Below are 144179 nucleotides of genomic sequence, written 5' to 3'. Positions count from 1 at the left end.
ACAAACGCCGTCAGAACAGGCACTGAACGCCCTACAGTATCGACTGACTGCCGTGCTTCACTGGATGCAGATTTCGAGGGGCATGTGGACAGCACACCGCTTTCCCGATGACCGGTACCGCTACTTCTCAGTCAGATAGCTCCTCAATTGCCCTCCAAAGAGCTGAGGGCAGCCGCTTGTCAACAGCACTAGGCTGACCATGACGGAGACCCATCCAATTGTTAGCCACGCCCAACAGCGCTTACCTTCGGGAACCAGTGTTATCACTGTGGCTAGGCTGTTGGCTTCTTCAGGTATTGAGATCCACATCTACATGTATACTTCGCTAGCCACCAAGCGATGTGTGGCGGAGGGCACTATCGCACCATAGTCATATCCCCCCCTCCCCCCACCACCACGCCTTTGTTTCACTCGCAGAACACGCGAGAGATAAACGTCTGTCTGAACGCCTCAGTACGAGCTCCAATTTCCCATATCTTCGGTTGTGATCGTTGTGCGATTTGAAAGCTGGTGGTAATAATACACTCCTGGAAATTGAAATAAGAACACCGTGAATTCATTGTCCCAGGAAGGGGAAACTTTATGGACACATTCCTGGAATCAGATACATCACATGATCACACTGACAGAACCACAGGCACATAGACACAGGCAACAGAGCATCCACAATGTCGGCACTAGTACAGTGTATATCCACCTTTCGCAGCAATGCAGGCTGCTATTCTACCATGGAGACGATCGTAGAGATGCTGGATGTAGTCCTGTGGAACGGCTTGCCATGCCATTTCCACCTGGCGCCTCAGTTGGGCCAGCGTTCGTGCTGGACCGAGTGAGACTACGCTTCATCCAGTCCCAAACATGCTAAATGGGGGACAGATCCGGAGATCTTGCTGGCCAGGGTAGTTGACTTACACCTTCTAGAGCACGTTGGGTGGCACGGGATACATGCGGACGTGCATTGTCCTGTTTGAACAGCAAGTTCCCTTGCCGGTCTAGGAATGGTAGAACGATGGGTTCGATGACGGTTTGGATGTACCGTGCACTATTCAGTGTCCCCTCGACGATCACCAGAGGTGTACGGCCAGTGTAGGAGATCGCTCCCCACACCATGATGCCGGGTGTTAGCCCTGTGTGCCTCGGTCGTATGCAGTCCTGATTGTGGCGCTCACCTGCACGGCGCCAAACACGCATACGACCATCATTGGCACCAAGGCGAGCTCTATATTGCGGTTTATTGGTAAAATCCTGAAGCGATGCAGTACTTCAACAAAGGAAATTGCTTACAATAGTTCGTCCAGTCTTACAGTATTGTTCACCTGAATGGGCCCCTTACCTATTGGGTCTGAGTCAAGAGATTGAGAATGTCCACAGACAAACGGCAAGATTCGTTACTGGTACATTTAGCCATCGCGACAGCGTTACAAATCCCATAGAAAGTTTGAAGTTGTGAACACTGTCAGATAGACGACGTGCTAAACGGAGGGGACTGCTGACTAAATTCCAAAATCCGATCTCCACCGAGGATGTAGCGAATGTACACTCCTGGAAATGGAAAAAAGAACACATTGACACCGGTGTGTCAGACCCACCATGCTTGCTCCGGACACTGCGAGAGGGCTGTACAAGCAATGATCACACGCACGGCACAGCGGACACACCAGGAACCGCGGTGTTGGCCGTCGAATGGCGCTAGCTGCGCAGCATTTGTGCACCGCCGCCGTCAGTGTCAGCCAGTTTGCCGTGGCATACGGAGCTCCATTGCAGTCTTTAACACTGGTAGCATGCCGCGACAGCGTGGACGTGAACCGTATGTGCAGTTGACGGACTTTGAGCGAGGGCGTATAGTGGGCATGCGGGAGGCCGGGTGGACGTACCGCCGAATTGCTCAACACGTGGGGCGTGAGATCTCCGCAGTACATCGATGTTGTCGCCAGTGGTCGGCGAAAGGTGCACGTGCCCGTCGACCTTGGACCGGACCGCAGCGACGCACGGACGCACGCCAAGACCGTAGGATCCTACGCAGTGCCGTAGGGGACCGCACCGCCACTTCCCAGCAAATTAGGGACACTGTAGCTCCTGGGGTATCGGCGAGGACCATTCGCAACCGTCTCCACGAAGCTGGGCTACGGTCCCGCACACCGTTAGGCCGTCTTCCGCTCACGCCCCAACATCGTGCAGCCCGCCTCCAGTGGTGTCGCGACAAGCGTGAATGGAGGGACGAATGGAGACGTGTCGTCTTCAGCGATGAGAGTCGCTTCTGCCTTGGTGCCAATGATGGTCGTATGCGTGTTTGGCGCCGTGCAGGTGAGCGCCACAATCAGGACTGCATACGACCGAGGCACACAGGGCCAACACCCGGCATCATGGTGTGGGGAGCGATCTCCTACACTGGCCGTACACCTCTGGTGATCGTCGAGGGGACCCTGGATAGTGCACAATACATTCAAACCGTCATCGAACCCATCGTTCTACCATTCCTAGACCGGCAAGGGAACTTGCTGTTCCAACAGGACAATGCACGTCCGCATGTATCCCGTGCCACCCAACGTGCTCTAGAAGGTGTAAGTCAACTACCCTGGCCAGCAAGATCTCCGGATCTGTCCCCCATTGAGCATGTTTGGGACTGGATGAAGCGTCGTCTCACGCGGTCTGCACGTCCAGCACGAACGCTGGTCCAACTGAGGCGCCAGGTGGAAATGGCATGGCAAGCCGTTCCACAGGACTACATCCAGCATCTCTTCGATCGTCTCCATGGCATAATAGCAGCCTGCATTGCTGCGAAAGGTGGATATACGCTGTACTAGTGCCGACATTGTGGATGCTCTGTTGCCTGTGTCTATGTGCCTGTGGTTCTGTCAGTGTGATCATGTGATGTATCTGAGCCCAGGAATGTGTCAATGAAGTTTCCCCTTCCAGGGCACTATGAATTCACGGTGTTCTTATTTCAATTTCCAGGAGTGTATTTACGAAATTTCAGTCAGCAACTTTCTCTTCCGAATGCGAAAATATTTTGTTGTGCCCAACCTACATAGGTAGGAATGATCATCAAAGTAAAATAAGAGAAATCAGAGCTCGAACAGAAAGGTTTAGGTGTTCGTTTTTCTGCGCGCTGTTCGGGAGTGGAATGGTAGAGAGATAGTATGATTGTGGTTCGATGAACCCTCTGCCAAGCACTTAAATGTGAATTGCAGTGTAGTCATGTAGATGTAGATCAGAGAAGAGAAGTACGTACATAGCTTCATCATCCATGGGGAATCTTATTCTCCACATTTGTTCCTTCAGGCATTAAGTGCTTTCTACACGTAGATTTTTAAATAGCGTCTGTGCTGTACCGCACCCATTGCGTACTCCTCTTGTAACTGGACACTCCAGTAACAGTGAATTTCCTACTTACGCGGCGCTCGCACAGTTCGTAACAACTGTTTAACTGATTTGATGTAAATAGTTGACACGCCACTATTGTTCACAATTGCCAGCAGATTGTTATGTAGTTCCGCATCACAGGCCTTCTGAAATATACGAAGACTAAATGAATCTCTATCTCTCCGGCACTTCTCATCCCTATTACATTTCGCGGTAGTAGTAAGATCCTATGGGAGAAAACTGCTTAGGTCATCGGTCCCTAGGCTTACACGCTACTTAATCTAACTTAAACTAACTTACGCTAAGTACAACACACACCCATGCTCGAGGGAAGACTCGAACCTTCTACGAGCCGCGCGAACGGTGGCATATTCCCAATTTCAGTCCGTAAATATTCTATCAACATATGAGTGCCCTGGTCTAAAATCATTCCGCTATTCAGGTATTATAGCCTCTATCTCTATTCTTTCTCTTAGTAATTATTTACGTTTATATAAACACCGTCTCAAAAACCGAATATACTCGCAACTGAGGGCCCCGTCAGACAGCATGTTGTCTCCCTTGTTAAAACGATGTTCCGCTGCCACGATTTTTGAGGTTGAAGTAGTCTCGTGTAACGGCGATGTTCCACGCAGTTGTCCTAAACTTTGCGAATCGATCACGTGACGTAAGTGCTCCCACACTGACAAGGAATTTTGTGTATACCTTGGGACTTGTGACGCCTGAGGTGGAACCACGTAACATCTTCCATCAAAACTAGAGAGTAACAAGATTTATACGTCAAGGAAGCCTACGCTATTGATCATGCACTCTTTGTGCTATTTTGTACACCTGTAAAACTTAAAATTTATGATATTAATTAGGCTGATAGCTTTGAGTTGATAGGTGCCAGGCCACGAAAAAGCACAATTCACGAACTATTTTATTCGACATAGAGTTTCCTGGAAAACAAAGCTGAACATTTAATAATAGAAATATACTTCTGAAATAATAATGTTCGTAGGAGTTTACATTTAAGACGCCGGTCGGAGGCTCGGAATAATAACAACTACTCACGATAACAAAGGATGCAGAGTTACAAAGCACAGAGAGAAACACTATTAAAAGGAACATTTATATCATTAAAACAGTTTAGACAACTAGTAACATTCAGCTATAGGATAACATGGTAGATGCCAGATATACTGAATTAAATAATCCAAGGTTTAATATGCCAGGTATACTCGGAATTATTTTAAAAAGTTACAGCAGAACAGAGATAAGATGTAGTTCTGGTTAAGTGCTCCTAAAACTGTGTTCTGCTTTGGCACTCCATGAATAATCACAGTAACTTAAGGTGAAACGTTAGTTGTAAAATGCCACCAGGTGAGATATTAAATTAGAAAAATTACGCAGTAATAAACAGTTAACAACAGATCCAGAGGAAGATAAGGCTTATGCTGCAAATATCGGCATGTGTTATCACTCACATTTGGATGATATAGGTACAGCACAAGTAAAATACTAAGATGGATAAGGCCCTATCAGTGGGATCGACTTTGTGAAAGTAAATATACGGAGATGTAGGTTTAAGGTCGCAGGTATCACAGCCTGCAGCCATGTTCCTCCCTTCTTTGCGTGAAATCACCGAAAAAAAAGTTGCGGAATTTTCCATGTTGCTCAGTAGCGTCAAGAAAGTCGTGTTACGCTGCACGATTGTCCGGTGTAATGGAGAGGATAAAAATTACACATGCAGGAGGTTCTGTGTTCGAATGTAATCTGCTGCAGTAAATATTTTAAATTCCGTATCTAAATGACTTTGATCATAAGTTTTATTCAGTTAACTGGTTTAAATGTAATTTATATTTATCTATTATAATATTCGATTATTCGAAAATTACGATATGTAAGTTAAAAAAAGAAAAGACTAAATAATATATTTGTACTGGTTGTGCAATGGTGTGCAAAATGCAGATTTGGAATTTCTTCTTTTTCTTGCATCGTAATCGTCATACGAACATACCATACGTAACCTAAATTCCTACTGGAATAACGACAAACTAATGCAGATGAAAACTGAAATGAAAGAATGGGTTATATGTAAAACGAAACTGAAGGAAAATGAGAAACAGACATAATTAACGCAATAACGCTTACAAAAAAAAGGATGATAAAACAAAAAAATCAAATAGTAATTAATACACAAAATTAATTATAACCACATGAAAGAAAATTTAAAGTGGAAAAAGAATGATAGAAGGAAAAATGAGAGCACATGAGGAAGCTCATATTATGATGCAAATGACATGACAAAGGACTGGACATAAAAAGTCAAATTTAAATCAATTAACTGAATAAAAGTGATGATCAGAGCCATTTCGATAAAAATTTAAAAAATGAGAGATATGTATAGCACCTGGCAAGACTCGAAACCACAACCTGCTGTATTTAAATAAATTACCCTATCTATGACTCGATGCAACCGAACTATTTAATGCGACTTTTTAGCAATATTGATTGTCACACAGATTTCCGAATTTTTTCATCAGTATATCGCAAATAGGGGCCCACGAGGGTGCATTGGTACAGTGTGTGATACCTGGGATGTTAACCTATATTACCGTATAGATAGATTCAAAAAGTCGGTGGCACAGCTGGGAATGTCCCAGTGTAAGCAATGGCAGTTCTCTGGTGGAATCCGAATCAATGATAGCAGCTTGTTTGTTATAAGGTTCTGACAGGATAACTTCCCTCTATGATGTCCTTTCGTAGACTTTGGTGCCGTGTGCCGAGTTTAATGCACTCTGGCTAGCTTTCCTCCGAGGGTGCCTGATGCAGTTAACGGCGAGGCCTGGACTGGAGAAAACACACCTGAGGTGGAAAGGCGCTAAGAACTTTCTCAGAATGTAATGTGGGAATGTACCACACCTAGGCCGTCAGTGGTGATAGTGCAGCACACGACGGAGCTCGACCGATCTGCTTTTGTGTGTGTTGGACCAGATGTGCCCTGGGTCCGCAGAAAGTAAACACGTCCGAATGGATCACTTCCGTTAGCTGGGAATGTAATGTTCATTTTGTTGTGGAGAGTGCGTTGACATTTCGGCAGGTTAAAACTGTGTGCCAGACCTAGATCCTGGACTTTTGCCTTTGGCGGGCAATTGCTCCAGCGACGTAGCTACCCAAACACAACTCACGACGAAAGACACGACACGGTACAAGACGCTGATCGTTAGCTATGCTTAGGTAGCTCAGTCGGTGCAGCACTTGCCTGCCGTAGGCAACGCTGCTGAGTTTCAGTCAGGCATTCAGTTTCGATCTGAAGAAACGTGTGTTTCATTAGTCGCTGTCTTCCCATCTGTTGCAGTTGCAGTGCTCACCAACGTACAAGGCCTGTTCAATAAAAATGCATTACATTTCTTTTTCTTAGAGCAGGTTGTTTTTATTGAGTATTCAGTATTCCAGCACACAATATTATTCTACACTCTTTTAGCTACAAAACTCTACTTTACAACACTATCTCCGTTTAATCCAACTGCCTCACGCCATCTTACCCTGAGGGCCTGGATGCCTGAACAGTAACAGCACTCGTCGACGTCAGAACAAACGTCTAGGTGCATCAAGAACCTCATCACCATCCACGTACTTGATCCGTGGCAGGACTGGAGCCATTTGTATCTCTGACATGACTACGATAGGTTTCCTAGTGCAGAGATTGGCCTTTGGGCTTGGACCAGCTCGAGATATAAGGGAGTCCCGACTGCGATTAGGAACCCACCATCTGTACACCCTTCATTTCCTTTCCCAAGGTGGCTTCTGTCAACTCCCCCTTCCGGATGATGCTCTCTGTCCCTCTATTTATCCCTCCTATCAGCTCTGATTCTCACCCCCTCCCCTCCTTTCCTCTGTCCTTTCCCTGGACTCCCTCTCCACCCCCTTCCTTCCTGTTTTCTCCCCCCTAACCTCTCTCTGCCTTCCCTCTCCGCCCCCTGAGTCCTTTTGTACACCCCTACTCTGCCTTTCCCCACTCCCTGTCATGTCTGCCCAGAACCCACCCACTCCTCTTATGGGTCCTCATCCTCCATCGGCTCCTTCCCCCCTCCCCCTCCACATAGATTTTTCTCTTTTCTTCCCCTCCCCCCTTTCCTTTCCCGTCATCTGTCCGGGTTCCCTCCATCTGCCCTGGGCTGTAGTGTATCATATTTGTGCCAATTTTTTAGTGCAGTGTTCAAGTGAATGTTCAGTATCTTTCGTCTTTCCGAAGTGTTGCGAACAGAACTCATTCTGCCGCTGGGTGTGAATTTTATATCTATTGCGAACAGAAAACCAACTGTCGCAGTGTTTTTTTAATTGTCTGTCTATTATTTTGCCTGTATGCTACATATGTATTTTATTAGCATCATCAACCCTTTGTTCTACGTTCCACCATTTTCCGCCATTTTACCATTTAAGTCTCCGATTTTATCGCCTGTTTTTATTATTTATTATCTTCATCTTTGTAGAACAATTTCTGTAGACTGAAGAGCGGCATACTACGCTGCTGACAGCCCGCCCCTTCCGGGGGGAATCGACACTCAATAAAGAAAAAAAAAAGCGAGTAGGACACAACACTTGGAAACGTTACGCAGAGGCGCGCGAGTTGGTTGGTTGGCTGATGGGCGGACACAAGTGAAGATGGCGTGCCTGAGGCCGGGCTGTGGTTATACTGGAGTCGACGAGAGCTGGGTGGCGCTGTGTATTCCCCGGCAACCTCGTGAGCTGTGGATGTGCGCTCTTACTTGGAGAAACACGATGTTATGGTCTTGCGAAGTGAAGGCCTTCGCAAAATCGCTCCAGCACCAGGACACCAAGTACACTATTTACTAAGAGCGCTTAGTTAACTGTCATTGTGATCGCTCTTGGTACAGTAAGACGTTGCAAGACGTGTGACATTGTTTGTTCGACTTCATTCGAGGCCTTTTCCTAGGAGGGTGCTCTGCTTCTGCATAACATTGATGTATTTGCAGACATGTGTTATTAAGTGCCGGCCGGAGTGGCCGAGCGGTTCTAGGCGCTACAGTGTGGAACCGCGCGACCGCTACGGTCGTAGGTTCGAATCCTGCCTCGAGCATGGATGTGTGTGATGTCCTTAGGTTAGTTATGTTTAAGTAGTTCTAAGTTGAAGGGGACTGATGACCTCAGAATTTAAGTCCCACTGTGCTCAGAGCCATTTGAACCATTTGTTATTAAGTTTTCGTGAGTGTTGGTTTTCCTGAGTCTCTTCATTCCTCACTCTTAGTGTAGTTAACAAGTACTGTTTCCCCTAAAGGAAGCACTTGTAACTGAAATTAGTTATTGTTTAGCCTAGATTTTGTAGGGTAATTTACTGGTAAATCTTAAATGTTAAGATGTTTCAGTGAGGTGAGGCAGTGGGAAACCGAAGTACTGGGTTTCCCTTTAGATTAAAAGTTTGTCTTACGGGCGGTGGACTTCGCCTGAGCTCGTGGCCCTCTTCGGTAGCGTTTCCTTCCTTCACATTTTGGTCTACTCGACGTGGGGTTGCAAACGCAGCTGGGTCTTGGTTCGAAGTTAAATATTACTTCTCTCGGTCGGTTCCACCATTCGTGGTTAAACTTCGGCCTTACAAGCTTGGACCTTGCTTCCGTTGTTACACATTTGTAAGTAGGCTGTTTAGGTTTTTATGTTGGTAACGCCATGTAGCTCTTTGTAGGAAAATCACTGACTGTGCTGTCTGCAGTCTGTGGTTGGTTGCAGTCATTGCTGGAATATTCGCTTGTGTGGATATGAACAGCGCGTAGCGTTGCGCAGTTGGAGATGAGCCGCCAGCAGTGATGTATGTGGGGGAGGGGGGGTGGAGATGCCAGAGTTTTGACAGCGGACGATCGGGGCGTGTGTCCGTCAGAAAAAGGAAACTTGTAAGGACAGGTCGTCTTGAAATGATGTATATATGACGACTTTTGAACATTATTAAGGTAAATGCAATGCTTTTTCTCTATCAAAATCTTTCATTTGCTATGCCTATCAGTAGTTAGTGCCTTCTGTTGTTAGAATCTTTTATTTAGCTATCAGTATTGGCGCTCACTGTACTGTAGTAGTTCGAGTAACGAAAATTTTTTTCGAGGTAAGTGATTCGTGAAAAGTATAGGTTATTGTTGGTCAGGGCCATTCTTTTGTGGGGATTATTGAAAGTCAGATCGCGTTACGCTAAAAGTATTGTGTGTCAGTTTCGTGATGATCAGAAAAAGTAAAGAGAGAAATGTCTCAGTACGATCAGTTTTGCGCAGCTGTTTGAAAAACAAATAACGTAAGAGGTTTACCAGCACAGTAATACATAATTTTCCAAAAGAGACGTTTCACATTGATCATTGTACAAAGTTGTAACTTTCTATGCCATAAAGGCTCATCTCACAAGTTGCTCACTCTGGAAGATTGACAAGTTACGTTTAGTATATATGTGTTTTGAGTATTTCTGTAGAGCCGGGGCTCTGTGTCAACTGCTACTTCACATGTACAGTTTAGAAATGGAAAGCGTTTTAAATAATGTGTCTTAACTAGAGTTTTTTGAAAGTTATGGTTAAATTCAGCCTTAGTGGCTTTTGTCAATTTTGGTGGAGCATTGTGTGCTAAATACTTGTTAACCTTGTTATCATCTTACGTAATGAGTTTCTTAAATATTTCGTCCCAATGGCGGTCCTTAATGTTTATGGGAAGTGTTTTATTAACTTATGATTTTACGTAATGAATGTCTCTTAAGTAAATCTTGCCCAAGTGGTGCCTGTTAAATGGTTTTGGGTAGTTAATTAACCCATTGGAATTGAAATGCTCACTTTATTCGGTGAGCTCGTCCACCCCCTTTAGATTTAAAGGAAAAACGAAACAGTTGTTAAGTAATAAAGTACCGGAACTGTTTTCCGCAGAGTGCGTCCTTCATCGGGCCGTAGAAATGTAAGTTTGAACGTGCGAGATCAGGGCTGTAGGGTGGATGAGGATGAACACTCCAATGAAGCCCCGTGCGCTCCTCTCTGGTGTGCAGATTTCTGTGTGGCCTAGGGTTGCCATGAAGAATGAAGACTTCTGTGAGACCTTGCGTTGTCGTTGAGAAGAAAAAATTCGTTTGAATTTTTGTGGCGATGGACATGCTGAAATCATTTTCGCAGTTTTCTGAAGGTAGCACAACAGACTTCAGGGTTGATCGTTGCACCTTGAGGGAGGCCAAACAGTAACTCCATCAGAGTCCCAGAAGACTATAGTCAATACTTTATTGGCCGAGGATGTGGATTTGAACTTTTTCTTCGAAGCAGAGGTGATGTGACGCCACGCCATGGATTGCCGTTTTCTTCCCAGTTAGAAGTGATGAACCCATGGTTCATCGCTTGTCACGGCGTTCGACAAAAAATTGTCACGATCTGCGCTGTAATGGGCAAGAAAATCCAGACACATGGTGGTCCGTTGCTCTTTATGATCTTCTGTTTGGCGGTGAGACGGCGCTCACGTTTGAGTACCCAACTGTGTACGAGTGTGTCAGCACAGCCAACAGAAACGTCCAGGAGTTTGGTAGTGATCTGTCGATCACCTGGGTCGAGAGTGTCCGCACGTTACATCTTTGCAGGAGTCACAGCTGTATCCGGCCGGCCCGCACTGGTGAGATCGGACACGTTTGCGCGATGATGACAGACGCCCTGCCCAACGACTCACCGTGCTTTTGTTCACTGCCAGGTCTCGGCACACATTCTTCAAGCGCCTATGAATATCTCAGTCGACCTGGTTTACCAACAGAAGAAACTGAATGACACCTTTCTGCTTGCAGCGCACCTTCGTTACAGACGCCATTTTGAGGATTACGCCACCTATCGGCAATTCACGAAACTATAGGTGTTGCGTTGGCGGAAGAGCCAACACCGTGTTACTAGAGGAGGCCAGAATGCACGCGTTTTAGCTCACGCAGGCTGGCGTGAGGAGGGAAGGAATATACTGACGTGAGGTCTGGAACATGAGAAGGAATTAGAATTCGTAAAGCGGACGTAATTACTTTGATACTTAACTTTAATTCATTAATGATGAACGTCGCTCTTGGCGGTACAAGATTCAGAATATCAATATCAATAGTAACTGAATATGGCGTCTGCTAGGTCGTAGCAAATGACGTAGCTGAAGGCTATGCTAAACTGTCGTCTATGCGAATGAGAAAGTATGTAGTCAGTGAACCATCGCTAGCAAAGTCGGCTGTACAACTGGGGCGAGTGCTATGGAGTGTCTCTAGACTAAACCTGCGGGGGTCAGGGATTTTCTCTGCCTCGTGATGGCCAGGTGTTGTGTGATGTCTTTAGGTTAGTTAGGTTTAAGTCGTTCTAAGTTCTAGGGGACTGATGACCATAGATGTTAAGTCCCATAGTGCTCAGAGACATTTGAACCATTTGAACTAAACCTGTCGTGTAGCGGTGCTCGGTCATCAATCACTGATAGTGGCGACACGCGGGTCCCATGTATACTAACGGACCGCGGCCGATTTAAAGGCTACCATCTAACAAGTGTGGTGTTTGGTGGTGACACCACAGTAGTGGCCAAGACGGGAATATTCAACGATGTACCACAATAAAATCTGCATGTATTCAACCAAAATTTGCCCAGAAATATGTGTGTCGCATTGCTTACTGAAAGTCCCACGTAGAAGGGTAAGCAAGGTAGCCTAATCATTCCTCACTCAACTGGCATCGCTGTGGCTTTGAGACACAACCTGTTGTACAGCTCTGAGGAGCTGCTGTTGTCAAATTGTGCAGTGAATGGTACGAGACCTGAAAGTCCGCCACGAAACTACGTGCAGTCCAAACGTGAAATGTGACGCAGAAAGAGCTGGGGGTCCCACGGCGTCCCGTTTGAAACGAGTTTTCGGCGAACGCGGCGTCGTACGGCCCTCCGAGGCAAGTTAACGAAGCCGCACGATCGGGGAAGGCTTCAATTTGCGTGGCGCTATTGGAGTTGGACTTCCGCTGATTGGGAAGCGCTTCCCATCTCCCGGAGGAGGAGCAGCCTGGCCTCATTGGATGCGAGGGCGTGTGATGCCGCAGAGGAACAGCGCGGCAGGCACCCACAATCGCACGCGTTACGCATCTAGCAGTCTCTTCTGCAAGACCACATATCAAGACTGACACTGAATGCGTCTTAAGATGTTCAATTTAAGACATCACTTACGCAACTGTGTCGATACCACTGTGAGTTTGTACCTTATTTACTACGTTCCTCCTTCTAATTCTTCTTCACATAATGGTTATAATTTGCTCTGATGACACTTTACATTGCTGTTTTTACGGTGTATTTGTAACTTGTAGGATCCTCGAGTGTCCGCTCGGGTCACCCCGTACGTTCTCTACTATTTTTCGGTTGCCATCCACTCCACCAATTCGCTACTGTTACTATGCCACGCCTGGGCAAATTTTGGTGAATAGCGGGCCTCATTCACACAATGGTTCAAATAGCTCTGAGCACTATAGGACTTAACATCTGAGGTCGTCAGTCCCCTAGACTTAGATCTCCTTAAACCTAACTAACCTAGGGACATCACACACATCCATGCCCGAGGCAGGATTCGAACCTGCGACACTAGCAGCAGCGTGGTTCACGACTGAAGTGCCTAGAACCGCTCGGCCACAGAGGCCGGCATTGGTACAATGTGATAGACGATGGTGACGCTCGATTTTGCAACCGATATTCATGATTTCTGTTCAGTAAAATAACAAACAAGTTACAAAACTGACTTCAGACCTTTATCGTACACCCATAACAATGTTTTACGTAATTTTCAAGTGAAAAGCGTGCGCCCAGAGGACACTACAGAACATCGACATAAGACCTCAAAAGAGTGCGAGGGCACTTGGTGGGAGCTCTGAACGCCACAGTTTTCAACCTAGAACAAAATCTCAGAAATTACTTTTAAACTGACGATATTGTCCAACATAAGATCTAGGGATATTTAAAAAAAATTGGTTTTTACGAAAATGGTGGCACTCTGAAATGAAAGTCAATGCTTCGACAAAAATATTGTTATAATAACTTGTACCGAAAATCAAAACGTATCGCAATTGTCCTATGTGCTACTGTACAGAAAACGCCGACCCACAAGCTTGTGCAACTACATATACATTTCATGAGTTATAGCACCCGATAGCTGGCAACATGTTGTTTTGAGAAGAATTTTGTTATTTAGTATTGTAACTAAAGAAACATTTAACTGGCATTGCCAGCACCGTATAGTTGGCCTTTTTTCCGCCGAAATTACATGCTTCCGCTTACCAATAGAAGCGTCTTTTTGCACGATTGGGATTACTTTTCGATACGCTTTTTTGTAATTTTCAAGCACCCAAGTCTTACTTCGTGTAGGTTCCGGGACAGAAGCACGTGCTGTCAGACTGTTCACCACAAACTAATCGTATTATAAAGAGAAATTTTGTTCAGAATGGTATTTTAGTTGATACTAATGCCCTGTGTGGTGCTATCCGAAATTAACAAGATCCATATTCCGTCAGTAACTAATACGGTGTTAAATGGCATTCGAACGCTCAGATGCGCCAGGCTCCATGCAGTAAATGGCAGTTTTCACTTATTTTACCATTTATGGCGCACTTTATTTGAATGAAGCTTAAAAACCTGACTCAAAACAAAATTCCTACCCTGGTCAACCTCCTTATGCTGGCGGACTGCACACAAATACGTTATTCGTGAATAATGCACTGAAAAATTGTTAAATTAGCTATCTCCGTACTTAATTCAAAATATTTGTTTATTTACTGAGGTGCTCCATCAGAGAAACCCTATCGAGTTGACTCCACTGCACATTGTAAGTTTCAGTTTTTTTTTTCTAAGAATACCTTCATCAATAGTTGTTCCTTTTGTAGACTGTAATGCTAATTACTTTATAACTATACTGCACTTCACATCTACACCTCGAACAAAAATTGCTGATTGAGCTGAGTCTGACAAATCTGTGCTCTCACCCAACGCGATCGCAAATGCTTCGACGTAATTTATTTTAAAAGTCATCAGCCATCATACCAATTTATAGAACAACTGTTAGTCTCCATAAACTTACTTGTTTGAACTCTTTTCTTTATAGGAACATAGTATGTCTGCAATGTCCAAGAAGAGCTCCATTACTAACTCACCTTCAGCAAGAAGCTCTAACGATTTGGAACTTTTTCTGCATATTATAAAACTGGATTTAACCTTATAGCTGAACTGCGTACTTGGTTTGACAGACATTTACTGCTGCGAGTCAAAATGGTATATTAGTATTTCAACTTTGTTTTTCTGCAGTTGCCCTGTAGACTGTTACTGAGCAACATGTTTCATAGAAAAGTATTCCTTCACAACTCACAGTGATTCACTGCCCAACAAACGAACGCATTTGCCTACGTACGTGGTAAAGAAATAAACCTCCTTGAACTCGAAGAAATCATGATCTGCTTTCCTTCTTAATGCCAGACATTATGCGAATGAACCCAGCAATGAGACACGAAAACACTTGCACTCTACTTACAAACAAGTAGCACTGAACATTACTCGAGAACTGACAATCATTAAGACAGTCGGTAAGAGAGTAAAATTCATCTATTCATTCTCTCGGCGGCCACACCGGCACCAACGGAAGATAACAGAGAGGATACCGAAATGCTGAATTCGGTCATCCGATGTTGTTTCACCGCGGAAGATCTTAACATTGCCCCTCCTTTCAATCGTCGTACGAACATCGAAATGCCAGACACCGACAAAGCCAATCGTGGAATTGTGAAGCAGCTACAATCGATCAGTAGTGGAAAGGCGTCAGGACTAGATGAGATACCTATAAGATTCTGTAAAGATGATGCGAAAGAAGTTGCTCCCCTTCAAGCAGTTATTTACCGTAGATCACTTGAGCAACGTAAGATACCTAACTACTCGAAAAATGCACAGGTCATTCCCGTTTTTAAGTAAGGCCGTAAGACGGATCTACACAATTATAGACCTATACCGATGACGTTAATCTGTTATAAAATTATGAAACACGTTTTAAGCTCAGGAATTACGACCTTTTTTTTAAAAAAATGGACTTCTCCTCTATAAAAATCAACATGGATTCCGCAAACAGATCATGCGAAACTCAGCTCGCTTCCATGAGATCCACAGCGTAGTGGACAACGGCGCTCAGGTTGATGCCGTGTTGCTTGATTTCTGTAAGGCACTTGACACCGTCCCGCATTGCCGTTTAATGAAAAAAAATACGAGCTTCCGGATTATCGGAGCAGACCTGCGATTAGATTCAAAACTTTCTTGCACATAGAGCTCAACGCGTCGCTCTTAACGGAACTAAATCGACAGATGTAAAGGTAATATCCGGAGTACTACAGGGATGTGTGATACGACCGTTGCTGTTTACATTATATATAAATATGATCTAGCAGAAAGCGTCGGATGCTCTTTAAGGCTATTCGCAGATGATGCAGTTGTCTGTACCAAAGTAGCAACACCATAAGCTAACAAGAACATCTAGAACGACCTGCAGAGAATTGATGGATGGTTCAGGCTCTGGCAGTTGACCCTGAAAGTAAATAAATGTAACATATTGCGCATACATAGGAAAAGAAATCCAATACTGTACAGCTACGGTATTGACGAAAAACAGCTGGAAACAGAGTCTGACGTAAAATATCTAGACGCATCTATTCAGAGTGACCTTAAGTGGAATGTCCACAACAAACATATAGTGGGAAAAGCAGACAAAAAGCTCAGATTCATCGGGAGAATCTTAAACAAATGTAACTCATCCACGAAAGAAGTGGCTTATAAGGCGCTTGTTCGCCTGACTCTTCAGTGTTGCTCATCTATCTGGGGTCCCTATCAGGTAGGACTGATAGAGGAGACGGAGAAGATCCTACGAAGAGCTGGTAAGAGAGCGTTACGGAGATGCTAAACAAACTCCACTAGTTGACGTTACAAGAGATGCGTTGTGCATCACGGAGAGATTTACTATTGAAATTTCGGGACAGCATTTTTCAGGAGGAGTGGGACTTCCCCCCCACATACATCTCGCTTATTGACCCCGAAGAGAAAATTCAAGGAGTTAGAGCCAGTACAAGGGGTTACCGACAATTTTTCTACCAACGCACTCTTCGCGAGTGGGACAGGGTTGGCGGGATCGGATAGTGGTACCGGAAGTATCCTCCGCCACACATCGATAAGTGACTTGCGCAGTATGATGTAGGTATAGATAACTACTAGAGGCAATCAATAAGCAATGCTACACATTTTTTTTCTCAGTCAATTTCTGTTGAAATAATGTGGAAAATCTTGTAGGACATCGTGGAATATTCCCGCTTCAGCCACGATAGTTTCATGAAATCCCGATGGATGGCGGAATTGTACGTAGCCTACAAAATCGACTTTGTAACGTGGCTGGGTTCCAAGCAGAGAGTTGTTTCGTTTGGCCGAAAACGAGACAATCAGAGATACTCATAGTCGCATACAGACCTGGCGATGATCAAAAGCACGGTGAGTAGTTGGACAAAGTGCCTGTCATTATCGAAACAAGGTCCCGCAAACCTCTCCGACTTCCCGGATCTCGCACCTTGCGAGTTCCATCTGCTTCCCCCAATGAAGGCTGCACTCAGCGAGAAGAAATGGATGATGGGATGGTTAATAATGCAGCAACACATGGTCTCTGACGTCTTTCAGAAGAAAGGTACTATGCAGGCGTACAGGCCGTCCCGGTAACGTGGCGTCAGGCTGTCGCATTGAACAGAGATAATGCAGAAAGACAGGATTTTGTAGCCAGAAAAGTGGGGAATAATATGGTGTATTGGAGTGCTAAATAAAACAAACCTGCTTTCAGGAAAAAAATATGTTGTATAACAATTTGTTGGGTAAACTATGACCACTGTTGGAGTAGTGCAAATCGACACATTTTGTTAGTAGTCGGTAATTTTCGTGCCATTGTTGACTATTACCAACACTTGTGATCTATCAACGTTTAGTAAGCGGTAAATAACTTCGTGTTCAATTGGTTCAAATGGCTCTGAGTACTATGGGACTTAACTTCTGAGGTCATCAGTCACTAGAACTTAGAACTACTTAAACCGAACTAACCTAAAGAACACCACTCACATTCATTCGCGAGGGAGGATTCGAGCCTGCGACCGTAGCGGTCGCGCGGTTCCAGACTGTAGCGCCTAGAACCGCTCGGCCACTCCGGCCGGCTAACTTCGTGTCGGTTGAGGCACTGATCCACAGGTGAAAGTACTTTTCCAAGCACGGCCTCAAGTTAGAGAGCTTTTTTCCCTGCTCTACGCAGACACGTGAGCACACGGCCCTAAACTTTGCCCTCAAATAGGAAAGGTCTGTCTCGTTGTTGTTAAAATCCAGAGGCAGTGAAACGGCACTGGATGCACTCTGGTCTGCGTCATGAGCTGTAAACGCGAAGTGAGCCGAGAGCCTGTGGAAATATCTGAAAATGCGCATTAGATCGGGGCCAGTGCCAGAGTGTCTCTCTCTCCAAAGAGTATCTAGCGCCGGCCGGAGTGGAACCAATATGAAGTCGCCCGATAGTCGGTTATGGCGGTGGTGGCGGTGATACGGGGGACTACGTAACCCGCAGCCGGGCGTCGGCGCCTTCACCATCCACCATTCCCACAGCGGCGGCCGGATAGACAGCGAGACCAGCGGAGTGGTCGAGAGGGGAGCTACCAACTTTTTCGGGACGGCAAGCCGAGCAGCACAGCAGCCGCCAGCGACAACCTGAAGATGGCAACGACCGTGTCTGTCGAAACCTCGTGAACGTAGTATTAAACGCAGTCGGACGTCCGAAAATTCTGCAATTCCATTCTTAATTAAGTCACTGGATTGTCATTACAGGGCTAGACCTGGATGGAAATCTTTTGAGGCTAATTGTTTAATGGTGTGAATTGTTCATTTTTACGATATTGCATTGCTTTTGTTATTCTGATTACAACATGCATGTATTTCCAAAGGACAGGCACTGCGGCTACCAAAACTGTTATGAAATACATTAAATGAATTCGTAATTGCGAATAAGAACTACTATCACGCTGGAGAAAGAAATTACGATAGTGAAAATTTGTGCCGGACCGGGACTCTATCCCGGATTTCCCGCTTTTCCTAAACAGTCGCCTTACGCTTCGGCTATCCGTGCACTATCCACGGCTAGACCCAAAGTTCCACATGTCTACGACGTGTATTCGTACATCCACTATGAATATTCCCGTACCGGTCAGATGTTCTATTTGACATGCGTGCATGTCCAAAGGAGCTTTGCTCAGGAATAAGAATAACACAGACACCACAATATGGTATTTATGAGCCGATGCCGGCATCGAATTTCAAGTACAACGTCTTACCTGCACGGGGATATACATAACGGATGTACGAGTACAGGTCGTAGACGCGCGGTTAACGGCTTATTGAGGTTTGGGTCTGGCCGTGAGTCCTGCATGGAAAGCCAAATGACAGTAGCTCAGCGTTTTCGGTTAGAGGGTTAATCGCCTTCTTTAACAAAAAAAAATTACTAAATGGATGAACTACAAACCTAGATGGGTGTCATGGGACGTCTGCCCCGAACAAATAGGACGAACAAGAACGAACAAAATGACATTGAAAAGAAGTACACGGCGACCGCTCGCGAATAGCGGGAAATACGTTTGCGGCACAAATATTCTTTGTCGTCACTCCATTCTACAGCTGATAGTAGTCCTTATTCGTAATTTGCGAATTAATTTAATATATTCTATTTCTAAGCTTAATTCATATAAACTATAAAGTATATAAAAACGGCGAGTTAACTGTGTGGGGCTGTGACGCATCCGAAAAGCTAGAATGTAACCGATGTAATACTATGATGGTTACCGACGGAATATAGATGGTGTTAATTTCAGATAATATCACAGGCGATATTTGTATCAATTAAAGTACTATTCTTAACAATATTTCTATTCGTAACGTGATTAGTTTGTGGTGAAGTGGCTGACAGCATTGGGTTGTTTCGCGTCTGCTTAACTTGTCATTTGTCTTCGTTTTTATACGAAGTAAGACGCGTGATTTAAAATGACAAACATATTTATACTAACAGAAAAGTTCGAAAAGTAATCCCAGTCGTGTAAAAAAACGCTTCGGTTGGTAGCGGAAGCCAGTTAATCGATATTACTTCGTCAGAGTCAGAGTATTTCGAGATCGGGGGAAATTGGCCAGTTGTAGGGTGCTGGTATTGCCGATGAAAGGTTTGTTCAGTTTTAACTTTGAAAAACACAAGTTGAAACTTTAAACACTTCCTTTTTCAAAACAATATTTATCGAGTTGGCGGTAGCTATATTTCATGAAGCATACATGCAATTACAGTATACCTTTTTGTAACCTGTTAATCGGTGTTTTTCCCATCCAGAAATAGGATTTTTGCGATATATTTCAATTTCGATATTTGGTACACATTCTCATAACGAGTTTTTTGTAAAAAAAAACTGACTTTTATTTTAGAGTGCCGCCATTTTGCTAAAAACATTTCTTTTAAATGCCCTTACCTACTACGTTACACAATATTGTCAGTATCAAAGCAGTTTTAGAAATTTTTTCTAGATTGAAAACTGTGGCGTTCACAGCTCCCATCAAGGGCCCTCGCACTCTGCGAAGGCCTTTCGTCAATGTGACGTAGTGTTCTCCGGGTGCCACTTTCGTACTTAAAAAACTTAATAATAGAATCTTAAAGGTGTACAATAAAGGCCTAAAGTTACTTTTGAAATTTGTTGGGTTATTTTAATTGAAAAAACTTGAATATCGATTGTAAGACCGAGCGCCATTCTGGTCCACTCCCTTAAGTAACAGGGCGTCTCAAAACTCAGCAGGATGACCCAGGTGTGGGTTTTACCTTGTTTCCCTAAATCGCTAAAGGCTGCTGAGGGAAGGACACCTTTGAAAACGTCACGGCCTACTTTCCTTCCCAATGGTTCCTCCACCAGAGCAGGTACAGATATAACGATGGAGGGGAAGCTATCACAGAGATCATGACCTTGCCCAATCAGTATATTACTAAAAGAGTTTATATTTTAACATACAGTTATTTTTCGGCTACCCTCGCACCAAGTTTTATAGGCCTGCTGACAATCATGACATTGCCCGGGTATTCACTTCGCCAATTTTCTGTTGCGAACAAAAACGAAAATATGTGTAGCAGACTAGTTACCAACATAAATTTCAAGTAGCATTAGGTTTTACTTATTTATTTAATTGTATCGCTAGGGTAACCCGTCGGGCAGATCCTTCGCCGGGTGCCGGTCTTTCAATTTTACGTCACTTCGGCGACCTGCAGTTGTTGAGGGTGATAGGATGATGATGACGACAGCACAACACCCATTTACTTGCGGAGAAAATTCCCCGGTCCAACCGGTAATCGAACCCGGGCCCATAGGATTGACAGTCCATCACACTGACCAATCAGCTACCGGAAGCGGACAAAGCATTATATAAGGTATGTTAACTAATGCATCCATCCTCTCTGTTTGTCAATTATACTATAAGTGGGTCTTCAGATATAATGTTATAAACAACTATGAACAAATGTTTTATAATATTTTAAAACAATTATTCATTCACATTTGTAAATATTATGTAGCAGAAGTTTCGCTAAATGTTAATATGTAACAAGAATTTTACAGTAAGAAAATAAAAAAATAACACAATGAAGATAGCACAAAAAGTGCTGAAACATGTCTGGCTAAAACAAAACTGAAAAGATCTCTTGCATGAGGCCGAATTCCTCGTCCTAGAATGTACTTTGTACTGATGTATCGACAAAATTCAGTTTTCATGCATTCTCTAAAACACATCTGAAATTATGAAACAGTTGTTGGAAGAAATGCGCACAGTGTACAAATGTATAGGCTATGTAACGTATCCAAATTAGGAAACATGATCCGAAACAGTTTCTATACGTTGAGCGCAGCTGTATCGAGTATAAAAATACCTATAGCCGCGCCTCTTGATGGCTCTATAGACGGCTATCCTTTTCGCTTAACAGCCGTTCGCGCACCGCAATTGATAGATGTTACAACGCTGTCAGGTATCAGTGATTTCCTTAAGTTCACGTGACTGTAGATTATCTTAGTAGGAAAGAATGGATGTATTACAACTCGATGTATGATGCTGAATTCTTTTATGTATCTCATTCTTCACGACATCACATCTCTTGAACTATGTGTAGTACAATATATTAGCGTCACGTACATTCAATGTCACATGTGGACACTGTCAACAAAATATGTTTTTCTTATTTTTTATTTTATTTTATTTCCCAGGTCTGGGTTTGTAGAACGAAACTGAGGAGCAAATCTCCAAGGTCATAGAAAGTGTCAGTAAATGAAATTACAAAATGAAAGTAATAAAAGATAAAATAAAATGGTTACGAATCCAAGAAAGACACGCCATAAGTTAATGCAAACGCAATCAACAACATAACACAGGAACCAGCTTAAATTTTCTAGGAACTCCTTGGCACAATAGAGGGATTGACCCGTGAGGAAACTCTACAGTTTGGATGTGAAAGCGTATGGATTACTGGTAAGATTTTTGAATCCTTGTGGAAACTTATTAAAAATTGATGCAGCAGTATACTGCACACCTTTCCGCACAACAGTCAAGGAAGTGCGATCCAAATGCAGATTGGATTTCTGCCTAGTATTAACTGAGTGAGAGCTGCTAATTCTTGGGAATAAGCTGATGTTGTTAATAAAAAACGACAGTAAAGAACACATATATTGACAGGCCAATTCCGGAGTACTCAGTGAACAGGGGTCGACAAGAGGTTCGCGAACTTATACCACTTACTGCCGAACTGCCTGTTTCTGAGCCAAAAATATCGTTTGCGAATGGAAGAGTTACCGCAAAACAAAATGCCATACGTCATATGCGAGTGAAGAAAGCAAAGAGGACTGCTTTTCGTGTCGGGCTATCACTTACTCCAGATACAGTTCGAGTAGTAAAGATGGCAGCATTAAGTCCCTGAACAAAAGCCTGAACGTGGGCTTTACACTACAGTTTACTGTCTGTCTGAACATCTATAAATTTGAACTGTTCAGTTTCACCAATCATACGCCCATTCTGTGAAATTAAAACGTCAGGTTTTGTTGCGTTGTATGTTAAGGTCTTACTGTGATTTATTGTTAGTTTACTTCCTGGAAGCCATGAACGTTTGTCTTGAACTTGAATCTGGACATACACTCCTAGCATCATTTTTCCTCAACAGTAATTGTCGATACCAGCACTATTTTTCGAATTTTGGACAGGTGAGTATTATCTCAGTAGACTTTTTTGAAAATATTCGTATAATTTGATATGCAGGATGTTATATTTAAAGCTAAAATTTATAATAGGGATTTACTTTTTAAAATATTTTAGCTCCATTACTATAATCGATAAGTACAGGTTCTGAATGTACAGTTAAAATTATTTCTTTAGAACCCTTTGATATTACGAATTGTTTGCACACTCCAAATTTCTAGTATTAATTACGCAATCCTTTACTCTTGACTATGTTTATTTTTGGATTCATTTATGAAGTAACAATAATTCATAATGTAACGAAAGCTAATAGGGATTCATTTGTTAAGAAAAATTTTAAGCCCTTTGGAATACTGTTATTTCCACAGAGTGAATGAGTCGTAAGCTTTCCGCTGATATGATCGGACGTATTTTTGTATAATAGATGTGAACAACGTAATTTCAGCTTCGTTAATGTGAAAAAAACGTGAGAAAATCAATGAAAAATATATTTACGTAAAAAATGCAGCAACAACATTCTTCCTGAATCGTGCTTGGGTAGCTCAGATGGTAGCTTGCCCGCGAAAGGCAAAGGTCCTGAGTTCGAGTCTCGGTCCGGCACACAGTTTTAATTTGCCAGGAAGTTTCATATCAGTGTACACTCCACTGCAGAGTGAAAATCTCATTCTCGAAACATTTTTCAAACTTATTTAGTTCAAGCCAGCCATGAGGGCTTGATGTTAGATTTTCAGCTTCAAGGATCACACCCCTAGACAAAAAGAACTGGAGTCATCTCAACATGACAAGCTAAGTAAACTCGAAGGTTTATTGTGGTCTTTGCTCCTCTCATATCTTCAGGAATGATTGTTAATTACCTGGACTGGCCATTGTTTAATGTGAATAATAGATGGAAGGAGGAAGGAGGGGGGGGGGAGATTACAAACTGCACTATTTGGAACAGAGACATCTTTGCACAGGTCATCCTTTACTACGAAGCTAGTGTCCAGAGAAAACGGAAATATTTTAGAATCACATTTAATACTAGAGGGCATATCATTTATACAAACAAGGGGGTGGCCCAAGCACTGATTCCTGAGGTACCAGCATTTAACTGTGCCCCACATATTGTGAACAGAGTCAGTAAGAAAGAAGTAATAAACTGAAACGACACCCATAATGCGGAAGTTTCTCACGCGTCTCAGTGTTTATGATGTCATATCTTCTGATCTATATGTCATATAATGATATAATTTTGTTGTAACATTCAGCAGCATACTGTCTGCAAAATTTGTTACGAATAGAGTTACAAGAAAAAAAGTAATACACTGAAACGTCAAGCACAATGCTAAAATTTTTCATGCATCTCAGTGTTCATGACATCTTATCTTCTGAACTATGAACGGTAGGGGCTCTTATCCCCACAGCGATATAATTTTTATAATATACTTGAATGCTGACATAGCTGCATTCACTAAATTAGAACTTACTGAAAATCTGGTAGTGGTGACATTCACTTCGATTTTACACCGTATAAATTATGAACTTCTCAAGTTTCTGAACGTCTGAAACTTTTGAACGTTTGTTACTATTGGGGATTTTAAAATAGTTGCAGCACACAGGCGCTTCAAAAATTTTTTGGAAAATCCTGTTCAGATGACAAATTTTTCTCTCTTGTAGTTTCTTAGAAGTTGAGATGAAGAATACCATGGACAGTACATCGAAACTAATCAATCAATCCTGAAGCAGCTCGACATCAAAACGAGACTGTCTGCTCTTGTCAATGGAATTCAGTTTAAATGTTCTGGTGACTTAGCCCGAAGGCAAGAGGTAAACGAGCCTTGTCAGGGGCCTTGCGGCTCCCATCGTCGGAGATTCGAGTGCTCGCTCGGGCATGAGTGTGTGTGTTGTCCATAGGGTAAGTTTGATTAAGAAGTGAGTAGGCTTAGGGACCGATGACTTAAAGAGTTTGGTCCTATATGACCTTACCACAAAATTTAAAAAAGAGGCAATGTAAATAACAATCGCAGAAGCAATAGACGGCGCTCGAAGATCTAGGCGACGCACACCATTTCTGTAGGACAACATATTGAAAGCCTTGCAGGAAAGAAGTCACCGTGCCCTAGACAGAGCTTCCTGGGGACAGGTCGTCAAGTGGCTTACCATGTGATGCCACACAAGGCATGCATAGGGTTAGAGCAAAGAAAGCAATACTGAAGCTACGTACTAAGCATTGGTACAAACGAAGTATACAGTGTGAAACTCCCTGGAGGATTAAAACTGTGCGCCTGAACGAGACTCGAATTCGAGACCTTTGCGTTTCGTGGGAAAGTGCAAAGGTCCCGTGTTCGAGTCACGGTTCGGCACACAGTTTTAATGTGGCAGGAAGTTTCATGTCAGCGCACACTCCGCTGCAGAGTGAAACTTTCATTCTAAAATGAACAGTGCACTTCAGCTGCCCCTACCGATGAGGTTCAAGCAACACACAGTGCCTTCAAAAATCATGCACAATAGTCTCATATTCTCTCGCTCTCTTTGTCCAAACCAACAGTCCTACAGGAGTAATGAACAAGGCATTTGTAGGAAATTTAATGTGGTTCATGTTTGTACTAAGATTTGTTTTCGCTGGGAACCACAGTTTTGAGTTACTAAAGAAAAACACGTTGTGTGTTTCTCTTGAATAATTAGAAAACTATGGCCCTCTAATGATAACTCAGATCTTAGGTAGAGGCTATTTCTGACGTGTAGCGTTTAATCGTTATACACTCCTGGAAATGGAAAAAAGAACACATTGACACGGTGTGTCAGACCCACCATACTTGCTCCGGACACTGCGAGAGGGCTGTACAAGCAATGATCAGACGCACGGCACAGCGGACACACCAGTAACCGCGGTGTTGGCCGTCGAATGGCGCTAGCTGCGCAGCATTTGTGCATCGCCGCAGTCAGTGTCAGCCAGTTTGCCGTGGCATACGGAGCTCCATTGCAGTCTTCAACACTGGTAGCATGCCGCGACAGCGTGGACGTGAACCGTATGTGCAGTTGACGGACTTTGAGCAAGGGTGTATAGTGGGCATGCGGGAGGCCGGGTGGCCGTACCGCCGAATTGCTCAACACGTGGGGCGTGAGGTCTCCACAGTACATCGATGTTGTCGCCAGTGGTCGGCGGAAGGTGGACGTGCCCGTCGACCTGGGACCGGACCGCAGAGACGTACGGATGCACGCCAAGACTGTAGGATCCTACGCAGTGCCGTAGGGGACCGCACCGCCACTTCCCAGCAAATTAGGGACACTGTTGCTCCTGGGGTATCGGCGAGGACCATTCGCAACCGTCTCCATGAAGCTGGGCTACGGTCCCGCACAGCGTTAGGCCGTCATCCGCTCACGCCCCAACACCGTGCAGCCCGCCTCCATTGGTGTCGCGACAGGCGTGAATGGAGGAACGAATGGAGACGTGTCGTCTTCAGCGAAGAGAGTCGCTTCTGCCTTGGTGCCAATGATGGTCGTATGCGTGTTTGGCGCCGTGCAGGTGAGCGCCACAATCAGGACTGCATACGACCGAGGCACACAGGGCCAGCACCCGGCATCATGGTGTGGGGAGCGATCTCCTACACTGGCCGTACACCTCTGGTGATCGTCGAGGGGACACTTAATAGTGCACGGTACATCCAAACCGTCATCGAACCCATCGTTCTACCATTCCTAGACCGGCAAGGGAACTTGCTGTTCCAACAGGACAATGCACGTCCGCACGTGTCCCGTGCCACCCAACGTGCTTTAGAAGGTGTAAGTCAACTACCCTGGCCAGCAAGATCTCCGGATCTGTCCCCCATTGAGCATGTTTGGGACTGGATGGAGCGTCGTCTCACGCGGTCTGCACGTCCAGCACGAACGCTGGTCTAACTGAGGCGCCAGGTGGAAATGGCATGGCAAGCCGTTCCACAGGACTACATCCAGCATCTCTACGATCGTCTCCATGGGAGAATAGCAGCCTGCATTGCTGCGAATGGTGGATATACACTGTACTAGTGCCGACATTGTGCATGCTCTGTTGCCTGTGTCTATGTGCCTGTGGTTCTGTCAGTGTGATCATATGATGTATCTGACCCCAGGAATGTGTCAATAAAGTTTCTCCTTCCCGGGACAATGAATTCACGGTGTTCTTATTTCAATTTCCAGGAGTGTGTTATCAGTAAATCGGTAGTGAATTCTATAGTTTGCATTCCTGTTCATTTTATGGTTTGTGGCTGCGTATGTATAAATGTAATATCTTAAAATTTTACACTTTATAGAGGAGAGGGTGAGATTATGGGACGTGTAGTAATTTGAGACACCCTCTCGTGTCTCACAATTCAAGGAGAGTCAGTTGGCCACACTTCTGCAGTGACGGTCAGGGTCCCACACGCCCTTGTCTGTGCTCAGAGCGACAGCCGATCGAGGAACGAAAGTGTGAGAGGATGCGATTTGTGCAATAGCTGTTAAAAGTTTTCCTTAGTGAAGAATTTTTGGTACATTGTATCAAGTAAAACGTATGTCACGAGTGGTTATTGCATTATTGTTCGTTAAATGTAAGTTATAGATCATTTTGTAATATGTATTGTCTCATTAGTTCCAACTTATCACATTTATAATAATACATTTTTGCAAATATAGTTTTTATTTTATTTTATTTTATTCTTTTCGTAGTTTGTTTCAACTCTCCTGATCTCTTCTGCTATACCTGTGGAGAATACGCACAGCACGAACAGCGGAAGAACATTATCTACTCTGTGAAAAAGGCCTATCTTGCGTATTTTGGAATTAAAGTGGGAGACCAAGATAAACATTGAGCTTCTCATAAAGTTTTGCAAAAGCCGTGTCGGTTCTTTACGACTGTTGACTAATGGTAAACGTAGGGGCTTAAACTTGGTAGTGCCAATGGCGAGGAGAGAGACAATAAAACACCATAATGGTAGTTATATTTGCATTATCACTGTAAAATGTTTCAATCGCTACGAGAAGCATAATCGGGAATATCCCCATTCAGAATTGGCAAGGCGGCCTTTGCCACTTAGCGATGACATTCCCGTATAATCGTTCACCACACTGCCGAAACTAATTCCTTCAGATGTTGATGATTTGCAGGACTTTAACACTAGTAGTAGTGAATATTAATACGAAGGAAGTTCCACAAGACATCAGCTCTTCAGTCAGGAAGAACTTAACGATGTGATAAGAGACCTCGGTCTTTATTAATAGTCTTCTGAACTCTTGGCATCTAGACTGAATGAGAAGAATTGACTACAACCAGGAACTAAAATCACAGATTACCGTACAAGAGAATAAAATCTAGTTTCATACTTCAGTCTAGATTATGTACTTGTTTACTGCAGTGACATCCATGGTTTACTACTAGAAGTGGGACTACCAAAATATCAAGACTGGAGCCTTTTTATCGATTGCCCCAACAGAAACCTAAAATGTGTGTTATTGCATAATGGTAATTGCTATGCTTCAATAGCAATTGGCCATTCGACGAAACTTCATGAAGAATACAAAAATATACAGATGACTCTCCAGAAACTTCATTATAGTCAACATAAATGGCCTATCTATGTTCATTTAAATATGGTTAACTTTTTGCTTGGACTGCAGAGTTGATACACAAAATTCCCGTACTTTATTTGCATGTGAGACAGTAGAGCAAATCGTGATCACTGGGAAAATATTTCATGACCATCAAGAGATAGACTTACTGTAAGAGCAGCTAATATCCTAAAAGAACCATTAGTTAACACGGACAAAATCATTCTTCCACCACTTCATATCAAGCTTGGGCTACTAAAGCAATCTGTGAAAGTATTGGACGAAAATAATGACTGTTTTAAATATACATGCAAATAATTCCCTGGACTGAGTAATGAAAAATTAAAAGCTGGTATTTTGATGGCCCCCAAATTTCGAAGTTTATACATGATTTGGAATTCTTTAAAGGTATGAATTGCATTGAAGCATCTACCTGGACCACTTTTGTGTCCGTTGTCAAGAAGTTCTTGGGTAACCACAAATCACATAATTATGAGGAACTGGTGCAAAACACGCTCAGATACTTGGAAAGCTTAGGGGCTAATGTGTGCAATAAGATCCACTACCTCCATAGCCATCTTGATAGATTCCCAGACAATCTTGATGACTACAGTGAGGAACAAGGTGAAAGATTGCATCAAGATTTTCAGGTGATGGAAGAAAGATATTAAGCAGATGGAACAAGCATGTGATAGCAGACTACTGGTGCCATCTCCAGCGTGACTGTCCTGACGATGAACACAAGAGAAAATCACACAGGCAGAGAGTTTTCATATGCTAGTTGTCCTGTCCTTAAAAGAAAACTGTTTTTTTCCTTTCATCTTCTATTACATAGTGAACTAACAATTAAACTGCATTTTTGTGGTCCTTTTCATCCATCTCAATTAACATTTTGAATTTTTGTTTGTTTCTTTATCTACATATTATCGCAACAAATAGAGCCAATCTAGCAAAACGAGTGACATATTAGAATTCAGGGCCATAAAGTTACTCTAAATTCACTGTTAATTTATTGGCAACAAAATCACTCTCGACCAGTGTAATGTATCTCAATATAAAATTTAATTACATTAAAATTCCTACAAGAAATCCTGTTCATTTTTTTACAGAGGACAAATAATTTTCATGTAACGAGTGAGAGAATAAGAAAATCTTACACATGCTGTTCGAAGATATTGTGGGTTGCACAAAACCCATTGGTTGGGCAGCTGAGTCACCCTGTATAAGAAGTTTTATGATAATAATAATAAAAATGATAGTAATAACACAGAGCATAGAAACACTTATACAACATTTTACAGTATTTACAGGAGATAAAAACTAACACCTTTTGTGGTACAACAATGTTACATTTTCATTGGCTCCCTGCTAGACGACCATGAATTTATTGACTCTAGTGGTTTTCAGAGATGGTTGTGAAACTGCCAAGTGATAAATACTGGTTTCGAGGCGTAGCTCATAAAGTCGTCGATTTACATTAATGCGCAAGTGGCATCTCCGTTATGATGGATGTCTAACACGAATAAACAACGAGCTGTTTCACCAACGATTGTTGTATAACGGTGTCTCGTACAACAAATGCTTCATCCCACGCACCCGCGAAAAACAAAAGGTGGTAAGAATGAGCCCGGGGATATGTGATGGCCGCGGTATTCGCCCACCCCTTGCCATCCAACAATTGTTGAAAATATTGCCTAAACGTTTTCTCGCTTCATTGGTGAAGTCTGGTGGGGCCCCTTAATTTACTTGACGGCTAGAAAGATACGATAATTTCATCAATCGATAGTGATAGGTATAAGATATGAACCACGCTATTTGGTGGGAAATGAACATTATGAAAACAGTGGCTGTAATACTACAAGGTTTGTAATCGAAACCGGAATCAGCCACACACATGGTTCAACGAGGTTTATTTGGATCAAACCCTGAAGTGTTTAGAATGTTTTACAAGTTCATCTTCAGATGGTTGTTACTTGTTTCTCTCTGTTTACATGTTAGGGCCTCGTTTCATATCCATTATAGAATGCTGCACTAGGTTAGACAGAAATTCGTTACCGATGCTGTGACAGTGTATAGGCTTAGTAAACCAAGGCTTTTCTAGTGCAGTGGAATTAATGCAAAACAAAAGTAAGGAGTAGAACTATTTGCAACAGTTTCCAAAGCCTGAATGATTGGATTTACACGTACAAAAGTTATATACAAACTGTGCCATAATTTACTTTTTAGTAACATTTAAAACCTCTTCATAAATGCTTTGATATATATAATAAGAAATGAATCTATCGTAAACTTTACCTAATTCCGAATGGCCAAATGGCTCTAAGCAATAAGGGACTTAAAATTGAGGTCATCAGTCCCCTAGACATAGAACTACTTAAACGTAACTAACCTAAGGACATCACACACACCTATGCCCGAGGCAGGATTCGAAATTGCGATCGTAGCAGCAACGCGGTTGCGGACTGGATCGCCTAGAACCGCTCGGCCACAACATGAAATCATTAACCAGCCTTACACTCAAATGAACTTGCGAGCTATGAACGTTTTCTTCGCGTGCTTCACGCCTTGTTTCTTTAAGCATAGCCAATAAATATAGGGGATAAACAATTTGTGTAACGAAGTAAAAATCTCCTGGGTTGTTAGGCTGTTTAATATTTCTTCAAACAATTGGCGCTTAGACCACTCTGCTGGAGTCTCCTCCAGGATACTGTGGCATCCATTGCAGACCGGCCGCTGTTAGAGACCATTATCACCTTCTCTTTTAAATAGTGGTTTTACTCCGTTTGTGCTAGAGAAGTAGGATTATTGGGTAAAAATATTGGGTTACCATTGCTGAACCAATCACGCAAATGGATAGTAAGAGAAGGTTTCCCTCGATAATGCCGAAGAAAAGGGTTATTGACTGAAGCAGCTCTGGCTACCACTGATGGGTGTACATCATTGGTTAGAAAGAGATTTTTCCTGCACGTATTCTGAAGAAGACTTATTGCTTAAAATTCCCCTGCTGTTATTGGTTGACCCAGATCATTGGCTAGAAGTGAAAAGGGTAGGAAGGCTGGCATAAGAACTTCCAAGAGGCTCTCTATGAGCGACGTGGAAGGCCAGCGCCAGTGTCTTGTCATAGTAGGTAAGTACAAATAGTTAAGTGCGGACCGAGTTATCCAGTTGAAGTCGGGAGGGTGAGTGTGTCGTAGCGGACCTTAAACATGGTTCCTGCCAATAGGAAGTACCCAAAGTCCACCAGGATCTGGGACCTTCGCCAGAGGGAATATCTGGGCGACGGGAAAGAGCTTGGGAGCGACGTACGTATTGATGTAGGCCACTCGCTGGATTGGATACAGGCTGGCGTGAGATTGTGTTGGACGTGGGCTCGTACATCTTCAGAGAAAGTGAAGGACAATTACAGGATCTGTTCAATGGATTGAACAGTCTCATGAGTAATGATTATGATTGAGAGTAAATCGAAGAAAGCCGAAACTAATAAGTAGCCGAAATGAGAACAACTAGAAACTTGAGATCAGGATTGATGCTAACGAAGTAGATGAAGTTAAGGAATTCTACTACCTAGGCAACAAAGTAACCCATGACGGACGGAGCAAGGAGGACATTAAAAGCAGACTGGCACTCCAAAAACGGAATTCCAGGCCAAGAGAAGTCTGCTGGTATCAAACATAGGCCTTATTCGAGGAAGAAATTTTTGAGGAGCGCACTATTTGTATAATAGCGATACATGGAGTTTGGGAAAACCAGAGCAGAAGAGAATCGAAGCATCTGGGATGTGGTGCTACAGAATAATGTGCAAAATTAGAGATAAGATAGGGAATGATATGTCCGCATCTCGTGGTCGTGCGGTAGCGTTCTCTCTTCCCGCGCCCGGGTTCCCGGATTCGATTCCCGGCGAGGTCAGGGATTTTCTCTGCCTCGTGATGGCTGGGTGCTGTGTGTTGTCGTTAGGTTTATGTAGTTCTAAGTTCTAGGGGACTGATGACCGTAGATGTTAAGTCCCATAGTGCTCAGATCCATTTGAATCTTTTTAAGGAATGATGAAGTTAAGGCTAGGCGGATAAAATGCTTCCACGGTTTTCCTGGTACAGAAGTTTTCTTCCCCAAATATTTTCCCAAGATAGCTGTTTCCCCAAAAATTCCTTCCAAAAATTCTTTTCCCCAAAACGGCGAAAAAACCCAAAGTGCAGTCGCTGAAGAATACCGACATAATATAAAAGAACATGTTGATCGACAAATAAAATACACTAAATGGTGCTATAAAAGAACGTGGTTGATTGACAAATAAAATATAGCAAATGGTGATTCAAAACTGGTGTGCTACTTGAAGGACATTTTACTACAGCTATTTAGCATAAGTGCATCTGTAGGCTAAGGACTGCTTCCTGAAACACACTGCGTTTTCTTGGCATTCTATCCGGTATCTGGTTTCCGACTGCAAAAGAGCCGATCGTTTCCCGTCGTGCAGAATAAAGGTGCAGCCGAAATCCGTCTTCGACGTAGGAGGAAAATAAGAAGCAGCGGTCTGGCGTACTCTCGTCCTCGCAGTGAAATGCGACGCGGGAAGAGAAATGGCGGAGGAATCAGGTGTAATGGGCTGTCCCGGCACTGCGACGGGATGGGATTGTAGCCAGTCGCGGAAAAAAAGAGGGCTTAACGAAACGCGAGAATTTAGTTACGCCGTAAGCGGCTTACGAGCACCCGACGAAAACGAAGTCGTGTCTGCGACGCGTCCCGGAGACGAAACAAGATTTCTGAATCCCGCCGGAGGTAACTCCGTACTGCGCCACCTGGAAATTCATCACGACGGGCGAGTTATCGGAGTGGCCCAAGCGGCGACCTCTTCCGCTGGTCGATTGTAATGCGTGGTTCTTCTCCGACACAATTACGTTGTCTGACGTTTGACGGGAACTAATAGAACTGACTCCCAGGAGGCAAGATCCCACGGCAGTTCGTGCCCAGGCCCCTAGCTCGGATCGTCACAGGTGGTGTTTCTATTTGAACGAAATAGGGCGGCAGTGGAAACAATTCTGAGGGTACCGTTGCACCCTCTGTTCACAGAATTGCACATGAACATTCATAATTGAAGCCATGGTATCTGTTACCACCTTCAAGGAAATCATCTAAGTCACCTCTTTACATCTACATCTACATCCGTACTCCGCAAGCCACCTAAAGGTGTGTGGCGGAGCGTACCTTGAGTACCTCTATCGGTTCTCCCTTTTATTTCAGTCTCGTATTGTTCGTGGAAAGAAGCATTGTCGGTATGCCTCTGTGTGGGCTCTAATCTCTCTGATTTTATCCTCATGGTCTCTTCGCGAGATATACGTAGGAGGGAGCAATATACTGCTTGACTCGTCGGTGAAGGTATGTTCTCAAAACTTCAACAAAAGCCCGTACCGAGCTACTGAACGTCTCTCCTGCAGAGTCTTCCACTGGAGTTTATTTATCATCCCCGTAACGCCTGCGCGATTACCAAATGATCCTGTAACGAAGCGCGCTGCTCTACGTTGGATCTTCTCTATCTCTTCTATCAACCCTATCTGGTTCGGATCCCACACTGCTGAGCAGTATTCAAGCAATGGGCGAACAAGCGTACTGTAACCTACTTCCTTTGTTGTCGGATTGCATTTCCTTAGGATTCTTCCAATGAATCTCAGTCTGGCATCTGCTTTACCGACGATCAACTTTATATGATCATTCCATTTTAAATCACACCTAATGCGTAATCCCAGATAATTTATGGAATTAACTGCTTCCACTTGCTGACCTGGTATATTGTAGCTAAATGATAAGGGATCTTTCTTTCTATGTATTCGCAACACATTACACTTGTCTACATTGAGATTCAATGGCCAATTCCCTGCACCAAACGTCAATTCGCTGCTGATCCTCCTGCATTTGAGTACAATTTTCCATTGTTGCAACCTCTCGATACACCACAGCATCATCTGCAAAAAGCCTCAGTGAACTTCCGATATCATCCACAAGGTCATTTATGTATATTGTGAATAGCAACGGTCCTACGACACTCCCCTGCGGCACGCCCGAAATCACTCTTACCTCGGAAGACTTCTCTCAATCGAGAACGACATGCTGCGTTCTGTTATCAGGAACTCTTCAATCCAATCACACAATTGGTTAGATAGTCCATATCCTCTTACTTTGTTGATTAAACGACTGTGAGGAACTGTACCGAACGCCTTGTGGAAGTCAAGAAACACGGCATCTTTTGACGTATATTTCAATCAGCGTTTTTCAACCTATGCTAGAGAAATTCCTCAGATTCAATGATGCAGTTGTTATAAAAATCATTGAAAACCAAGATCCCACTAAATATTTTTGGTTCAAGGCTACTGGTTCCAACTGTCCTAGCTGCCATCTTCAGGTCCTAAACATTATATGTTTAAGACCTGAAGATCACAGCTAAGCCTCTTGAGACCTGTTGTCTTGAATAAAGAAATATTTTGCGCGATTTTAACTTTTGAATGGTTTTTAACGACGCAAGTCCTGTCAGAAGTGTCCTAGTGTGGCGGGGCATGGTCGGTCGTCTGCATTCTCTATTTCACTGATCGAAAGTCCACCTACCTCGATATACTTCTTTCCGACGTCCCTTCACTCTGTAGTAGCAGATACGTGCTAGGCAGTGTAAAGCACCGTTGATGAAACCACTACCTAATACATACCACACAGAGGCCGCATAGTTCGAGTTGAAACTCAGTTCCTGAAAGTTCATTTTTAAAAGATCGGGCGCTCGGAGGATGTAGTCTACTTGCAAAAAGCATTTAAAATTAGATTGAATCTGCTTTTTATTCATAATGAAACAAATGAGATGGCTATCAAGTCCGTATTTAATTCCGTAGTGCTCTATCATTCAAAGTTCACCATTTGTACAACGTAGTTTCATTCGGAAAACAGCTAGAATTTTTGAAAGTCCGACCCGACTAATTTTTCCCCTTTGTAACCATCACAAACCAACAGCTACTCGTGAGTTAAACATAACATTTGGTCGTTTCACTGGTCTTTTTCGAAAGAAGTACTCGCCAAAATATTCCGTACAGAGCACGAAACATGCCACGCGGAATTTTTAGTGCGGGCAGAAAGTTCACAGGCTGATAATTCTCAAACTATTTGATTTAGAAACACCAAACTTTCATTAAAATGTTCGTAACTCCAGTCGCTTCAGTCACGAGATAACAATTACTATTTCTTCATTTCTAGAGTATTTTTACGGGCTATCTAAGATGGTGTTATCCGTAGGGAAGCGACTATTCTACTCACTGCCAATTCCACTTTATTCGCGCAGGAAGAGCTTAATTCTGATTGACTTTTGAGCTAATCGACCAACCAGAATGTTCCTTCCAGATAATTATCGCGGCAAAACTTACCTTATCCGATCAATAATCTAATACTAACTAATGTCTTTAAAACTTCAATTTCTAGTATACTGATTATTCAAAATAAGCGAAGTACGAATTATACGCCAAATTGATAAATAAACTTATCCTGGCTCTAACTTTCATTCTGACTGCTTTTGTACAAAAGCAAAATCACACGGACATACGTCATCTTAATCATGGTTGCACAGTAGCCTTCCTACAGTCTAATTGTACAATGTTTTATGACAAATGACATATTAAGTTTTAATGTATGTCCCACATACAATCTCTCAAACATTCTCAAGCACTCACGCAACAAAACATAATCAAATAATAATTTTGGCCGATTTTTTTATTATGTAATGCGCAGTGATTACAGTTTTGAGAAGAAAATTCTAATTAATTGGTTTTTATGCACTGGTAATTTTCTTATGGCATCAGATGATAATTCAAGACAATTTGTATTTGTTCCTAAAATGCTTTTTTTGAAAAAAGCTTCGGTTTTAAGAGTTTTAGGTAATTTTCTTTATGTTTAGCACTATAATAAATAAAAATCTGAAATTTTGACATCTTCATTCCATTAATAACAAAAGGCTGTGTACCAATTTTGTACAAAATCGGATAATAACTAACATGGATTATTTAGATTCGTAGAGGGTATGAATCATCCTATTGACTGGCTGTTATGTTATGCGTTTCTCACGGCTGCATGCCTTACTGCAACGATGGTCATCTCGTAATAACTTGATACGTTACATTGGGAAAGTGTAATAGGACCACATATATTCTCAGTATCATAATACAACATAATACAACCACATACTGAAGGATGTAATACGATACTAAGTACACTATTCGAACCATATTTTATTACGTTTGTGAATACTCACAGGCATAAATTTATGTATTTATTTATGTTACCCGTAGATCATTATATCATTTTTAATGCAATCAACGTCATTATTTGACATATACGTATTATTGTTTGCTGTGTAAATTTTGTCATAGTTTCAACTTCTATATAACTTCAAATAAAACAAGCACATTTCTTGAATACATTCAGTGGTATAGCTGTACAAAAAAAAATCTCGGAAGGCCCGACACTACCGACCGACCGCCTTGTCACCCTCAGTCGATAGGCATAACTGGATGAGGATATGGAGGGGCGTGTGGTAAGAACACTACTCTCGCGGCCGTTGTCAGTTTCTGTGAGTGGAGGCGGTACTGCGGTACTTCTCAATCAAGTAGCTCCTCAGGTGGTCTCACAAGGGGTGAGTACACCCTGCTTGCCATTAGCACTCAGCAGAAACTGATGGTCTCCTATCCAAGCGCTAGCCAAGGCGAAAACCGCTTGACTTCGGTGATCTGACGGGAAACATTGACTAAGTGCAACTCTGTCTTACACCATGTATGTGGTAACGCAACTGGTGAACTAATTATTCGTTTAATTAATGTTATATATATCCGGTTTGTTTGAAGTACGCGTTTTGTTAATATGTAACTAAAACTTTGCCCATTACCTTTTCCTGAATTACAGATCTGGTTTTACACTTTATTATACCACCATACGACATTGCTATTGTAGTTACGTTGAATGACCGCAGTTCTACTAACACTATGATGTGAACAACAAGTGGACTGGTTTAGAGCATTAAGTCAAAATTTACAGATTGGCTTCTCCGTTCGCGAAAGCAGTTCGGTTCCATGTTTTCAATTCAAGACAGTGTGAATGTGGTGCAGTTACAGTTCAAACCATGTGTAAATCTTTATCAATAATATTCACTTTTAGAAATAATTATTGTAGTCTACATTACAGGCACATTTACTCAAATGTGACCGTTTTCGATGATTACGTGATCACCTTCAGATATAGCCAAAATCACACCATACCGTGAAATTAAAGTCCAGGGAGACAGATTCTGCACCGATGAGATTTGATCCACCTCTGATAGAAACCGGTCACCTTTGAATAAATGCGCCTTGTGATATAGACTGTCATAATTATTTTCAAAGATTATAACTGGATCGCTGATACATCCAATAGTGTTTTCAAAAATAATATTCATTTATCATTAAAGTCAGTAAAAATTAAAAGATGAGGGAGATAGGCACTGTACCGAAGAGATTTGATTCACCGCTGACGTATTGAGAATGAACATGAGGGTTAAAAATTAAGATTAATGTTTGTCACGTTCAACTGCAGCTTCTGTCATATTTGTGGTACTGAAGGAGTTTAAGGTTACATCTATAAAATTTATTCCCGGTTAGAAATTGAAAAAAAAAAGTGAGTGCAACATGGGATGGAAATTTTTAAGAAAAATTTCTTTGCACTAAATAAGTTTTAGAAATTAATTAATGAAAATTGGTATTTCACTTCTCTGTTAGATATAGCAAAACATTTGTTAGGAGATGAAAGTTGGTATGGAAATAGCTGCACATGAACGCAATAGGCTTGGTTAACAAAAACCTTGGATTCCAACTACCAGAATCGCTTTTTGCTCAGAAGTCTTCCGAGAAAGACTATGATTTTATGGCTTTAATTAGTGCGATAAGCTTAGGAAGTATTGCAATGTGTAAACGGCATAAAATTTCGATTAAATAAAAACTGCCCATGCGCTGTGTGCGACTGAAGCAGCGGTAGCTGTATGTCCCCTAAAATGACACAATTTTGGAGCCATGTTCAGAGATATATGTGAACACTACTTGCGAAATAGGCAGAGAATAAAGTAAGTAGTAACGAAATAATAAACTAAAACATCATATTTGATAATGAAGTCTTACTGCTTGAACAAAGAACATATTCTGAACACATTGATGATGTAGGTGTTTTAATTTCATTATATTATAGGTGGTGTCAGAGAGAAAACGTGTTAGAGAGGTTTAAAATTATGTTCAAACTTAGTTGGAGGTCGTTAGGCATTCTCGTTCTCAAATACTGGATGAATGTATTCTCTGTGGTTATTTGCCGTGAGATATGCTATCTCAAGGAGTATAGAAGGCTTCTAGCTTTAACAAATGACTTGCTGTGATAAAAGTAATGTAAGATTTTACTGTTTAAAGAACAGACCACGCTAGCCTTTTAAATATTTAGATTCGGTCAACAGTTGTGTTAAAGGATGTAAATCAGTTTTTTATTAGCCCTGGAAACTGTTCCACAGGCTGCCTGTCACTAAGACCGCTGGCGGTTTTAGACGTTTAGCGATGCCGATTAAATGTGTGGTATCGTCCAAAAATGACGGTGCCACATCACTATCGGCAATACATATCGAGACCACAGACAAAAACGATCTCGCGCTGGGATCAAATGATGGAAATGGTTCAGACGGCTCTGAGAACTATGGAACAACATCTGAGGTTATCAGTCCCCTAGAACTTAGAACTACTTAAACCTTACTAGCCTAAGGACACCACGCACATCCATCCCCGCAGCAGTCGCGCGGTCCCAGACTGAAGTGCCTAGAACTGCACAGGCATATCGGCTCGCTGGGATCCCCGACGACAAATGCGAGAGGCAAAAGAAGGTACTCCCTCCCTCTCTCAGTACAGAATCGCCCTCGTACGGAGGTCAATGTAGAGCTAACAATGGAAACGCACTCCCTCCATTCCTGGCGTCAGCTCTAGCAGTCGAAATAACTGAGTAGGACCAGAAAGTTACTCAAGTCTCAGACGGAAATGTACTTTTGTTAATGTTGAACACTGTACCTCAAGAGAATAGTTTATTAATTTGTGCACTTTAACAGTGAGTGACATGTACAAATGATCAAGCAGTGATTTGGCCAAAGACTGTATAAAGTTACGTAAGTCTTTCTGTTAGTTCTGTAATAAAGTGAAGTGATTTTGAAGTAATCTATATTGAGGATATCCAGCCCAGTTGTCAATCTTGTAATTCTTGCCACGAAATGTTTCGGGACAACGTTACCACATTGTCGAGTACTAAAAACAAGGAAACCACATAAAGCAATCCCCCTTAAACCGATAGACATATAAGGACTAAAGACGTACTGAGTTAGAACGTACCTTACAAATTTTTAATGCCATTACGCCTCATCAGCACTTAAAAACAAGCTGCACACGTGCATTGTCAACATAAACCATAAGATATCAAACATCACAAGCCGGTGTGTCCACCGTTTACAGTTGCAAACTGAAAGCTGATCCCATCACCTAGCAACGACATGTTTACTTCAAAACTAACGCTCAGAACCAACGATACTACTGTCTGCCATAAAACATTTTAGAAATTTACGAACTTACAGCATGCTGGAGGAGCTGTGAGTCATCAATTTCTGTTAATCAGTACAACGAAAAACCAGTCAAAAGTTGCAAATTTTACGTTTTTTATTCACTCGATGACTAATTTCGGGCGACACCCATTTTCAAATCATCCTATAGAGCAGAAATGCAAATTTACACTCGTGTATACTACAGGCACTACCAAAAAGGTTAGGGATATGCAAAAAATATAGAATATATCGTTTACAGACTTACGTAACATAGTCAAAGATGGTAGTTCCGAAGATGTGAAAAACATGTCAAAACTGTGCAACGAAGAGCTACAGCTCAAACAAATAACCTCACACTTAACTCCTTCCGCTGCCGTAAGGAAGGTGGCGCCCTATCAGGTTACAGGAAATATTTTTTTAATTAAAATGTTCTCCAACCATCAAAAATATTAGAAATAATATATAGCTTCTTTGAGAAATGTCTTTCTGCTCTTCGACCATTCTAACATAGAACTACCTCTAAGCTGCCCTCTAAACGGAAATAACATGCATAAACGCTTCGTCATGTGGTTGCTTCTTAAGGACGATATCGCTAGAGTGTGCCCAGAAATGCCCTTTAGACGCTTACGATCTCTCACTTAATACGCCGGCGCTCTCCTCTGTCGAGGCATAATAAATCTCTTCATCCTCTGAATTTCATAGCAACCCCTCTTTTTATTCCACTTGCAACACCTTCATGCTTTCCGTTACAATCCCACCACCCCTCCAACGAAAGCTGATCATTCTTGAGCTGCTTCGCTACAGAATCCGAGCCGTTAACTCTGTTATTCTGATCCTGAAATCCTACTTTAAAATTCCCTCCCACCTGCCCCACATTTCGCGCTGATAGTTTAGTTCCTACACTCCCGATTACCTCATCCAGTTCTCATCTGTGTGGATCTGATGCCTCAGATCCTGTCCTAATTTGTTGTTCGTCTTGAAAGCATTGTAATCCCTTTCTTGCTAAACAACTTCGCTAATTTATGTGAGGTGGTAGCTCAATACGGCGTGACACTATATTTGTCTGAATTTTTATCATCTGGCTGATTACCATGCCTAACTCCTATACCCAATAGATATATCAAACCAACGTGAAGCATTTTTCTACTGCTATTTGTCTAAGAGTTTTCATTCCCTCATTCTTGTTTTCCGGATATACAGGTGCAACTCATTTTTAAGAAATGCGAAGCTATGTTTATGGGGGTTATTCTCGATCCTCAATTCTAAATTATTTGAGACTCTATGATGCTCATGCCCTACTGCTAAAACAATGGCGTCATGCTTCTTGCTGAAGTCATTCACCAACTCATTTATTCCTCGGACCCTTGACATACTACACTACTGGCCATTAAAATTGCTTCACCACGAAGATGACGTTCTACTGACGCGAAATTTAACCGACAGGAAGAAGATGCTGTGATATGCAAATGATTAGTTTTGAGTGCATTCACACAAGGTTAACGCCGGTGGTGATACTTACAACATGCTGACATGAGGAAAGTTTCCAACCGATTTCTCATACACAAACAGCAATTGACCAGCGTTGTCTGGTGAAATGTTGTTGTGATGCTTCGTGTAAGGAGGAGAAATGCGTACCATCGCGTTTCCACTTTGATAAAGGTCGGATTGTAGCCTATCGCGATTGCTTCTTGCTGAAGTCATTCACCAACTCATTTATTCCTCGGACCCTTGACATACTACACTACTGGCCATTAAAATTGCTTCACCACGAAGATGACGTTCTACTGACGCGAAATTTAACCGACAGGAAGAAGATGCTGTGATATGCAAATGATTAGTTTTGAGTGCATTCACACAAGCTTAACGCCGGTGGTGACACTTACAACATGCTGACATGAGGAAAGTTTCCAACCGATTTCTCATACACAAACAGCAATTGACCAGCGTTGTCTGGTGAAATGTTGTTGTGATGCTTCGTGTAAGGAGGAGAAATGCGTACCATCGCGTTTCCACTTTGATAAAGGTCGGATTGTAGCCTATCGCGATTGCGGTTTATCGTATCGCGACATTGCTGATCGCGTTGGTCGAGATCCAAAGTCTGTTAGCAGAATACGGAACGCCGTGCTGTATCGCAACGGCCTCGTATCACTAGCAGTCGAGATGACAGGCATCTTATCCGCATGACTGTAACGGATCGTGCAGCCACGTCTCGATTCCTGAATCAACAGATGGGGACGTTTGCAAGACAACAACCATCTGTACGAACAGTTCGACGACGTTTGCAGGGGCACTGACTACCAGCTCGTAGACCACGGCTGCGGTACTCAAAGACGAAACTGGGTGCACGAATGGCAGAACACAATTTTTTCGAATGAATCTAAGTTCTGTTTACAGCATCATTCTGTTTACAGCATCATTCAATCCCTGCGAAACCCTGCATTTCAGCAGGATAATGCACGACCGCATGTTGCAGGTCCTGTACGGGTCTTTCTGGACACTGAAAATGTTCGACTGCTGCCCTAGCCATCACATTCTCCAGATCTCTCACCAATTAAGTCACTACTCTTGATGAACTGTGGTATCGTGCTGAAGGTGCATAGGCAGCTGTATCTGTAGACGCCATCCAAGCTCTGTTTGACCCAATGCGTAAGTGTATGAAGGCCGTTATTAAGGCCAGAGATGGTTGTTATGGGTACTGATTTCTTAGGATCTATGCACCCAAACTGCGTGAAAATAAAATCACATGTCCGTTCTAGTATAATATATCTGTCCAATGAATACCCGTTTATCATGTGCATTTCTTCTTGGTGTAGCAATTTTAATGGCTGGTAGTGTATTTTAATATCATAAACATATCTTCCTTGCATCTGTATTTATCGCTGTACGCAACATTTGCGTGTCAAAAAGCTGCTTCGCACATATTCAGGAAGATGTGAGCCATGTGCATGCTCATGCGCATCCCATTGTTAAATCCTTATCGCGTGCATCAAACGTACCATTAAACGTCAGTAGTTGAACGATAAAACAAACTTTAATGACCTTACAAATTCATTAATTTTACTATGCTCAAGTAAGTTGTTTTCTATGATGTCTATCGTGTCCGCAACTGTCACAAATGTATACAAATTAGCTACGTCTACTGAGGCCAACGTTGCAACAGCTATTTCTGAAAGATTTTATGACAGACAGTAGTGTAGTTGGTGCTGAACATGGTTGGCAGATAATGGCTCCAGCTTTCAGTTCACACCGGCACCTCGGGAACGAGCGATGCACCGCCGTGGGATGTATTACGTTTTATAGTTTGAGTTAACAATGCACGTATGCAGCTTGTTTTTAAGTTACGACGAGGCCTAATGGCATAAAAAAATTTTACAGTTGTTTATAAATCGGGGTGTCTGTAATCAATATACGTCTGTTTTATCTTGTGTCCTTGTTTTTTTCTCTTGAAACTGGGATAATTTTGTTCCGAAACAGTTTCTGGCAATAATTACACGATTGACTACTTGACTTAATATATTCAATATTTCTTGAATAGGAGTTGCATGACGGCCACATATCAATTATCCAGTTAATTATCATATGCTGTAGCTCCAATGAGCCATACCCGAGAGCAGCCTAAGAACCCACAGTTATAGCTGTGCGACTACAGTTTAATGTGGTCATAACGAAATGGGTGGCCACAGTCTAAACGCGAAGGACCTCGAAGCGGTTCGAATGTTGTGCCACCAGAATTAAAAAATAGCTGGTTGCTGAATTTCTTATGTTAAGTCTTGCAGGAGGAAAAGAAAAGAAACCTACATAGTATGTCAATAATGTGTAACGTACTTACACCAATCGAAAGCATATGTAGGCCTAATGGATTCCCATTTTTTATTTTTGTTATTCAGTCCATTGTATTGCTATGTAACACGCACTTTAGTGTCATTTTGTACTGTTGTATGGCGATCACAATGATTTTTAAATAGTAGTCAGTAAACTACCGTTCATTCAGCATTTGCTGGTAATTTCAGGGAGAAGGTACAGTTTTGCGTCGTGGCCCTAGACTGGTTAATCGGACCCGCCTACCCTCTAGGTCATCCTTGGGCAATGGCGTCAATGGATGCGGTTCAGAGTATCATTTGGTCAGCACATCGCTCTCCCTGGGGGTTTCTTGAACAAAAATCGCCGTTAGTAACCGGTGATCGAACCGATTCTCACGAACGGTAGTCAGCCACACTTTCCCTTTTCTTTCAGTTGGACTTTGCTGGCGCCCAAACTGAGGTGTGGGAGCAAACTACAGGAAACGTCTAGTAGTTGTACAAAGCACATCAGTGAAGCAACTTTTTAGTTATTTATTTTCACACCACCGAGTGGAGCAGGGAACCGATGTCACGAGGAGGATGGAAATTTGACGCAATTGGTCGGATTACTTAACGCATCGTTTTATTGAGAAGAGCGTTCCTATGAGCAGAGAATAAACGCTACTGAGTGGAACTGCGTGGATCAACTCCTCATTGAATTAACATCGCAAATCCAGATTGGGTCAAGAACGACACTGCAAAGAGAATTACAGGAAAAATGTCTACACTTCGGACTGCACAGTACCGTCCATTAAGTAAGTGACTAAAATCAAGGACATTTTTCGTGTCATCAGCAAATTAACAATGAAGACCACAAATACCCTTCACGGAGTTCGTCTTCTTTGGTGGGAAGTATCCTGAGTCCAGAAAGGGGAGCAGATCAGGAGGTATCTTAGAAGGAGTCTACAGGCAATTGAGGCCAACATCATTCACAACCGAGAACCAACCACCAATCGCCGATCCGCACCCAAGCAATGCTCCTCTGTGTGCAGGACATCACAGGCGACACACAACAGGGTGCCAACAAGATGACTACTTGTTTCCCATTGATCGTGAGGTACCATGCGGGATGGACGTCAGTGACACTGATCGGCAGACTGCACGCAAGTCGCCTTGTGGATGCTTTCTCTCAACCACGTTTGGGACATGGTCTGCTGAAGAAAGCCATAGATCGTCTCTGTGGATATCAAGCACGTTGCTGGTATCGCAGTACGGATGAAGGTCCATTCACAGGAAAAACTGCTTAAATAAAAGAAGGGCGGCATGACGACCGAAATATGGTTCAAATGGCTCTGAGCACTATGGGTCTTAACTGCTGAGGTCATCAGTCCCCTAGAACTTAGAACTACTTAAACCTAACTAACCTAAGTACATCACACACATCCATGCCCGAGGCAGGATTCAAACCTGCGACAGTAGCGATCGTGCGGTTCCAGACTGTAGCGCCTAGAACCGCTCGGCCACTGCGGCCGGCACCGAAATATGGATAGTGTCTGAGAGAAAGACGTGTGCAAGAGCCTCAAGCAACTGTCTGGCGAGGCACATTGGACAACAGCGCCACAATACCATTTCAAAACTGACGAAAAGGGTTTTCGCTCTGCCATGGCCGTGTGCAAGGTTAATCCGTCCTTGAAAAGCAACCCATGGCAAACAAAAGAATGCAATTTCGCTAGCATGCAGCTGGCCTTGGGTGGCTAAGTCGGAAATGTCTGTGCCACGTGGGGGATAAGTGACGCCAAATGTACGTTAACATACTGTGTCCGTAGCACAAGATGGAGAGTGAAATCGAGACATAACAATCGGATATTAGCAGCTACTCGCAATCGAGCAGCGGTGTCGTCAGAAAGCTCCACACCAATGGCCAGGCGTTAAGGCAGCTGCAAAAGATTCGCCTTAGGTTATAACCCATGCCAGTTCAATGATCTCCGCTACACTACGAGCAATGAGTAAGAGATCGTCCACATAAGGAGAAGGGCTACAGTAAAATAGATGGCCATCGAAGACGTCCCAGACAGGGCTTGACGAAGGCCACAGGGCAACGGTTCCAAGGTGAAAGCAAACAACAGGGCAGAAAGCGGGAAGCCTCAACGCACTGATTGGGGATATCATTCCACGGAGGAGACGGGTTAAGACGTTGACGGTAGTATCAAAGAATCCCATATTGCTGAGTATGCCTTCAAGGTAGCCATGATCGAGCTGTTCAAACGTCTGGCTGAAGAGTAGCAAAAAGTTCAGGTACAGGACGAACATGAGCAAGGGCTATTATGACTCCATAGGGACCAGGGCAGTGCATATGGTATTGGCCTCTCCCAAAAGAGATTTAATCAGCGACACCACATACCACGCCGTATGTTTAAGCCGTACAGCCAACAGCTGGGTAAAGATCTTTGTGTCGCTGTTGAGCAACGTCAAAGAGCGATAATATGGGAATGACCGTCAAGGGAACTGTCTGTAATCTGCAAGATAGGCTACATTAAGTCCTGACATATATCTGTCCTCAGCGGAGCCAGTAGGGGAAGAAACGTACGATAAAACTCCAGTGGGTGGCATCAGTTCCGGGTGACTTGTTTGTAGTACCCTCCTGGACAGCGTCATCAACTTCGTCCTCCATGACTTCGGCAGAAAGATTCATCGTTGCATCCACATAACCTAGCCAAAGGTGAGTCGAGAGACTCTCATGATGTCGGAAAGATGATGATGATGTGCAGAGTAAAGTGTAATATACGGAGGGCTGACCGTACATTGCGTTGGGTATTAAAGCGCTGCCCATCATCAAAGAACATTAACCTCTGACGGTAGTGCTGTTCCACTACCATGCAGTACATAGACGGAGGCTCCTACATTATGCTGTTACGTATGCGAGTCCTGACGATAGCTCCTTCAAGCTAACTGTAAACAGAGGGCAGTTATCTGTGCCTTGGCATGATTCACCATCGCCTGCCACTCTGGTGAATGTGGGATGATACAACATTCGTGAAGAACGATGACATATAAATCTCACATTTCTCGCCGATACGCTGGGACATCCCTTCAGTAACCAATCAGGGCCCTTGCAGACGATAAGCTTTGGACAGAGTATCGACCATGACAGGGTAGACAAACATCACGGCATTAACGACCTGCTGTCCACATGGTCTCGATGAGCTGGCGACAGTCAAGTGACAAGCACCATGTTCAGTTTTTACAGCTCCCAACCGCGTACACCGTTTGGTGGCAGACTGACAGCACAGTATAGGCATCATGGTTGGAGAATATAAAGGGTCTGACGTCAGCAGCCTGAACGCCACAGACAATAACGCGGGAGACACAAACACGATCGAGGCGACTGTAAGAATGGCCATTGGAATGCATAAGCCCTGGCTGATCACCATAATATGCTGACGAAAGTTCTAAAGGCTGAGGTGCTGGACAACTGCAGCTAGCACTGCACAGTTGTTCCGTGAGCGCCTGGCTTGACTTGAAGTCGCCTCCTGTCATCAAGGCATCCTCCCACCCAGGAAGAGAGAGAGCGTATCATAGAAGAGAGCTGAAAGTTGACGACCTGGACCAAAAGATACATAGAGGATGATCCTGACGCCACCAGACGTGAGAGCCATACTTTTAACTTGCAGGACGTGGACAATTCCATGAGCAAGGATACTGTCGCGTGAAAGGATCACCAACACACAACAAGTAGGAGAAGCATGGAAATGTATGTCATAAAGTCATGGGAGCACAAAAAGCTGCAATATGTACCTCCTGAAGGAGGGCAACGTCCACGTCTACAGCATGCAACATTTCATTGAGCAACATCTGTTTAAAGGATGTAGGAATGGTATTGACACTAAACATGGCTATGCAGTAAGTTTGAAAGGCTGACACCCTCAGGAGGACGGAGCTCCTATTAGGCCACTGAAGGGCACATCACTGTAATGGGGAGGGAGCCGACCTTACCTAAGGTGTTCCATCACACTATATTTGGTACCAAGCTCCGCGGGGTTTGACACGCGCCAGAGAGCATGGAACTCTATGACCACTAGAAGTCTCTGTAGCAGTCATGTTATAAACCGTGGCTGCACATGCTCCTGGCCCCGAGTCTAACGTGAGGGTGCCACTGTGTTGCACGTGATCCCAGCGGCCAATTACGACACACCCTGCCGTGTATTTACACGGCTGCCTCTCACTCAGCGAGGCAGTCTGGAATTTGCGTTGAGTCGGTTGATACCTCGCCTACAGACATCGTGTTTACGTTGCATGTGTTTACTTCTGTTTATGACGTTGTTTTGATTTCGTGAGGTTATCTCTTGTGCTTAATACTTTGTTCTTGATCTTGGTGTCTTGTTCGGTTGTCTATCGTCGTGCTTGTCCTTCCATTCCCGTTCGTCCGTCTTGTTTGTTTTGTGGGATGCTGCTATTCGGTCTCACCGAGTTTTCGTCAACAGCAAACCCCGCGACCATTCCTGTCGTGGTCATAACACTATAGACTTCCAGAAGGTCCATCCTCAGCATCAACACCGTCCTCCAATTGGGCCAGTTCAGTGGAACACTATCACAACTGCCAACACAGGGAGCGTCAGGCACAAGAATGGGGGCAACCACATCAAATGTAGAAGGGCTAAAGTTGGGTCTTTCGGTGGGTTCTGACCTAACTCGGAGGCAGGGAGAGACGTTGGGTTGTCCAGCACCAGGATGTTAGAGGACAAGGCATCATCAGTAAGAAGGTTGTCATCCTGTGCAACATCTCATGGAAGCAGTCATCAGAAAGGGCCAGCTGACGGCCATTGTCCATTTGGCCCTGACGCTGGTGGCAGTGTAGGAGAAACAGGCAAAACGTCCATCCCATTCTCAAGAGACTAGTTCAGAGTGGCCACAGCAGGAGGAAGGACCCTTGCAGACTCATAAGATAAAGGTAACACAGTGGGTGCCTCAGGGAGTGTGACGTCTGCCATCAGTGTCTGAACCAATCTACATTGGAGACATACAGAATGGAGAAGATCTTCCTGGAAAGAACCTCACAAAGTGCAGCTGGAAATCATACTGATGAATGCCCTACAGCCAGTAATAATCAAGTTGGAAATCACCTTTTATCTCTGTTCAGTTTTTATCTGACAGACACCATTGACAACATGGTAGGTTTCGAAGGTCTTCCACGTTTCAGCGACGTCATTGACGAATTTTCCCTAAGGTTGAAAGATGTCCACCACAACAACAGACGGCTCCTCAAATAGGAGTTTGAAATTATCAACGTTTGGAAGCCGAAACCAGAGTGGTCAACCATGATAGCCTCTGTATTGCCATCAGAGTACCAGAACTTGGGATCGTTAGCATGGCATTGCTCAACGTCGGTGCACTGCTCTTCATTCGCCAACTTTATGTACACACTGGTTCTAAGGATCGAAAAATGAATTCTGGGAACATATTACAATGGGTCATCACATATGAACTGTTCTATTTCAAATACTTTGGTCATTCACGATCCAAATGAAAGGTTAGTTTAATCGTGACTTGGTGATAGAAAACCGCCATGATGGTTGACGGATTCGGATCCAAATACAAGCTGATATGCAGAATGAAACAAAGACACGAGCTCGCTCGCACACAGCACAACAGGTCAGACGTAAATAAGGCGTGCTCACCTCACCACTGCCAAAGGCAGACTGACTCAGCTACAGAGTTAGATGCTCCTCGTGCTTTACTACCATGTTATTACTAAATTTACCACCTGTGGGGGCAATGTCTGCATAAATAGTTTTCAATACTCATTTAATTCATAACAGGTTTTTCGACATATATTAAACAGTATCTTAAACATATGATATCTACATCCATTTCCATATTCCATAAGCCACGTTACATCGTGTCGTGGAGGGCACTTCTGCAACCGTAACTGTATCGAAACTTCCTGGCAGACTAAAACTGGGTGACGGAGCGGGACTCCAACTCGGGACCTTTGCCTTTCGCGGGCCAGTATCAACTGAGCTACCCAAGCACGACTCACGCCCCGTCCTCACAGCTATACTTCTGCCAGTACCTCGTCTCCTACTGGCAGAAGTAAAGCTGTGAGGACGGGGCGTAAGTAGTGCTTGGTTAGCTCAGTTGGTAGAGCACTTGCCCACGAAAGGCAAAGGTCCCGAGTTCGGGTCTCGGTCCGGCAAACAGTTTTAATCTGCCAAGAAGTTTCAGATCAGGCGCACACTCCGCTGCAGAATGAAAATCCCATTCTCGTAACTGTATCACTCCTAGTTCAATTAACGAACGCTGAATGGATAAAATGACTGTCAATAGTGCCTTGGCAGAATGCCTCTCCTCTCTGTCTGAGCTCTAATTTCTAATGTTAACTCATTGTGGTCATTTCATTAGTTGCACAGTGATGTGGTAGGAATCAGTGCGTTGCCTCTTCGTACTTCGAACATTCTGAAGTACTTCGAAGAAAACGATTTATTGACACGTAGTCAGCACGGATTCAGAAAATAACGTTCTTGCGAAACACAACTAGATCCTTATACTCATGAAGTAAAGAGTGCTATCGACAGAGGATGTCAAATTGTTTCCATATTTTTATATTTCCAGAAGACTTTTTACACCGTTCCTCACAAGCGTCTTCTAAACAAACTGCGTGCCTACGGACGACTGGACGACTGGATTCGTGATTTCCTGTCAGGAAGGTCACAGTTTGTACTAATAGACGGAAAGTCATTGAGTAAAACAGAAATTATATCCGGCGTTCCTCAAGGAAGTGTTATAGGCTCTCTATTGTTCCTCATTTACACTCCTGGAAATTGAAATAAGAACACCGTGAATTCATTGACCCAGGAATGGGAAACTTTATTGACACATTCCTGGGGTCAGATACATCACATGATCACACTGACAGAACCACAGGCACATAGACACAGGCAACAGAGCATGCACAATGTCGGCACTAGTACAGTGTATATCCACCTTTCGCAGCAATGCAGGCTGCTATTCTTCCATGGAGACGATCGTAGAGATGCTGGATGTAGTCCTGTGCAACGGCTTGCCATGCCATTTCCACCTGGCGCCTCAGTTGGACCAGCGTTCGTGCTGGACGTGCAGAACGCGTGAGACGACGCTTCATCCAGTCCCAAACATGCTCAATGGGGGACAGATCCGGAGATCTTGCTGGACAGGGTAGTTGACTTATACCTTCTAGAGCACGTTGGGTGGCACGGGATACATGCGGACGTGCATTGTCCTGTTGGAACAGCAAGTTCCCTTGCCGGTCTAGGAATGGTAGAACGATGGGTTCGATGACGGTTTGGATGTACCGTGCACTATTCTGGGTCCCCTCAACGATCACTAGAGGTGTACGGCCAGAGTAGGAGATCGCTCCCCACACCATGATGCCGGGTGTTGGCCCTGTGTGCCCCGGTCGTATGCAGTCCTGATTGTGGCGCTCACCTGCACGGCGCCAAACACGCATACGACCATCATTGGCACTAAGGCAGAAGCGACTCTCATCGCCGAAGACGACACGTCTCCATTCGTCCCTCCATTCACGCCTGTCGCGACACCACTGGAGGCGGGCTGCACGATGTTGGGGCGTGAGCGGAAGACGGCCTAACGGTGTGCGGGACCGTAGCCCAGCTTCATGGAGACGGTTGCGAATGGTTCTCGCCGATACCCCAGGAGCAACAGTGTCCCTAATTTGCTGGGAAGTGGCGGTGCGGTCCCCTACGGCACAGCGTAGGATCCTACGGTCTTGGCGTGCATCCGTGCGTTGCTGCGGTCCGGTCCCAGGTCGACGGGCACGTGCACCTTCCGCCGACCACTGGCGACAACATCTATGTACTGTGGAGACCTCACGCCCCACGTGTTGAGCAATTCGGCGGTACGTCCACCCGGCCTCCCGCATGCGCACTATACGCCCTCGCCCAAAGTCCGTCAACTGCACATACGGTTCACGTCCACGCTGTCGCGGCATGCTACCAGTGTTAAAGACTGCGATGGAGCTCCGTATGCCACGGCAAACTGGCTGACACTGACGGCGGTGATGCACAAATGCTGCGCAGCTAGCGCCATTCGACGGCCAACACCGCGGTTCCATGTGTGTCCGCTGTGCCGTGCGTGTGATCATTGCTTGTACAGCCCTCTCGCAGTGTCCGGAGCAAGTATGGTGGGTCTGACACACCGGTCTCAATGTGTTCTTTTTTCCATTTCCAGGAGTGTATATTAACGACATATGAGCCAGTCTCAGTAGCCACCTTAGATTGTTTGTGGACGATATTGTCATTTACCGTCTTGTAAAGTCCTCAGATGACCAAAACGAATTGTAAAATGATTTAGGTAACATATCTATATGGTGCGAGAAGTGGCAATTGGCCCTGAATGAAGAAAAGTTATTCACATGAGTACTTAAAGAAATCCGCTAAATTTCGATTACGCGTTAAGTCACACAAATCTGAAGTCTGTAAATTCTACTAAATACTTAGGGATTACTATTACAAATACACTATTAGATAATGTTGTGGTTAGAGCCAACCAAAGACCGCAATTCATTGGCAGAACACTTAGGAGGTGCTACAGATCTATTAAAGAGAACGCTCACACCACGCTTGCCTGCCCTATTCTTGAGTATTGTTGTGCGGTGTGGGATCCACATCAGATGGAACTCACGGATGACATCGAAAAAGTAGAAAGAAGGGCAGCTCGTTTTGTATTATCACGAAGTAGGGGAGATAGTTCCACAGACATGGTACGTGAATAGGAGAAACAATCATTAAAACAAAGGCGTTTTTCGTTGCGACGGGATCTTCTCATGAAATTTCAAACACCAGTTTTCCCCTCCTGTTGGCACCCATAAACATAGAGAGAAATGACCATCACGATAAAATAAATCAGTTCTCGCACAGAAATTTAAGTTCTCGCTTTTCCCGCGCGCCGTCCGAGAGTGAAATGGTAGAGAGACAGCTTTTAGGTGGTTCACTGAACCCTCTGCCAGGCACTTCATTGTGAATACCAGAGTAATGATGTAGATGTAGTGCTCTCGAAATCCATACCTGTCATAAAAATGCGTTTAGATGTATTTGTATGTATGTAAGTACTTTCCACATGCCCTTCTAAACCACTAGACTGATTTCAACCAAACTTGGCACACACATCACTTACTGTCCGGAAATCATTGCTGCGTGGATAAGAACCAATAACTTATCAAAGGTAAAACTTTGAACATAGCTGCTAAGGTTCAGTGACCGTTTCAGAATTATATTAGAACAAATAAGCCCTCGGTCACAAATATTAAGTCAAAATTGACCAGGTTTCGACGCTACCATGAGCGTCGTCTCTAGAATTAGACTAACTGTTCTAAAACATATTAGGTATATAATACAATAATAAAATTAAAGTTGGTGCTGACTGGAAAAAGAAGCACTACTTTACAAGTCACATATTAAAAAAGATCTAAGCCGGAGAGGCGACGTCATGAATAGTTGTAAGTGAGATGGCGAGCCGCTAAGGGCTGCTCGTACTGTGAACAAGGGTTGCAACAAGGCTGAGGTGGCCACGTTAGAAAGTATGGGCAAGTAAACATGGTGTTGCTACGAGCGCCATCTAATAGCCGCAGAAACAACTAGGCTACTGTACATTCAAAATTAGACACATCAAAATGTGATGCAGCTGATTCAGGCATAACGTAAGCACTAATAATAATAGGATGAAGTTACATATTTATCTGCTTTAAATAGAGAAACATTTTGTAACGTAAAAAACGTTAGTTATGGCATACAAGAAAACAGCAAAGATGTGACAGGAAAAGATGTTCTTTATATCTGATGGTGAAAGCACGTCCAGTTTGCCCTATATAATAGGAGGAGCAGGTATCGCAGATGATCTTATAAACGCCTGAACTTTCTGTAGGGGAGGGAATGGATTTCAAATTATGAATGAAGTTTTTCTTTAGATTATTATTAGAAGAGAAGGCAACATTGCAGTTATATTTGTTGCAAAGCATGGGCTGAATCTGATAGGAAATGGGTCCTATGAAAGGAATAGAAATACTTTTTTTTGGGTTAATTTCAGTGCATGAGGTGTTGAGCGTGGTAGTTTTTGCAGTTTCCTTTTTTAGGATATCGTTCACCATGTTAGGCGTATATTCATTATTGACTGCTATGGTTTTAAGTAAATTAATCTCCTCATTAAACTTTTCTGCTGAAAGTGGTGTGGAGGTGGGTCGGTGGACGGCAGAGTGAAAAAAGGCCATTTTTTGAGACTGTGGATGAAAAGAGGATGCAGGCACGATTTGGTCAGTATACGTTTCTTTTCGAAAAATACTGAAAGTGATTTTATTGTCTTCTATTGTAAGTCTAAATAATGTAATTGGCGGTTTACGTTATCGAGTTCAATAGTGAAATAAGTTTTTTCATGGAGGTCGTTAAAAAGTTTAAATATATTATCAATTCTATCTGCGGGTCCATTGTAGATGACTAGCTTATCATCTACGTATATTGTGTAAGAAAGGATACCTAGTGAAGCGGTTGAGATATGGTTAAACAGCTTTTTTCCAAGGAACTGATAAAGATGTAGGCAAGGGTGCCGCCTAAAGGGTCGCCCATAGCGAGCCCATTAGACTGCTGGTACAGTTGTCCGTTGAATTCAAAGTAGTTGTACATGACAACGACATTAATGAGATTCATAAAATCGGTAATCTGTTAATCTGATAGATCTTTTTTAAATTGACGTAAATTTTCTTCCATAATAATGAGCGTCTCATGTACCAGGACATTGGTATAAAGATTTTTAATATCTAAGGAAAAGAGCTTGGTGTCTGAATTGCATACTAAGTTTTTAATATTTTGGACCAAAACGTGGCTAATAGGAACGGAATAATTATTTTCGAAAACGAAAGATTTTTTCAAGGTTTCGTGTAGAAATCGGGTCATATCGTGATATGCGTTATACATCGTATTGGAGAATGGATGTATTGGATGATTAGGTTTATGAACTTTTGAACTGGGACAGAAATTTAGGGGGCTGAGGGTTCATACTGATGAGTAGTTTCTTTTGGAAAGGTTTTATAAGAAATTTTGCATTGTTAATGGCTGACCTTACTTCTTTCTGTAATTTAGGAGTCGGATCCTCATGCAGCTGCAATATGTTGTTTTCACTGAAGAAACTTTCAATTTTAGAAATATACTTAAAAATATAAGCAATGGCTAGATAACAACCTTTATCCGATTTAGTTATTAAAGCATTTGCTGTTTTAAGCTTATTATCAATGAAAGTTACTAAAATTCTGTCGTTATGCGTAGCATTAGACAAAGTATTTGCCTTTTTCTCTAGCATGCGGGTTACATCAGACGCAATTATGGATTGAGAAGCCTTGGCTTTCACCCAGCAGGCCCGGATTCGATTCCCGGCATGGGAACCAAATACCCTCAGACTTCAAGAACAATATAATAATTCCAATCCCAAAGAAAGCAGTTGTTGACAGATGTAAAAATTATCGAACTATCAGTTTAATAAGTCACAGCTGGAAAATACTAACGCTAATTCCTTACAGACGAATGGAAAAGCTAGTAAAAGCCGACATCGGGGAAGATCAGTTTGGATTCCGTAGAAATGTTGGAACACGTGAGGCAATACTGACTCTACGACTTACCTTAGAACCTAGATTAAGGAAGGGCAAACCTACGTTTCTAGCATTTGTAGACTTAGAGAAAGCTTTTGACAATGTTGATTGGAATACTGTCTTTCAAATTCTGAAAGTAGCACCGGTAAAATACAGAGAGCGAAAGGCTATTTACAATTTGTACAGAAACCATATGGCAGTTATAAAGAGTCGAGGGACATGAAAGGGAAGCAGTGGTTGGGAAGGGAGTGAGGCAGGGTTGTAGTCTCTCCCCGATGTTATTCCATCTGTATATTGAGCAAGCAGTAAAGGAAAGAAAAGAAAAATTCGGAGTAGGTATTAAAATCCATGGAGAAGAAATAAAAATGTTGAGGTTCGCTGATGACGTTGTAATTCTGTCAGAGACAGCAAAAGACCTGGAAGAGCAGCTGAACGGAATGGACTGTATCTTGAAAGGAATATATAAGATGAACATCAATAAAAGCAAAACGAGGATAATGGAATGTAGTCGAATTAAGTCGGATGATGTTAAGGGAATTAGATTAGGAAATGAGACACTTAAAGTAGTCAAGCAGTTTTGCTATTTGGGGAGCAAAATAACTGATGATGGTCGAAGTAGAGAGGATATGAAAGGTAGACTGGCAATGGCAAGGGAAGTGTTCCGAAGAAGAGGAATTTGTTAACATCGAGTATAGATTTAAGTGTCAGGAATTCATTTCTGAAAGTATTTGTATGGAGTGTAGCCATGTATGGAAGTGAAACATGGACGATAAATAGTTTAGACAAAAAGAGAATAGAAGCTTTCGAAATGTGGTGCTACAGAAGAATGCTGAAGATCAGATGGGTAGATCACATAACTAATGAGGAAGTATTGAATAGTATTGGGGAGAAGAGAAGTTTGTGGCACAACTTGACCAGAAGAAGGGATCGTTTGGTAGGACATGTTCTGAGGAATCAAGGGATCACCAATTTAGTATTGGAGGGCAGCGTGGAGGGTAATAATCGTAGAGGGAGACCAAGAAATGACTACACTAAGCAGATTCAGAAGGATGTAGGTTGCAGTAGGTACTGAGAGATGAAGAAGCTTGCACAGGACAGAGTAGCATGGAGAGCTGCATCAAACCAGTCCCAGGACTGAGGACAACAACAACAATGCTTGTGGTCAAAAACATTTAAACTGCACGCAGATTCACCGTGAAATTCTGTCAGTAAATGCACCAAATGCAATGTTCGAGTCTTTTCGTAGTGAAATGCGGCCAATAATTTTGACGAAAGCCGCGCAGGCGTGGGTGATGCTGATCTGCCATAAACTTCAGATCATGCGGCTTACGACTTTTAGTCACACTGAGAGAACAGTTAAATTTTCTAATCATCAGGACATGCAGATAGCAGTTTTAGAAGGGCTACACCTCTAAGGAGCGATTTCTGTCATCGGGGAAATGAACCATTGGTACACCGTTGTTTACAGAGAATCTGGGACTAAGTTAAAAAAAGCTTCATGTAGCTCAGTCTCTGTGAAGTGTTGTGTGGCGTTCAATAAAAGTTACTTGGTCTGCTATAATGATGAGTAACTTGGTTTGTTAAGTTCTTAGTTTAAAACGTACGAATGTACACTGACGCCCCAAAGAAACTGGTACAGGCATGCGTATTCATATACAAACGTATATAAAGAGGCACAACACGGCACTGCGGTTAGCATCAGCGATGCCTATATAAAACAACAAGTGTCTGCCGCGTTGCTTTATCGGTTACTGCTGCTACACTACTGGCCATTAAAATTGCATATGATAAACGGGCATTCATTGGGCAAATATATTCCACTAAAACTTACATGTGATTACATTTTCAAGCAATTTGGGTGCATAGATCCTGAGATATCAGTACCCAAACAACCACCTCTGGCCTTAAAAACGACCTTGATGCACCTGGACATTAAATCAAACGGATCTTGGAAGGCGTGTACAGGTACAGCTGCCCATGCAGGTTCAAAACGATACCACAGTTCATCAAGAGTAGTGACTGGCGTATTGTGACGAGACAGTTGCTCGGGCACCATTGACCACACATTTTCACGTGGTGAGAGATCTGGAGAATGTGCTGGCCAGGGCAGCAGTCGAACATTTTCTGTATCCAGAAAGGCCCGTACAGGGCCTGCAACATGCAGTCGTGCATTATCCTGCTGAAATACAGCGTTTCGCGGGGATCGAATGAAGGGTAGAGCCAGGAGTCGTAAAACATCTGAAATGTAACGTCCTCTGTTCAAAGTGCCCTCAATGCGAACAAGCGGCGACCGAGACGTGTAACCAATGGCACCCCATATCATCACACCGGGTGATACGCCAGTATGGCGATGACGAATACAAGCTTCCAATGTGCGTCACCGCGGTATCGCCAAACACGGATGTGACCATCGTGATGCTGTAAACATAACCTGGATTCATCCGAAAAAATGACGTTTTCCCATTCGTGCACCCAGTACACCATCGCACGTGCTCCTGACTGTGATGCAGCGTCAAGGGTAACCGCAACCACGACCTCCGAGCTGATAGTCCATGCTGCTGCAAACGTCGTCGAACTGTTCGTGCAGATGGTTGTTGTCTTGCGAACGTGTAGAACCAGGGATCGAGACGTGGCTGCACGATCCGTTACAGCCATGCGGATAAGATGCCTGTCATCTCGACTGCTAAGTATACGAGGCCGTTGGGAACCAGCACGGCGTTCCGTATTACCCTCCTGAACCCACCGATTCAATATTCTCCTAACACTCATTGGATCTCGAACAACGCGAGCAGCAATGTCACGATACGATAAACTGCAATCGCGATAGACGACAATGCGACCTTTATCGAAGTCTGGAAACGTGATGGTACGCATTTCACCTCCTTACACGAGGCATCACAACAACGTTTCACCAGGCAACGCCGGTCAACTGCTGTTTGTGTATGAGAAATTGGTTAGAAAGTTTCTTCGTGTCTGCACGTTGTAGGTGTCGCCACCGGCGCCAACCTTGTGTGAATGCTCTGAAAAACTAATCATTTGCATATTCCAGCATCTTCTTCCTGTCGGTTAAATTTCGCGTCTGTTGCATTTCATCTTCGTGGTGTAGCAATTTTAATGTCCAGTAGTGTAATTCGTAATACACCACACCGTCGCTATTCCATCACATGAATATAACATTATCTTCTGTGGATGCACGCTGGTGTTTGTAAGGGGACTTGCGTTTTTGTTCGGCCAGGACCGTCCCTTTCTTTTGCTTATATTAGCATAGAGACACCATTTCTCTTCACACGTAACAATACAGGAAAGGAATGGTCCGTATTGGTCACGAACAAATTGATGACGAACCAGCAGAGATGCACATGAGGCCAGTCGCCAATTTTTTCGATTTTGGCGCAGAGCATGTGGTACCCGTACACATTTTTGAACCTACCGCATTCCCTCAAATATCGGACGATGGTGAAATGGTCACAGTCCGTAACATTTGTCACTTCTCGTGTACACCGACACAAAACATCGTGTATTCATGCGTTTAAACGATCTTCATAGAACCGCAATGGTCTTCCTGAAAGTGCAAAGTTACAAACATCGATACGTTCCTCCTTATAAAGACAAAACCATTTTCTTGTAATGCTCTGTCCTGTGTCTTTATCCCCAGATACAAGAAGAATGTTTCTGGCTGCTTCCGTTGCTGTCACAGCTCTATTGAAGTTAAACAAAAGAATATGTCAAAAATGTTCCGATTTTTCCACTTGGAACTCTGTTTTCTAGCGCTCACAGTTCCATATACTGTGTCCAAATGGTAAAAGACAGTATGTAATCTCAAAAAGCAACAGTGAACTATAAATAAAGAAATGACAGTGGGTAAACAAACCCATAGCACCAATAATACCTACACCCAAAGCAAAAAGGCTGCGAACTTATGCAGCCATCTAATGCATCGAAAGTGTTTCTGAATTGATGGAATATGTCGTCAACTCGTCCGCCTTGACCTAATGAGCATTGAATTTTACTGACGAACGAAGACTACCAGAATGAGATTTTTCACTCTGCAGCGGGGTGTGCGCTGATATGAAACTTCCTGGCAGATTAAAACTGTGCACCGGACCGAAACTCGAACTCAGGACCTTTACCTTTCGCGGGAAAGTGCTCTCCCAACTGAGCTACCCAAGCACAACTCACGGCCCGTCCTCACAGCTTTACTTCTCGCTGTACCTCGTCTCCTACTTTCCAAACTTTGCACAAGCTCTCCAGCACATAGTTTTAATCTGTCAGGAAGTTTCATATCAGCGCACACTCCACTGCAGAGTGAAAATCTCATTCTGGAAACATCCCCCAGGCTGTGGCTAAGTCATGTCTCCGCAATATCCTTTCTTTCAGGTGTGCAAATTCTGCAAGGTTCGAAGAAGAGCTTCAGTGAAGTATGGAAGCTAGGAGTCCAGGTACTGGTAGATTTAAAGCTGTGAGGACGGGGCGTGAGTCGTGCTTGGGTAGCTCAGATGGTAGAGCTATTCCCCGCGAAAGGCAAAGGTCACGAGTTCGAGTCTCGGTCCGGCACACAGTTTTCATCAGCCAGGAAGGAACAAAGGCTAGTTCGTGGAATCGATTTGTAGAGGGGATTGTAGTGTTCGAGAGCCGTCGTAGTGCATGAGTGTAAAACATGTACCATAATTCCACAACAGACTGATTTCAGCGCTGTAGGCCAATAACAGTGCGCCTCACGACACCAATTTATGGATATATCCCTCCTTCATTCCTAAACGAAGTACAGAGAAAGAATTCGCATTCAGGATTCATATATAAGCGGTCCGATGCAGTGGTACACTTTGTCGACGGGAATATTTCACTCCGCCGCCTGCAGGCAGCATAAAGGCAAATATCCGGCAGCAGCGTGGCCTACAATCTTCTTTTTCGGTTTGTAGCTCCCGGAAGCCGCAACACGCTGCAAAATTGAGCCTCTGCGATGCAGAAGGGCGCGCTTGGCAGTGTGCCAGACGGAGAGATCGCCCACTACCGGAGCATTCAACAAGATTCCAGTGCCAGCCCCAGGTAGCGCCAGAGGCCAATCCGATAAAACTCCACGAGAGCGTCCTGAATGCGCGCCTCCACTCGCCTCTGATGAGAAACATGCAAAACACTGCTGTAAATGTAATAGCGCCAGAGAGCTATATGATTAATGACCCGTACGCACTCAGCGCAGACACCTACAAGTACCGCTATGGTCGTAATCGGACTTACAGACCCTAGCCTGAAACAGTGCTACACATTCCACCTGATGAAATTTTGTTGTAATGTGATTATGGATCTGTATCGGCGACTTCAATCTGTTGTGAATTATGGAACATGTTTCATACTGAGGTGATAAAAGTGATGGGGTAGATATTACACACACGCAGATGTCGGTAGTGTCACTAACAACAGACATAAGAGGGTAATGCATTGGCCGAGATGTAATTTGTACTCAGGTGATTAATGTGAAGAGGTTTCCGAAGTGATTATGGAGACGCGACATGAATTAACATACTTCGAACGTGCAATGGCAATCTTACCTACACTCACGGGTCATTCCATTTCGAAAACAGTTGTGGTATTCAGTGTTCCGAGATCCACAGAGTGAAAACTGTGCAGAGAATGTCACATTTCAGGCGTTATCTCTCACCACGGGCAACGCAATGACCGACGGTCTTCACTTAACGACCCAGAGCAGCGGCTTTTGCGTGGAGGTGTCACTGTTGACAGACAAGCAACACCTCGTGAAACAATCCAGATATTAATGTGGCACGTACGACACTGTGGCAAAATTTGGCGGTAATGGGCTGTGTCTGTGACTGACTATGCTACCAGCACGACATCGCCTTCAGTGCCTTTCCTGAGCTCGTGGCCATATCGGTTTGACCCTCCCACTACTGGAAAACCGTGGCCTGCTTGCATGTCCCGATTCTAGTTAGTAACCCCTACGAAGCGATGGAAGGAAGTTGTCAACAAGGCGCTGTGCAAGTTGGTAGCAGTGCCTTTCCTGAGCTCGTGGCCATATCGCTTTGACCCTACCACTACTGGAAAACCGTGGCCTGCTTGCATGTCCCGATTCTAGTTAGTAATCCCTACGAAGCGATGGACCAAAGTTGGCAACAAGGCGCCATAATGGTGCGGGCTGTGTTTATATGGAATGGACTGGGTCCTCTGGATGTTCGCCTACCTGGAGACCAGTTGCAGCCGTTAATGGAAGTAATTTTCCCAAACAACTCTGGAATTTTTATGGCAAGTGGCAATGCGCCATGCCACCGGGCTATAGTTTTTCGTGATTGGTTTGAAGAACGTTGTGGAGAATTGCAACGAATGACTTCGCGACCAGACGGCCCAAAATGGGTGCTGAACCGTGCTACTAGTCAATACATTAGAAAATCAAAATTACAAATAAATGGCTCTGAGAACTGTGGGACTTAACATCTTATGTCAGCAGTCCCGTAGAACTTAGAACTACTTAAACCTAACCAACCTAAGGACATCACACACATCCATGCCCGAGGCAGGATTCGAACCTGCGACCGTAGCAGTCCCGCGTTTCCGGACTGCAGTGCCTAGAACCGCATCTCCACCGCGGCCGGCTTAAAATTACAATCTCACCACAGTTATTTACAGAAAATAGGAATCCAGGGATCACTGGTGATGGTCAAGCTTCTGATTGTTTTATAATTTTAATTCGACTCAAAACAGACTTTATTATAAACTTCAATTCGGACATTTGCCCTCTTACTGATGCAATATACAAATTTTCACTTTAATTGAATTACATAAACACGAATGGCTATCATATTTTGCATCCGCAACCAAAAACATAGATATTCGGCACGGTGAATAGTCTATCATAGTCAATCGTTCTTGTTTAATCATATCTCAATAGGCTACTAACACTATACACTTCCAACACAAAGTTACACATACGCAGCCACATAATACAACTTCATAAAATAAAAAAACTAAGATGTTGAAGCATAATAAAACTGAACTGCCCACATAAAGGTCTACTGTGAAACATACTTATACTAAAAATGCAAAGTGGGCCAACCAAGGTCGCAAGACTGGGCGCACAGGAAAAATAACAAGTTGCACATTACGTAAAGATATACAAATGATTAAAGTAAGCGTTGAATAAGAATGGATAGTAATAACCAGTAAAATACCTTAAGGAAGGCCCACAGCAGTATTTGGAAGCAACAACGCTACGGCCGGCAGGCAATACGAGCGTTCACTCCCCACGGCTTGTGCACAGGGTCACGAGCAGGCGGTATATATTTATTTACAGTCCGACCGGCCTTACAATGCACGTTCCTGACAAGAATCCATAACCTCACCGACGCCAGGAAACGAGCAAACTTAACAAATGGCCAGCAGCACAAACAGATTGCAATGAAAACACGGTCAAATCACAGCCAAACGGGAATATATAATAAGCATGTCCCCCATAACCTTATGGAGCAATACTCTAACAGTACCAGTCTTCCAGTAAATTATCAGGAAATTTATAGATCATTTGCAGTTGCCTTAAAGCACTTTCAACATTAAATAAAGATACCAAATCCAGCAGTGACAAATGATTAAACTATTAACTCTATGTGATTCTTGAGTTTCTCCCGGCGTATTTGATAATCAAAATATCCACGGGTGTACTGCCGGTCTATAGTGTCCAACGGGCACAATATTTCGGCGATCAAACATGTCGCCATCATCAGTAGAACTGACGGACTGAGCTCCTGTGAACGCGCCGGCACGGAGATCCGAACGCTATGGCTGCTCAGGGGGAACTGGGTTCGGTCGCGGCGGCGAGAAAACCACTGAACTTTTTAGGCATGTCCTGACTTCCACGTATTTTCTTTTTAATGGAGAATACTACGAACAAACGGAAGGAGTCGCTATGGGTAGCCCACTCTCACCGGTGGTAGCGAATTTGTACATGGAGAACTTCGAGGAGGAAGCCCTGTCGTCATCCGAATGGAAACCTACTTGCTTTTTCCGTTACTTGGACGACAGGTTCGTCATCTGGCCACATGGTATGGATAAACTCCTTGACTTCCTTACACATCTAAACTCCATACACCCCAACATCAAATTCACTATGGAGTCTGAAACGGAGGGTAAATTACCTTTCCTTGACGTCTTGGTCAGGAGAAGGGCTGACGGCATCCTAGGTCATGGGGTGTATCGAAAGACAACACACACTGATCTGTATTTGCACGCAGACAGCTGCCACCACCCTTCACAGAGGAATGGGGTACTTAAAACTCTTGTACATAGGGCGCGCACTATCTCTGACACAGAGAGTCTACCCCAGGAATTGGAACATCTGAGAACTGTATTTCGAAAAAATGAGTACTCAGAGTGGCAGATCCAACGTGCTCTCCGCCCAACTACTGCATCACAACCTGTTCAGATGGATGAAGTCACGAGGGAGGAGGTAGGCACTGCATTTATTCCATACACAGGCGCACTCTCGGGGAAAATCGCCCGCATTCTGAAGAAACACCGGGTCGGAACTGTGTTTTGTCCTCCGAATAAAACTCGTGCACTGGTTGGGAGAGCCAAAGATGACCTCGGTTTGAGGAAGGCCGGCGTGTACCAGATTCTGTATCAATGTGGCAAGTCGTTTATTGGTCAGACGATGCGTACCGTCGAGGATCGATGAGGTGAACACCAGAGGCACACTCGACTGATGTATCCGAGCAAGTCGGCGGTCGCTGAACATTGTTTGTCGGAAAATCACGCTATGGAGTATGACCGCACGAGGATTCTGGTACAGACGTCGAGATACTGGGACAGCGTTGTTAGAGAGGCCATCGAAATTCGCACCAATGACGACGTCATAAACCGTGACTGTGGCTATAATCTTAGCAAGGCTTGGGAACCAGTGATTGGGTTAATCAAGAGTAAATCGAGCAAACGCATAGTTGTGACGACCACGGCGGACAGAGCCATCACACTGACGTCATCTCAGACGCCGTCGCAATCTGTTCCACCGCGCTACCGTGGCGCGGGGATCGGACGGCGGAGGGAGCGCGCCGCGGGCGGAGGGTATTTAAATCGGCCGCCGCCGCGACCGAACCCAGTTCCCCCTGAGCAGCCATAGCGTACGGATCTCCGTGCCAGCGCGTTCACAGGAGCTCAGTCCGTCAGTTCACCTGATGATGGCGACATGTTTGATCGCCGAAATATTGTGCCCGTTGGACACTATAGACCGGCAGTACACCCGTAGATATTTTGATTATTAACTCTATGTATGCCGGGAGCGTACACAACGGCAACCACTCCCCAAACGGTCAATATGTCCTAAAACAAGTTAAAACGTGCATGAAAACCACTTAAAACACACTCTACAAATTATAAGACATGAAATGTAGAACATCAGGCTCCTTAAAATAGCTACTGTGGACCAAATTCAGAAACACCTCCGGCAACAATCCATGCCACAATAAGTTTCAACAACCTTCTTAGTTAAACGCAAAATAACTTGGAGCTTGCAAATTACGAGCTGGGAAGCTGTTCAGCGTGAGACGACGAACCCACCATAATTTGGCGCGTCAGGGCGCCCAGTGATCGGCACCGTACATCCGACGCGGTCAAAAGACAAGGGCGGCGAGCACGGCGAGACCCTTGCACCACGGTTAGGGACGCCGGCTCTTTTTCAACAGAAGTTGGCTCAATGAACGCCCAACGGAGACTTCCGTCACACATTGACCCGGAAAACCCGCCGGCGGGAGCAGTCAAAGATAGCGAGACAGCCGAATATCGATATCAGCGATGCAAGTAGAACACCCTAGCGCCAGGAGCCACGGCTCACGTGCCATCGACCATTAGCGGAGCGTAATTGAAAGATCAGTTAGTGCACAAAATTTTGTACCGGCCACACTTTTACAATTATGGATAGCACAATTGCTCATTATTCCTGCATAGGACTCCCAACGATTTGCTGAATCATCGCCAAGTCGAGTTGCTGCAATACCCAGGGCAAAATGCATGCATCCCATTACTTCTGTTACCGCAGTGTACTAACAAAAACTATGAAGTTTCTGAAGAACGATCACGTGGTCTGCAAACACTAGAAGGATGTAAGACTGAGCTCGTTCTGTTCCTCCATGGGACCCACACCGCTGTAAATAACAGCGGTCGCTCTGATGCCATGTTCCTTTACTTCTAGCAGGAATTTGACATCGACCTGAGTTGCCGGTTAGTGAAAAAATTACGAGCCTGTCGAGTACTGAACCAGATTTGCGACTGGTTTCGAAACTCCCTTACAGAAAGAACTCAACACGTTGCTCTTAATCGGATAAAATCGACAGATGTAAAGGTAATTTCTGGAACACGCAGGGGAAATGTAACAGGACCATTACTGTAAATACGACGTTTACAAATGATCTAGTAGATGGCGTCGGAAGATCTTTAAGATTCTCTCAGATTAAGCGGTTGCCTGTAAGAAAGTAGCAACGCCAAAAGATAGTAATGATTTGCAGAATGACCTGCATTGATGAATGGTGCAGGCTCTGTTAGTTGACTGTGAGGGTCAATAAATGTAGAAATCCACCTCACTGCAACTAGAAAATCTTCCATAAACAGGGTCTGTCATAAACTATCTAGGCGTAACTATCCATAGTGACTTTAGGTGGGATGACCGCATGAAACAAAAGGCAAGAAAGCCAGACGCCAGGCTGATAATCACAGGATGAATCTTAAAAGCATGTAATTCATCCTCGAAGGAGGTCGACTTTTTTTTAATTTTTTTTTTTGGGTCATCGGTCTACTGTCTGGTTTGATGCGGCCCGCCTCGAATTCCTCCCCTGTGCTAACCTCTTCATCTCAGAGTAGCACTTGCAACCTACGTCCTCAATAATTTGCTTGACGTATTCCAATCTCTGTCTTCCTCTACAGTTTTTGCCCTCTACAGCTCCCTCTAGTACCATGGAAGTCATTCCCTCATGTCTTAGCAGATGTCCTATCATCCTGTCCCTTCTCCTTATCCATGTTTTCCACATATTCCTTTCCTCTCCTCATTCCTTTCCTTATCAGTCCACCTAATTTTCAACAATCGTCTATAGCACCACATCTCAAATGCTTCGATTCTCTTCTGTTCCGGTTTTCCCACAGTCCATGTTTCACTACCATACAATGCTGTACTCCAGACGTACATCCTCAGAAATTTCTTCCTCAAATTAAGGCCGGTATTTGATATTAGTAGACATCTCTTGGCCAGAAATGCCTTTTTTGCCATAACGAGTCTGCTTTTGATGTCCTCCTTGCTCCGTCCGTCATTGATTATTTTACTGCCTAGGTAGCAGAATTCATTAACTTCATTGACTTCGTGACCATCAATCCTGATGTTAAGTTGGTCGCTGTTCTCGTTTCTACTACTTCTCATTACCTTCGTCTTTCTCCGATTTTCAAACCATACTGTGTACCCATTAGACTGTTCATTCCGTTCAGCAGATCATTTAATTCTTCTTCACTTTCACTCAGGATAGCAATGTCATCAGCGAATCGTATCATTGATCTCCTTTCACCTTGTATTTTAATTCCACTCCTGAACCTTTCTTTTATTTCCATCATTGCTTCCTCGATGTACAGATTGAAGAGTAGAGGCGAAAGGCTACAGCCTTGTCTTACACCCTTCTTAATACGAGCACTTCGTTCTTGATAGTCCATTCTTATTATTCCCTCTTGGTTGTTGTACATATTGTATATGACCTGTCTCTCCCTATAGCTTACCCCTACTTTTTTCAGAATCTCGAAAAGCTTGCACCATTTTATATTGTCGAACGCTTTTTCCAGGTCGACAAATCCTATGAACGTGTCTTGATTTTTCTTCAGCCTTGCTTCCATTATTAGCCGTAACGTCAGAATTGCCTCTCTCGTACCTTTACTTTTCCTGAAGCCAAACTGATCGTCACCTAGCGCATTCTCAATTTTCGACTACAAGGTGCTTTTTCCACCAATTGTTGAGTATTGTTCATCATTGTGTGACCCTTACCGGGTAGATCTGACAGAGAAAATCCAACGAAGAGTGGCGGGTCATAGGATTGTTTCGTCCGCACGAGAGCGTCATGGAGAAGATTAACAAACTACAGTGGCAGAGGCTGCAACAGAGGCGTTGTGAAGCGCGATGATATTTGCTATTGAAATTTAGAGACAATACTTTCCAGGAAGAGTCGGACCACATATTACTTCCGATCAAACACATATCGCGAAACGACCACGACAATAAAATCCGAGAAACTAGAGCCAATACGGAGGCTTACCGACAAACATTCTAACAACTCGTCATTCACGAGTGGAACAGGATAGCGGGGATGAGTTGGTAGTACCAGAAGTACCCTCCGTCACAAACCGTTGGGTGCCTCGCGGTCCGCCCCTGTCAGCTGAGTGGTCAGTGCGGCGGAATGCCACGAAAAGGGGCCCGGGTTCGATTCCCTACTAGGGCAGGAGATTTTCTCCGCTCTGGGACTGGTGTTGTCCTCATCACTTCATCCCCATCTCCGACGTACAAGTCGCCCTCGGCGGCCGAACTTCTCCGAATGGGGGACTCGCGGCTCACAATGCCGTATGTTCATTTCCAGGTGTCTTGTCTAGTATGATGTAGATGCAGAACTAATCCGAACATTTAGAGCACTGTATAGGATAGGATTTATTCTTTATTAGTGCAAAATAATAGTACTGGAAAATGTAAGGTTGATTTATTTACTTATATCGCTATTCCCTTCCTACACCGATATTCTGCAAATTACTGTGATGCTACCGGCGGAGGACGCTCTTCATCGAGCAACGCTACGCAATTTCTTTCATTTCTGCTCCTGTATTCGTCGCGGGAAGAATAAATAGTTAGATGCCTATATCACGAGCGTAACTACACACAAGCGCCAAAGAAACTGGTGTAGGCATGAGTATTCAAATACAGAAATATGCAAACATGTAGAATAAGGCTCTGTGGTCGTCAACGGCTTAATAAGAAGACAAAAGCCTGACGCACTTGTTAGATCGGTTACTGCTGTTACAGTGGCAAGTTACCAAGATTTAACGCCGCGCGGAAATGCCGTATATTCATTTCCAGGTGTCTTGTGGAATATGATGTAGATGCAGAACTAATCCGAACATTTAGAGCACTGTATAGGATAGGATTTATTCTTTATTAGTGCAAAATAATAGTACTGGAAAATGTAAGGTTGATTTATTTACTTATATCGCTATTCCCTTCCTACACCGATATTCTGCAAATTACTGTGATGCTACCGGCGGCGGACGCTCTTCATCGAGCAACGCTACGCAATTTCTTTCATTTCTGCTCCTGTATTCGTCGCGGGAAGAATAAATAGTTAGATGCCTATATCACGAGCGTAACTACACACAAGCGCCAAAGAAACTGGTGTAGGCATGAGTATTCAAATACAGAAATATGCAAACATGTAGAATAAGGCTCTGTGGTCGTCAACGGCTTAATAAGAAGACAAAAGCCTGACGCACTTGTTAGATCGGTTACTGCTGTTACAGTGGCAAGTTACCAAGATTTAACGCCGCGCGGAAATGCCGTATATTCATTTCCAGGTGTCTTGTGGAATATGATGTAGATGCAGAACTAATCCGAACATTTAGAGCACTGTATAGGATAGGATTTATTCTTTATTAGTGCAAAATAATAGTACTGGAAAATGTAAGGTTGATTTATTTACTTATATCGCTATTCCCTTCCTACACCGATATTCTGCAAATTACTGTGATGCTACCGGCGGAGGACGCTCTTCATCGAGCAACGCTACGCAATTTCTTTCATTTCTGCTCCTGTATTCGTCGCGGGAAGAATAAATAGTTAGATGCCTATATCACGAGCGTAACTACACACAAGCGCCAAAGAAACTGGTGTAGGCATGAGTATTCAAATACAGAAATATTCAAACATGTAGAATAAGGCTCTGTGGTCGTCAACGGCTTAATAAGAAGACAAAAGCCTGACGCACTTGTTAGATCGGTTACTGCTGTTACAGTGGTAAGTTACCAAGATTTAATGCCGCGCGGAAATGCCGTATGTTCATTTCCAGGTGTCTTGTGGAATATGATGTAGATGCAGAACTAATCCGAACATTTAGAGCACTGTATAGGATAGGATTTATTCTTTATTAGTGCAAAATAATAGTACTGGAAAATGTAAGGTTGATTTATTTACTTATATCGCTATTCCCTTCCTACACCGATATTCTGCAAATTACTGTGATGCTACCGGCGGAGGACGCTCTTCATCGAGCAACGCTACGCAATTTCTTTCATTTCTGCTCCTGTATTTGTCGCGGGAAGAATAAATAGTTAGATGCCTATATCACGAGCGTAACTACACACAAGCGCCAAAGAAACTGGTGTAGGCATGAGTATTCAAATACAGAAATATGCAAACATGTAGAATAAGGCTCTGTGGTCGTCAACGGCTTAATAAGAAGACAAAAGCCTGACGCACTTGTTAGATCGGTTACTGCTGTTACAGTGGCAAGTTACCAAGATTTAACGCCGCGCGGAAATGCCGTATGTTCATTTCCAGGTGTCTTGTGGAATATGATGTAGATGCAGAACTAATCCGAACATTTAGAGCACTGTATAGGATAGGATTTATTCTTTATTAGTGCAAAATAATAGTACTGGAAAATGTAAGGTTGATTTATTTACTTATATCGCTATTCCCTTCCTACACCGATATTCTGCAAATTACTGTGATGCTACCGGCGGAGGACGCTCTTCATCGAGCAACGCTACGCAATTTCTTTCATTTCTGCTCCTGTATTTGTCGCGGGAAGAATAAATAGTTAGATGCCTATATCACGAGCGTAACTACACACAAGCGCCAAAGAAACTGGTGTAGGCATGAGTATTCAAATACAGAAATATGCAAACATGTAGAATAAGGCTCTGTGGTCGTCAACGGCTTAATAAGAAGACAAAAGCCTGACGCACTTGTTAGATCGGTTACTGCTGTTACAGTGGCAAGTTACCAAGATTTAACGCCGCGCGGAAATGCCGTATATTCATTTCCAGGTGGAATATGATGTAGATGCAGAACTAATCCGAACATTTAGAGCACTGTATAGGATAGGATTTATTCTTTATTAGTGCAAAATAATAGTACTGGAAAATGTAAGGTTGATTTATTTACTTATATCGCTATTCCCTTCCTACACCGATATTCTGCAAATTACTGTGATGCTACCGGCGGAGGACGCTCTTCATCGAGCAACGCTACGCAATTTCTTTCATTTCTGCTCCTGTATTCGTCGCGGGAAGAATAAATAGTTAGATGCCTATATCACGAGCGTAACTACACACAAGCGCCAAAGAAACTGGTGTAGGCATGAGTATTCAAATACAGAAATATGCAAACATGTAGAATAAGGCTCTGTGGTCGTCAACGGCTTAATAAGAAGACAAAAGCCTGACGCACTTGTTAGATCGGTTACTGCTGTTACAGTGGCAAGTTACCAAGATTTAACGCCGCGCGGAAATGCCGTATATTCATTTCCAGGTGTCTTGTGCGATATGATGTAGATGCAGAACTAATCCGAACATTTAGAGCACTGTATAGGATAGGATTTATTCTTTATTAGTGCAAAATAATAGTACTGGAAAATGTAAGGTTGATTTATTTACTTATATCGCTATTCCCTACCTACACCGATATTCTGCAAATTACTGTGATGCTACCGGCGGAGGACGCTCTTCATCGAGCAACGCTACGCAATTTCTTTCATTTCTGCTCCTGTATTCGTCACGGGAAGAATAAATAGTTAGATGCCTATATCACGAGCGTAACTACACACAAGCGCCAAAGAAACTGGTGTAGGCATGAGTATTCAAATACAGAAATATGCAAACATGTAGAATAAGGCTCTGTGGTCGTCAACGGCTTAATAAGAAGACAAAAGCCTGACGCACTTGTTAGATTGGTTACTGCTGTTACAGTGGCAAGTTACCAAGATTTAACGCCGCGCGGAAATGCCGTATATTCATTTCCAGGTGTCTTGTGGAATATGATGTAGATGCAGAACTAATCCGAACATTTAGAGCACTGTATAGGATAGGATTTATTCTTTATTAGTGCAAAATAATAGTACTGGAAAATGTAAGGTTGATTTATTTACTTATATCGCTATTCCCTTCCTACACCGATATTCTGCAAATTACTGTGATGCTACCGGCGGAGGACGCTCTTCATCGAGCAACGCTACGCAATTTCTTTAATTTCTGCTCCTGTATTCGTCGCGGGAAGAATAAATAGTTAGATGCCTATATCACGAGCGTAACTACACACAAGCGCCAAAGAAACTGGTGTAGGCATGAGTATTCAAATACAGAAACATGCAAACATGTAGAATAAGGCTCTGTGGTCGTCAACGGCTTAATAAGAAGACAAAAGCCTGACGCACTTGTTAGATCGGTTACTGCTGTTACAGTGGTAAGTTACCAAGATTTAACGCCGCGCGGAAATGCCGTATGTTCATTTCCAGGTGTCTTGTGGAATATGATGTAGATGCAGAACTAATCCGAACATTTAGAGCACTGTATAGGATAGGATTTATTCTTTATTAGTGCAAAATAATAGTACTGGAAAATGTAAGGTTGATTTATTTACTTATATCGCTATTCCCTTCCTACACCGATATTCTGCAAATTACTGTGATGCTACCGGCGGAGGACGCTCTTCATCGAGCAACGCTACGCAATTTCTTTCATTTCTGCTCCTGTATTTGTCGCGGGAAGAATAAATAGTTAGATGCCTATATCACGAGCGTAACTACACACAAGCGCCAAAGAAACTGGTGTAGGCATGAGTATTCAAATACAGAAATATGCAAACATGTAGAATAAGGCTCTGTGGTCGTCAACGGCTTAATAAGAAGACAAAAGCCTGACGCACTTGTTAGATCGGTTACTGCTGTTACAGTGGCAAGTTACCAAGATTTAACGCCGCGCGGAAATGCCGTATATTCATTTCCAGGTGTCTTGTGGAATATGATGTAGATGCAGAACTAATCCGAACATTTAGAGCACTGTATAGGATAGGATTTATTCTTTATTAGTGCAAAATAATAGTACTGGAAAATGTAAGGTTGATTTATTTACTTATATCGCTAATCCCTACCTACACCGATATTCTGCAAATTACTGTGATGCTACCGGCGGAGGACGCTCTTCATCGAGCAACGCTACGCAATTTCTTTCATTTCTGCTCCTGTATTTGTCGCGGGAAGAATAAATAGTTAGATGCCTATATCACGAGCGTAACTACACACAAGCGCCAAAGAAACTGGTGTAGGCATGAGTATTCAAATACAGAAATATGCAAACATGTAGAATAAGGCTCTGTTGTCGTCAACGGCTTAATAAGAAGACAAAAGCCTGACGCACTTGTTAGATCGGTTACTGCTGTTACAGTGGCAAGTTACCAAGATTTAACGCCGCGCGGAAATGCCGTATATTCATTTCCAGGTGTCTTGTGGAATATGATGTAGATGCAGAACTAATCCGAACATTTAGAGCACTGTATAGGATAGGATTTATTCTTTATTAGTGCAAAATAATAGTACTGGAAAATGTAAGGTTGATTTATTTACTTATATCGCTAATCCCTACCTACACCGATATTCTGCAAATTACTGTGATGCTACCGGCGGAGGACGCTCTTCATCGAGCAACGCTACGCAATTTCTTTAATTTCTGCTCCTGTATTCGTCGCGGGAAGAATAAATAGTTAGATGCCTATATCACGAGCGTAACTACACACAAGCGCCAAAGAAACTGGTGTAGGCATGAGTATTCAAATACAGAAATATGCAAACATGTAGAATAAGGCTCTGTGGTCGTCAACGGCTTAATAAGAAGACAAAAGCCTGACGCACTTGTTAGATCGGTTACTGCTGTTACAGTGGCAAGTTACCAAGATTTAACGCCGCGCGGAAATGCCGTATATTCATTTCCAGGTGTCTTGTGGAATATGATGTAGATGCAGAACTAATCCGAACATTTAGAGCACTGTATAGGATAGGATTTATTCTTTATTAGTGCAAAATAATAGTACTGGAAAATGTAAGGTTGATTTATTTACTTATATCGCTAATCCCTTCCTACACCGATATTCTGCAAATTACTGTGATGCTACCGGCGGAGGACGCTCTTCATCGAGCCACACTACGCAATTTCTTTAATTTCTGCTCCTGTATTCGTCGCGGGAAGAATAAATAGTTAGATGCCTATATCACGAGCGTAACTACACACAAGCGCCAAAGAAACTGGTTTAGGCATGAGTATTCAAATACAGAAATATGCAAACATGTAGAATAAGGCTCTGTGGTCGTCAACGGCTTAATAAGAAGACAAAAGCCTGACGCACTTGTTAGATCGGTTACTGCTGTTACAGTGGCAAGTTACCAAGATTTAACGCCGCGCGGAAATGCCGTATATTCATTTCCAGGTGTCTTGTGGAATATGATGTAGATGCAGAACTAATCCGAACATTTAGAGCACTGTATAGGATAGGATTTATTCTTTATTAGTGCAAAATAATAGTACTGGAAAATGTAAGGTTGATTTATTTACTTATATCGCTAATCCCTACCTACACCGATATTCTGCAAATTACTGTGATGCTACCGGCGGAGGACGCTCTTCATCGAGCAACGCTACGCAATTTCTTTAATTTCTGCTCCTGTATTCGTCGCGGGAAGAATAAATAGTTAGATGCCTATATCACGAGCGTAACTACACACAAGCGCCAAAGAAACTGGTGTAGGCATGAGTATTCAAATACAGAAATATGCAAACATGTAGAATAAGGCTCTGTGGTCGTCAATGGCTTAATAAGAAGACAAAAGCCTGACGCACTTGTTAGATCGGTTACTGCTGTTACAGTGGCAAGTTACCAAGATTTAACGCCGCGCGGAAATGCCGTATATTCATTTCCAGGTGTCTTGTGGAATATGATGTAGATGCAGAACTAATCCGAACATTTAGAGCACTGTATAGGATAGGATTTATTCTTTATTAGTGCAAAATAATAGTACTGGAAAATGTAAGGTTGATTTATTTACTTATATCGCTATTCCCTTCTACACCGATATTCTGCAAATTACTGTGATGCTACCGGCGGAGGACGCTCTTCATCGAGCAACGCTACGCAATTTCTTTCATTTCTGCTCCTGTATTCGTCGCGGGAAGAATAAATAGTTAGATGCCTATATCACGAGCGTAACTACACACAAGCGCCAAAGAAACTGGTGTAGGCATGAGTATTCAAATACAGAAATATGCAAACATGTAGAATAAGGCTCTGTGGTCGTCAACGGCTTAATAAGAAGACAAAAGCCTGACGCACTTGTTAGATCGGTTACTGCTGTTACAGTGGCAAGTTACCAAGATTTAACGCCGCGCGGAAATGCCGTATATTCATTTCCAGGTGTCTTGTGGAATATGATGTAGATGCAGAACTAATCCGAACATTTAGAGCACTGTATAGGATAGGATTTATTCTTTATTAGTGCAAAATAATAGTACTGGAAAATGTAAGGTTGATTTATTTACTTATATCGCTATTCCCTTCCTACACCGATATTCTGCAAATTACTGTGATGCTACCGGCGGAGGACGCTCTTCATCGAGCAACGCTACGCAATTTCTTTCATTTCTGCTCCTGTATTCGTCGCGGGAAGAATAAATAGTTAGATGCCTATATCACGAGCGTAACTACACACAAGCGCCAAAGAAACTGGTGTAGGCATGAGTATTCAAATACAGAAATATGCAAACATGTAGAATAAGGCTCTGTGGTCGTCAACGGCTTAATAAGAAGACAAAAGCCTGACGCACTTGTTAGATCGGTTACTGCTGTTACAGTGGCAAGTTACCAAGATTTAACGCCGCGCGGAAATGCCGTATATTCATTTCCAGGTGTCTTGTGGAATATGATGTAGATGCAGAACTAATCCGAACATTTAGAGCACTGTATAGGATAGGATTTATTCTTTATTAGTGCAAAATAATAGTACTGGAAAATGTAAGGTTGATTTATTTACTTATATCGCTAATCCCTTCCTACACCGATATTCTGCAAATTACTGTGATGCTACCGGCGGAGGACGCTCTTCATCGAGCCACACTACGCAATTTCTTTAATTTCTGCTCCTGTATTCGTCGCGGGAAGAATAAATAGTTAGATGCCTATATCACGAGCGTAACTACACACAAGCGCCAAAGAAACTGGTTTAGGCATGAGTATTCAAATACAGAAATATGCAAACATGTAGAATAAGGCTCTGTGGTCGTCAACGGCTTAATAAGAAGACAAAAGCCTGACGCACTTGTTAGATCGGTTACTGCTGTTACAGTGGCAAGTTACCAAGATTTAACGCCGCGCGGAAATGCCGTATATTCATTTCCAGGTGTCTTGTGGAATATGATGTAGATGCAGAACTAATCCGAACATTTAGAGCACTGTATAGGATAGGATTTATTCTTTATTAGTGCAAAATAATAGTACTGGAAAATGTAAGGTTGATTTATTTACTTATATCGCTAATCCCTACCTACACCGATATTCTGCAAATTACTGTGATGCTACCGGCGGAGGACGCTCTTCATCGAGCAACGCTACGCAATTTCTTTAATTTCTGCTCCTGTATTCGTCGCGGGAAGAATAAATAGTTAGATGCCTATATCACGAGCGTAACTACACACAAGCGCCAAAGAAACTGGTGTAGGCATGAGTATTCAAATACAGAAATATGCAAACATGTAGAATAAGGCTCTGTGGTCGTCAACGGCTTAATAAGAAGACAAAAGCCTGACGCACTTGTTAGATCGGTTACTGCTGTTACAGTGGCAAGTTACCAAGATTTAACGCCGCGCGGAAATGCCGTATATTCATTTCCAGGTGTCTTGTGGAATATGATGTAGATGCAGAACTAATCCGAACATTTAGAGCACTGTATAGGATAGGATTTATTCTTTATTAGTGCAAAATAATAGTACTGGAAAATGTAAGGTTGATTTATTTACTTATATCGCTATTCCCTTCCTACACCGATATTCTGCAAATTACTGTGATGCTACCGGCGGAGGACGCTCTTCATCGAGCAACGCTACGCAATTTCTTTCATTTCTGCTCCTGTATTCGTCGCGGGAAGAATAAATAGTTAGATGCCTATATCACGAGCGTAACTACACACAAGCGCCAAAGAAACTGGTGTAGGCATGAGTATTCAAATACAGAAATATGCAAACATGTAGAATAAGGCTCTGTGGTCGTCAACGGCTTAATAAGAAGACAAAATCCTGACGCACTTGTTAGATCGGTTACTGCTGTTACAGTGGTAAGTTACCAAGATTTAACGCCGCGCGGAAATGCCGTATATTCATTTCCAGGTGTCTTGTGGAATATGATGTAGATGCAGAACTAATCCGAACATTTAGAGCACTGTATAGGATAGGATTTATTCTTTATTAGTGCAAAATAATAGTACTGGAAAATGTAAGGTTGATTTATTTACTTATATCGCTATTCCCTTCCTACACCGATATTCTGCAAATTACTGTGATGCTACCGGCGGAGGACGCTCTCCATCGAGCAACGCTACGCAATTTCTTTCATTTCTGCTCCTGTATTTGTCGCGGGAAGAATAAATAGTTAGATGCCTATATCACGAGCGTAACTACACACAAGCGCCAAAGAAACTGGTGTAGGCATGAGTATTCAAATACAGAAATATGCAAACATGTAGAATAAGGCTCTGTGGTCGTCAACGGCTTAATAAGAAGACAAAAGCCTGACGCACTTGTTAGATCGGTTACTGCTGTTACAGTGGCAAGTTACCAAGATTTAACGCCGCGCGGAAATTTCGTATATTCATTTCCAGGTGTCTTGTGGAATATGATGTAGATGCAGAACTAATCCGAACATTTAGAGCACTGTATAGGATAGGATTTATTCTTTATTAGTGCAAAATAATAGTACTGGAAAATGTAAGGTTCATTTATTTACTTATATCGCTATTCCCTTCCTACACCGATATTCTGCAAATTACTGTGATGCTACCGGCGGAGAACGCTCTTCATCGAGCAACGCTACGCAATTTCTTTAATTTCTGCTCCTGTATTCGTCGCGGGAAGAATAAATAGTTAGATGCCTATATCACGAGCGTAACTACACACAAGCGCCAAAGAAACTGGTGTAGGCATGAGTATTCAAATACAGAAATATGCAAACATGTAGAATAAGGCTCTGTGGTCGTCAACGGCTTAATAAGAAGACAAAAGCCTGACGCACTTGTTAGATCGGTTACTGCTGTTACAGTGGCAAGTTACCAAGATTTAACGCCGCGCGGAAATGCCGTATATTCATTTCCAGGTGTCTTGTGGAATATGATGTAGATGCAGAACTAATCCGAACATTTAGAGCACTGTATAGGATAGGATTTATTCTTTATTAGTGCAAAATAATAGTACTGGAAAATGTAAGGTTGATTTATTTACTTATATCGCTATTCCCTTCCTACACCGATATTCTGCAAATTACTGTGATGCTACCGGCGGAGGACGCTCTTCATCGAGCAACGCTACGCAATTTCTTTCATTTCTGCTCCTGTATTCGTCGCGGGAAGAATAAATAGTTAGATGCCTATATCACGAGCGTAACTACACACAAGCGCCAAAGAAACTGGTGTAGGCATGAGTATTCAAATACAGAAATATGCAAACATGTAGAATAAGGCTCAGTGGTCGTCAACGGCTTAATAAGAAGACAAAAGCCTGACGCACTTGTTAGATCGGTTACTGCTGTTACAGTGGCAAGTTACCAAGATTTAACGCCGCGCGGAAATGCCGTATATTCATTTCCAGGTGTCTTGTGGAATATGATGTAGATGCAGAACTAATCCGAACATTTAGAGCACTGTATAGGATAGGATTTATTCTTTATTAGTGCAAAATAATAGTACTGGAAAATGTAAGGTTGATTTATTTACTTATATCGCTATTCCCTTCCTACACCGATATTCTGCAAATTACTGTGATGCTACCGGCGGAGGACGCTCTTCATCGAGCAACGCTACGCAATTTCTTTCATTTCTGCTCCTGTATTCGTCGCGGGAAGAATAAATAGTTAGATGCCTATATCACGAGCGTAACTACACACAAGCGCCAAAGAAACTGGTGTAGGCATGAGTATTCAAATACAGAAATATGCAAACATGTAGAATAAGGCTCTGTGGTCGTCAACGGCTTAATAAGAAGACAAAAGCCTGACGCACTTGTTAGATCGGTTACTGCTGTTACAGTGGCAAGTTACCAAGATTTAACGCCGCGCGGAAATGCCGTATATTCATTTCCAGGTGTCTTGTGGAATATGATGTAGATGCAGAACTAATCCGAACATTTAGAGCACTGTATAGGATAGGATTTATTCTTTATTAGTGCAAAATAATAGTACTGGAAAATGTAAGGTTGATTTATTTACTTATATCGCTAATCCCTACCTACACCGATATTCTGCAAATTACTGTGATGCTACCGGCGGAGGACGCTCTTCATCGAGCAACGCTACGCAATTTCTTTAATTTCTGCTCCTGTATTCGTCGCGGGAAGAATAAATAGTTAGATGCCTATATCACGAGCGTAACTACACACAAGCGCCAAAGAAACTGGTGTAGGCATGAGTATTCAAATACAGAAATATGCAAACATGTAGAATAACGCTCTGTGGTCGTCAACGGCTTAATAAGAAGACAAAAGCCTGACGCACTTGTTAGATCGGTTACTGCTGTTACAGTGGCAAGTTACCAAGATTTAACGCCGCGCGGAAATGCCGTATATTCATTTCCAGGTGTCTTGTGGAATATGATGTAGATGCAGAACTAATCCGAACATTTAGAGCACTGTATAGGATAGGATTTATTCTTTATTAGTGCAAAATAATAGTACTGGAAAATGTAAGGTTGATTTATTTACTTATATCGCTAATCCCTTCCTACACCGATATTCTGCAAATTACTGTGATGCTACCGGCGGAGGACGCTCTTCATCGAGCCACACTACGCAATTTCTTTAATTTCTGCTCCTGTATTCGTCGCGGGAAGAATAAATAGTTAGATGCCTATATCACGAGCGTAACTACACACAAGCGCCAAAGAAACTGGTTTAGGCATGAGTATTCAAATACAGAAATATGCAAACATGTAGAATAAGGCTCTGTGGTCGTCAACGGCTTAATAAGAAGACAAAAGCCTGACGCACTTGTTAGATCGGTTACTGCTGTTACAGTGGCAAGTTACCAAGATTTAACGCCGCGCGGAAATGCCGTATATTCATTTCCAGGTGTCTTGTGGAATATGATGTAGATGCAGAACTAATCCGAACATTTAGAGCACTGTATAGGATAGGATTTATTCTTTATTAGTGCAAAATAATAGTACTGGAAAATGTAAGGTTGATTTATTTACTTATATCGCTAATCCCTACCTACACCGATATTCTGCAAATTACTGTGATGCTACCGGCGGAGGACGCTCTTCATCGAGCAACGCTACGCAATTTCTTTAATTTCTGCTCCTGTATTCGTCGCGGGAAGAATAAATAGTTAGATGCCTATATCACGAGCGTAACTACACACAAGCGCCAAAGAAACTGGTGTAGGCATGAGTATTCAAATACAGAAATATGCAAACATGTAGAATAAGGCTCTGTGGTCGTCAACGGCTTAATAAGAAGACAAAAGCCTGACGCACTTGTTAGATCGGTTACTGCTGTTACAGTGGCAAGTTACCAAGATTTAACGCCGCGCGGAAATGCCGTATATTCATTTCCAGGTGTCTTGTGGAATATGATGTAGATGCAGAACTAATCCGAACATTTAGAGCACTGTATAGGATAGGATTTATTCTTTATTAGTGCAAAATAATAGTACTGGAAAATGTAAGGTTGATTTATTTACTTATATCGCTATTCCCTTCCTACACCGATATTCTGCAAATTACTGTGATGCTACCGGCGGAGGACGCTCTTCATCGAGCAACGCTACGCAATTTCTTTAATTTCTGCTCCTGTATTCGTCGCGGGAAGAATAAATAGTTAGATGCCTATATCACGAGCGTAACTACACACAAGCGCCAAAGAAACTGGTGTAGGCATGAGTATTCAAATACAGAAATATGCAAACATGTAGAATAAGGCTCTGTGGTCGTCAACGGCTTAATAAGAAGACAAAAGCCTGACGCACTTGTTAGATCGGTTACTGCTGTTACAGTGGCAAGTTACCAAGATTTAACGCCGCGCGGAAATGCCGTATATTCATTTCCAGGTGTCTTGTGGAATATGATGTAGATGCAGAACTAATCCGAACATTTAGAGCACTGTATAGGATAGGATTTATTCTTTATTAGTGCAAAATAATAGTACTGGAAAATGTAAGGTTGATTTATTTACTTATATCGCTAATCCCTTCCTACACCGATATTCTGCAAATTACTGTGATGCTACCGGCGGAGGACGCTCTTCATCGAGCCACACTACGCAATTTCTTTAATTTCTGCTCCTGTATTCGTCGCGGGAAGAATAAATAGTTAGATGCCTATATCACGAGCGTAACTACACACAAGCGCCAAAGAAACTGGTTTAGGCATGAGTATTCAAATACAGAAATATGCAAACATGTAGAATAAGGCTCTGTGGTCGTCAACGGCTTAATAAGAAGACAAAAGCCTGACGCACTTGTTAGATCGGTTACTGCTGTTACAGTGGCAAGTTACCAAGATTTAACGCCGCGCGGAAATGCCGTATATTCATTTCCAGGTGTCTTGTGGAATATGATGTAGATGCAGAACTAATCCGAACATTTAGAGCACTGTATAGGATAGGATTTATTCTTTATTAGTGCAAAATAATAGTACTGGAAAATGTAAGGTTGATTTATTTACTTATATCGCTAATCCCTACCTACACCGATATTCTGCAAATTACTGTGATGCTACCGGCGGAGGACGCTCTTCATCGAGCAACGCTACGCAATTTCTTTAATTTCTGCTCCTGTATTCGTCGCGGGAAGAATAAATAGTTAGATGCCTATATCACGAGCGTAACTACACACAAGCGCCAAAGAAACTGGTGTAGGCATGAGTATTCAAATACAGAAATATGCAAACATGTAGAATAAGGCTCTGTGGTCGTCAACGGCTTAATAAGAAGACAAAAGCCTGACGCACTTGTTAGATCGGTTACTGCTGTTACAGTGGCAAGTTACCAAGATTTAACGCCGCGCGGAAATGCCGTATATTCATTTCCAGGTGTCTTGTGGAATATGATGTAGATGCAGAACTAATCCGAACATTTAGAGCACTGTATAGGATAGGATTTATTCTTTATTAGTGCAAAATAATAGTACTGGAAAATGTAAGGTTGATTTATTTACTTATATCGCTATTCCCTTCCTACACCGATATTCTGCAAATTACTGTGATGCTACCGGCGGAGGACGCTCTTCATCGAGCAACGCTACGCAATTTCTTTAATTTCTGCTCCTGTATTCGTCGCGGGAAGAATAAATAGTTAGATGCCTATATCACGAGCGTAACTACACACAAGCGCCAAAGAAACTGGTGTAGGCATGAGTATTCAAATACAGAAATATGCAAACATGTAGAATAAGGCTCTGTGGTCGTCAACGGCTTAATAAGAAGACAAAAGCCTGACGCACTTGTTAGATCGGTTACTGCTGTTACAGTGGTAAGTTACCAAGATTTAACGCCGCGCGGAAATGCCGTATATTCATTTCCAGGTGTCTTGTGGAATATGATGTAGATGCAGAACTAATCCGAACATTTAGAGCACTGTATAGGATAGGATTTATTCTTTATTAGTGCAAAATAATAGTACTGGAAAATGTAAGGTTGATTTATTTACTTATATCGCTATTCCCTTCCTACACCGATATTCTGCAAATTACTGTGATGCTACCGGCGGAGGACGCTCTCCATCGAGCAACGCTACGCAATTTCTTTCATTTCTGCTCCTGTATTTGTCGCGGGAAGAATAAATAGTTAGATGCCTATATCACGAGCGTAACTACACACAAGCGCCAAAGAAACTGGTGTAGGCATGAGTATTCAAATACAGAAATATGCAAACATGTAGAATAAGGCTCTGTGGTCGTCAACGGCTTAATAAGAAGACAAAAGCCTGACGCACTTGTTAGATCGGTTACTGCTGTTACAGTGGCAAGTTACCAAGATTTAACGCCGCGCGGAAATTTCGTATATTCATTTCCAGGTGTCTTGTGGAATATGATGTAGATGCAGAACTAATCCGAACATTTAGAGCACTGTATAGGATAGGATTTATTCTTTATTAGTGCAAAATAATAGTACTGGAAAATGTAAGGTTCATTTCTTTACTTATATCGCTATTCCCTTCCTACACCGATATTCTGCAAATTACTGTGATGCTACCGGCGGAGAACGCTCTTCATCGAGCAACGCTACGCAATTTCTTTAATTTCTGCTCCTGTATTCGTCGCGGGAAGAATAAATAGTTAGATGCCTATATCACGAGCGTAACTACACACAAGCGCCAAAGAAACTGGTGTAGGCATGAGTATTCAAATACAGAAATATGCAAACATGTAGAATAAGGCTCTGTGGTCGTCAACGGCTTAATAAGAAGACAAAAGCCTGACGCACTTGTTAGATCGGTTACTGCTGTTACAGTGGCAAGTTACCAAGATTTAACGCCACGCGGAAATGCCGTATATTCATTTCCAGGTGTCTTGTGGAATATGATGTAGATGCAGAACTAATCCGAACATTTAGAGCACTGTATAGGATAGGATTTATTCTTTATTAGTGCAAAATAATAGTACTGGAAAATGTAAGGTTGATTTATTTACTTATATCGCTATTCCCTTCCTACACCGATATTCTGCAAATTACTGTGATGCTACCGGCGGAGGACGCTCTTCATCGAGCAACGCTACGCAATTTCTTTAATTTCTGCTCCTGTATTCGTCGCGGGAAGAATAAATAGTTAGATGCCTATATCACGAGCGTAACTACACACAAGCGCCAAAGAAACTGGTGTAGGCATGAGTATTCAAATACAGAAATATGCAAACATGTAGAATAAGGCTCAGTGGTCGTCAACGGCTTAATAAGAAGACAAAAGCCTGACGCACTTGTTAGATCGGTTACTGCTGTTACAGTGGCAAGTTACCAAGATTTAACGCCGCGCGGAAATGCCGTATATTCATTTCCAGGTGTCTTGTGGAATATGATGTAGATGCAGAACTAATCCGAACATTTAGAGCACTGTATAGGATAGGATTTATTCTTTATTAGTGCAAAATAATAGTACTGGAAAATGTAAGGTTGATTTATTTACTTATATCGCTATTCCCTTCCTACACCGATATTCTGCAAATTACTGTGATGCTACCGGCGGAGGACGCTCTTCATCGAGCAACGCTACGCAATTTCTTTCATTTCTGCTCCTGTATTCGTCGCAGGAAGAATAAATAGTTAGATGCCTATATCACGAGCGTAACTACACACAAGCGCCAAAGAAACTGGTGTAGGCATGAGTATTCAAATACAGAAATATGCAAACATGTAGAATAAGGCTCTGTGGTCGTCAACGGCTTAATAAGAAGACAAAAGCCTGACGCACTTGTTAGATCGGTTACTGCTGTTACAGTGGCAAGTTACCAAGATTTAACGCCGCGCGGAAATGCCGTATATTCATTTCCAGGTGTCTTGTGGAATATGATGTAGATGCAGAACTAATCCGAACATTTAGAGCACTGTATAGGATAGGATTTATTCTTTATTAGTGCAAAATAATAGTACTGGAAAATGTAAGGTTGATTTATTTACTTATATCGCTAATCCCTACCTACACCGATATTCTGCAAATTACTGTGATGCTACCGGCGCAGGACGCTCTTCATCGAGCAACGCTACGCAATTTCTTTAATTTCTGCTCCTGTATTCGTCGCGGGAAGAATAAATAGTTAGATGCCTATATCACGAGCGTAACTACACACAAGCGCCAAAGAAACTGGTGTAGGCATGAGTATTCAAATACAGAAATATGCAAACATGTAGAATAAGGCTCTGTGGTCGTCAACGGCTTAATAAGAAGACAAAAGCCTGACGCACTTGTTAGATCGGTTACTGCTGTTACAGTGGCAAGTTACCAAGATTTAACGCCGCGCGGAAATGTCGTATATTCATTTCCAGGTGTCTTGTGGAATATGATGTAGATGCAGAACTAATCCGAACATTTAGAGCACTGTATAGGATAGGATTTATTCTTTATTAGTGCAAAATAATAGTACTGGAAAATGTAAGGTTGATTTATTTACTTATATCGCTATTCCCTTCCTACACCGATATTCTGCAAATTACTGTGATGCTACCGGCGGAGGACGCTCTTCATCGAGCAACGCTACGCAATTTCTTTAATTTCTGCTCCTGTATTCGTCGCGGGAAGAATAAATAGTTAGATGCCTATATCACGAGCGTAACTACACACAAGCGCCAAAGAAACTGGTGTAGGCATGAGTATTCAAATACAGAAATATGCAAACATGTAGAATAAGGCTCTGTGGTCGTCAACGGCTTAATAAGAAGACAAAAGCCTGACGCACTTGTTAGATCGGTTACTGCTGTTACAGTGGCAAGTTACCAAGATTTAACGCCGCGCGGAAATGCCGTACATTCATTTCCAGGTGTCTTGTGGAATATGATGTAGATGCAGAACTAATCCGAACATTTAGAGCACTGTATAGGATAGGATTTATTCTTTATTAGTGCAAAATAATAGTACTGGAAAATGTAAGGTTGATTTATTTACTTATATCGCTAATCCCTACCTACACCGATATTCTGCAAATTACTGTGATGCTACCGGCGGAGGACGCTCTTCATCGAGCAACGCTACGCAATTTCTTTAATTTCTGCTCCTGTATTCGTCGCGGGAAGAATAAATAGTTAGATGCCTATATCACGAGCGTAACTACACACAAGCGCCAAAGAAACTGGTGTAGGCATGAGTATTCAAATACAGAAATATGCAAACATGTAGAATAAGGCTCTGTGGTCGTCAACGGCTTAATAAGAAGACAAAAGCCTGACGCACTTGTTAGATCGGTTACTGCTGTTACAGTGGCAAGTTACCAAGATTTAACGCCGCGCGGAAATGCCGTATATTCATTTCCAGGTGTCTTGTGGAATATGATGTAGATGCAGAACTAATCCGAACATTTAGAGCACTGTATAGGATAGGATTTATTCTTTATTAGTGCAAAATAATAGTACTGGAAAATGTAAGGTTGATTTATTTACTTATATCGCTATTCCCTTCCTACACCGATATTCTGCAAATTACTGTGATGCTACCGGCGGAGGACGCTCTTCATCGAGCAACGCTACGCAATTTCTTTCATTTCTGCTCCTGTATTCGTCGCGGGAAGAATAAATAGTTAGATGCCTATATCACGAGCGTAACTACACACAAGCGCCAAAGAAACTGGTGTAGGCATGAGTATTCAAATACAGAAATATGCAAACATGTAGAATAAGGCTCTGTGGTCGTCAACGGCTTAATAAGAAGACAAAAGCCTGACGCACTTGTTAGATCGGTTACTGCGGTTACAGTGGCAAGTTACCAAGATTTAACGCCGCGCGGAAATGCCGTATATTCATTTCCAGGTGTCTTGTGGAATATGATGTAGATGCAGAACTAATCCGAACATTTAGAGCACTGTATAGGATAGGATTTATTCTTTATTAGTGCAAACTAATAGTACTGGAAAATGTAAGGTTGATTTATTTACTTATATCGCTATTCCCTTCCTACACCGATATTCTGCAAATTACTGTGATGCTACCGGCGGAGGACGCTCTTCATCGAGCAACGCTACGCAATTTCTTTCATTTCTGCTCCTGTATTCGTCGCGGGAAGAATAAATAGTTAGATGCCTATATCACGAGCGTAACTACACACAAGCGCCAAAGAAACTGGTGTAGGCATGAGTATTCAAATACAGAAATATGCAAACATGTAGAATAAGGCTCTGTGGTCGTCAACGGCTTAATAAGAAGACAAAAGCCTGACGCACTTGTTAGATCGGTTACTGCTGTTACAGTGGCAAGTTACCAAGATTTAACGCCGCGCGGAAATGCCGTATATTCATTTCCAGGTGTCTTGTGGAATATGATGTAGATGCAGAACTAATCCGAACATTTAGAGCACTGTATAGGATAGGATTTATTCTTTATTAGTGCAAAATAATAGTACTGGAAAATGTAAGGTTGATTTATTTACTTATATCGCTATTCCCTTCCTACACCGATATTCTGCAAATTACTGTGATGCTACCGGCGGAGGACGCTCTTCATCGAGCAACGCTACGCAATTTCTTTAATTTCTGCTCCTGTATTCGTCGCGGGAAGAATAAATAGTTAGATGCCTATATCACGAGCGTAACTACACACAAGCGCCAAAGAAACTGGTGTAGGCATGAGTATTCAAATACAGAAATATGCAAACATGTAGAATAAGGCTCAGTGGTCGTCAACGGCTTAATAAGAAGACAAAAGCCTGACGCACTTGTTAGATCGGTTACTGCTGTTACAGTGGCAACTTACCAAGATTTAACGCCGCGCGGAAATGCCGTATATTCATTTCCAGGTGTCTTGTGGAATATGATGTAGATGCAGAACTAATCCGAACATTTAGAGCACTGTATAGGATAGGATTTATTCTTTATTAGTGCAAAATAATAGTACTGGAAAATGTAAGGTTGATTTATTTACTTATATCGCTATTCCCTTCCTACACCGATATTCTGCAAATTACTGTGATGCTACCGGCGGAGGACGCTCTTCATCGAGCAACGCTACGCAATTTCTTTAATTTCTGCTCCTGTATTCGTCGCGGGAAGAATAAATAGTTAGATGCCTATATCACGAGCGTAACTACACACAAGCGCCAAAGAAACTGGTGTAGGCATGAGTATTCAAATACAGAAATATGCAAACATGTAGAATAAGGCTCTGTGGTCGTCAACGGCTTAATAAGAAGACAAAAGCCTGACGCACTTGTTAGATCGGTTACTGCTGTTACAGTGGCAAGTTACCAAGATTTAACGCCGCGCGGAAATGCCGTATATTCATTTCCAGGTGTCTTGTGGAATATGATGTAGATGCAGAACTAATCCGAACATTTAGAGCACTGTATAGGATAGGATTTATTCTTTATTAGTGCAAAATAATAGTACTGGAAAATGTAAGGTTGATTTATTTACTTATATCGCTAATCCCTACCTACACCGATATTCTGCAAATTACTGTGATGCTACCGGCGGAGGACGCTCTTCATCGAGCAACGCTACGCAATTTCTTTAATTTCTGCTCCTGTATTCGTCGCGGGAAGAATAAATAGTTAGATGCCTATATCACGAGCGTAACTACACACAAGCGCCAAAGAAACTGGTGTAGGCATGAGTATTCAAATACAGAAATATGCAAACATGTAGAATAAGGCTCTGTGGTCGTCAACGGCTTAATAAGAAGACAAAAGCCTGACGCACTTGTTAGATCGGTTACTGCTGTTACAGTGGCAAGTTACCAAGATTTAACGCCGCGCGGAAATGCCGTATATTCATTTCCAGGTGTCTTGTGGAATATGATGTAGATGCAGAACTAATCCGAACATTTAGAGCACTGTATAGGATAGGATTTATTCTTTATTAGTGCAAAATAATAGTACTGGAAAATGTAAGGTTGATTTATTTACTTATATCGCTATTCCCTTCCTACACCGATATTCTGCAAATTACTGTGATGCTACCGGCGGAGGACGCTCTTCATCGAGCAACGCTACGCAATTTCTTTAATTTCTGCTCCTGTATTCGTCGCGGGAAGAATAAATAGTTAGATGCCTATATCACGAGCGTAACTACACACAAGCGCCAAAGAAACTGGTGTAGGCATGAGTATTCAAATACAGAAATATGCAAACATGTAGAATAAGGCTCTGTGGTAGTCAACGGCTTAATAAGAAGACAAAAGCCTGACGCACTTGTTAGATCGGTTACTGCTGTTACAGTGGCAAGTTACCAAGATTTAACGCCGCGCGGAAATGCCGTATATTCATTTCCAGGTGTCTTGTGGAATATGATGTAGATGCAGAACTAATCCGAACATTTAGAGCACTGTATAGGATAGGATTTATTCTTTATTAGTGCAAAATAATAGTACTGGAAAATGTAAGGTTGATTTATTTACTTATATCGCTATTCCCTTCCTACACCGATATTCTGCAAATTACTGTGATGCTACCGGCGGAGGACGCTCTTCATCGAGCAACGCTACGCAATTTCTTTAATTTCTGCTCCTGTATTCGTCGCGGGAAGAATAAATAGTTAGATGCCTATATCACGAGCGTAACTACACACAAGCGCCAAAGAAACTGGTGTAGGCATGAGTATTCAAATACAGAAATATGCAAACATGTAGAATAAGGCTCTGTGGTCGTCAACGGCTTAATAAGAAGACAAAAGCCTGACGCACTTGTTAGATCGGTTACTGCTGTTACAGTGGCAAGTTACCAAGATTTAACGCCGCGCGGAAATGCCGTATATTCATTTCCAGGTGTCTTGTGGAATATGATGTAGATGCAGAACTAATCCGAACATTTAGAGCACTGTATAGGATAGGATTTATTCTTTATTAGTGCAAAATAATAGTACTGGAAAATGTAAGGTTGATTTATTTACTTATATCGCTATTCCCTTCCTACACCGATATTCTGCAAATTACTGTGATGCTACCGGCGGAGGACGCTCTTCATCGAGCAACGCTACGCAATTTCTTTAATTTCTGCTCCTGTATTCGTCGCGGGAAGAATAAATAGTTAGATGCCTATATCACGAGCGTAACTACACACAAGCGCCAAAGAAACTGGTGTAGGCATGAGTATTCAAACACAGAAATATGCAAACATGTAGAATAAGGCTCTGTGGTCGTCAACGGCTTAATAAGAAGACAAAAGCCTGACGCACTTGTTAGATCGGTTACTGCTGTTACAGTGGCAACTTACCAAGATTTAACGCCGCGCGGAAATGCCGTATATTCATTTCCAGGTGTCTTGTGGAATATGATGTAGATGCAGAACTAATCCGAACATTTAGAGCACTGTATAGGATAGGATTTATTCTTTATTAGTGCAAAATAATAGTACTGGAAAATGTAAGGTTGATTTATTTACTTATATCGCTATTCCCTTCCTACACCGATATTCTGCAAATTACTGTGATGCTACCGGCGGAGGACGCTCTTCATCGAGCAACGCTACGCAATTTCTTTAATTTCTGCTCCTGTATTCGTCGCGGGAAGAATAAATAGTTAGATGCCTATATCACGAGCGTAACTACACACAAGCGCCAAAGAAACTGGTGTAGGCATGAGTATTCAAATACAGAAATATGCAAACATGTAGAATAAGGCTCTGTGGTCGTCAACGGCTTAATAAGAAGACAAAAGCCTGACGCACTTGTTAGATCGGTTACTGCTGTTACAGTGGCAAGTTACCAAGATTTAACGCCGCGCGGAAATGCCGTATATTCATTTCCAGGTGTCTTGTGGAATATGATGTAGATGCAGAACTAATCCGAACATTTAGAGCACTGTATAGGATAGGATTTATTCTTTATTAGTGCAAAATAATAGTACTGGAAAATGTAAGGTTGATTTATTTACTTATATCGCTATTCCCTTCCTACACCGATATTCTGCAAATTACTGTGATGCTACCGGCGGAGGACGCTCTTCATCGAGCAACGCTACGCAATTTCTTTAATTTCTGCTCCTGTATTCGTCGCGGGAAGAATAAATAGTTAGATGCCTATATCACGAGCGTAACTACACACAAGCGCCAAAGAAACTGGTGTAGGCATGAGTATTCAAATACAGAAATATGCAAACATGTAGAATAAGGCTCTGTGGTCGTCAACGGCTTAATAAGAAGACAAAAGCCTGACGCACTTGTTAGATCGGTTACTGCTGTTACAGTGGCAAGTTACCAAGATTTAACGCCGCGCGGAAATGCCGTATATTCATTTCCAGGTGTCTTGTGGAATATGATGTAGATGCAGAACTAATCCGAACATTTAGAGCACTGTATAGGATAGGATTTATTCTTTATTAGTGCAAAATAATAGTACTGGAAAATGTAAGGTTGATTTATTTACTTATATCGCTAATCCCTTCCTACACCGATATTCTGCAAATTACTGTGATGCTACCGGCGGAGGACGCTCTTCATCGAGCAACGCTACGCAATTTCTTTAATTTCTGCTCCTGTATTCGTCGCGGGAAGAATAAATAGTTAGATGCCTATATCACGAGCGTAACTACACACAAGCGCCAAAGAAACTGGTGTAGGCATGAGTATTCAAATACAGAAATATGCAAACATGTAGAATAAGGCTCTGTGGTCGTCAACGGCTTAATAAGAAGACAAAAGCCTGACGCACTTGTTAGATCGGTTACTGCTGTTACAGTGGCAAGTTACCAAGATTTAACGCCGCGCGGAAATGCCGTATATTCATTTCCAGGTGTCTTGTGGAATATGATGTAGATGCAGAACTAATCCGAACATTTAGAGCACTGTATAGGATAGGATTTATTCTTTATTAGTGCAAAATAATAGTACTGGAAAATGTAAGGTTGATTTATTTACTTATATCGCTATTCCCTTCCTACACCGATATTCTGCAAATTACTGTGATGCTACCGGCGGAGGACGCTCTTCATCGAGCAACGCTACGCAATTTCTTTAATTTCTGCTCCTGTATTCGTCGCGGGAAGAATAAATAGTTAGATGCCTATATCACGAGCGTAACTACACACAAGCGCCAAAGAAACTGGTGTAGGCATGAGTATTCAAATACAGAAATATGCAAACATGTAGAATAAGGCTCTGTGGTCGTCAACGGCTTAATAAGAAGACAAAAGCCTGACGCACTTGTTAGATCGGTTACTGCTGTTACAGTGGCAAGTTACCAAGATTTAACGCCGCGCGGAAATGCCGTATATTCATTTCCAGGTGTCTTGTGGAATATGATGTAGATGCAGAACTAATCCGAACATTTAGAGCACTGTATAGGATAGGATTTATTCTTTATTAGTGCAAAATAATAGTACTGGAAAATGTAAGGTTGATTTATTTACTTATATCGCTATTCCCTTCCTACACCGATATTCTGCAAATTACTGTGATGCTACCGGCGGAGGACGCTCTTCATCGAGCAACGCTACGCAATTTCTTTAATTTCTGCTCCTGTATTCGTCGCGGGAAGAATAAATAGTTAGATGCCTATATCACGAGCGTAACTACACACAAGCGCCAAAGAAACTGGTGTAGGCATGAGTATTCAAATACAGAAATATGCAAACATGTAGAATAAGGCTCTGTGGTCGTCAACGGCTTAATAAGAAGACAAAAGCCTGACGCACTTGTTAGATCGGTTACTGCTGTTACAGTGGCAAGTTACCAAGATTTAACGCCGCGCGGAAATGCCGTATATTCATTTCCAGGTGTCTTGTGGAATATGATGTAGATGCAGAACTAATCCGAACATTTAGAGCACTGTATAGGATAGGATTTATTCTTTATTAGTGCAAAATAATAGTACTGGAAAATGTAAGGTTGATTTATTTACTTATATCGCTATTCCCTTCCTACACCGATATTCTGCAAATTACTGTGATGCTACCGGCGGAGGACGCTCTTCATCGAGCAACGCTACGCAATTTCTTTAATTTCTGCTCCTGTATTCGTCGCGGGAAGAATAAATAGTTAGATGCCTATATCACGAGCGTAACTACACACAAGCGCCAAAGAAACTGGTGTAGGCATGAGTATTCAAATACAGAAATATGCAAACATGTAGAATAAGGCTCTGTGGTCGTCAACGGCTTAATAAGAAGACAAAAGCCTGACGCACTTGTTAGATCGGTTACTGCTGTTACAGTGGCAAGTTACCAAGATTTAACGCCGCGCGGAAATGCCGTATATTCATTTCCAGGTGTCTTGTGGAATATGATGTAGATGCAGAACTAATCCGAACATTTAGAGCACTGTATAGGATAGGATTTATTCTTTATTAGTGCAAAATAATAGTACTGGAAAATGTAAGGTTGATTTATTTACTTATATCGCTATTCCCTTCCTACACCGATATTCTGCAAATTACTGTGATGCTACCGGCGGAGGACGCTCTTCATCGAGCAACGCTACGCAATTTCTTTAATTTCTGCTCCTGTATTCGCCGCGGGAAGAATAAATAGTTAGATGCCTATATCACGAGCGTAACTACACACAAGCGCCAAAGAAACTGGTGTAGGCATGAGTATTCAAATACAGAAATATGCAAACATGTAGAATAAGGCTCTGTGGTCGTCAACGGCTTAATAAGAAGACAAAAGCCTGACGCACTTGTTAGATCGGTTACTGCTGTTACAGTGGCAAGTTACCAAGATTTAACGCCGCGCGGAAATGCCGTATATTCATTTCCAGGTGTCTTGTGGAATATGATGTAGATGCAGAACTAATCCGAACATTTAGAGCACTGTATAGGATAGGATTTATTCTTTATTAGTGCAAAATAATAGTACTGGAAAATGTAAGGTTGATTTATTTACTTATATCGCTATTCCCTTCCTACACCGATATTCTGCAAATTACTGTGATGCTACCGGCGGAGGACGCTCTTCATCGAGCAACGCTACGCAATTTCTTTAATTTCTGCTCCTGTATTCGTCGCGGGAAGAATAAATAGTTAGATGCCTATATCACGAGCGTAACTACACACAAGCGCCAAAGAAACTGGTGTAGGCATGAGTATTCAAATACAGAAATATGCAAACATGTAGAATAAGGCTCTGTGGTCGTCAACGGCTTAATAAGAAGACAAAAGCCTGACGCACTTGTTAGATCGGTTACTGCTGTTACAGTGGCAAGTTACCAAGATTTAACGCCGCGCGGAAATGCCGTATATTCATTTCCAGGTGTCTTGTGGAATATGATGTAGATGCAGAACTAATCCGAACATTTAGAGCACTGTATAGGATAGGATTTATTCTTTATTAGTGCAAAATAATAGTACTGGAAAATGTAAGGTTGATTTATTTACTTATATCGCTATTCCCTTCCTACACCGATATTCTGCAAATTACTGTGATGCTACCGGCGGAGGACGCTCTTCATCGAGCAACGCTACGCAATTTCTTTAATTTCTGCTCCTGTATTCGTCGCGGGAAGAATAAATAGTTAGATGCCTATATCACGAGCGTAACTACACACAAGCGCCAAAGAAACTGGTGTAGGCATGAGTATTCAAATACAGAAATATGCAAACATGTAGAATAAGGCTCTGTGGTCGTCAACGGCTTAATAAGAAGACAAAAGCCTGACGCACTTGTTAGATCGGTTACTGCTGTTACAGTGGCAAGTTACCAAGATTTAACGCCGCGCGGAAATGCCGTATATTCATTTCCAGGTGTCTTGTGGAATATGATGTAGATGCAGAACTAATCCGAACATTTAGAGCACTGTATAGGATAGGATTTATTCTTTATTAGTGCAAAATAATAGTACTGGAAAATGTAAGGTTGATTTATTTACTTATATCGCTAATCCCTACCTACACCGATATTCTGCAAATTACTGTGATGCTACCGGCGGAGGACGCTCTTCATCGAGCAACGCTACGCAATTTCTTTAATTTCTGCTCCTGTATTCGTCGCGGGAAGAATAAATAGTTAGATGCCTATATCACGAGCGTAACTACACACAAGCGCCAAAGAAACTGGTGTAGGCATGAGTATTCAAATACAGAAATATGCAAACATGTAGAATAAGGCTCTGTGGTCGTCAACGGCTTAATAAGAAGACAAAAGCCTGACGCACTTGTTAGATCGGTTACTGCTGTTACAGTGGCAAGTTACCAAGATTTAACGCCGCGCGGAAATGCCGTATATTCATTTCCAGGTGTCTTGTGGAATATGATGTAGATGCAGAACTAATCCGAACATTTAGAGCACTGTATAGGATAGGATTTATTCTTTATTAGTGCAAAATAATAGTACTGGAAAATGTAAGGTTGATTTATTTACTTATATCGCTATTCCCTTCCTACACCGATATTCTGCAAATTACTGTGATGCTACCGGCGGAGGACGCTCTTCATCGAGCAACGCTACGCAATTTCTTTAATTTCTGCTCCTGTATTCGTCGCGGGAAGAATAAATAGTTAGATGCCTATATCACGAGCGTAACTACACACAAGCGCCAAAGAAACTGGTGTAGGCATGAGTATTCAAATACAGAAATATGCAAACATGTAGAATAAGGCTCTGTGGTCGTCAACGGCTTAATAAGAAGACAAAAGCCTGACGCACTTGTTAGATCGGTTACTGCTGTTACAGTGGCAAGTTACCAAGATTTAACGCCGCGCGGAAATGCCGTATATTCATTTCCAGGTGTCTTGTGGAATATGATGTAGATGCAGAACTAATCCGAACATTTAGAGCACTGTATAGGATAGGATTTATTCTTTATTAGTGCAAAATAATAGTACTGGAAAATGTAAGGTTGATTTATTTACTTATATCGCTATTCCCTTCCTACACCGATATTCTGCAAATTACTGTGATGCTACCGGCGGAGGACGCTCTTCATCGAGCAACGCTACGCAATTTCTTTAATTTCTGCTCCTGTATTCGTCGCGGGAAGAATAAATAGTTAGATGCCTATATCACGAGCGTAACTACACACAAGCGCCAAAGAAACTGGTGTAGGCATGAGTATTCAAATACAGAAATATGCAAACATGTAGAATAAGGCTCTGTGGTCGTCAACGGCTTAATAAGAAGACAAAAGCCTGACGCACTTGTTAGATCGGTTACTGCTGTTACAGTGGCAAGTTACCAAGATTTAACGCCGCGCGGAAATGCCGTATATTCATTTCCAGGTGTCTTGTGGAATATGATGTAGATGCAGAACTAATCCGAACATTTAGAGCACTGTATAGGATAGGATTTATTCTTTATTAGTGCAAAATAATAGTACTGGAAAATGTAAGGTTGATTTATTTACTTATATCGCTATTCCCTTCCTACACCGATATTCTGCAAATTACTGTGATGCTACCGGCGGAGGACGCTCTTCATCGAGCAACGCTACGCAATTTCTTTAATTTCTGCTCCTGTATTCGTCGCGGGAAGAATAAATAGTTAGATGCCTATATCACGAGCGTAACTACACACAAGCGCCAAAGAAACTGGTGTAGGCATGAGTATTCAAATACAGAAATATGCAAACATGTAGAATAAGGCTCTGTGGTCGTCAACGGCTTAATAAGAAGACAAAAGCCTGACGCACTTGTTAGATCGGTTACTGCTGTTACAGTGGCAAGTTACCAAGATTTAACGCCGCGCGGAAATGCCGTATATTCATTTCCAGGTGTCTTGTGGAATATGATGTAGATGCAGAACTAATCCGAACATTTAGAGCACTGTATAGGATAGGATTTATTCTTTATTAGTGCAAAATAATAGTACTGGAAAATGTAAGGTTGATTTATTTACTTATATCGCTATTCCCTTCCTACACCGATATTCTGCAAATTACTGTGATGCTACCGGCGGAGGACGCTCTTCATCGAGCAACGCTACGCAATTTCTTTAATTTCTGCTCCTGTATTCGTCGCGGGAAGAATAAATAGTTAGATGCCTATATCACGAGCGTAACTACACACAAGCGCCAAAGAAACTGGTGTAGGCATGAGTATTCAAATACAGAAATATGCAAACATGTAGAATAAGGCTCTGTGGTCGTCAACGGCTTAATAAGAAGACAAAAGCCTGACGCACTTGTTAGATCGGTTACTGCTGTTACAGTGGCAAGTTACCAAGATTTAACGCCGCGCGGAAATGCCGTATATTCATTTCCAGGTGTCTTGTGGAATATGATGTAGATGCAGAACTAATCCGAACATTTAGAGCACTGTATAGGATAGGATTTATTCTTTATTAGTGCAAAATAATAGTACTGGAAAATGTAAGGTTGATTTATTTACTTATATCGCTATTCCCTTCCTACACCGATATTCTGCAAATTACTGTGATGCTACCGGCGGAGGACGCTCTTCATCGAGCAACGCTACGCAATTTCTTTAATTTCTGCTCCTGTATTCGTCGCGGGAAGAATAAATAGTTAGATGCCTATATCACGAGCGTAACTACACACAAGCGCCAAAGAAACTGGTGTAGGCATGAGTATTCAAATACAGAAATATGCAAACATGTAGAATAAGGCTCTGTGGTCGTCAACGGCTTAATAAGAAGACAAAAGCCTGACGCACTTGTTAGATCGGTTACTGCTGTTACAGTGGCAAGTTACCAAGATTTAACGCCGCGCGGAAATGCCGTATATTCATTTCCAGGTGTCTTGTGGAATATGATGTAGATGCAGAACTAATCCGAACATTTAGAGCACTGTATAGGATAGGATTTATTCTTTATTAGTGCAAAATAATAGTACTGGAAAATGTAAGGTTGATTTATTTACTTATATCGCTATTCCCTTCCTACACCGATATTCTGCAAATTACTGTGATGCTACCGGCGGAGGACGCTCTTCATCGAGCAACGCTACGCAATTTCTTTAATTTCTGCTCCTGTATTCGTCGCGGGAAGAATAAATAGTTAGATGCCTATATCACGAGCGTAACTACACACAAGCGCCAAAGAAACTGGTGTAGGCATGAGTATTCAAATACAGAAATATGCAAACATGTAGAATAAGGCTCTGTGGTCGTCAACGGCTTAATAAGAAGACAAAAGCCTGACGCACTTGTTAGATCGGTTACTGCTGTTACAGTGGCAAGTTACCAAGATTTAACGCCGCGCGGAAATGCCGTATATTCATTTCCAGGTGTCTTGTGGAATATGATGTAGATGCAGAACTAATCCGAACATTTAGAGCACTGTATAGGATAGGATTTATTCTTTATTAGTGCAAAATAATAGTACTGGAAAATGTAAGGTTGATTTATTTACTTATATCGCTATTCCCTTCCTACACCGATATTCTGCAAATTACTGTGATGCTACCGGCGGAGGACGCTCTTCATCGAGCAACGCTACGCAATTTCTTTAATTTCTGCTCCTGTATTCGTCGCGGGAAGAATAAATAGTTAGATGCCTATATCACGAGCGTAACTACACACAAGCGCCAAAGAAACTGGTGTAGGCATGAGTATTCAAATACAGAAATATGCAAACATGTAGAATAAGGCTCTGTGGTCGTCAACGGCTTAATAAGAAGACAAAAGCCTGACGCACTTGTTAGATCGGTTACTGCTGTTACAGTGGCAAGTTACCAAGATTTAACGCCGCGCGGAAATGCCGTATATTCATTTCCAGGTGTCTTGTGGAATATGATGTAGATGCAGAACTAATCCGAACATTTAGAGCACTGTATAGGATAGGATTTATTCTTTATTAGTGCAAAATAATAGTACTGGAAAATGTAAGGTTGATTTATTTACTTATATCGCTATTCCCTTCCTACACCGATATTCTGCAAATTACTGTGATGCTACCGGCGGAGGACGCTCTTCATCGAGCAACGCTACGCAATTTCTTTAATTTCTGCTCCTGTATTCGTCGCGGGAAGAATAAATAGTTAGATGCCTATATCACGAGCGTAACTACACACAAGCGCCAAAGAAACTGGTGTAGGCATGAGTATTCAAATACAGAAATATGCAAACATGTAGAATAAGGCTCTGTGGTCGTCAACGGCTTAATAAGAAGACAAAAGCCTGACGCACTTGTTAGATCGGTTACTGCTGTTACAGTGGCAAGTTACCAAGATTTAACGCCGCGCGGAAATGCCGTATATTCATTTCCAGGTGTCTTGTGGAATATGATGTAGATGCAGAACTAATCCGAACATTTAGAGCACTGTATAGGATAGGATTTATTCTTTATTAGTGCAAAATAATAGTACTGGAAAATGTAAGGTTGATTTATTTACTTATATCGCTATTCCCTTCCTACACCGATATTCTGCAAATTACTGTGATGCTACCGGCGGAGGACGCTCTTCATCGAGCAACGCTACGCAATTTCTTTAATTTCTGCTCCTGTATTCGTCGCGGGAAGAATAAATAGTTAGATGCCTATATCACGAGCGTAACTACACACAAGCGCCAAAGAAACTGGTGTAGGCATGAGTATTCAAATACAGAAATATGCAAACATGTAGAATAAGGCTCTGTGGTCGTCAACGGCTTAATAAGAAGACAAAAGCCTGACGCACTTGTTAGATCGGTTACTGCTGTTACAGTGGCAAGTTACCAAGATTTAACGCTGCGCGGAAATGCCGTATATTCATTTCCAGGTGTCTTGTGGAATATGATGTAGATGCAGAACTAATCCGAACATTTAGAGCACTGTATAGGATAGGATTTATTCTTTATTAGTGCAAAATAATAGTACTGGAAAATGTAAGGTTGATTTATTTACTTATATCGCTATTCCCTTCCTACACCGATATTCTGCAAATTACTGTGATGCTACCGGCGGAGGACGCTCTTCATCGAGCAACGCTACGCAATTTCTTTAATTTCTGCTCCTGTATTCGTCGCGGGAAGAATAAATAGTTAGATGCCTATATCACGAGCGTAACTACACACAAGCGCCAAAGAAACTGGTGTAGGCATGAGTATTCAAATACAGAAATATGCAAACATGTAGAATAAGGCTCTGTGGTCGTCAACGGCTTAATAAGAAGACAAAAGCCTAACGCACTTGTTAGATCGGTTACTGCTGTTACAGTGGCAAGTTACCAAGATTTAACGCCGCGCGGAAATGCCGTATATTCATTTCCATGTGTCTTGTGGAATATGATGTAGATGCAGAACTAATCCGAACATTTAGAGCACTGTATAGGATAGGATTTATTCTTTATTAGTGCAAAATAATAGTACTGGAAAATGTAAGGTTGATTTATTTACTTATATCGCTATTCCCTACCTACACCGATATTCTGCAAATTACTGTGATGCTACCGGCGGAGGACGCTCTTCATCGAGCAACGCTACGCAATTTCTTTCATTTCTGCTCCTGTATTCGTCGCGGGAAGAATAAATAGTTAGATGCCTATATCACGAGCGTAACTACACACAAGCGCCAAAGAAACTGGTGTAGGCATGAGTATTCAAATACAGAAATATGCAAACATGTAGAATAAGGCTCTGTGGTCGTCAACGGCTTAATAAGAAGACAAAAGCCTGACGCACTTGTTAGATCGGTTACTGCTGTTACAGTGGCAAGTTACCAAGATTTAACGCCGCGCGGAAATGCCGTATATTCATTTCCAGGTGTCTTGTGGAATATGATGTAGATGCAGAACTAATCCGAACATTTAGAGCACTGTATAGGATAGGATTTATTCTTTATTAGTGCAAAATAATAGTACTGGAAAATGTAAGGTTGATTTATTTACTTATATCGCTATTCCCTTCCTACACCGATATTCTGCAAATTACTGTGATGCTACCGGCGGAGGACGCTCTTCATCGAGCAACGCTACGCAATTTCTTTCATTTCTGCTCCTGTATTCGTCGCGGGAAGAATAAATAGTTAGATGCCTATATCACGAGCGTAACTACACACAAGCGCCAAAGAAACTGGTGTAGGCATGAGTATTCAAATACAGAAATATGCAAACAAGTAGAATAAGGCTCTGTGGTCGTCAACGGCTTAATAAGAAGACAAAAGCCTGACGCACTTGTTAGATCGGTTACTGCTGTTACAGTGGCAAGTTACCAAGACTTAACGCCGCGCGGAAATGCCGTATATTCATTTCCATGTGTCTTGTGGAATATGATGTAGATGCAGAACTAATCCGAACATTTAGAGCACTGTATAGGATAGGATTTATTCTTTATTAGTGCAAAATAATAGTACTGGAAAATGTAAGGTTGATTTATTTACTTATATCGCTATTCCCTACCTACACCGATATTCTGCAAATTACTGTGATGCTACCGGCGGAGGACGCTCTTCATCGAGCAACGCTACGCAATTTCTTTCATTTCTGCTCCTGTATTCGTCGCGGGAAGAATAAATAGTTAGATGCCTATATCACGAGCGTAACTACACACAAGCGCCAAAGAAACTGGTGTAGGCATGAGTATTCAAATACAGAAATATGCAAACATGTAGAATAAGGCTCTGTGGTCGTCAACGGCTTAATAAGAAGACAAAAGCCTGACGCACTAGTTAGATCGGTTACTGCTGTTACAGTGGCAAGTTACCAAGATTTAACGCCGCGCGGAAATGCCGTATATTCATTTCCAGTTGTCTTGTGGAATATGATGTAGATGCAGAACTAATCCGAACATTTAGAGCACTGTATAGGATAGGATTTATTCTTTATTAGTGCAAAATAATAGTACTGGAAAATGTAAGGTTGATTTATTTACTTATATCGCTATTCCCTTCCTACACCGATATTCTGCAAATTACTGTGATGCTACCGGCGGAGGACGCTCTTCATCGAGCAACGCTACGCAATTTCTTTAATTTCTGCTCCTGTATTCGTCGCGGGAAGAATAAATAGTTAGATGCCTATATCACGAGCGTAACTACACACAAGCGCCAAAGAAACTGGTGTAGGCATGAGTATTCAAATACAGAAATATGCAAACATGTAGAATAAGGCTCTGTGGTCGTCAACGGCTTAATAAGAAGACAAAAGCCTGACGCACTAGTTAGATCGGTTACTGCTGTTACAGTGGCAAGTTACCAAGATTTAACGCCGCGCGGAAATGCCGTATATTCATTTCCAGGTGTCTTGTGGAATATGATGTAGATGCAGAACTAATCCGAACATTTAGAGCACTGTATAGGATAGGATTTATTCTTTATTAGTGCAAAATAATAGTACTGGAAAATGTAAGGTTGATTTATTTACTTATATCGCTATTCCCTTCCTACACCGATATTCTGCAAATTACTGTGATGCTACCGGCGGAGGACGCTCTTCATCGAGCAACGCTACGCAATTTCTTTAATTTCTGCTCCTGTATTCGTCGCGGGAAGAATAAATAGTTAGATGCCTATATCACGAGCGTAACTACACACAAGCGCCAAAGAAACTGGTGTAGGCATGAGTATTCAAATACAGAAATATGCAAACATGTAGAATAAGGCTCTGTGGTCGTCAACGGCTTAATAAGAAGACAAAAGCCTGACGCACTTGTTAGATCGGTTACTGCTGTTACAGTGGCAAGTTACCAAGATTTAACGCCGCGCGGAGTAACCGTGCGGTCTAAGGTACCTTCCTTTCCCGAGTGGCTTCCCCCGTCGGAGTTTCGAGTCCTCACTTAGGATGAATGTGTGTGTTGTCCTTAGCGTAAATTACCTTAAGTTAGATTAAGCACTGTGTACGTCTACAGACCGATGACCTTAGCAGTTTGGTCCATTAGAACATACCACAAATATCCAATTTTCCAGATTTAAGTGCGTTTGAACGTGGTGTTACGTCGGCACACGAGGGATAGGACACAGCATCTACGAGGTAGCGACGAAGTGGGGACTTTCCCGTACGACCATTTCACGAGTGTACGGTGAATATCAGGAATACGGTAAAACATCAAACCTCAAACATTGCAACGGCCAGAAAAAGATCCTGCAAGGAAGGGACCAACGACGAATGAAGAGAAATGTTCCAACGTGACAGAAGTGCAACACTCCCTCAAATTGCTGCAGGTTTCAGTCCTGCGCCATCAAGAAGTGTCAGCGTTCGAACCATTCAACGAAATACCATCGATATGGGCTTTCGGAGCCGAAGGCGCACTCTCATACCCTTGGTGACTGCAGGACACAAAGCTCTATGCCTAGTCTGGACCCGTCAACCCCCACACTTGGCTACAGATGCCCGGAAACAAGTTTCCTGGTTGAAAGAGTCTTGTTTCAAATTGTACTCAGTGGATGGACGCGTACGGCTATGGAGAAAACGTCATGAATCCATGGACTCTGCATGTCAGCAGGGTACTGTTCAAGCCGGTGGAGGCTCTTTAATGCAAATTAAATGTCGAGAGGCGAGGGCCTTCTGGGGGTAGACCTGATCGCCTGGTGCAAGATGGTAGGGGGGCGTGTGCAGTTGGAGTGATATGGGACTCCTGATGCGTCTAGATACGACTGTGACAGGTGACACGTACGGAAGCAACATGTCTGATCACTCGTATCCATTATTGACCATTGTGCATTCCGACGGACTTGTGGAATTCCAGCAGGACAATGCGATACCCCACACGCCTAGAATTGCTACATAGTGGCTCCAGGAACACTCTTCTGCGTTTAAGCAGTTCCACTGGCCACCAGACTCCCCAGACAGGAACATCATTGAGCAAATCTGCGATGCCTTGCAACGTGCTGTTCAAAAGAAATCTCCACTTCCTCTTACGGATCTACAGGCACCCTGCAGGTTCCATGGTGTCAATTACTTTGAACATTGCTTCAGACGTTAGTCGAGTCGTTGCCTCGTCATGCTGCGGTACTTCTGCGTGCACGCAGGTGTACCAGTTTCTTTGGTTCTTCAGTGTAGTTTAGACTTTAGTCGATTCGTAGGAGGCAGTAGTGTATTCCTAGATTCTTTTCTTAATTCTCGTTCTTGAAACATCGTAAATAATGTTTCGTGGGAAAAGTGGCGTCTATCTACAGCATCTGACAAGCCACGATTTTCTGCACTTCTGTGACAATGTACGCGTATCGTATGTACCTGTCCCCATGCGTGGTGGACTTCTTCAGTATCCGTCTCTAGATCTTTTTTGGTTCACACAGTTGATTCACACACACGTGACCGAGATCCCTTATGATTTAGCTACAATATAGCAATATTTAGAAGAGATAGGAGATCCAGTACTAGAATCGGAATTTAAAAGAGCTTTGGAGGACTTACGGTCAAATAAGGCAGAAGGGGTAGATAACATTCCATCAGAATTTCTAAAATCATTAGGGGAAGTGATAACAAAACGACTATTCACGTTGGTGTGTAGAATATATGAGTCTGGCGACATACCATCTGACTTTCGGAAAAGCATCATCCACACAATTCCGAAGACGGCAAGAGCTGACAAGTGCGAGAATTATCCCACAATCAGCTTAACAGTTCATGCATCGAAGCTGCTTGCAAGAATAATATACAGAAGATGGAAAAGAAAATTGAGAATGCGCTAGGTGACGACCAGTTTGGCTTTAGGAAAAGTAAAGGCACGAGAGAGGCAATTCTGATGTTACGGCTAATAATGGAAGCAAGGCCTCTACTCTTCAATCTGTACAACGAGGAAGCAATGATGGAAATAAAAGAAAGGTTCAGGAGTGGAATTAAAATACAAGGTGAAAGGATATCAAGGATTCGATTCGCTGATGACATTGCTATCCTGAGTGAAAGTGAAGAAGAATTAAATGATCTGCTGAACGGAATGAACTGTTTAATGAGTACACAGTATGGTTTGAGAGTAAATCGGAGAAAGACGAAGGTAATGAGAAGTAGTAGAAATGAGAACAGCGAGAAACTTAAAATTAGGTTTCATGGTCACGAAGTCAATGAAGTTAAGGAATTCTGCTACCTAGGCAGTAAAATAACCAATGACGGACGGAGCAAGGAGGACATCAAAAGCAGACTCGCTATGGCGAAAAAGGCATTTCTGGCCAAGAGAAGTCTACTAATATAAAATACCGGCCTAAATTTGAGGAAGAAATTTCTGAGAATGTATGTCTGGAGTACAGCATTGTATGGTAGTGAAACATGGACTGTGGGAAAACCGGAACAGAAAAGAATCGAAGCATTTGAGATGTGGTGCTATAGACGAATGTTGAAAATTAGGTGGACTGATAAGGTAAGGAATGAGGAGGTTCTACGCAGAATCGGAGGAAAGGAATCTGTGGGAAACACTGTTAAGGAGAAGGGACAGGATGATAGGACATCTGCTAAGGCATGAGGGAATGAGTTCCATGGGAGCTGTAGAGGTCAAAAACTGTAGAGAAAGACAGGGATTGGAATACGTCAAGCAAATAATTGACGATTTAGGTTGCAAGTGCTACTCTGAGATGAAGAGGTTAGCACAGGAAAGGAATTCGTGGCGGGCCGCATCAAACCATCCAGTAGACTGATGACCAAAAAAAAAAAAAAAAAAAAAAAAAAAAAAAAAAAAAAAAAAAAAAAAACAGGTCAGCAATTGGAAAATTGGAAGCAGTTAATTCCATAAATTATCTGGGAGTACACATTTGGGGTGATTTAGAATGGAATGATCAAAAATAGTTGATCGTCGGTAAAGCAGATGCCAAACAGATTCATTGGAAGAATCTTAAGGAAATGCAATCCGAAAACAAAGGAAGTAGGTTATAGTACGCTTGTTCGCCCACTGCTTGAATACTGCTCAGCAGTGTGGAATCCGTATCAGATATGATTAATAGAAGAGATAGAGAAGATCCAAAGGAGAGCAGTGCGCTTCGTTACAGGATCATTTAGTAATCGCGAAAGCGTTACGGAGATGATAGATAAACTCCAGTGGAAGACTCTGCAGGAGAGACGCTCAGTAGCTCGGTACGGGCTTTTGTTGATGTTTCGAGAACATACCTTCACCGAGGAGTCAAGCAGTATATTGCTCCCTCCTACCTATATCTCGCGAAGAGACCATGAGAATAAAATCAGAGAGATTAGAGCCCACACAGAGGCATACCGACAATCCTTCTTTCCACGAACAATACGAGACTGGAACTCAAGGGAGAACCCATAGAGGTACTCAAGGTACCCTCCGCCACACACTTAAGGTGGCTTGCGGAGTATAGTTGTAGATGTAGATGTAGATTTTAGGAGGTCTCGTGTGACTGCTCAGTAAGTTGTGACTGTGTACTGTATTTTCCGAATATACAAATTGGTGGATTAAATTCACTTTTTTACATGGATCATTTGGTGTATATTTTCCCTTCGTTCATTAACCCCAGCTATTAACACAGTGCTATTGCATACTTGTGACGTTAGTTCTAATTAGAGACCGCCCATCCAGACTAAGGTTTTCAATGGTTTCCCCAAAGTGCTCCAGACAAATCCCGAGATGCAACTTCCTGCCAGATTAAAAGTGTGTGCCGCACAGTGACGAACTTGGGACATTAGCCTTTCGCGGGCAAGTGCTCTACCATCCCGAGTTCGAGTCTCGGTCCGGCACACAGATTTCATCTGCCAGGAAGTTTCACAATAGCACACACTCCGCTGCAGAGTGGAAATCTCATTCTGAAAGGGACACGGCCACTTTCTTTCGCCATCCTTGAGACAAACCAAGTTTGAGAACCATCTCTAATGACCTCGATGTCGACAGAAATCTGACCTTCGTTCCATTCTTTATTCCTCCGTTAGTCAGTACCTCTGTATTATCCGAAGGTTTTTACTGGGCATTGTTTTTCCTACCTGACGCTCCTCTGCTTTTATTGATTTAACGATTTCTTTTCCCAAACACACATATTCATCCTCTATTGCTTCTCCTTCGTATAGGGAATCGTTGCATAGTCATCCCTTACCGTCTATGAACTACCTCGGGTTCTTCGTGGCCCATCAATGTAATTTCCTACCTGTAAGTAATATCTTCCTTTAAGGGACTCAGGGGGATACAGTCGGTTGTAGGTTATCCTGGTGTTGTTATAAGAAGAGCATTCACGAGAGTAATATGAACGTAAAGGAACGTAGACGAAATAAATGAGCTGATGCTGAGGGAATTGCGTTGGGAAATGAGACACTAAAAGTAGTAAGTTGATTTAGCTATTTGGCAGCAAAATGACAAATTATGGTTGACGTAGAGAGGCTGTGGAACAGAGACTAGCGCCAGCTAAGAAAATGTTTCTGGAAGTTTGTGGAAGCAGATTAGGTCTCTAAAATAGTAAGCAGGTGCAAATGGATGTAGTTTACAGTAGCTACACCCTTCATTTACAAGGCGATGTTCACTACAAAATCGCAAGCATGAACAGAATGCCGAGGAGTGACGTATTCCGAACTCTAATGGTATACGTTCTTCGCGTGTCACTGCGGCAATGTAATCTGCTACCAGACCTTCGGCTTTTGTTTCCGGCCCGACACAGTAAATCACGAATGCGAAAGCGAAGTGCAGGGGGGGGGGGGGGGGCGAAGTGAAGCGAAGTGCTTCCTCGGGGCAAATTATGCACCTCCATTAAACACGAAACTCGGAAGTCAGTCGCCTGACTTAGTGCCATTACCCTCCCTCAAGGCGCTGTTTACGAGACTCCGGAATTCTTTCGCTCCGCTCTTCTATTTTTAAGAACATTTCGGAAGATGTCACATCAAAGTTCTCCCTCTTGTGTTCGACGAAATCAAACTTTCTAACGAGCGCGGAGCACTCTGGGGCAGAAATAATTTAAAGCCACTGTATTTTAAATTTTGTTCCCGTAATTATACGCCGGTGGACACTGTATCCGAGTTAAATGAAGTCGATAATATCGAGCGAGCGACAAATGTGTTTTTAAGCCCCTCTCCGATAAATGGTCCTCTTAATTACTCCACCCCACTTCCGCATTAATTCGTGACGCAGACCTGCTCGACGGAGTGAAAGGGATCTTCCTTGTCTTACAGCAGCATTAACGTTTCATTTCAGGCGCCGTCGAGTTGCTCCCAGAGTTTAAAATATTATTTCCACCGCATGAACTTCAGAATAACGCAAATTTTATTTTATTTTATTTTATTTTATTTTATTTTTTTTTTTGCTTTCCCATTAAGTTACTTTTCTCTCGGTGTCTGTAACTGATTACCCTTTTATGAAAGTCTCTGCCACCTCAGCCTTTCATTTCTGTATAACTTTACTTCCCGTTCACATAATTTTCAGTTAACATTTTAGGTGTACTGTTTTACAACGATACAGCACTCGTGTAGCTTTGGCGAGGTATTCTCTATTTTCACTTTTGGGCAATTCATACAAATAAGTCCTCGTTGCTACGAAACTATCACCAAAGAAAATAACTAATAATAATACGAAAGTCGTTCCATAAATAATTCAATACAGTCTTTTTGGGCCAGTTCGGTTGAAAAAATTCTGAATTTGCTGTGGCACGTAGCACACTTCCCCCGCTTCAGTCTCTATATTTTCATGAAGTTCTGATAGGTGGTTACACTATACGTAGACTTCAAAATGGCGTCTGTAAAGGAGGTGCATTCTAAGCAGAACTGCAATTACGAGCATGGCAGTGAACAAAACCACGGTGAGTCGTTGGGCGATGCATCTGTCATCATCGAAACGAGATCGCGCGCTGGTTGGTCACACACAGCTGTGAATCCGGCTGTGTTGGAGCGTGCGAACATTCTCATTCGACGCGACCGACGGGTAACCATGAAACGCGTCGCTCTGCAGCTAGATGTCTCTGTTGGTAGTGGGAAACGTTGGTTCCGACAACGACCGGTAAGTTGCTACCGTGCAGCCATACATACTCTCCCATTAAGATAGTGTTACTCAGTCCCACTGAACGGAGATCATGTTGAGAAACAGGGTTTTATAGCCAAAAGAGTGGAGAAAAGTATTGGAATTCTGAATAAGACGAACATTCTCTTACGAAAAAAATTGTTGGTTCACTTATTGAACGCTCCTCGCATTATACAACCAACTGAAATGTAGGTTCTATTCTTAGCCAACAAACTGTAATATGATTTAAATTTTTACTACTAAGAATATTTTCAATTCTACTGTGAAATGGTACAGTCGAAAATCTAAATACCAGTTTTTTTTTCAGTTACGGTTGTACGGTTTTCATGTGCGGTTGTAAATTGTCAAAACTGTGCAGCGCGGAGTGACAGCGCGGTTAGAGACGCTATGTCACTAATTGCGCGGCCCCTCCCACCGGAAGTTCTAGTCCTCCATCCGGCATGGGTGTGTGTGTGTGTGTGTGTGTGTGTTGTCCTTAGCGTAAGTTAGTTTAAGCAGTGTGTGAGTCTAGGGAGCGATGATTCAAATGGCTCTGAACACTATGGGACTTAACATCTATGGTCATCAGTCCCCTATAAGTTAGAACTACTTAAACCTAACTAACCTAAGGACATCACACAACATCCAGCCATCACGAGGCAGAGAAAATCCCTGACCCCGCCAAGAATCGAACCCGGGAACCCGGGCGTGGGAAGCGAGAACGCTACCGCACGACCACGAGATGCGGGGAGGGAAGACCTCACCAGTTTGGTAATTTAGGAATTCACAAACATTTTTTGTCAAAAATGTACGTAACTACACAACTCTCCCAGCTATCCACATTTCAATGTTTATATTTTATTGTTAACCGTAAGCCAGTTACATTCACGCTACTAATCACATTACCGAGATATTAAATAATTTAAAAAGTACTGGGATCTTTACCACAAATAAATGTAACCTTTATCATCATATAAACATGTGGGTGCCGTCTGTGAGTTGCTGTACAGGTTACTCCATCACACATAAAGTGAATATAATGTATTTACATAAATACCTCCTACATTTCCATTTGTATTTGGCTTTTTAGCCGTGGTGACGATTTATGAGAAACAGAATTTAGTGTAGCGTGTCTTACAATAGGTTAATGGCAGCTCAGTATCAGATATTTGAGGCATCGTTAACGCATCGTCCTGGAATAAAATGCCTAGGATTGGAATAAAATAACCTGCATCCAGTTCCCCACGGTCACCTGTCCGTCGTCATGCTGCTATTCGTATTCTAAGCACACAGAGACCATATCGGTGTCTGTAATACTAATGGCTTCTGCAGAAACATAAACAACATGGTGAATGTATGCATGCACTTTTAGGGTTTATGAACACCCCATGAGTTATATGTGCTGTCCCATAAATACTATTACTAAATCTCTTGATCTACGTTCACTTTTTGATGAAAGATTTCCAGTGGATAGCGCGTCGGACAATATTTTTGTTTCGTACTAGTTTCATGTTGAGCTGTGATTTTTATAATATGGAGTTATTCTGCACAACGTTCGTAAAATGTACGAAATGACAGACTGATATAGTTAGTGATGTCAGAATTTTTAAGTACTGATATATCACAAACTTCCTGGCAGATTAAAACTGTGTGCCGGACCGAGCCTCGAACTCTGGACCATTGCCTTTCGCGGGCAACTGCTCTGCCAACGGAGCTACTCAAGCACTACTCACGCCCCGTCCTCACAGCTGTACTTCTGCCAGTATCTCGTCTGAGTAAAGCTGTGAGGACGGGGCGTGAGTCGTGCTTGGGTAGCTCAGTTGGTAGAGCACTTGCCCGCGAAAGGCAATGGTCCTGAGTTCGAGTCTCGGTCCGCCACACAGTTTTAATCTGCCAGGATGTTTCATATCAGCGCACACTCGGTTGCAGAGTGAAAATCTCATACTGATACATCACACTTGAATAATAATCATTGAAGTTTTAGAAATATCAATAACTGTGACTCTTACGTGACAAAGAAGTAAAGTCTGAAGCAGGAGGCTTTGTTATATACTGCAAGTTTGTTTTGTCAAAAAATTAGTTTAATTCTTATAAGAAAACTTTCTTATAATTAATTAATAGAGAACATTACTTATAGAAAGTTTCAATACAGATATCAGAGACAACGGTGTTCCTTTCCATTGGCAAATGGTATTTGAAACCTCTGCATAATATTCCGGATCAGTGCAGGCTCAAAGAGTAGAAATTCAAACGCAGGCAATATAAAAGTTAGCAATTAATTATTATGTAATACTAAGATAACTGTTAAAAATATGGTGGAAACAAAAATCATGCAAAACACCAACCTAAAAGTTGAGTAAGTCTGTGGTCTCCTTCTCGCGGAATGCTCAGTTTTTTCTGTTGTAAATGCCAGTGATACAGTGGTTACGTGCGTATGTCGTGTTCCACGTTCACAAGTGAAATATGTTTTGTAAGATGCTTTGATGAGCAGAAAAGGAAGTTAGGTGCTAGAATGCCATACAGTAAATTTGCACTTTCCATCTGTAGGTTTGATGAACATGTACTGCGAAACAAATTATTACAATTTCAGGAAAAATAGGTGATATAAGAGAGAGAGTTTAAAAAATTAAGCAAGTCTATAAAACGTTGGCCCACATCTGGCCATTATCCAAGTAGTTATTCAGCTTGGCATTCATTGACAGAGTTATTGAATGTTCTCCTCAGGAGTATAGTGCTCTTCAGATCGTCAAAAGTCGGAGATGGTTGGACGCCACGCCCATAGTGCTCCGAAAGTGCTCAATTCGGGAGGGATCCGGCGACCTTGCTGGTGAAGGTAGGATTCGGCTGGCTCGAAGAAAAGCATTAGAAACTCTCGTTGTATATGTGTGTGTGTTGGGGGGGGGGGGGGGGTGTCGGCAGTCATTATTTTGTTGAAATGTAAACGTAGATTGGCTTGCCGTGAAGAGTAACAAAAGGGGCGCGAACATCGTCGTCCTACCGCTGTGATGTAGGAGTGCCACGGATAACAACCAAAGGGGTCCTGCTGTGAAATATCATACCAGACTATCACTCCTGGTTGTCAGGCCGTATGGTGGGCGACAATCAGTTTGGGATCCCACCGCAGTCCTGGTCATCTCCACAGACACCTTCAGTGATCATAGGGACTCATTTCAAAGTGGAGCTCATCACCGAGATAATTCTGCTACACTCAATGACAATCCATCCCGAAGACGCGTCTGCAGACTCCTCAGACAACTGCACTACAACCTGAAGTAGTGACTCATCATCACACAGCCCAAACTGCTCACTTGAAACCGGGAGAGTGTATTGACCTTTTACTGTAGGCATCGTTTAAGAAGAGATTTTTCGAAATTCGCCGCTAAGGGGGTATAAATAAGAGATGAAATCTTTTTTGAAAAATGTCACTGTTAAAGCAATTTTGAAGGTAGACCTACGAAATTGGTGTTTGATTGCCTGATCAGAAATTTAAAAAAAATATGTGTTTCAACATTTTTGTTAATACAAATTCTAAGGAGATGAAATAAGAGGTGAAATATGGTTTGCAAATATTTTGTGATGAAAGTAGAATAGCTTTCTGATCAGAGTGTATTCAGTAAGGACCATGTTTCTATGGCCTTAATTAGCGTGAAAACTTTAAAAGGTGTTGTACTTTGTGAAATTTGTGATAAGTTCCTATGGGACCAAACTGCTGGGGTAATCGATCCTTAGGCTTACACGATACTTAATCTAACTTTAACTTACACTAGGGCCAACACACACCCACACCAAAGACAGGATTCGAACCTCCGAAGGGAGGAGCCGCGCGAACCATAGCAAGGCACCTGAGACCCCTCGGGTTCAAAGCGTCGCACAATTTGAAAACGAAATGAAAGAAAGCTTCCAGAATGAGATTTGTACTCTGCAGCGGAGTGTGCGCTGATATGAAACTTTCTGGCAGATTAAAACTGTGTGCCGGACGGAGACTCGAACTCGGGACCTTTGCCTTTCGCGGGCAAGTGCTCTACCAACTGAGCTACCCAAGCATGACTCACGCCCCATCCTCATCTTTACTTCTACCAGTACCTCCTCTCGTACCTTCCAAACTTTACAAAAGCTCTCCTGCGAACCTTGTAAGTAGGCTGTTTAGGTTCTTATATTGGTAACTACAGCGCCACGCAGCGCTCTGTATGAAAATCACTGGCTGTGCTGCGTGCAGTCTGTGGCTGGTTTGCATTGTTGTTGGCTATTGTAGTGTTGGGCAGATGGCTGTTAACAGCGATGCGCAGTTAGAGGTGAGCCGCCAGCAGAGGTGGATGTGGGGAGAGAGATGGCGGAGTTTTGAGAGCGGATGATCTGCACGTATGTCCATCAAATCCTTCTAAGCAGTATGGGACTTAACATCTGTGGTCACCAGTCCCCTAGAACTTAGAACTACTTAAATCTAACTAACTTAAGGACATCACACACATACATGCCCGAGGCAGGATTCAAACCTGCGACCGTAGCAGTCGCGCGGTTCCGGACTGAGCGCCTAGAACCCCTAGACCACTCTGGCCGGCACGTGAGTCCATCAGAGACAGTACATTTGTAAGACTGGATGTCATGAACTGTTGTATATATTATGACTTTTGAACACTATTAAGGTAAATACATGGTTTGTTCTCTATCAAAACCTTTCATTTACCAACTATGCCAATCAGTAGTTAGTGCCTTCAGTAGTCTGAATCTTTTATTTAGCTGGCAGTAGTGGCGCTCGCTGTATTGCAGTAGTTCGACTAACGAAGATTTTTGTGAGGTAAGTGATTTGTGGAAGGTATAGGTTAATGTTACTCAGGGCCATTCTTTTGTAGGGATTTTTGAAAGTCAGATTGCGTTGCACTAAAAATATTGTGTGTCAGTTTAAGCACAGTCATGTATAATTTTTCTAAGGGGACGTTTCATAACCTTGCAGAACTAGCACTCCTGGAAGAAAGGATATTGCGGAGACATGGCTTAGCTACAGTCTGGGGGATGTTTCCAGAATGAGTTTTTCACTCTGTAGCGGAGTGTGCGCCGATATGAAACTTCCTGGCAGATTAAAACTGTGAAAGAAAGCTGTTTAACAATAACCGTGACAAATGAGCTGTGTCAGAATTACATACAAAAAAGAAACACATCTTGGATATATTAATTTTTCAGTAGGCGTCATATATGCGTATAAAATTATATTTGCTGTAATTGCTAGGCGAATTAATTATTACAGATAATTAATTAGTAATCGCGTTTATATATTTGAATCCGATTACACGTACAGGAATTTCCGTTTGAGATGAGAGAGAATTCAGTCCCGCGTGTAGGACTGGCGTAGTCTGGAACCATTTATCCGATTTGTCTCTTTTTTTCTTTTTAACTCGCCGTATGAATTTAAACAGATTGGAACATTTTCAGTATGCAAAGAATGGCTGCTGTATTCAGGGTGACTGACTCTTTTACAGTTTGTAGAGTTGCAAATATGTAGTAGTCTTGACAACATACACATTCGATCAAAGAAAAATCATAAAAATCTGTGCAGACAAAACAGTCGAAACGAGTGAAGCTGCATGGGCTAAGAGAGTGTATTGATATTTCCAGTATGTCCGTTGTGTTCTGCCCGCTTGTCTGAATAGGGCGCCTAGGAAATCCGCTTTCTCGGATCGCTAGACAACAATTCAAGCAAATAGTATTAATGAAGTTCTTTACTGTAAGATAAATGATAATACTGCTTGATCACATAGGTGTGTCGCTAGCGAATGGTGACATGCAAAGAATCAGAGTTCTTCAGTATATTGCAACTACAATACAAGCAAAGCAATACAGTTCACACCTAATACACTTGCTTCCGTACTAATAAGCGACATTATGTCCTCAAAGGACCTTGAAGGCAAGACGGTACATAATTACTTGTACCATCCCTTTAACGCTGCTGGCCGTTCGGTAATTAGTTCTCTTGCATTATTCGTCAACTATTCTGTTTGTTCTGTGAGGCATAGCGCGAAGAGAGAGGAACGAGCGCAACAGGTGAATCGTCTTGCAGATACTGGACATCATTTTTCTGTTTCTCCATTCTTAATGCCTCGATCTTAGTATGTACTTAAGTTTTTTTATCTCGGTGTCCACGTAGTTATTTTGAGAAACAGTCGTATCTCTGCCTATCAGTCTGTTTAAAACCTCTCTCTTCCAATTTTGGGCAGAAATAATGTGAAGATATTTTAATGGAAGCTTGCCATTAGGAGAAATGTCGATCCCCATTTAATGATTGTTTGTGACTAGTCAAGTAATGACTTTCAACAAAACAGTACTCTTAACATCAAACTGTCTCGACCACAAGACATGATACAGAATGAATCGCCAAAAAGGAGAATTTGCTACGTCAGAAAGGGAAAACGTAATGGCTATAAGAACTATCACCGCATAAGTCTTCTAAACATTGGCTACAAACTATACTTGAAATCTTCATCAGGCGCATGAAGAATATCACAGAAACTATTATTTCTGAATAACAAAATGGATTTACATCAGGTCGTTCGTGCACAGACAAAATGATTGTAATTAAAAACATCTTAGAAAAACACAGAGAATTTAATATAGAAAGCCGTATGTGCTTTATCGTCCTTGAGAAGACCTTTTACTGTGGGAATCGAGGTATCCTATCAAAGATTCTGTGATTGTGGATATCCTCATCACCTAATAGAGGTAGTGAAGAATTTTTACAAAAATACACACTCTGTAACAAACACAGGTAGGCATCGATTAGAAGCAATAAATATTTACGAAGGCATTAGACAAGGATGTGAACTATCGCCTAAACTCTTTAATATATTAAATATCCTCAACATTTCGAGGTCCTGTCAGCAACTGTTTGAATATTAATATTAATTTTAATAATTAACAGCCTCAGTTTCACTGTTTGCACAGAATTTACCTAGCTTTCAGTCGGGATAACCCAACCTTCTTCAGAATAACAGTAACTAGCGTCTTTCCGTAGTGGACATCGTCAATCTGAAACTACAAATCCATAAATTATCGTCAGACTATATAACTTATCTGGAACGGCCTCGGCCCCACTTCACGACCACGATGCGGCAGCCACGAAGGCTGTACTGAAACTCAGTTCCAGTACAGCACTCGTGGCTGCCGCATCGCGGTCGCGAAGTGGGGCAGAGGTAGTTTGTAGTTTTAGCTTGACGATGTCCACTTTAATATCAATCTTGACTGCATTCTTCGCAAAAGAAAAGGTTAAGTAAACAATGGCATTAAGGTAACGAATGAGTAATATCTCAATGTACTTTTATTTGCTGATTTTTATTATTGAAAAGAATGAAGATGACTTCCAAAGATCAGTATAATAGACGAACGAATTTTACAGCGAATTTTAAATGTCTAATAACAAAAGAAAGGTAATGGCACTCCGAGGAAAATATCCAGTCAGATCAAAAATTGTTTTGGACAATGAGGTTATAGGACAAATGTCTCAAATCTCTTATTTTGACTATGGTAATAAGTTTTGATTAATTAAATACACAAATTCCAAGTCGTTTGTGCTACCATTAGCAGAATATTGGGCCATAAATTGAAAACAGAAACCATTACGAAATTCTCTAAAGTAATGGTGATCCTTGTCCTACGTAAGCGAAAACTAGGTTGCCAAAAAGAGTAAAAAAAAAACAAAATAAAATCTAAACAGCAGAGATGAAGTTCCTAAGAAAGAGGGTGGGCTACACAAGAAGATATATGATTAGAAACGAAGATATCAGAAAAGAGTTCAATAAATTCAACATGAACAAAAAATTCAAAAAATCATGAAGATTAGAAACAACAGCTCATGAGAATACCAGGTCACAGAATTCCTCAGAGGATCGTGAATTACAAGCCGAATTGGAAAAAAGATACTGGATGATCTTGAAAAAGATGAGCATGCTTTTGTTTGTAAGTTAGTCTACAGCCTAATCCTTGAAAGGAAAATGATGAAGATGAAGTAATTACGTAGAAAACCGAAGTACACAGAGGATCTGTGTGTCTATCATCCTGCCTTTACGTTGATCTATGCTTACTTATGTCCTCCTTGACATATACACACAGGGCTTGCTCAACACATTTACGCAGTTCTTCATTAGTATTGTACTGAGGTTGAGCTCTATCGCACATGATTGGTCCCTCTAATGAATTGTCAAGTGTGAGAAGGCGTGGGCCTCATGGCAGCCGTTTCATCGAGGCTGGAGACAGTTCTTACATACACCCAATCTAATGCACTCGAGACTGTTCAAGGAACTGAGTAACAAAGTGTGCTGGGGCTTTGGCCTATTCTAGCTGAACATCATCCATGCCTCCCTTGTATTCGAGCTGTTGCATTAATGGCCAGTGCACCGTGGCCAAATAAGAATTTCCTTCCGCGCACTTAAAAAAAAAATATATTGTCCGAACTGGGATTGTGGTGACGTTCCAGCCCGTTTCATAAGAAGAGACTATTCCATTTCAATTCTTTGCACGTTGTAGATATTAGATCCTCCTTTGTGAACGGCTACATTTCGGACACTCATTGAACCAAACACGGCATCTAGGAACTACACCATCAAAGCAAGACAGGTTGCGACTCTCCACCCGTTGTCGGTGTCTGATAATGCACTAACATCAATATAAATTCTTTCGTTTCAGCTTTCTTAATGTGATCTTTCATTGCTGACCACGGTACTTAACACTTGAGATGCTCTTTTGCGACTGAATTTCATTGGAGACTCCTTAATCAACTGACGACGACCGCAATTGAAGTCGATTTCTTGGACACTCTTTACTTGAAAGATTTGTGCTACGTTTCGTGTGTTCCCCTTACTATTCCTGACTATGCGAGACACCTTTTACACGTGTGACGACAGCTGAATTACTGAATTCGGTACCAAGTTTTTTCAGCATTTACTGCCATGCGTTTGAGATTTAAAGTATTAGCGGCAGGGAAACAATGTGCCTGCGAGAATGGACACTCTGAAGGAGGTGGTACTTAGTGCTCAGATAGCATTATTGACACTGGATTAATAACACTTTCTACTGCGGTTGAGGCACTGGAACAGCAAGACGTACTGTAGGAGCGGATATAACTGTATTGTTGGACCTCAGTCGTTACAGAATTAGTTAGAAGAGTAAGTTTAATGAAACGCTGAGTCGTAATATCTTGTGACAGAAAAATGAAACTGAACGTTTAGTTAAAGGTAACTTATGATACTTCGGAGGTTAGCTATTCCATTATTTTAACAACTTTGGAAATTTGTGCTTCAAGTTTACAAATACAGACTATTAGACAGTCGTCTTTGTGGCTTTATTAGCGTTAGTTCAAGCCTGCACGCGGTCCGGTTCCATCGCAATAGGCCTGGTTTGCATTGGAATTGTAATTTATTTTCTCCCCCCAAAACTAAAACGGCTACATTCATACATCCCAGAAGGTAGGTGGCCACGCATGTCTAACGCGACAAACAAACTTCAATAAGTTTTTCAGCAGAGCTGCGTGCAACAGGAGCGGTGTGGAGAGTGGAGCTTACAATTTCTTGCGCTACCATTTGATCATTACGGCGAGCTGTGCGAATCTACACCATACAAGTAAACGTATTAAACATTGGCACAGCTGGACACTTCTGAAAGCTCAGATCCATTTAAAGGCAATCATAATGAAGGGGAAAAGCTTCTTTTTGAAGCAAGTTAAGATTTACCATAAACATTCGACTGACATTCATTCCAACTTCAACACTTCAGGTCTAATGTCCAGTGAAGTCAATCGCAATTTAGATTTGTCTCTCTTTCTCTTGGACTTTGAGGTCATGGTATTCATTATATACTGACGCGCCAAAAAAAAAAAAAAAAAACCCTCATAGGCGGGGCTACATAAGACAACTGTCTGGCGCAGTTGTTACATCGGTTGTTGCTCCTACAATGACTTTGAACGTGGTCTTACAGTCGAGGCACCAACGATGGCATATAAAAATTCCGAGGTAGCGACGATGCGGGCATTTTCCCCTACAACCGTTTCACGAGTTTACTGTGAATATCAGGAATCAGGTAAGAACATCATATCTCCGACATCGCTTCGGCCGGAAAAAGATACTGCAGGAACGGGACCAAGCGACGACTGAAGAGACTCGATCAACGCGACAAAGTGCAACTCTTCGTCAAACTGCTGCAGATTTCAGTGCTGGGCCATCATCAAGCGTCAGCGCGCGAACCATGCAACGAAACATCATCCAGAATGGCTGTCGGAGCCGAAGGCCCACTGGTGTACCCATGACGCCGGCACGACACAAAGCTTTACGACTCGCTTGGACCCGTCAACACGGACATTGGACTGTTGACGACTGGAAACAGGCTGCCCGGTTGGACGGGTCTACTTTCAAATTGTATCGAGCGGATGGACGTGTGGTGTATGGAGACAAGCTCATGAATTCCATGGACGCTGCATGTCCTCAGAGGACTGTTCAAGCTGTTGGGTCTGTGTAATGGCGTGGAGCGTGTGAAGTTGGAGTGATGTGGGACCCCTGATACGTCTAGATACGACCCTGACAGTCGACACTTACATACTCATCCTGCCTGATCACCTGCATCCATTCACGTCCATTGCGCATTACGACGGACTTGGGAAATTCCAGCACCACAATGCAACACCTTACATGTACAGAGCGGCTCCGGGAACACTATAATGAACATTATTGAGCTTATCTCGATGGCTTGCAACGTGCTGTCCAGAAGAGATCTTCCCCTCCCCCCCTACCCCCCTCGTACTCTTTCGGATTTATAGACAGGCCTGCAGATTTCATGTTGTCAGTTACCTGCAGAACTACTTCAGCCAAGAGTAGAGTCCATGTCACTCCGAGTTGCGGCACTTTTGCGTGCTCGCGGGAGCGCTCACGATATTAGGCAGGTGTACCAGTTTCTTTGGCTCTCCATTGTAGTTCATGCAGTGTTCCTTTCAGTTGAATCATTTAATTTCGGAATCGTTAATGAAGGTAAAGTTGTTTAACTTTACAAGACTGTGCTTTTGGAAACAAGTACATTTGGAGTGTCTCCATGTTCCGAATGTCCGAAGAATATAAGGGTCTGAGATTCATATACATAAGAACACTTTTCCTGATCTCATCCTGAATGAGTCAACAGACTCTTACAACATCTCCATAAGAAATATTTTCCGAGAGGTGTTCACATCGTTTAAATCGACCTAATATTCAAGATCACCCTAGTGATTTTACAAGTTATTTCATAAAGATATTTTAAACCCGCCTTGCATAAGAGTAATACAAACTACTTACACCTTTTCTGTCAAATTAATGATTAAATGATATCTATAGCCTGATGAAATGAAACCTTATTATTTACAATGGAAAATCAGCCATAAATTCAATGTTCAAACTTAGCTTCATCATTATAATAGAAGACGTATCTTATTGTGCTTATGTACTATAAGCCTACACAGTGTTTGGTATAGTTTATAATACGAGTATATAAGCTCTGTACGTGTAATCCGAAGCGTTCAGAATACACTCCTGGAAATGGAAAAAAGAACACATTGACACCGGTGTGTCAGACCCACCATACTTGCTCCGGACACTGCGAGAGGGCTGTACAAGCAATGATCACACGCACGGCACAGCGGACACACCAGGAACCGCGGTGTTGGCCGTCGAATGGCGCTAGCTGCGGAGCATTTGTGCACCGCCGCCGTCAGTGTCAGCCAGTTTGCCGTGGCATACGGAGCTCCATCGCAGTCTTTAACACTGGTAGCATGCCGCGACAGCGTGGACGTGAACCGTATGTGCAGTTGACGGACTTTGTGCGAGGGCGTATAGTGGGCATGCGGGAGGCCGGGTGGACGTACCGCCGAATTGCTCAACACGTGGGGCGTGAGCTCTCCACAGTACATCGATGTTGTCGCCAGTGGTCGGCGGAAGGTGCACGTGCCCGTCGACCTGGGACCGGACCGCAGCGACGCACAGATGCACGCCAAGACCGTAGGATCCTACGCAGTGCCGTAGGGGACCGCACCGCCACTACCCAGCAAATTAGGGACACTGTTGCTCCTGGGGTATCGGCGAGGATCATTCGCAACCGTCTCCATGAAGCTGGGCTACGGTCCCGCACACCGTTAGGCCGTCTTCCGCTCACGCCCCAACATCGTGCAGCCCGCCTCCAGTGGTGTCGCGACAGGCGTGAATGGAGGGACGAATGGAGACGTGTCGTCTTCAGCGATGACAGTCGCTTCTGCCTTGGTGCCAATAATGGTCGTATGCGTGTTTGGCGCCGTGCAGGTGAGCGTCACAATCAGGACTGCATACGACCGAGGCACACAGGGCTAACACCCGGCATCATGGTGTGGGGAGCGATCTCCTACACTGGCCGTACACCTCTGGTGATCGTCGAGGGGACACTGAATAGTGCACGGTACATCCAAACCGTCATCGAACCCATCGTTCTACCATTCCTAGACCGGCAAGGGAACTTGCTGTTCCAACAGGACAATGCACGTCCGCATGTATCCCGTGCCACCCAACGTGCTCTAGAAGGTGTAAGTCAACTACCCTGGCCAGCAAGATCTCCGGATCTGTCCCCCATTGAGCATGTTTGGGACTGGATGAAGCGTCGTCTCACGCGGTCTGCATGTCCAGCACGAACGCTGGTCCAACTGAGGCGCCAGGTGGAAATGGCATGGCAAGCCGTTCCACAGGACTACATCCAGCATCTCTACGATCGTCTCCATCGGAGAATAGCAGCCTGCATTGCTGCGAAAGGTGGATATACACTGTTCTAGTGCCGACATTGTGCATGCTCTGTTGCCTGTGTCTATTTGCCTGTGGTTCTGTCAGTGTGATCATGTGATGTATCTGACCCCAGGAATGTGTCAATAAAGTTTCCCCTTCCTGGGACAATGAATTCACGGTGTTCTTATTTCAATTTCCAGGAGTGTATTACAAACTATTGCAAATATTTTTACTTCTTTTTCCGTTTTTCAAGTTAATTCCATTGCAGTAGCAAAGACCATATTTTACTAATTCTATTCAGTCCCACAGCGTCAGTAACCTCCCATCTTTATGACTGTATCATTGTATATGTTACTCAAGTGAAGCTGGACTGCGCCTAGTAAATGTTTATTGTGTGTGCTGCAGTTAAACACAGGAAGTACGGTGAAACGTTCTTCTCAGGGAACTAAACAGAAATTATATATACACGACAACATATGTGTTGATTTTATCATTCACTAGAACATCAAAGGACGATTTCTATGACAAAGATTCATACAGCAAGTAAGATTTTAACACATGTCACGTTTTAATAACTTTGAAACCTTTTCATAAATGCATTGATACAGGTCATAATAACTAAATCAATGATAAACTTTGCCAAACAGAAAACAAATCTTTTAGTCTAGCCTACTGAAACAACCAATAACGAATTCAAAACTAAGTTCCATATAGAAAACATCGAAAACCAACAACCATCTGCAGATGGATTTGTCAGAAATCCGAAACCAGTCACGGTTTGATTCAATAAACTTGCTTACACAACGCCTGTGGCTGATACTTGTTTCAAGTGCAAACATTATACACACATCAAAAAAGTTTTGCATCAAATCGGTTCCGAGAGATCCAGAACCAGTAGAGAAAACTGGCACAGAAATCAACGTAGACATCAATTACGGCTTTTTGTTGATCATGAAAACCACACATTGCATGTTGTACCACCATACTGCGAGACCTTCAGAGATGATGGTCCAGATTGCTGTACACACTGATACCTCTGATACCCAGCAGCACATCCTCTTGCATTGATGCATGTCTGTATTCGTCGTGGAACACTATCCACATGTTCATCACGGCACCGTTGGTCCAGATTGTCCCACTCCTCAACGGCGATTCGGCGTAGATCCCTCAGAGTGGCTGGTAAGTCACGTCGTCCATGAACAGCCCTTTTCAATGTATCCCAGGCATGGTCGATAGGGTTGATACCTGGAGAACATACTGGCCACTCTAGTCTAGCGATATCGTTATCCTGAAAGAAATCATTCACAAGATGTTCACGATGGGGACGCGAATTGTCGTCCATGAAGACGAATGCCTCGCCAATATGCTGCACATACGGTTGCACTATCAGTCGGAGGATGGCATTCACGTATTGTACAGCCATTACGGCGCCTTCCGTGACCACCAGCGGCGCATGTCGGCCATACCTAATGCCATCACAAAACAGCAGGGCTGGACAGGGTGTCTAAGGCGTTCAGCCTGACCGCGCTGCCTCAAAACTCGTCTCCGACGACTGTCTGGTAGAAGGCATATGCGATACTCACGATGAAGAATACGTGATGGAAATCCTGAGCGGTCCATTCGACACGTTCTTGGGCCCATCTGTACAGCGCTGCTATGTGTCGTGGTTGCAAAGATGGACCTCGCCACGGACGTCGGGAGTGAAGTTGCACTTCGTGCAGCCTATTGCGCCCACTTTGAGTGGCAACACGGCATCCTGTGGCTGCACGAAAACCATTATTCAACATGGTGGCATTGCTGTCAGAGTTCCATAGGTAGCGATCATCCACTGCAGTAGTAGCCTTTGGCCGGCCTGAGCAAGGGATATCATGGACCGTTCCTTTCTCTCTGTATCTCCTCCATGTCCGAACAATAATGCTTTGGTTCACTCGCAGACGCCTGGACACTTCCCTTGTTCAGAGCCCTTCCTGGCACAAAGGGAAAACGCGGACGCCATCGAACCGCGGTACTGACCGTCTAGTCATGTTTGAACTACAGACAACCCGAGCCGTGTACCTCCTTCCTAGTGGAATGAGTGGAACTGATCGGCTGTCTGATCCCCTCCGTCTAATAGGCGCTGCTCATGCATGTTTATTTGCACCTTTGGGCGGAGTTAGTGACACTCAAAGTTGATGTGTCTGTGATCAATATCCACAGTCAACATCTATCTTCAAGAGTTCTGGGAATCAGGGTGATGCAAACCTTTTTTGATGTGTATATTATTACAGACACGGTTCTCAAAATGTCACTTTTCGACACAATAGCGAGCAATATGGCTGATCGTACGCTCTTGCCAGTGTTAGTGGACTTGGAAATGATAATAAATTTGCCAGTCAAAAAATTTGGAAATATTTTATACAGTAGTAAGAGCTCTACCTAAATAATGATTCAACTACAAAGTTTTGTTAATATGCAGGCCCAATAATTCTGTAACCATTTCATGATTTCCTTTTGCCTGTTTCACTTAAAGCGCAAGTTTATTTGTGCAACCTGTTAAGTAATGTACAAGATAAAAATTACCTATGCAATGTGCTGAGGCATCTTTGCTAAATGTTAATACACTGCTTGGGTCACCAGCAATGAGCGTCTTTTATCTGTAGCGAGATGATCGAATTTCATTTTAACAATTCTTATTTCAGGCTTCTACTGCTTTAGATCATAATTAACTCGTAAGGAATATTCATACAATCACCAAGGACTTTCGTTTAATGCAGTCTATCCAAAGCCTACTACAGAACAGGCGGTTCATTTTTTCCCTGAACAACAACAATAGTCGCTGAAGGATCCTGAAGAACATACTTCCTCAAGGCATTGAGCTCGCACCGTTCGTGTATAATCTTTATACCGATTACCAACCTGTCCGAACAATAGCGTCTTTCATTTACACCAATGACTGCAGTTGCGGCTCAAGGAAGGACGTTTAAGGAGGAAGAAATGAAGCTGACTGCAACTCTGGAACATCTGGCGCAAGACCATGACAACAAACAAAGTAAAGCCTAACTCATCCTAAACAATGGCTTGTGCGTTATTAATGCATAAAGCGAACTCAATACATCCGAACATCATAACCAAGTTTTTATTTCTACGCATAAGGCTGCGTCGCTTATGCTATGACTGAGGTAAACATTCGAAAATCCGTCACTCACAAAGAGTTACAAAACCTGACAGCTCCAGCTATTGGTTCTTTGATGTTCTACAGAACGAAAAGCGTAATGTGTTGGTTGTTTGGTGTATCAGGCTGTGATGATTAAACGTCTAAATTAGTAAGCTGAGTAGACAGACACAAGGTAAATAAATCACGGATTTTTTCCGTGATTCGATTTTGACGAAATCATGTCCATGTGCTACCCATAGGTATGCTCAAGATCCCTGTGAACACCGCATCAATATTCGTTTACTAGTCTTGGAGAGTAGTGTGTTCAAAGAGACGCACATGACTGCTTTGCAGTTTTATTTTGAACATAAAATATAGATGTATTAATTTGCGATATTGGGTCCACCACATTCAGTTGCCCAGCGCCAGCATTGTTTGAGTGTAGATTCTCTGTTACTAAAAGATCTGGTCCTGTGCCCGTAGCCATGTCCTTTCTGCTTGAATTAGTCTCTCAGAATCTTCCAAGTGTATCCCACATAGAGAATCGTTAATTGACCAAAATAGATGGACATCGATCGTGTCACTCCAGTGACTGCCGTTTTGTTTCCACTTTAAGTGGTACACCCAGATTTCATCGTCTGTAAATCTGACAGGAAGGCCTTTCCATTAATCTCAAACTGATCCAACAGTTCATTTTATGAAGGTCTTTCTTTAAATCTTGTGCCCCGTTGTGGGCATTCGTGGATTCTATCTTGAGTACATCATTGAAAATCCCATAGTCTCTATCAGTGCACACGTACGTGCATATGACATGCTCACCGACAGTTACGCAGGCAATTTTCTAAATGTAGACGAGCGGTTTGTACGAATAAAGGCATTCGCTCGATACACCATTTCGGGAGGGGTGGTCCTGACATGACACCTCCAACGCTGGCGACCATACAGGTGAGATTCCGCCCTAACTGCCTTCACTCATCGTGCAAACTACTATCAACTGCACCATTACCATGCACTGCACACTAACGTTCATGGGTGTTCACCAGTGTTGTTTTCCGCACGCACGACTTCCATAACGGGACAATGACAGCAACGAGCGTCCTTCCCAGAAGGCATTGTCGGAATTGTTCGAAACGTCACACACCTGCAGATCGAACATCAAATTTGGATCTCATAAACGTAGATTTCCCTGTATGTACTAACAGCTGTACATTATTTATTGAACGACACTCGTAGAAACAGGGAGTCCACTGAATTTCCATTGGGAGAGACACTGAGTGTTTAGAACAGTGCTCTACCTGCGGTTCTGTAGTTTTGACACACCACATAAATGACGTCGGAAATGAGAGGAGAACTTTTAGTATCCGTAGTATTATCGGTAGGGAAAGAAACGTAAAACAATGTGCGGGAGAGAAACTGGTAGCCGACGAATATTTTTGTTGGTTATTTTTTAGTTCTGGACATAACTGAAGCAGCATATAGTTCACTGTTAGTCCATAGTGTACTCTATATCCTTACATTGCATTCTGTAAGTAATAAAAAGAAACTAATCGCGTAACTTCTGCTCTTTTATGTAACCAAAGCAATTAGTTTTTTTACGGCGTAAAGTCAAGTGTCGGCACGCCAGTCTAGAACGAAAGGGACAGCTGTGAAGAAGACGTCAGCCAACTGCACGCTGACCGACCCCTCTCCAGGACGACAATGTGACAGCAGTGGCCTCTATGTGAAGAAGACATAAGCGCATCGCCAGACTGAACGCGGTCCAGTTCTACAGCAGCTTCAAGACTAGCAAGATGGATAGAAGCGTCAACTCTAATAACTTGCTTGAACAGTCTATGTAACACGCACTTGGGAATTGTTATAGTGATTTCTTATTTTGTCTGTGGCCAAGAGTCAGCAATGATCAAAGGCATAATGAGGCAATGGAAACCACTGCATTAAAGACAGATCTGTGTAACAAAAGGAATTGTATATTTTCAATTTGTAATAACACTCATTAATCGATTTCTTTGAATGTTAGCTAGAGATTCGAGAAAGCAAGTTTGCTTGAGACCGCATAATTGAAGACTATGAGGGATTCAACACTTCTGATGTAAGTAAAGTTTACATATACAAACATCAAAATTCCATACAATTGTTGTTGATACCCTGCACTCAATATAATGTTTTTACACCGAGATCAAAGGCATGAGCTTCCGGTTGACAGTGATTTGTAATAGTTGTTTACACAAGGGTTGGATCTTTAATAGTGGCAAGTATTTGCTTACAGCTCGTAAAAAGTAGATACGTGTTTCAAAGGTTTACTGACCTTCAAAGTAGTCACCAGCATTGTGTATAGCCCGTTGGCAGCGATGGGGAAGTCGTAGGATACTCTTAGCAGTGCCAGTTGTGTTGACAGTTCGAGCGGCGCGGCCTATTGCCCAACGAATTTGTAGCAGTTCTGAAGCGAATGCCGTGAAGTGTTTCCTTCAGTCTAGAAATCGAGTAGAACTCCCGAGGGCTTAAGTCAGGGGTGTGCAGTAGGTGGTATGGCACTTAGCAGCACCATCAGTCAAACAAATCAGTAACTTCTGTCTCTGTGCTGTTCATTTTTGGAACACAATCTACGACCAGCTTCGAGGCAGAAGTGATGACACTTTCTGCAGGACCTGACCATCATTTTGCAGGACAATGCTCAAGCACGTACAGTGCAAGCTGTTACTGATTTGTTTGACTGATGGGGCTGCTAAGTGCTATACCACCTACTGCATTCCCCTGACTTAAGCTTTCGTAAGTTCAACTCGACTTCCAAACTGAAGGAAACAACGCATTCGCTTCAGAACTGCTACAAATTCGTCGGGAAATGGACCGCACCGCTCAAACTGTCAACACAACTGGCATCGCTAAGAGTGTCCTACGACTTTCACATCGCTGGCAACGGGTTATACACAATCCTGATGACTACTCTCAAGTTCAGTAAAACTTTGAAACACGTATCTATTTTGTAGTAGCTGTAAATAAATAGTTGCCACTATTGAAGTTCCAACCCTCGTATGTATATGTAGATGTAGATTCTGTTAAAACAAATGGTAGCCAGACCGTGATTCCTGGTTGTCAGGGCGTACGGCAGATAAGGTTCAGGTTAGTATCCCACCCACATCAGACACGTCTTCGATAGTCCAATGAAGACATTCTGCTCCAATCACACAGATTCCTGTTGAAACTGATATGTGTGTGTGTGTGTGTGTGAAATCTTATGGGACTTAACTGCTAAGGTCATCAGTCCCTAAGCTTACACACTACGTAACCTAAATTATCCTAAGGACGAACACACACACCCATGCCCAAGGGAGGACTCGAACCTCCGCCGGGACCAGCCGCACAGTCCAGGACTGCAGCGCTCGGCTAATCCCGCGCGGCTGTTGAGACTGATAAGTGCGATAGTTGTTTATGGACATCAGTAACGTGTTTCATAAAAGCTCAACGAACTATTGAAGCAATGTTTCATATGTTTTTGTTTTGCTGTTTTTCTTATTTTAATTTTACCTTTCTTTTAGGAAATTGCGTTTTCTAGCGCTACGTGACAAATCTGTATTGTATTTTTATTTTTAGAACTACATTCACCTGTTTCACGTTGCAAATGAAGAATTTTCGAATAAAGACAGTATTAAATATTGACAGTTACAATTTTTCTGTGAATATTGTTAATTCTTAAGTAACAGAAAGGAAGATGAGTGTGTAGAACAAAAATGTTCCACAGACTCCACAGTCCTTAATGTATCCTTCCTCAGCTTTTGATTGTTCATCACTTCTGCTTTCTGGCGTTATCTCGTAAGCCAATGATCACATACGCAAACAAAGTGATCGAAATGAAATAACTCGCGATATGTCTGCAACACAGCTAAGGAACATTTAACACTGTTACGATTTTAACTGACCAAGGATGCTTGGAAAATTGCCGTACCCTACGCTTATTTATAAGAGTCTACGGCAGCTTAGGGTAGTTTTACAACTGTAGTAGCGTGTAAAGTTGAATGGGTACAGATGTGTCTCAAAAAGCACGGTCGCATTCTACGATTGGAAATTAAAGGGGAAAGGTGTTAGATCCAACCCAGTCGTCAAATATGGGGTGTCTAGGAAGCATGCATAACACATTCAAAGAAATTGTATAAATGAGTATTATTACAAAATGAAAAGATTAAAATTGTTACGTACCAATACTGTATCAGGCAGCTGGCTGCAGAATTTCATAATTGCGAGAGCTCGTTTACTTTGTGCTCCTTGCGGCAGTGTCAACAGACGCGACACGAAACAACAGCGATTCATCACGTTAGCAGAGCAGGCGGTAAACGCTTTGCGCGAACTGGGTAGCAGGAGCTTAGTAAAGCAATACGCCTGGGAAGTCGTCGCTAACACGAGAAGGCCTACTGAACATTGTTACGGAGCATTCTGTTGGTATAACAAATGTGTTATGCAAATAAGGCGCGATACGAATCGCTGATACATTCGTACTGGGAGAGCCCACTCGGTCATTACAAGTGACGTTGGCTCAATAGCAGCCGATGTTTCACACTATAAATACTCCAGCACTTCAGAAGGGAGTTGGCTACAAGAATTGATGGTGTACTAGACGCGCGTACCAGATTCTCTGAAAAGGTATTAACGCTGGCTGTAATCCTGTTGTAGATTTCCAGGTCGTGCTGAACCCCGCCAACAGTCGCCGTATGAACCAGTCACGAGTCCGGCACTGCTGACAGCTTCCAACGTAGAAGGGAAGGCCTGGAGGTCTCCCGTGTCCACTTGGGCCAGGATATCAGCATTCCTGGTACTTCAGTGGAGCCACGGGGCGCACCTGCACCCCAGGCCAGGGACGCCGCACTTCTTTCCCACGGGACAACTGCCATCGCGGTTCACAGAGAAAAGGTGGGCCACAGTCGCCGTATAAACCAGTCACGAGTCCGGCACTGTTGACAGCTTCCAACGCAGATGGGGAGGCCTGGAGGTCTCCTGTGTCCACTTGGGCAGGATATCAGCATTCCTGGTACTTCAGTGGAGCCACGGGGCACACCTGCACCCCAGGCCAGGGACGCCGCACTTCTTTCCCACGGGACAACTGCCATCGCGGTTCACAGAGAAAAGGTGGGCCACAGTCGCCGTATAAACCAGTCACGAGTCCGGCACTGTTGACAGCTTCCAACGCAGATGGGGAGGCCTGGAGGTCTCCTGTGTCCACTTGGGCAGGATATCAGCATTCCTGGTACTTCAGTGGAGCCACGGGGCACACCTGCACCCCAGGCCAGGGACGCCGCACTTCTTTCCCACGGGACAACTGCCATCGCAGTTCATAGAGAAAAGGTGGGCCACAGTCGCCGTATAAACCAGTCACGAGTCCGGCACTGTTGACAGCTTCCAACGCAGATGGGGAGGCCTGGAGGTCTCCTGTGTCCACTTGGGCCAGGATATCAGCATTCCTGGTACTTCAGTGGAGCCACGGGGCACACCTGCACCCCAGGCCAGGGACGCCGCACTTCTTTCCCATGGGACAACTGCCATCGCGGTTCACAGAGAAAAGGTGGGCCACAGTCGCCGTATAAACCAGTCACGAGTCCGGCACTGTTGACAGCTTCCAACGCAGATGGGGAGGCCTGGAGGTCTCCCGTGTCCACTTGGGCAGGATATCAGCATTCCTGGTACTTCAGTGGAGCCACGGGGCACACCTGCACCCCAGGCCAGGGACGCCGCACTTCTTTCCCACGGGACAACTGCCATCGCGGTTCACAGAGAAAAGGTGGGCAACAGTCGCCGTATAAACCAGTCACGAGTCCGGCACTGTTGACAGCTTCCAACGCAGATGGGGAGGCCTGGAGGTCCCCTGTGTCCACTTGGGCAGGATATCAGCATTCCTGGTACTTCAGTGGAGCCACGGGGCACACCTGCACCCCAGGCCAGGGACGCCGCACTTCTTTCCCACGGGACAACTGCCATCGCGGTTCACAGAGAAAAGGTGGGCCACAGTCGCCGTATAAACCAGTCACGAGTCCGGCACTGTTGACAGCTTCCAACGCAGATGGGGAGGCCTGGAGGTCTCCTGTGTCCACTTGGGCCAGGATATCAGCATTCCTGGTACTTCAGTGGAGCCACGGGGCACACCTGCACCCCAGGCCAGGGACGCCGCACTTCTTTCCCACGGGACAACTGCCATCGCGGTTCACAGAGAAAAGGTGGGCCACAGTCGCCGTATAAACCAGTCACTAGTCCGGCACTGTTGACAGCTTCCAACGCAGATGGGGAGGCCTGGAGGTCTCCCGTGTCCACTTGGGCAGGATATCAGCATTCCTGGTACTTCAGTGGAGCCACGGGGCACACCTGCACCCCAGGCCAGGGACGCCGCACTTCTTTCCCACGGGACAACTGCCATCGCGGTTCACAGAGAAAAGGTGGGCCACAGTCGCCGTATAAACCAGTCACGAGTCCGGCACTGTTGAGAGCTTCCAACGCAGATGGGGAGGCCTGGAGGTCTCCTGTGTCCACTTGGGCAGGATATCAGCATTCCTGGTACTTCAGTGGAGCCACGGGGCACACCTTCACCCCAGGCCAGGGACGCCGCACTTCTTTCCCACGGGACAACTGCCATCGCGGTTCACAGAGAAAAGGTGGGCCACAGTCGCCGTATAAACCAGTCACGAGTCCGGCACTGTTGACAGCTTCCAACGCAGATGGGGAGGCCTGGAGGTCTCCTGTGTCCACTTGGGCCAGGATATCAGCATTCCTGGTACTTCAGTGGAGCCACGGGGCACACCTGCACCCCAGGCCAGGGACGCCGCACTTCTTTCCCACGGGACAACTGCCATCGCGGTTCACAGAGAAAAGGTGGGCCACAGTCGCCGTATAAACCAGTCACGAGTTCGGCACTGTTGACAGCTTCCAACGCAGATGGGGAGGCCTGGAGGTCTCCCGTGTCCACTTGGGCCAGGATATCAGCATTCCTGGTACTTCAGTGGAGCCACGGGGCACACCTGCACCCCAGGCCAGGGACGCCGCACTTCTTTCCCACGGGACAACTGCCATCGCGGTTCACAGAGAAAAGGTGGGCCACAGTCGCCGTATAAACCAGTCACGAGTCCGGCACTGTTGACAGCTTCCAACGCAGATGGGGAGGCCTGGAGGTCTCCTGTGTCCACTTGGGCAGGATATCAGCATTCCTGGTACTTCAGTGGAGCCACGGGGCACACCTGCACCCCAGGCCTGGGGCGGCGCACTTCTTTCCCACGGGACAACTGCCATCGCGGTTCACAGAGAAAAGGTGGGCCACAGTCGCCGTATAAACCAGTCACGAGTTCGGCACTGTTGACAGCTTCCAACGCAGATGGGGAGGCCTGGAGGTCTCCCGTGCTCACTTGGGCCAGGATATCAGCATTCCTGGTACTTCAGTGGAGCCACGGGGCACACCTGCACCCCAGGCCAGGGACGCCGCACTTCTTTCCCACGGGACAACTGCCATCGCGGTTCACAGAAAAAAGGTGGGCCACAGTCGCCGTATAAACCAGTCACGAGTCCGGCACTGTTGAAAGCTTCCAACGCAGATGGGGAGGCCTGGAGGTCTCCTGTGTCCACTTGGGCCAGGATATCAGCATTCCTGGTACTTCAGTGGAGCCACGGGGCACACCTGCACCCCAGGCCAGGGACGCCGCACTTCTTTCCCACGGGACAACTGCCATCGCGGTTCACAGAGAAAAGGTGGGCCACAGTCGCCGTATAAACCAGTCACGAGTTCGGCACTGTTGACAGCTTCCAACGCAGATGGGGAGGCCTGGAGGTCTCCCGTGCTCACTTGGGCCAGGATATCAGCATTCCTGGTACTTCAGTGGAGCCACGGGGCACACCTGCACCCCAGGCCAGGGACGCCGCACTTCTTTCCCACGGGACAACTGCCATCGCGGTTCACAGAAAAAAGGTGGGCCACAGTCGCCGTATAAACCAGTCACGAGTCCGGCACTGTTGAAAGCTTCCAACGCAGATGGGGAGGCCTGGAGGTCTCCTGTGTCCACTTGGGCCAGGATATCAGCATTCCTGGTACTTCAGTGGAGCCACGGGGCACACCTGCACCCCAGGCCAGGGACGCCGCACTTCTTTCCCACGGGACAACTGCCATCGCGGTTCACAGAGAAAAGGTGGGCCACAGTCGCCGTATAAACCAGTCACGAGTTCGGCACTGTTGACAGCTTCCAACGCAGATGGGGAGGCCTGGAGGTCTCCCGTGTCCACTTGGGCCAGGATATCAGCATTCCTGGTACTTCAGTGGAGCCACGGGGCACACCTGCACCCCAGGCCAGGGACGCCGCACTTCTTTCCCACGGGACAACTGCCATCGCGGTTCACAGAGAAAAGGTGGGCCACAGTCGCCGTATAAACCAGTCACGAGTCCGGCACTGTCGACAGCTTCCAACACAGATGGGGAGGCCTGGAGGTCTCCTGTGTCCACTTGGGCAGGATATCAGCATTCCTGGTACTTCAGTGGAGCCACGGGGCACACCTGCACCCCAGGCCTGGGGCGGCGCACTTCTTTCCCACGGGACAACTGCCATCGCGGTTCACAGAGAAAAGGTGGGCCACAGTCGCCGTATAAACCAGTCACGAGTTCGGCACTGTTGACAGCTTCCAACGCAGATGGGGAGGCCTGGAGGTCTCCCGTGCTCACTTGGGCCAGGATATCAGCATTCCTGGTACTTCAGTGGAGCCACGGGGCACACCTGCACCCCAGGCCAGGGACGCCGCAGTTCTTTCCCACGGGACAACTGCCATCGTGGTTCACAGAGAAAAGGTGGGCCACAGTCGCCGTATAAACCAGTCACGAGTCCGGCACTGTTGACAGCTTCCAACGCAGATGGGGAGGCCTGGAGGTCTCCTGTGTCCACTTGGGCAGGATATCAGCATTCCTGGTACTTCAGTGGAGCCACGGGGCACACCTGCACCCCTGGCCAGGGACGCCGCACTTCTTTCCCATGGGACAACTGCCATCGCGGTTCACAGAGAAAAGGTGGGCCACAGTCGCCGTATAAACCAGTCACGAGTTCGGCACTTTTGACAGCTTCCAACGCAGATGGGGAGGCCTGGAGGTCTCCCGTGTCCACTTGGGCCAGGATATCAGCATTCCAGGTACTTCAGTGGAGCCACGGGGCCCACCTGCACCCCAGGCCTGGGGCGGCGCACTTCTTTCCCACGGGACAACTGCCATCGCGGTTCACAGAGAAAAGGTGGGCCACAGTCGCCGTATAAACCAGTCACGAGTCCGGCACTGTTGACAGCTTCCAACGCAGATGGGGAGGCCTGGAGGTCTCCCGTGTCCACTTGGGCCAGGATATCAGCATTCCTGGTACTTCAGTGGAGCCACGGGGCGCACCTGCACCCCAGGCCTGGGACGGCGCACTTCTTTCCCACGGGAAAACTGCCATCGCGGTTCACAGAGAAAAGGTGGGCCACAGTCGCCGTATAAACCAGTCACGAGTCCGGCACTGTTGACAGCTTCCAACGCAGATGGGGAGGCCTGGAGGTCTCCCGTGTCCACTTGGGCCAGGATATCAGCATTCCTGGTACTTCAGTGGAGCCACGGGGCCCACCTGCACCCCAGGCCAGGGACGCCGCACTTCTTTCCCACGGGACAACTGCCATCACGGTTCACAGAGAAAAGGTGGGCCACAGTCGCCGTATAAACCAGTCACGAGTCCGGCACTGTTGACAGCTTCCAACGCAGATGGGGAGGCCTGGAGGTCTCCCGTGTCCACTTGGGCCAGGATACCAGCATTCCTGGTACTTCAGTGGAGCCACGGGGCGCACCTGCACCCCAGGCCTGGGACGGCGCACTTCTTTCCCATGGGAAAACTGCCATCGCGGTTCACAGAGAAAAGGTGGGCCACAGTCGCCGTATAAACCAGTCACGAGTCCGGCACTGTTGACAGCTTCCAACGCAGATGGGGAGGCCTGGAGGTCTCCCGTGTCCACTTGGGCCAGGATATCAGCATTCCTGGTACTTCAGTGGAGCCACGGGCGCACCTGCACCCCAGGCCTGGGATGGCGCACTTCTTTCCCACGGGAAAACTGTCATCGCAGTTCACAGAGAAAAGGTGGGCCACAGTCGCCGTATAAACCAGTCACGAGTCCGGCACTGTTGACAGCTTCCAACGCAGATGGGGAGGCCTGGAGGTCTCCTGTGTCCACTTGGGCCAGGATACCAGCATTCCTGGTACTTCAGTGGAGCCACGGGGCGCACCTGCACCCCAGGCCTGGGACGGCGCACTTCTTTCCCACGGGACAACTGCCATCGCGGTTCACAGAGAAAAGGTGGGCCACAGTCGCCGTATAAACCAGTCACGAGTCCGGCACTGTTGACAGCTTCCAACGCAGATGGGGAGGCCTGGAGGTCTCCCGTGTCCACTTGGGCCAGGATACAAGCATTCCTGGTACTTCAGTGGAGCCACGGGGCGCACCTGCACCCCAGGCCTGGGACAGCGCACTTCTTTCCCACGGGACAACTGCCATCGTGGTTCACAGAGCAAAGGTGGGCCACAGTTACGGGAGGGGATCGAGGACCTCCTAGGCCAGCGTGTGTAAGCCACGTACGCAAGCTCCACCTTCTTCGAGTGAGCTCGCGGCGGACTCGATCACGCAGCGGCTGATGACCGCTGTAGCATCGATAAAGGAGAGATGTATTTTGCAGGAATAAATGGTTAAAAGTCACTCTTCTTTACTGTGCTCATCGTCATACACAGGTTACAATCACCTCCTCTTTCCTGAGGATGGTTTTGTCAACAACAGACAGTCTGTCAACAAAACTTTCAAGTCCACCAACACTAGGTACTCCTGTACCTCCACGTACAATAGCTACAGTAAACCACCCGTTACCATGACCAAAAGAATCATTAATATCTAAACTAAAATTAAGACGACAACCGTAACAAACAGACGGTCCATCCAACAACGCTTGTGCGGCAACAGATTTGACTGGTATACGATACTTCTTGTCTCCAGATGTTGTAGCAAATTCGATGTTCTCGATGGTTTTGTAGATTGTCTGTTTACAACGGCAATTATTGCCTATCGTACCAATCATATGGCAGAACTCGCTAGTAAAGACTTTGGTAAATCAGCATATATGTCGCCTTCTTCTTTGTCTTTATATACTCGTAACAGGAGAAAAATATCTGTAAATGAGTCTGTATTCATTTGGGTAAAAGGTAAAGGTGTATGTGAATATGTAAGGTTTGTTGGTGATTGTACTATATATTTTCATAAATAAATTGTTTATTTGCAAACTGATCTGTAGCGTCAGCCATTAACCTAACAAGGGTACATCTAGAACCGGGGGGCTCAAGAATGTAACAGCTTGTTGCCTCTAAAAAGGCGGCCCACGCAACCTGCAAACTATCTTACGCAATCCATCTACCACCACCTGCACAATACTTTGTCAATTAAACCGATGTGTCGCAAGTAAAGGGCGACATGCAAAATAAGCAGTGTTCTTCAGTATGAACAATCCTTTCGCTGCTGTTCATTTGGCTAATCTTGAAGCTACTATTCAACTGGACCACGATCAGTCGGCTGGGGCTCCATGTCCTCTTGACGTAGAAGACGCTGCTGTCGCGTTGTCATGCTGGAGAGGGTCAGTCAGTGTGCGATCGGCTGACTTCTTCTCAAAGCCATCTCTGCTCTGTCGTTCCCCACTGGCGTGCTGGAGCTTGACTTTAGGCCTTAATGAAAGGGGTTATTGCTCACGAATGTGTACTAAATAAATAAGGCCTAGGCTTTTCAGTGTCTTGATACGCCCGCAGAACCCGCTGTGCAGAACAGGTAACAGGATTGTGGAAAGGGCCAAAAGTTGAGGTCAGTATCTTCCTCCAATTGTCGTTTATTGGGACTTAATAACCTTTACAACCAAAGCGGCACATAGCCAGACCATTACCGAATGCAACGCTTTCACGTCTGAAAGCCTCCAAACAAGAAATCTTAACAAAATGGGAAAAAATGGCTCCGAGCACTATGGGACTTAACATCAGAGGTCATCAGTCCCCTAGAACTTAGAACTACTTAAACCTGACTAACCTAAGGACATCACACACATCCATGCCCGAGGTAGGATTCGAACCTGCGACCGTAGCGGTCTCGCGGTTCCAGACAGAAGCGCCTAGAACCGCTCGGCCACCCCGGCACGAGAAATCTTAACAAATCAACAAGATGAAAATCCATAAAAAATTTGAAAATTAAAACCAGAAAACACATGTAAAGTGAAATACAAATGGCTGAGGGCCACAATTAAATTTCAGAAGCTTTTAAAGGCTAAAGGCCGCAATGTTTAAGCTTGAAAACAAGTTTAAAAATTTTTAAGAAAATAAAAAAATAGCCATAAACCTTGAATTTAAAGTAGCTGACAACAGATAATTAAACACCGATGGCACTCAGAAGTCTCCAAGAAGGTCGGTCTGCCCTCGTTCACTTAGACGAGACAGGTGGTGAGCCCAACTACACTTGATCCGTCGGAACCCAACCATGGGACAGCCACGGACCGACCGACACAACGACTTGCTTCCCGTCATTCAGTACAGGAGAACTCAAACCGGAAATGTTACAAACGTGATAATCCACAACGGAGTATGTAGTAGCTGTCAAAATTACGCACCATGTTGGACAGCGACAACAGGTGAGGAAAGGACGCTGCCTGAAATTACATTACTGGCCAGGGCAGGCAACCGGAACACTAAAGACCACAAGGCAGAAAATTCCGCTGGTACAGTTGAAATACGGTAATATAATTAACTTCACCCAAAAGGAACGCTGCCTGTATTTACGTCAGTGGCCAGGGCAGGTAACCAGAACACTAACGACCACAAAGCAGAAGATTCCACTGGTGCACTCGAATTATAGCCAACCAATATAGTTAATGCACCGCATGGCGGCTAAATTTGATCAATACAAACACTCGGTGTTGCTCACGGGAAACCCTTGCCAACAGCAAACCACTGAATTGATCCTCACACCATGAATGGACGTGGCTTGTATAGTTGAAACCACTACTTAACTTTGACGTCCTGGGTCGGTGGGCCACGAAGCTCGTAGCGATCCGACAGCTCCACACACACACACCGACACTGCGCAGGGGTAACCAGCGGCTCCAGCCGACTTCAGAGCGCGGAGATGTCTTCCCTGGTCCGCACCAACCGACCGACTACCTGCTGGTCCGTCAGCGACTGGCTGCCCGTCGCTACTGCCCTGCTGATGCGTCTCCAGACACACGACGGCGGAAATACTCGCTCGGACCCAACCATGCAGAAGAAACACGGCTATCTGCTAAACGACATCCCGGTACCAGGAAAGGACCGACCCAAGTTCCGCAATACGGTACTTAAAGGGGGCCAGAAGCGCTCGAAGAACCAATTACAAGTCGCCGATGAGACGACCGACCTCTCACAGTCAATACGTCGACAGCATATAAAACAACTTGTTCATCAAGATCACACAAACTACACACACAACCTGACAAGCACTTGGACGAAGACCTGAATAATACATAACAGCCACTAAGCACACGCGAAGACAAGTCGGGATTCGATGCACACACGCGCAGCCTACTCATGAACGATCGGCGAGCCAAAACGCGTCGTCCAGCAGGACGAGCGACCGACGAACCACCAAGATCGTGGTCCAGCTCAAGCGATGCGTGGCGTTAATAGTCGGGCGAGCCATGTCGACGCAGACCTCACTGTTGCTCCAACCCGACTGCACCAGTGCCGCACTGCAACTGCCCGACTGGCAGGTCCGGACTGCGCTCCAGACGCGTTCCAACCGATTGGCAGACCCGAACTCCCGACACGAACTGACCACGACAGACAACGACCGGGAAGTAATAGCAGTCAAGCAAAGATACTACGAGAGGGGATATATCGATATGAGCTGCTAACTCCCCCACGGTCAGACAAAGCAGCAACTCAGTGACAGTTTAAATTAACGTAGTGAAGTGGAAGTACGATGAAAAAGGGTGAAAAACGTGATGGGAACACGAGCCACGCTCGGCTCTGGCAAGATCATTGGCTTTCGGGCCAAGGGTGGAAGAATTTCCGAAATGGCCAATTTGTAAACTGTTTTAGTGTTAATATATCGTGCGTGGCAAAATGGTGCTTCCAAAACCGACGCCGAGGCAACTATGGTTACTCATGTATGCCATACATGGCAGGGGTGAACGACGCCTGCGGAGATGTGTACGAGCGAACAGACGTACAGCTTTCGAGCAAATGACAGCCCAGATGAATCAATGGGCTACCAACGGCGTTACCCTACGGCTCCAGCCGATATTGACAATATTTTGCAGATATACCTCTGCTCCCGAACGATGCCGATTTTAATTTGACGAAAAAATGCGGCCCTCAGAATTGATAGCAATCTATTTTCCCGCTACGGAAACGAGTTGTTTTCGCCAGGAACCGCATCGCTGGAGACTGCTACGTCGGCAAAACGGTGCTGGTATTATCGAAGACAGTGTGAGCAAAGAGAGAGAGGCCGTGGTATCAATTACGGTGAGGTGCGGTGCCCTCTGGTTTTCTCTCTGCGTGATTCCATTGCGGACTTTTATTGGCCGCTGATCGGGAGCCACGTGGCCCAATGCCAGGGCTCTCCTCTCGTATTGTTTCCCGTCTGCTTTATTGGCGATCCCGCTGCCGCGGACGGAATGTCCACAGACCGCAGCCCGACAGCGGCGAACGTATGGCGCGGGCCCGGCAAACACATGGCGGCAGCGCGCGAGTGCGTAGCGGTGCGTGAGGGAACATCCGGCGCCCGAGCGTGTGAGAGCGTGGCGTTCCCACCGTGCTCTGTGTACTCTGCACACGCAGTTCGTTACCACCTTTTCAGGGACGATAGCGCCGCCATCCCATCACGTTTAATGACAACACGGTATTGTCTCCATTACGTTTATTGAGAGTTGTTGTAATAATACTGAAACGGAACTTATTGTGCCGTTCCAATGTTTTATTAAATTTCTAGCACGCAGAAATTATTAGCAAGAGTTTCTTCTATTGCAGGTGATACCTCAGCTGGTGTCCAAAAGGGGGAGAATGAACTAAATAGTGTTATTTATTGAAGTTTTTTCTGTTGTGTACCACGTTTCCCATTTTCCTTTCCTTTGTGCGGCCTGGACGGTATAAATGAATGAGTGTGCGAACTAGCAGAAAGCTGTAGGCACAGATTGTAACACTGCATGAATGGTCGTTCTGGGGAAGGGGAGTGCCAACCCCCCAAGCGTGAACAAGTTTGGCAGAGACCAAGTTTGCATGTTAGGGCAAAGGTGACACGCAGACGCGCGTATTGGCTCTGTCAGGTTGGCGCGACCCCCACCACGGTCAGGCGAATTCGATTGTAAGAGCGCTTGTTACTGGGTCGTGGTCCTGTACAGACATGGAGACGCAGCTCTCGTTTTGGTAATGTTAACATAGGTATTAGACTGTCTGAAATCTGCTCTGTAATGAAGTCCAGATGTTGAAATCAGGTGCGAAATTACCACCGAACCCCATAAGGGTAATGATTTTCTTAATTTACTCGAATTTCAGTAGACCTTGCGTGAGTGCGTTGTTGAGGCAACGCACCATTTGCCTTAAGCTCAAGGTCACGTTATTGCTCTGTACTTAACGTAAATCCACTCATTCAATGTATTTTAATCTGCTCTTCCATTTACAGTAATATTTTGGGAATTTTTATTTATTTTCCATAGGTTTTCTTAGTGAACTGGCTTTCGCGCCACGTGGTCGGTTGGAGCAACCGCCGCATTGATAAATTGTAGTTTCAGTCTGAAAATATATTGCACACGATGAATAATCATACGATAGTGAGCGAGTGTAAAATAGGGAAGGAATAATAGTGTGTGTCCATATTTTTCTGGGTTTCTGTTGTCTACTGAAACTTGTCCATGTGGGTTGAAAAGCATTGAGGTGATGTTTCTTGTGCACCCCCATAACGATTTGATTTGTTGGCGATGTTGTGCGTTAAGTAAAATACTCGTGCCACTAGGAAAAGTATCGGATTTTAATGCCCACTGATTTGATAACGATTTGAGAAATACTCTTCCACCATGACCTAATTTCACCTGTAGTGTCTTTGCGGAACTTGTTCTATCTATAGCAACTGAATGTAGTCACCGTGGGTTTGGTATAATTGTGGGGTTATATAAAATTACATTGAAACCAGGTCTGCGCTCCTCTGTAGCATTTCATAATTACTTTGCAAAACTGAACAATGTTAACTAGAGACCGGTTTTGATGATGTACATTGCAAGAAAAACACGACTAGTTGTTGAAATACCATCGGTAGTGAATAAATATCAATTAATCTCCAATCTGATTATTTATTCCGTCCATCATAAATAATAGGTGGCAGTCCGTACCACAGTCGAATTCTGGGTCATGAAAGCAAATAAAAGCTATATACTGCCTATTAAGCCCTGTGTAAGTGCCTTCTGTAGTGGTTCAAAAAAAAAAAAAAAAATCGCGTTATCCGTTGCGTACAAATTTTTACCGGTTCGTTAAAACCTTCCACTAGAAATTATTATTACCCAGCAATAACTCGCAGGGGCCAGTAATTTCGTGGACCACACCATTTACTACAGATGGTAGCTTGCAGGAGTGGTAGGACAGCTCAAAGCGACGGTAACCTACCTACTTAGGTAGACTTTTACTACCACCAGTAATGGAAGGTTACGTTGCAACACAAACACGTTTTTTAACATTCATTCTACATCTATGCAAATCACAAAAACGGAAGTATGTATGAATACTATACACAGGGCCGGCCACCCTGTGCCAAACTTCACACATACAGCGCCTGCCTGTCACTCGGGTTTGCTCGATCGTTATCGGAAGTATCAGCAAAAGCGTGACATTTCATTTAGCACTGTGGTGCTGCATTTTTCGGTCGGCACAGCTATCTGTTCTACGGAATCGTCGTGTCAGGGCTGTTGAAAATAGCTCTGATCACTATGGGACTTAACTTCTGAGTCCCCCAAGAGCTTACAACAACAGCACAATGTTGAAATGGTGCAGCCCCCCAGTCCAAGGCGACTTTCTGCACGTATCAGTGTCCCACGAACACGCGTATGGCCAACATTACACACGGAAAACTTGCAGGTGTCCACAATCTTCACGCTGGGGATAGTACCACTCTATTTGAACTTTTTATCTGGTTAAATGACAATCATTTGGTTTTGTTAATACTATTCACTCATGAAACCACGTTTACGCGGAATGCAACCGACAACACAAGTAATGTTAGTCGCTCGAAGGATAATCTTCCCGCTATTGTGGAAACAATATTACAACTTCATTTTCCGATCAATGTTTGGTGCGGCATGATCGACAACGTTGATGGGTCCAGTTGCTTTAGAAGAGCGAATGACGGGACAGAATTACTTGCATTTTTTGGAACATTCGTTTACTGGCTACCGTGGGGACCTTCCTTTGGACCCGAGGACTTCAATGTAGTTCCAACATGACGGACCCCCAAAAGGCATTTTTGTATATTCTTAAGTAAGTATTTTTCATATATTCAATTTTTCTATATGTACTTGTATTTTTTAAAGGTGCAGATCTTGTTATCTATAAACACGCATATAAAAGAGGCGATTGACGTAACTTTCGGTTTCTGTTGTTGTAAATTACATTTCACTAGACTATACAATGCACATTATAAGTTCTGTTGTACAAGTCAGTTTCATCTTTGGTGCTATCAGTGTCAGTGTCCTCACTTACTACTGTACTTTAAAATGTTCAAATGTGTGTGGAATCTTATGGGACTTAACTGCTTGGGTCATCAGTCCCTAAGCTTACACACTACTTAGCCAAAATTATCCCAAGGACAAACACAACCACACATATGCCCGAGGGTACTGTACTTTAAACGTACTTCAAACGTATGTTTACGGACTACAGTACAGCCAGATTAATTTTTAGACCTGTCATTCAATTTTAAAGTGAATCTCTACTGTTGTCAGGCAGCATTATACGTAACCCACCATACTGCAAGTGGAACACTTAATTCACGTAACGTCGTGTATGTTTTCCATATTGTCTTATGAAACGTTCCCTTAGAAAAATTGTGCAGGACTGTGCTTAAACTGACACACAATATTTTTTTAGCGCAACGCAATCTGACTTTCAAAAATCCCAACAAAAAATAGCCCTGACTAACATTAACCTATACCTTTCACAAATCACCTCACCAAAAATCTTGGTTACTAGAACTACTGCAATACAGCTAGCGCCACTACTGCCAGCTAAATAAAAGATTCAAACTACGGAAGGCAGTAACTACTGATAGGGATAGTTAGCAAATGAAAGAATTTAATAGAGAACCAGCAATGTATTTACCTTAATATCATCAAAAGTCATAATATATTTAGCAGTTCATGACATCCAGTATTACAAATTTCAAAACTCCGCCATCTGTCTCCCCACGTCCACTACTGCTGGCGGCCCACCTGCGCAACGCTACGCGCTGTTAGCATCCAGCTGCCGCTGCCAAACACTACAATGGCAGACAACAATGCAAACCAGCCACAGACTGCACACAGCACAGCCAGTGATTTTCTTACAGAGCGCTACGTGGCGTTACCAATAAAAAAACCTAAACAGCCTACTTACAGTCTCAATTTGTATCTTTTACAGTATAGATTCTTATGATGTTCCCGATCATTTGAAGAGCGAAACCAGTCAATTAAAAATACGAAGGGCGACTTGTGACTGTCTACGAAAACTTAAACACGTGTCTGACCTCGAAATTATCCTTTGTCCATGTTCGACCAATCGTGGCCACTGTTCCGTAAAATTCTGTAGCTGTGTCTTTCCATTTTCCTTGAATGTTTTTTACTGGTGTTGCCGAAGCTATGGTGGGTGGGCGCGTCAGGTTTGTCCATACAGACTGTGTGAGAAATTATTCCCTCGCCAGCAGCTACGTAATTTCTAACGATCGGATGATTTTCTATCAAACAATCTCTCTGCAGCGGAGTTTCTAATGTTCGGAAACAGGTTTGGCAGATTAAAAGTGTGTGCTGCGTTCGTGTTCCGAAACGGCACAAAGTTTTATCAGCCAGGATGCTCTAATACGATTACTGGATAGTTCTGCTGTGGTGTACAAAATCAATTACCGTGCTTCTGTGTCTGAATATGAAGCCCTTTAGTTTCAAAACAAATACACTCCTGGATATTGAAATAAGAACACCGTGAATTCATTGTCCCAGGAAGGGGAAACTTTATTGACACATTCCTGGGGTCAGATACATCACATGATCACACTGATAGAACCACAGGCACATAGACACAGGCAACAGAGCATGCACAATGTCGGCACTAGTACAGTGTATATCCACCTTTCGCAGCAATGCAGGCTGCTATTCTCCCATGGAGACGATCGTAGAGATGCTGGATGTAGTCCTGTGGAACGGCTTGCCATGCCATTTCCACCTGGCGCCTCAGGTGGACCAGCGTTCGTGCTGGACGTGCAGACCGCGTGAGACGAAGCTTCATCCAGTCCCAAACATGCTCAATGGGGGACAGATCCGGAGATCTTGCTGGCCAGGGTAGTTGACTTACACCTTCTAGAGCACGTTGGGTGGCACGGGATACATGCGGACGTGCATTGTCCTGTTGGAACAGCAAGTTCCCTTGCCGGTCTAGGAATGGTAGAACGATGGGTTCGATGACGGTTTGGATGTACCGTGCACTATTCAGTGTCCCCTCGTCGATCACCAGAGGTGTACGGCCAGTGTAGGAGATCGCTCCACACACCATGATGCCGGGTGTTGGCCCTGTGTGACTCGGTCGTATGCAGTCCCGATTGTGGCGCTCACCTGCCCGGCGCCAAACACGCATACGACCATCATTGGCACCAAGGCAGAAGCGACTCTCATCGCTTGAAGACGAACGTCTCCATTCGTCCTTCCATTCACGCCTGTCGCGACACCACTGGAGGCGGGCTGCACGATGTTGGGGCGTGAGCGGAAGGCGGCCTAACGGTGTGCGGGACCGTAGCCCAGCTTCATGGAGACGGTTGCGAATGGTCCTCGCCGATACCCCAGGAGCAACAGTGTCCCTAATTTGCTGGGTAGTGGCGGTGCGGTCCCCTACGGCACTGCGTAGGATCCTACGGTCTTGGCGTGCATCCGTGCGTCGCTGCGGTCCGGTCCCAGGTCGACTGGCACGTGCACCTTCCGCCGACCACTGGCGACAACATAGACCTCACGCCCTACGTGTTGAGCAATTCGGCGGTACGTCCACCCGGCCTCCCGCATGCCCACTATACGCCCTCGCTCAAAGTCCGTCAATTGCACATACGGTTCACGTCCACGCTGTCGCGGCATGCTACCAGTGTTAAAGACTGCGATGGAGCTCCGTATGCCACGGCAAACTGGCTGACACTGACGGCGGCGGTGCACAAATGCTGCGCAGCTAGCGCCATTCGACGGCCAACACCGCGGTTCCTGGTGTGTCCGCTGTGCCGTGCGTGTGATCA

The sequence above is a fragment of the Schistocerca gregaria genome, chromosome 9 (assembly GCF_023897955.1).
Source record: "Schistocerca gregaria isolate iqSchGreg1 chromosome 9, iqSchGreg1.2, whole genome shotgun sequence".
In the NCBI taxonomy this organism is placed as follows: Eukaryota; Metazoa; Arthropoda; class Insecta; order Orthoptera; family Acrididae; genus Schistocerca; species Schistocerca gregaria.
Note: the sequence above shows the minus strand (reverse complement) of the source record.